Source organism: Emydura macquarii, unplaced genomic scaffold (assembly GCF_026122565.2).
Source record: "Emydura macquarii macquarii isolate MOO-44397 ecotype Brisbane River unplaced genomic scaffold, CSIRO-AGI_Emac_v2 contig_554, whole genome shotgun sequence".
NCBI lineage: Eukaryota > Metazoa > Chordata > Testudines > Chelidae > Emydura > Emydura macquarii.
In genome coordinates, this window is record NW_027130691.1 from 1,833,771 (window position 1) to 1,959,831 (window position 126,061).

At 53.0% G+C, this 126,061-nt stretch overlaps 7 protein-coding genes across 17 annotated transcripts; 4 read left to right on the forward strand and 3 right to left on the reverse strand.

Annotated features, from left to right (window-relative positions):
• Positions 1–837: 837 nt before the first annotated feature.
• On the reverse strand, positions 838–3,987 carry CRYBA4 (crystallin beta A4). Its single transcript, XM_067539354.1, has 5 exons — positions 3,949–3,987; positions 2,807–2,925; positions 2,125–2,266; positions 1,414–1,556; positions 838–1,090 (listed from the first exon to the last, which is right to left on the reverse strand). Exons 1-5 carry the CDS (start codon positions 3,985–3,987, stop codon positions 943–945), a joined length of 591 nt encoding a protein of 196 aa, XP_067395455.1. The 3' UTR covers positions 838–942.
• An 8,182-nt stretch (positions 3,988–12,169) lies between these two features.
• CRYBB1 (crystallin beta B1) lies at positions 12,170–21,014 on the forward strand. The gene is made up of 5 exons (XM_067539931.1): positions 12,170–12,310; positions 13,855–14,078; positions 18,860–18,992; positions 19,721–19,863; positions 20,686–21,014. The coding sequence occupies exons 1-5, from the start codon at positions 12,170–12,172 to the stop codon at positions 20,864–20,866; spliced, it is 822 nt and encodes a 273-aa protein (XP_067396032.1). The 3' UTR covers positions 20,867–21,014.
• A 5,337-nt stretch (positions 21,015–26,351) lies between these two features.
• Positions 26,352–62,391, forward strand: TPST2 (tyrosylprotein sulfotransferase 2). The gene is made up of 7 exons (XM_067539417.1): positions 26,352–26,588; positions 51,871–51,938; positions 55,310–56,241; positions 58,921–59,119; positions 60,401–60,451; positions 61,069–61,115; positions 61,918–62,391. The coding sequence occupies exons 3-6, from the start codon at positions 55,394–55,396 to the stop codon at positions 61,096–61,098; spliced, it is 1,128 nt and encodes a 375-aa protein (XP_067395518.1). The 5' UTR covers positions 26,352–26,588; positions 51,871–51,938; positions 55,310–55,393; the 3' UTR covers positions 61,099–61,115; positions 61,918–62,391.
• Positions 62,392–62,766: 375 nt separating this feature from the next.
• TFIP11 (tuftelin interacting protein 11) lies at positions 62,767–72,702 on the forward strand. Of its 2 annotated transcripts, XM_067539404.1 has the most exons (14): positions 62,767–62,988; positions 63,417–63,619; positions 64,397–64,550; positions 65,202–65,358; positions 65,987–66,114; positions 66,779–66,931; positions 67,676–68,185; positions 68,910–69,016; positions 69,276–69,444; positions 69,666–69,909; positions 70,282–70,424; positions 70,779–70,944; positions 71,664–72,052; positions 72,568–72,702. In XM_067539404.1, the coding sequence occupies exons 2-13, from the start codon at positions 63,423–63,425 to the stop codon at positions 72,017–72,019; spliced, it is 2,484 nt and encodes an 827-aa protein (XP_067395505.1). In that variant the 5' UTR covers positions 62,767–62,988; positions 63,417–63,422; the 3' UTR covers positions 72,020–72,052; positions 72,568–72,702. The 2 variants fall into 2 exon arrangements, with proteins under 2 accessions (XP_067395505.1, XP_067395504.1); XM_067539403.1 differs by lacking the exon at positions 72,568–72,702 and having other exon boundaries at positions 71,664–72,128.
• Positions 72,350–76,197, reverse strand: SRRD (SRR1 domain containing). Its single transcript, XM_067539419.1, has 7 exons — positions 75,936–76,197; positions 75,716–75,756; positions 74,705–74,967; positions 74,530–74,628; positions 73,974–74,125; positions 73,158–73,203; positions 72,350–72,729 (listed from the first exon to the last, which is right to left on the reverse strand). The coding sequence occupies exons 1-7, from the start codon at positions 76,061–76,063 to the stop codon at positions 72,547–72,549; spliced, it is 912 nt and encodes a 303-aa protein (XP_067395520.1). The 5' UTR covers positions 76,064–76,197; the 3' UTR covers positions 72,350–72,546.
• Positions 75,154–98,272, forward strand: HPS4 (HPS4 biogenesis of lysosomal organelles complex 3 subunit 2). Of its 7 annotated transcripts, none has more exons than XM_067539407.1 (14): positions 75,154–75,393; positions 77,629–78,367; positions 79,631–79,721; positions 80,570–80,713; positions 81,546–81,653; positions 82,756–82,872; positions 82,989–83,083; positions 86,010–86,082; positions 87,134–87,170; positions 87,865–87,961; positions 88,566–89,571; positions 92,884–93,016; positions 94,269–94,377; positions 96,878–98,272. In XM_067539407.1, the coding sequence occupies exons 2-14, from the start codon at positions 78,327–78,329 to the stop codon at positions 97,047–97,049; spliced, it is 2,223 nt and encodes a 740-aa protein (XP_067395508.1). In that variant the 5' UTR covers positions 75,154–75,393; positions 77,629–78,326; the 3' UTR covers positions 97,050–98,272. The 7 variants fall into 7 exon arrangements, with proteins under 7 accessions (XP_067395508.1, XP_067395507.1, XP_067395513.1 ...); XM_067539406.1 differs by lacking the exon at positions 75,154–75,393 and adding an exon at positions 76,101–76,241; XM_067539412.1 differs by lacking the exon at positions 75,154–75,393 and adding an exon at positions 76,466–76,492.
• Positions 98,273–101,613: 3,341 nt separating this feature from the next.
• Positions 101,614–115,194, reverse strand: ASPHD2 (aspartate beta-hydroxylase domain containing 2). 4 transcript variants are annotated; one of them, XM_067539415.1, is made up of 6 exons: positions 115,088–115,194; positions 113,709–113,781; positions 111,928–111,989; positions 108,963–110,081; positions 104,609–104,722; positions 101,614–102,409 (listed from the first exon to the last, which is right to left on the reverse strand). In XM_067539415.1, exons 4-6 carry the CDS (start codon positions 109,846–109,848, stop codon positions 102,300–102,302), a joined length of 1,110 nt encoding a protein of 369 aa, XP_067395516.1. In that variant the 5' UTR covers positions 109,849–110,081; positions 111,928–111,989; positions 113,709–113,781; positions 115,088–115,194; the 3' UTR covers positions 101,614–102,299. The 4 variants fall into 4 exon arrangements, with proteins under 4 accessions (XP_067395516.1, XP_067395517.1, XP_067395514.1 ...); XM_067539416.1 differs by lacking the exons at positions 101,614–102,409; positions 104,609–104,722 and adding an exon at positions 105,400–106,255; XM_067539413.1 differs by lacking the exons at positions 101,614–102,409; positions 104,609–104,722 and adding an exon at positions 107,023–107,290.
• Positions 115,195–126,061: the final 10,867 nt, after the last annotated feature.

A 126,061-nucleotide genomic window follows, 5' to 3' on the forward strand; every position in this document is an offset into this window, starting at 1 on the left:
TGCACAACCCCACCCATTGCAAAGTCGTCTCTGTTTCCGCTGCACCATCTTCCCCTGTCCCAGGGAGCCTCTCTCCTGGAAACTGGCTCTGTCCCAGAGCCCGGACTAGCAACGGGAACTCATCTCCACTCGTGCGGTTTCAATTAACGGCCTGGCTGGCTTCTCGTGAGCAGGATCTGACCCCCTTTCTCTCGGTGCAGCACCCCCAGACGCTGCCTTTGCATGGTCTGTTGTACACGTTAGGGACAAGAGACGCCTTGGTGGGTTCTCATAGGGCCTGGATGCTGCCTACGACCCACGTCTCTGTCGTGGGAGACTTGCTTAGGGACCCAGGCGTGCAGGGGGCAGGCTCCCGTTGGCTCTCCGTGTGGGGCTGAATCTCCGTTTGCTGAATTTCTGGATTCCCCGTTCATCTGATCCCCACCCCAGGGCAGAGAGGAGCAGGCTGCCCTTCAGTGCCCTGGCGAGAAGCTGGCAGTGCTGCTGGGCTGCCTACGACTGGGAGGGTCCAGCTCCCATCACAGAGGTAGGCCTGCCCCGGCTCTCAGGGGGATAGCGCTCTGGCTTGGGGAGCCCTGGGCCAGGGCAATAGGCTGTGGGGGGTCTGCCAGTGACTTCGGCTAGGAGTACCAGCTGGCCGGCTCTGCGTCCGTGCCCACCGGCTGCCAGGCTGCCTGTCTTAACGAGTCCCCTGACCTGCCAGGTAGCTGGAGCAAGGGACAAGGAGCCAGTCCGGCCTGACGCCCCATGCTCACGCCCGGGCTGCTGTCAGCTGCAATAAGCTGGACTTACTGGCCCCGGCTGGGTTAGACAAATGCACATTTATTGAGCCTTGATTTGAGTGAGCAAAGAGGGCGCCTGAGCCGGGCGGGGGCCAGACGAACGCGGGGAAGCCGCTGAGGGGCAGGAAGGGGCGGGGGGCGGCCGTGCGGTTTGCGGCGCTTATTGCTGGATCCTCCGGATGGACTGAACCTGAGACGTCTGTGCGTGAGAGCCCCACTCCTGGAAGCGCTTGTACTCGCCCGCGTGACGGTCGCACTCCACAATGTACTGGAAACCCCGGTACCCAGGGAACTGGGAGCAGACCCAGCTGCGGAAGAAGCACAGGGGAAGCCATCGCCTTGGAGCCAGAACCCACCCCAGAGGAGCAGGGAGGGTGGCAAGCGGGGGCCGCAAGACTGGGCCCCACACGCTACAGCATGTGGGGGGGGGGTCTGAACCGCCGGGGCCCTCGGCCCTCAGGGTCCTACCAGTTCTCCCCAGCCACAGCTTCCCACTCTGGGACCCGGCTGGGGCCCTGAGTCCTGGCCTGGGGGCCTGGCCGCTCCATGGCAGGGGGGTGCTGCTGCAGTGCGGTGCCGGGTCAGCGTGTGGGGCTCAGCGAGCTCTCCCGCCCCCTCGGGAGGTACTCACGCGCCAGAGTGAGCGCGGAAGGAGCCCACCGCGCTGCTATCCCAGCCCATGGCCGGCAGGGAAGGGTAGTCGTCGTTTAGCTCCGCTTTCCGCCCCAGGAAGTTCTCCCACTCGAAGATCGTCATCTTGCTGTCCCGGTGACTCTGCAGCGAGGGGACAGGGAGATCTCACGTGGGCTGGGCCTGCCTGCTCCACAGGGCCGCCCTGCCCCAGCTGGGAGCCGGGGCTCAGAGCAATTCCCAGGGCACCTGCAACGCACCCCTGTTCACCTCCTGGCAGCCGGAGGCCTGGGCGAGCTCGGAGGTGGGCTGAAGCGTCAGGAATGCCAAGCCGCTCTCCGTGGCCCCGCTGCAGAGGTCTCGGTGCCTGAGCCCAGCCTTGGCATGCCTTGCCGGGCGAGCCTGGGGGCGCCGGGCCAGTGCCGTGCAGCGCCCCTCACAGACAGGGGAGCAGGAGCCAGCCCCCTCAGCGCCAACGCCCGCGTCTGGGTGGCCCGTGCCCGGGGCTGGGGCCGCACCAGCCTCTCCCCCATGGGCCGGGCACAGCGGGAATGTGGGACGCGGCCTGAGAGACCGGGAAACTGGCAAGGACCCTGGCTGCCCAGGCCATCATAGCGCTGAGTGGCGGCCCCAGGGAGAGCAGGGCTGGAGGGGTCACGGCTCTGGGGGTGGGGGAGCCGGGCCCAGGGGGCAGTCGGCCAGCCCTACTCACGGCACAGGCGATGGGGCGGAAGGAGCTCATCCTCCCCACACGGTAGGCGTTGCTGCCGCTCCAGGCCTCCCAGCCTGGGTACTCGCCTCGCTCCAGAACGAACTGCTGCCCCTGGAAGCCCGCGTGCTCGAAGCCTGCCCACCTGCGGGAAGCCAGAGAGTGGGTGGGCTTGGGAGATCGGGGCCAGCCCCCCTCTTCTCACCCGGGAGGGCCCAGGCGACCGCGGCAGCCTGGGGCCGGGGCAACGGGCTGTGGCGTATCCGCCAGGCACCTGAGCTGGGATGGCCGGCCGGCCAGCTCTGCACCTTTGCCCACTCCCTGACTCCGCTCGGGGTCCCAGGACCCTGCTGGCCACTCCCTGCCAGCCTGTGGAGAGATGGGGTCAGCAGGGGCAGCCTGGCACGCGGCTGAGCAAGGGGTGGATGGATGTGCCCTGGGCAAGCTACGCGGGGCTGGGCCGCTGCTCTCCATGGCTGGGGCTAGCAGCCCCTCGGGACAGGTTTGCCCCACGCCGGGAAGCAGGACCATTTCCCAGGGAAAAACGCCAAGTCTCTGGGGTGACAAAAGATCACTGAAATTCCCTGCGGCCGCCATCGCCCCCCGGGACGCAGCATCCTGCAGGGGTGGCGGATTGGGAACGGGGGTGCGACGGGGAGCAGGGCAGGGACGTCCCGGGACTCACGCGCCACTCTCAACCTTGACGGAGCGGATGGTGGGGAGGCCGCAGGCCGTGACGTCATAGCACTCGGCGGCGAACTCCTGTCTCCGGCCCTGGAAGAGCTCCTCATCCCACACCACGATCTGGGGGAGGACAGCCGGGATTAGGGGCCTCCAGCATCACAGAGCGGCGCTCCTGGAGTGGCCAGCGCCTCCCACCACCCTGGGGGCAGCTCCCACGCTGCAGCACCTGGGTGCCAACCCCTTAGACACCACTGCTGCAGATCAGCACCTGCCCCGTGAGCCTGCCAGGCCCGGTAAATTGCAGCGGGGCGAGCTGTGCTACAGGGGGGCCTGGCAGACAGGGGCTGCAGCCCCAGGGAATCTGACTTGAGCCCTTGGCCCTGGCATCAGCGGGATGGGCACTGCACTCGGCTCGCCACCATCCCGTGGCACTGCTGAGCCTGGCTCGCTGGCCCTGCCCCAGCCGTCGGGCTGGCAGAGACTCTGCGGAGCTGGGAATTATCCCCACTTTGCACTCAGCCAGGGAGGAGCAAAGTAGCTGGGCCCGATGCACCGAGACGGAGCCCAAACCTGCTGCGTCCAGTGCTCGGCTGCAGCGAGCAGGGGGTGCAAAACACCCTCAAACTAAACCCCACCACCCCTCCCTCCTGAGCCTGCTGGAGGAGACCGGGCAGCGCGGAGCTGGTGCCCTCCGGCCTGTGCCCCGCAGCCCCCACTGGCCGTTATCGGAGCTGGGACAGGCCTGAGACAGCAGCCACCAGAGAAAAGAGGGTGAGCCTGGCTAGTGCCGATTTCTGTCCATGGGTGTTCACCAGGCTGGGGCCGAGGGAGTCGTCCCCTCGCCCCCTTCCGGGCCGATCGGCAGCGGGGGGGACGAAGGGGGTGTCAGACTAAACTCTCACCCTTTCCCGGCCAGCTACCGCAGCCTGCCCCCTCTTCCCCGCCTTGCCGTGTCTGAGCCGCGCCGTGGGCGCAGGCTCCGTGGGACCGGCCCGGGTGCATTTCCGCTTCACCATGCAAACATCCCAAGTGCTGGTGAAAAGACAGCGAGCGGGTCCTGTTGCCCAGGCAGCAGCACGGGCTCTGGTGCTGAACCAGCAGTGGGCGATTCTCCTGCCGAGACCCCGCCTGGCCTGGCCGTACCTTCCAGAGGCCAGAGAACTTAGTGCACTGGTGGCTCATTATGGCTCTGTCCTGGGGGGAAATGAGAAAACCAGAGGCTTAAAATCTGCTCCACGCAAGTTTGTGTTGTTGGCAACTAGCTGCAGGCTGCCGGGGCTGGAGGGGCGAGGTCGCCCCACAGAGCAGCTGCCTCCCCTGGCCATTGCTAAGCCCACGAGCCCTATAGTCTGGGGTCGCTCCGGGAGCCCACTGTCTGAGGGCTGCCATACAGACCAGGCCCAAGGCCTGCGCTTACCCTCCTGCGGGCAGGCAGAGCAAACCAAAGCTTCACGGAGCCACTGGTGTTCAGAGGGCATCCTAAATCCCACCCCAACCGTGGCCCGGGACGACCGGCGGCACCACCTGGGCATGGGGCATGGCCCTGAGCTGCTGTCAGCGGGCGGGGCTGAGTCCTGCTGTTGGCGCCAAGGCGAGGAGAGCCAGGGTGGATGGCTGAGGTCTGTGGGTGTAACCCGGCGCTGCACGGACCTCGAGAGCGCCATGGCGCCCACTGAGACCCCAGACACTTTCCCGCACCTGCCAGGCCTGCAGCTCCCACGGGAACCACCGTTCTGCGGGGAGTCGGGCTCCTTCCTGCCCAGGCCAGGCCCAAGGAGAGCCCTTCACGGGGGCTGGCGCCTCGGGCTGCGGGCAGGGCCAGGCAGGGCCACGGAACCGAGAAATGAGAGTGTGTCCCGGCCTGGGCGGCTCTGCTGGGCTCTGCCTGGTGCCAGGCCCAGGCTTTGGCCAGTCTGAGCTCAGTCAGGGCCATTCCCTGCCCCTGCGCCTGCTTGCTCTCCCACTCAGTTGTCATTGTAAAAACCTCCCGCTGGGGCTGCCACTGCAGGAAGCATCCTAGGCAAGGTCCCGCAGAGAGGGGCTCAGTCCCAGTTTGACGGTGGGTGGGGGAGGGTTTGCAAAGGGCCAGCAGCCCCCCCGGCGCTTACGGTCCCAGCCGCTCGCCTGATCAGGAGGCAGCCGACAGACACAATTATTTTGTAGGCAGCAGCAAAAACTAACTAGTGTCGTCAGCTATAACAAGAGGCTCTGGGGCCAGGCGCTGCCAGGAGAGAGCAAAGCAAAGCTGAGTTCAGCCCCTGGGGGCTGGGCTGCAGCTGAGATGCAGTCACCAGGAGGGGGCCATGAGATTGGGCTTCGTGTCTGGGTCCCAGCTCCCCCCACACCCGTGTGCCTTCCGCGTGAGCCCCTCCCTCGCCTACGAAAGCGCCCAGGTCTGCAGACAACAGCAGTGACGAGGCATCCGAGGCTGCCCGGCTGCAAGGGCACCGTGCTGTAGGCGGGGGGGCCCCTGCTGCTCCCCACGTCCCCACGGGATCCAGGGCACAGGCTGGCCGGGGGGCTGGGGCGCTGTCTCACCCCCACATGGTGGGGGCAGCAGGAGGGCAGGCCCCTCTCACCACGGTACCCAGGGTATTTTGTCTTGCCTGGGCGCTGACAGACCTGCACGTTGGAGACTGGAGGCCGGGCTGGCTGAGCGTGGGGCCGTAAGGAGAACAGGAGAGCCAAGGGACGTCAGCGAACGATGGCCCCCCACCCCCCGTAGGACCGTGTGGCTCTGGGTGTTGTGTCCTCGCTGCAGGGGAGGGGAGCCTGGACTGGTTGGAAGCCCCTTGGCTTTGTGGTGCTGTCGGACACGGGGTCAGAGACCTAGGGCAGAAACGCACGCCTGGGGCGCCCTGGGGCCCATGGAGCCAGCCACGCTGCGGAGTTGCTGTCTGTGCATGTCCCCGGGCGCTCTGAGCTCAGACAGGGGCAAGCCGCAGGGCTCTGAACTGCTGCCACGCCCAGCACAGGACACAGCGGAGAGCGCTAACCCCACAAAGCTCTGGCCGGGAACTCTGCGCCCTTCTCTGCCACCTCCTCTGGCACCGCCGGCTCCGCTCTGAGAGGTGCGGGGTGCCGGGGCAGAGCGGTGTTGCCGGCAGCGGGCACGGCGTGCTCCCGAAGGGCAGGCTTTCCTCCATCAGCATGGCTAGGTGCTGCCCTGTGTCCGATGGCAGGGCCAGCGGGCTCCTAGGGCCGGACGCCCTGCTCCAGGACAGAGTTCTTGGACCCCCGCCAGCAAACGGCTGCTCCTGCTCAGTCTGACCCTCCCGCTCCTCCTCCCGGGAGAATCCCCGGCCCCTCGGGTGCCCAAGCAAGCCGCCCCTCCAGCTCCAAGTCAAAGAGCCTCCGGAGGCGAGCGTGCTCCGAGGGCAGCTGCTCCCTGCACTTACCTGCTGAGGAGCGGCTGGACTGTCCGGGGAGACACCTGGCCAACATCCCTCCGGTTGGGTTTTTATAGCCTCCGCATGGACACAGAGACAGGCAGGGCATTGCAGAAACCCCTGGCTCAGCACATGGGGAGGGAGGGACCTCGGGCTGTTCTGTAGAGGAGCGAACGCACGGCAGGGGCCGGCGGGGCCAGGCTCCCTGCTCAGCACAGAGCCTTCTCCCTGCCCTTGGCTCGTTCCCGAGGACGGCAGACAGCTGCGCCTTGAGATGCCTCCCTAGAGAGCCGGGGCCTCTGACCTCGCTCACCCGACAGCGCCAGCTTCGCTGCCCCATCCAGCGCAGGAGAGTGTCAGGGGCTTTCACGCAGACACAGCCCGCTCCCAGCCAGCGCCAGCCGCACCCCCCGGCTGAGTCGGTGGGTGAGCGACTGGGGGCGGGAAGCAGCGAGCGAGAACCTGAGGATCTCTCTCTAGCCCCCTGCCCAGCACTCTCTGGGCCTGGGCTCTCGTCTGCTTCTCCGCACGGGCCACGTGTGAATGAGACGCTCCTAGACGGGAAGAACCAAGAGCTCTGGTCTCGCGGGAAGGGCCAAAGCCACCGTCCAGCAGCTCTGCCAATACCGCTCAGTCCCAGCACGTGGTCCTTTGCCTCTCCCGTCCAGGCAGCTGAACAGGCTGGGTGGTTTGTTACCTGCAGGTCCGGGACGTAGGAGAACCCTTCCAAACTCACTCCTGCAGCTGCTTCCCTGCCACTCACTGCTGAGACCCCCGCCTCCATCACAGCCAGCCTCTGTATGAGGGCGGGACTCGGCCTCCTTGCTGGAGCACAGCTGGATGGGACGAAGCGGGCATTTTTTGTCATATTGGTATGCAGCCTCTGTGTGCCTCAGTTTCCCCCGTGTGCTGCCGCGTCACCTAGGGGGCAGAAAGGGTTCCTTGCTCTCTGCAGAGGCTCACAGCCAGAGGTGTGAATGGCTCGTAGCTGTCTGTGAAGCCATGACTCTGGGCTCCCTCCTGGGCGTGTGAGTCTATGCACAGGCTTTGCACGGCACAGTAGGAAGTGGGGAAGGGACCGTAACTCCTGAGTCGGGCAGGGGGATCTGACTCCTCCCTATAACAGAACCACCACACAGTGTGCAGCCAGGGCCGTAGCAGAGGATAGGAAGGGAAAGCCTCGGGGTGGTAGCCTCACCCTGGCCTGCGAAACCTCGCTGGTGCTCGACCCCTTTTTGCCTGGAGCCCTAGACTGCGTTAATGCCCTGCCCGAGGGCCTGGGCTCCTGGACTCCTGGAGGGACTGCCTGGCTACAGACCAGCCCCCTAACAGTTGGCTGTCCTGCCCTGCCAGAAGGGCCAGGCACCTAGGTGGACGTGAGCCCCGCACGTTTCTCTCTGGGGACTCTCTTTACTATGGATTGTGAAGAGAAGAGGCGTTGCCTGCCCTGATCTGTTACCCTGGGTTTTGTGGCACACTGGTCCACCCTCTATGGGGAGAGGGGGCTGTGCAGTCCGGATGACCTCCCCCTCCGGGATGGGCTGGCGAGAGTAGTCAGGAGGGCGTTAAACTAGTAGCAAAAGGGGAGGGTACAGAGAGGGAAGAGATGAGCAGAATTGGCACAGATTGGCACAGAATGGAGATGGTGAGACCAGAATTACTCAAGGAAGCAGAGGACACGAAGAGAAGAAATTCCCTACGTCCCCCATGCTAGGAGCCTGGGTCACAAACAAGAGGAACTGCAGTTGCTCATTTCTGAGCATCAAGTCGAGCTAGTTGGTGTTACTGAAAGCTGGGGGGATAATGTCAAAACCGATGGTCAGAACCGATTTCGGAAGGAGAGCGTGCACAAAAGGGGAGGGGGGAAATGCCACTCTGTCAAAAATGGCATTCGCTCTTTTCGAGTCACTGATACACCAGGAGGAAATGATCTGAGATCTTTATGGCTCAACGTCCTGATAGATAAAGCACAAGATGGGGTATTAATTGATGTCTGCTACAGACCACCACATCACACTAGGGACAGGATGACAGCCTCCTGACACACCTATCTATGATGTGTAGGAATAAAAACAACGGGGGACTTCAATGTGAGTGACACTTGCGGGGGGTCGCATGGTGCCAGCACTAAAACATCCTTGGAATTTCTAAACCTTACAGAAGACAATTTCCTAACTCGAAATGTGCTCCATCCAACACCAAGGAATGCTGTATTAGACCATGTCTTGACAGATAAAGAGGAACTGGTCATAGAACTCAAAGATAGTGGTTGCTTAAGTGCAGATAATCATGACTTGATTACATTTGTGATGTACAAACAGAATAAAGTCCAAACCAGTAATGTGTACACTTGCTGCTTTAAATGAGCCATTTTCACAAAGCTGAATAAGTTATTCTGGGTCAGATCAGTTGGGAGAGAGAATTTAAACAGAAAAATGTGACTGATACTTAGGAACTGTTTAAGAACATTTTCTAGATGCCCCAAAAGCCACAATCCCACAGCTGAGAAAGAAGGCCACACTGATTAAAAAAGCAGCCTGCATTAGAGAGGAAGTGAAAACAGCTGTAGAAAATGTAAAAACAAGATATAACAAATGGAAAACGGGAAGTTGATAGCAAGGAATATAAACTAGGAGCTAGAAATTGTAGAAAATCTTTAAGGGAACCTACAGGACACACAGGAAGATCTATGGGCAGCAGAATTAAGGACAATAAGAAGATGGTTTTAAGTATATTAGGAACAAAAAGAATCCTAACAATGGTATTTGTCCATTACTAGTTGGAAAGGGTAGCATTGTCAATAATACTGCAGAGAAGTTCAATGCCTATTTCTGTTCTGTGTTTGGGAAAAAGCCAGCTGAGGTAGTCATATCATATGCTAATTAAATACTTACTGTTGGAATGGAAAGTAAGAAGGATGTTAAGCAGAAGCTACTAAAGTCAGACATTTTAAAATGAGCAAGTCCAGATAACTTGCATCCAAGAGTTTTAAAAGAGCTGGCCGAGGAGTTCTCTGAACCATTAATGTTGATTTTTTTTTCCATAAATCTTGGAGCACTGGGGAAGTTCCAGAAGAACGCTAATGTTGTGACAATATTTAAAAAGGGTAAATGCAATGACCCAGATAGTCATAAGCTGTCAGTCTGACCTAGATCCTGGGAAAAACAATGGAACATCTGATAAAGGAGTTGTTCTTTAATAAAGAAGTAAAGGAGAGTAGTCTAATTAATACCAGATGTGGAGAATGTGGGAGATTTCTGCATTATTTTAATGAAATATTGTGTGTGACCCTGTATACCTGTTTTAATCTTGTGCTGCTTGTTACCTGACCTCAAGGAGTTAACTTCTTTCCAAAGTCCTTCACTGGGAGTGAGGAATGGGTGGTCAGTGGGCTAACAGGTGCCAGGTAGCCATGTCCGGGCTGGGCGAGTGGACTATCAAAACCCAGAGCCATCAGAATAGCTCTAACTGAGCGGTGCAGTGGATGTGCTAGAGAAGGTGACCAAACCAAATGAGCCAGTAACCAGATACCAGGTCACTGGGTGTGGGCTTGGCTCACCTGACCAGGCTGATTGGGGTTGCAGCTGACAAAGGGCTCTGAGCCGGGGCCTTACAGAGGGAAGAGCTATTTGAGAGAACAGAAGAAGGACCCTGACTGCAGGCAGGGGTCAGAGCGAGAGATTCCAAGCTTGAGAGAAGCCATCAGCTGTGAGGGGGACCCTGGCCTCACTAGATGACTCTGGCCGTATCTCCGAAAACTCTCAGGAATGGGGAGAGCAGGAAGGGCATGGAGGTGTGTCATTGTTTTGGCTGGGTCTGTATGTCCCAATGCAGTGGGTGGGTTGCCTAGTAAGACGCTTGGGAACTACTGATCTAGCCAATCAAGGTCTAGCGTGAGTCAATGTGGGAAGCAGAAGCTAGAAATGGGGTGCCAATTTTGAACCGTGAGGCTAAATAACCCTTGAGCAGCTCCCCAAAGGGTTCTCCATCTCTGGCGATTTTTAAATCAAGGGATCAGATGGTTTTCTGATAGATCTGCTCTAATTCAACCACAGCTAGGGGACGTGAAGCAGGAATTATTTCAGGCAAGTTCTATGGCCTGTGTTATACAGGAGGCCAAACCAAATGATTACGCTGCTCCCTTCTGGACTTAAAAATCGACGGCTCTGTGAGACGGTCTTTAAAGTGCACGGCCAGAGCACGGGTCTGACCGGGAATCAGCTGGAGACAGGAAGCTCCCAGCGTGCCAAAGGGAGGCGGCGATGGACAGGCCCGTCTCACTGACACCCGGGTATGGGCCGCTGCGGTGGAACAGGGCCCCAGCAGACACTGCCAGGGCTGCACGGATCATGTCATCTGGTTATGAGGGAGGAAGGACAGCTTAGTGCAGTGGTTCCCGGTCCGGGGGCCCACGGGGGCCAAAACTGACCCGCGGGGGCTTTCAGAGTGACCCACAGCTCCCCTCCCGCTGGCTGCAGAAGGGAGTCGCCGCCTGAGGACCCCGGTGGAGTGCATTGCCGTAGGTAGGGCTACAGGACCCCTACATTCGATTCCTGCCCCAGCGAGAGGCTTCCTGTGTGACCCTGGACAGGCCGCGTCTCTCCGGGCGTCCGATCCCCGGGGTACCCTGCGAATAACAGCTCTGCCCTAGAGCACGGGGCGTGGGGAGGGCGATGCTGCGAGGGGCTGGAAAGTGGCCCTGTCAGGCCTTTCCGTTGTGCGAGGGCTCACAATGGAAATGCTGGGCTCAGCAGCGGTGCCTGGGGCCCGAGGGAGGTTTCCGGCTCACCAGGCACTCTGCAGTGGGTGCTGACTGCGAGCCTCAGGGCAGAGACTGATGAGCCGGCACTTCCATTGTGTGCCGGCCGGGGCTCTGCCCTCGCCAGCCTATAAAGTGGGGGCGGCACCGGACCCCGACGCACAAGTCTGCTCATCCTGCCAGGAAGCAGCAGCTGTCCAGGTAAGAAGATGACGAAGCGCCTTGGCAAGCGGCTGGCAGGGCAGAGGGCCTGGCCCAGGGAGCAGGGACAGACCCTGGGCAAGCGGCTGGTGGGGCCAGCGACTCTCTGAGACCGAGGGGGATTGGGATGGGCCGCACAGAGGCTCAAGCTCACAGCCTCATGGCCGCAGACTCCAGGACACGGCGGTGCAGCGCCCGTGCTCTCTGAACGAGGTGTGGAGACTGGCCAAGCGGGGCGAAGGGGCGGCACAGCTGTCTGACGAGCAGGGTGGGACCAGAGGTGGGCACAGGTGTCTCCAGCTCCTGGACACATCTGGGCTGATGTGCGCTTTGCCAGGCGGAGGTGCCCCCTCCCCTTGCTACAGCAGGGACTGTGGTGCCCCGGGCCAGGGTCCTGGCTTGCCCCGTTGGCGAGGTGCCAGGCGCTGCGCCCCATTCTCCCCACACATCCCTGATACGCCAGGATGGGCCGCGCCAGCTGTGCGATGGGCTCCCCGAGTCACACGGCACCTGTCAGCTCTTGGCCGGGCTGCCCCTGACGATGAGGTTCAGGTTCCTGAGGGCCTGCTTGTCTGTGTGCGGAGCAGTTCCCCTGCCCCAGCACGCCCGTCCCCACAAGCGCTAGCCCCTGGCAGCGGGCCATGTGCAGAGTGACCCCATGGCATGGGCAGGGCCCGGGAATTCTCCCAGCTCCAGCTGTGACTTGCCAGTCAATTGCAAAAGAAGCCAACAGCTAAAGGGGTGCAAAGAGGCAGCGTGAGCCTGGGGCCCCCCAGCCCCGCACGTGAGGGACACAGCCCATCTGTGGCCGGGGAATCGCAGCGCTCCTTGGGGGGCGAAGGCCGGTTGCTGGCTCCCCGGGCCAGCGGTGAACTGCTGGGTGATGGGTGGAGCAGGCCGAGGGGCGAGAGGACGCCGGCCCCCGCTGGCTGCTCATTGTGTTCCTGCGACACACGCGCTAACCTGCAAACCATGTCTCCCTTCTGTGCCCGTCTGACCTGAGCCGCACCCAGCCATGTCAGACGCCAGGAAACCCGCCGTCCCCAGCCACGCAGCTGACGACAAGCAGAAGGGAGGCCTGGGCCCAGCTCCAGCTCCGGACCGCGTTCCCATGTCCAACAGCAAGGCTCAGAGGCCTTCCACGGCAGCTTTCAGGGTAAGCCCCTGGGCGTGAGCAGCCCCTGCCTGGGGCGCTGGGGCGGGTAGCAGGGAGCCTCGGTCCCGGGCAGTGGGGGAGCATCTTGGCAGCCAGGTGCGGTGGCTGGCTGGGGAGTGTCAGGCTAACGAAAGAGCATGTTCTTAGCTCAGGAGCATCATTCCTGGGCCCCGGCTGCCCAGATCCTGCCCCCCCACTAGGGCAGGGCTTCTCCCCACAGGGGCCAGCGCCGTTACCCTGAGCCGGCCGTGGCAGGCCTGCTCCCTGCTCTGGGCTTTGCCTCGCACAGAGGCAGCCACTTGCTGCGCCTGCAGACGCCTCCTCTGAGCAGCCCCGAAATGACGAGGCGGATTCCTGCCGCACCAAGCGCCAGCCCGCGGGATTCTAGGAGTGCCTGCAGTGGAGTGGCTGGCTGGGACTCGCAGAAGGTAGAGAAGGAGACAGGCCCTCAGTTCCCTCCTCCTCTGTCCCAGGGGCAGAGGCAGAGTCAGCCCAGCCAACATGTTTCCTAGGGCTTTAGCCATCTCTGCCTAGAGGCTGAAGACAGGCTGGTGGTAGGGACTGGTTCCAGATGCTCTGTCTGCCCCATGTCGTGGATTTGGGGTCTGAGGCTTCCAGCCATTCCCTCCTTCTCCTGCTGCTAGACAAATACAAGACACCGGGTCTAGGAGCAGGGCAGAAGCTCTCAAGCTGGTGCTGCGGCTGTGAGCTGCAGCTGCTCTTCCCCAGCTCCAGGAGCAGTGCACCGATGGGTAAACCAGATGGCTCTGTGGCGCTAGGATGCGGCCCTGGAATGGCTGGTGGCAGCGGTGTGCTCTGAAAAAGCCTGTGCCGTGGGAGCGGTGAGGAATGGGGAGGAAAGCCGTCCTTCCAGGTACACTCAGGCCACCTCCAGACAGCAAAGGCCACGGCTTTCAACGCAGCTTCTGATTTGGCAACCCTGTGAAAGTGACAGACGCTGCCGGGCGGCCCGTTTCCTGGAGAGGGTGTGTCATTCCCGAGCTCAGCCCCGGCACCCACTCTGGCTGCGCCAGGCATGCCACTTTGGGAGCATTCACACAGGCACGCCCGGGTTTTCGGGTGCAAAACGAGAGTCTGCTTTGAGGCCATTTGCAAATCAGCCCGGGACAAAAAGCAGGAAGGGGACAGCTGTAACTGGAGCCTGGGCCTCCCTAGAGGGGCCTATTCGAGTCAGCACTGTGCTAGAACTACTGGAGACTGGTCCTGGGGCATCGGCTCAGACTGAGCAGGGGTGGGATGGAAGTCCCACCGCATCTCTCCAGGTCCCTGAAATATCCAAGCATGAATCTGAATGGTTGTACGCGGTCAGGGAAGAAACCAGATACCATAGCCCACCCTGTGGCAAGAGAGAGCGATTCAAAACAGGACCGACACGGTAGAACGCCCTTACATTCTCCCACAGCTGCTGCACTTCTCAGGGCCAGCCTGGTGGAGCGTCAGGATGTGGCGGCAGAACCCACCTGCTGCAGGCGCTCGGTGCACAAGCGCGGGCCTGGTGTGTCCTAGCATTTAACTGACTCCAGGGGACGCTGGCACTGATGGCAGCGCAGCAGCTGTGGGAGAAGATCCCCCAGAGGATGGGTTCAAGCCACAACCCCCCTGAGCTCTTTTCCTTTGGCTCCCTACAGATCACCATCTTTGACCAGGAGAATTTCCAAGGCAAGCAGATGGAGCTCACAAACGAGTGCCAGAACCTGGGCGAGCGCGGGTTCGAGCGGGTGCGCAGCGTTATTGTCGGCACTGGACCGTAAGTGACCAGCTGGGGCAGGAGACACACGAGAGGCTTGCGCGTGTTCAGAGAGGTCTCGCAGGCAGAGTGAATGGCAGGGTTCAAAAGACAGCCACTGTGCTAGGGGGCACAACTAAGTGTGCAAAGCCCTACTGCTGACTTCCAGAGCTTATACGATGTTTTCCTCGATGGCTGGGAACCGAGCCCCTTGTGGTCTTTGGAGTCGGCCTGTATCCAGCGCATCAGGCTACATTGAACCATCGCCACAGTCTGCTGTGATAATTAACCTTTTAAATGCGACGCCATGCAATTCCCGGAGCCAGATCATTTAGCATAGGCCCAGGCACTGCAGCGCAGGACGTGTAGGCCCAGACAGTCAGAAGTGGCGGGTGATTTAGGATGCCCAGCTGAGACACCCTTGCTGGGTCTGATGTTGAGAGGCTGGGGACTCAGTGCTTCCTGAAATCAGCCCCTGGGAAGGTGCCACCCAAAATGAAGGCTGTTCAGCTCTCTGGGAAGTCAGATTTGCCCGAATGTGTAGCAGAGGAACTAGAGAGTGTGCATATGTGTGCGTTTGCTGCTGTATTTTGCAGCTGTGTGTCCTGGCCGTTTGCTCTGTGCTTTCATATAGTGAAAACAGGTGCTTCCCCAGGGAATCTTTCCTTCAAATTACATTTGAATCAGGAAATAAAGTAGGAGACGTATCCTGGACTTGGAGGCTTTTAGACACCAGTATAAAAATGTTAAGAGGGGCCCACGCACTGTGATTTGCCCCAGGCCTGCACCCCCCTAGGGATGGCCACGGGGAGCGCTGTTTTCCACTCTGGTGGGCCGCCAGTGCCTGCTCGTACCTCACAAGTTCCCGCCTGTGTGAGGAGAACAGCACTTGACCCGCCGTCAGGCCATAGTGATTGGCTGGCGTTGGCCTTTGCTCCTATACGGAGGAAGAGAAGGAGGAAGGAGGGGAGAAACAGCAGGGGGTTTTGTGATCTGCCACAGCCACACAGCACTGCAGAACTCAGAACTCTCCTGCTGTACGAGAAATACAGTCGTCCAGCGGTAAAGGGGGAAAAGATTGTATTTCTCAGAGTGGAACATTGAGTGCTGGGTCCTTATTACAATGTTCAGAAGTTAGGGGCACTTGCTACTGGAAAGGTTGAGAAACACTGGACTAGATACCTCCTGAGGTCCCTTCCAACTCTAATCTTCTCTGATCATCACTGGGGAATGGAGTTCCTGAGAGGGCCTTGGAGTTGACTAGGGTGAGTGTCTATCAGAAAAGGACACAAAACGCATCCTGCAGAAGAGGGAAGTGAATGATCCCTTCTCCACAGAGAACCGTGCAACGCACCAGAGGTGGAAAGAAGCTATTCTGGAGAAAGGCGCAGGGATGCCGTGCAGACTCCATGGCTTTATTACCATCAATTGCATTGAAGAGGGACAGCCGCATCCCTCGGGCAAAGGTTAACCAAAGCTGCAGACTGCCTCCACCCAGTGGCAGTGGGTGGTGCTTCAGTGGGGGGTTCAGGCATTCAGCACCGCACAGCCTCCTGACAGCGGTTTTGCAGCGCCGGTTGTCACCTGAAATGTGAGGTGTTAGGATGGGGTATCACGATGTCGTTGTGGTTCTTGTTAATACTCCATTACCCTTTAGTAGCCCTGCGAACTCCAAGAGTATTATGAAGCTGGGTAAAGACAAAGGGAGTGGTTTGGAGTGATTCCTGAACGTGACCTGGACAGGAAGGTTTAGTTCCCTGGAGGTGAGTCTAACTCACAGAGATCCAGGGCCTGGCTCTCCACTGCCTTCCACCATTTTCATTTGGTAGCCAGTTGCAAGGCATGTGCTGGCCCTCTTATCCTCTCCCCCAACAGGGAACTGGCTCCCTGGCCATGGGGGCCAGATCTCCCTGCCGGCTCAGAGGGTGCCAGCCACGTGGGATAACATTTCCGGGCAAGAAGCACTGAGCCAGGGGAGAGTGGCGGCTCCCGGCTGTGCAGAGATGGAGAATTTAGCTGACACGTTAAAGCTGGCCAGAGCGCATATGTCTTAAGGAGAGATTTGAATGTGGCGTGGCCTTTGTCTATGATTCCTAGTGGCTGAGAAAAGGGAGTCCAACTGGATGTCTGAAAAGCTATTAGGTTCCATTTGTAAAACAAAGAGCGCGAGCAACAAAAAGGAAGCCAGGGGAACATTGCCATCAGGCACTGGCACCGTGGGAAGATTGGCCATAAAAAGAGAGAATGCTCTGAATGCAGGGCAAGCCAAGGCAAAGCCACCCAAGTACTTGGAATAACCACCCACACAGCCTGGGAAACAGGCTGATACCACGCAAGGTGGGGTATGGGAGGGGACAGCCTCAGGACAGCTCCCCGGGTTGTGTGTGAAGCAGCAATGCAGGAAATATAAATATGTGAGGATCAGAGGGATTGCAGGCACTGGCAGTAACATAGGGGTGAATGCCAGAGTCACTGATACCCGTGCAGAGGGGTGATCTTGCTATTAAAAGAGAATCACAGCCTGGTCAACCCCCTCTCTGCCACGGGAAGGGTGTTTCGGTCGCCGTGAGGCAGTCTGGATGTTGTGCAGGAGACCAGGAGACCGCTGCTGGCATTAGGAGTCGAGTCGTGACTGACGCTGGCGGGAGCTTTGCGTCACGTACTTTGAATGACAGATGTAACTTGCATGGCGAGTTTACCCCTGCTTTGTAGATGTACAGTGCGATGTCAGTGCTCAGTGTCGCTGTTGTTGTACAGGACACACAGGGGAAGAAGGAGCAAGATTAAGCTGTAACCCGGAAACCCTGGACGTTTTGGAGGTTACAAACATCGAAAGGGAAGGAGGAGTATGACTAGGCAGGATGCAGACCAGAGGTGGGAAAGCGGGTGCGGGGTACGTGATGCTTGTTTTGTAAAGCCAGGAGAACCCCTGAACGCCAGTATTTCATGGGAGTAGCAAAGGAATGCATCGCTGCCGATGTGCATGGCTATTTGCTTCAAACCTGGGGTTAAAAACGACAGCCCTGACCTACAGAGACTAGAGCCTGCAGCCAGATAGCGCAGTGCAAAGCAGAGGAAGCGCACCAGCGAGGCTGGCCCAGTAACTGTTTGGTTGTCACAAATGACTTGAGAATCAGCCCGTGTAAAATCAAGGGTCTGTAATGGTGCCTGACGCTGGATTAAACCAGCTCTGTACCAGCTCCTTGGTGAGATCCGGGGCTCAGTGAGTGAGCCTCTGAGAGCCCCAAAACTCACACTGCCCTAGCACAGCCACAACCCAATGATTTCACCAGACCTCAGGACCTGCCTACACCAGCGCTCACGTCATTGCTGCTGCTGGTGCTAGTGCTGCTGGGGGAAATCTGCTGGAAAATGCTGGGCGGACATTGCCATGGGATGCAGAAGGCTACATCATCCTATGGCCAGCATCTCCCATGTCTTTGGATGCTGTTCTGGGGAGCAGTTACTGAGTGGACCGAAGCATTGCAGCAGCTGTTATGTCTGGGCAGGAGCTCAGCAGATCTTCTGTAGAGTGCTTGGGGGCAGCGGGAGGGCGGGGGCTATGTGCTATGCTAAGGAAACTGCAGAAGAGAGTTCATGACCCACACGTCCTATGGGAAAACTCAGTAAAGAGGGGAACTGGTCTGAGCAGAGCCCTTGGCTGGAAAACGCACGGCCAGGCCCTGGGTGTCACTGACCCATAGAGCCAAGGTGGCTGGTAGAATCCAGGATCAGCTGAGGAGGTACCAAGAGCACTGGCAATTGCAACTTGCTGCCCTTGGAACGTGAGAGCCCAATGGTGAAAGCCGAGCGGCAGGCCTGGCCGTGCCCCGTCCATCATGGGGATGGAGCTGTCCGAGGGTGTGGGCCTTGGAAGGCAGACTGCGCAGTAAACCCTGACAGCAAACGGTCCTTCCCAGCCCGGGAGCAGGGAATCCGCCAGGTAGAGCTGGATGAGAATAAAGCAGAGCTGGGGAGGGTGAGACCGGGGAGTGCTGGGAGCTGTACGGAAGGTGTAAAGAGAACCACTACGGAGGAAATGTTCATGCCTCGCTGTTCGGATTCAGCACCCAAATCCACAGATAGGTGCCCGCAGACGAGCTCCATGGAGCCCTGAGATCATGCAATGCAGATGGCCAGTGGCAGCATCCCAGCACGTGCCTGATCTGAGGGGCACTGGTGCAGTAGCTCAGGCAGGGCAGCCAAGGTGACACAGCCCATAGAAACTTGGCCTCCCGGCGGGGCAGCATGGACAGCAGGGTGGGCAGAGGCGCTTGGGTAATTTAGCCGAGGGCAATATGCTAATCATTCCTGCCGACTGACAGGGGCTGAGTTCCACACCCCCCCCCCCCCACCCCGGGCCAGCAGAAGCAAGGAGCGGCTGAGAGCAGCGCAGGGAGGCGGTGAGGGCTGTGTCTGTAACAGAGACTCTAGAGAAGTGCAATGGAGCAGTGAGCACAGTGATACGAGGGGCAACGCCCTGGCAGCCGGCCCTGGGCACGCTGCACCGCTGTGGGGCCCTGGACGTCCCCCTGGGTGCCCGGCTCGATCCAGGCGATTCTGACACCGGCACACAGGGCGACAGACGAGGTGGAGGCCGGGAGGTGGTGGTCGATCCCGCCGTGATTAGCAATTCCCAGGCTAGCTCAGCACCTGGCTGTCGAATGAACCTGATCCCAGCCCCCACTGCAGGAGACACGACGGCGCTGCCGTTATTTTTGACCCGTCTCTTGTCTCGTGCCTGTGGCTCTGCGGCCTGCCGGCTGCTGCCTTCCTCACGGTCTGTCCCCCCCTCTCCTCAGCTGGGTGGCCTTTGAGCAGTCCAACCTGCGCGGGGAGATGTTCATCTTGGAGAAGGGGGAGTATCCGCGCTGGGACACCTGGTCCAACAGCTACAGGAGCGACTACTTCCGGTCCCTGCGTCCCATCAAGATGGTGAGAGAGACTCTGGGACTGGAGTGAGACTGGGCTGCTTCTAGGAGTGAAAAGTGAGAGCCGGAGAAGAGCAGAAAACGAGGCTCCGGAGGGGTCAGGCTGCGCGGGGGTGGCTGGATGGAACAGGGCCCCCCATCAGAGCTGAGCCCCACGGCTCTTGGGAGGAAAGCCGAGCCAGTGCCGCCCACCTCCTGGTGCACAGCCTGGTCCAGGGAGCAATGCTGCGGGAGGGAGGGCGCCTCCCGGGCCCCGCGCGTGATCAGCCGGCACCTGCAGCAGCACGGGCTTCTGGCGTTCTCGGATGCCGTGTGGTTTGAGGCGGTCACGAAGCTGCTCCCTTCATCAGCCGTTCAGTGCAGGCAGGGGTTAAGGCGAGGGAGGGTGGGGAGCAGGGTCCCTCTTCTCTGCTCCAAGTGAAGGGAGAGCCCCTCTCCCCCCAGCTTGGGTCGCAGCGCCCCCGCCCCCTTCCCCTCCCCCAGCAGCCCACCCATCCCCCTGCTCCTCGTCTGGAGCAAGGAGCTCCCCTTCCTGGGACTCACCCCAGCGTGCTGGGCTCTGGACCACGTGAGTCGCTTCTGTTGCTGCCGCCTGGCTGCCAGTCCAGCTGCCCCATGCTGGGCTCTGCGCCCTCGTGGGCACCGCATCGGAAGGGCAGGAGGCCACTGGTGCTCTGCCAAGCGAGGGCGGCTCAGCCTTGGTGAGCTGGTTCTACCTGCTGTCTTCCCCAGGAGGCGGATGGCCATAAAATCTCCCTCTTTGAATCTGCTGACTTCAAAGGCAACAAGATGGAAATCCAGGAAGATGACGTGCCCAGCCTCTGGGCTCACGGCTTCCGGGACCGGGTGGGAAGCGTGAAAGTGTCCAATGGAACGTAAGCAGACAGCCTCTCCGCACTCGCTCCCTCTGCCCCACGCCCTGTCGCTGCCCGCAGGCCTCGGGAGCGTGGCATGGGGAGTCCACGCCCAGTCCCCCAGCCTCTGTTTGCTCGTCGCACCTTAGAACCAACAGAAAAATCCTTTGACGGGCCTCCCCGCTGCCCACTGGGTCCCTGGCAGGCTGGCCTCTCCTCTTCACTCTGGGGAAATACCTGTACAGTCTGGAAAGGGATCTGGTGCCTGGGGCAGGTCTATACCCTCCCACATCCATGGGGCAGGCCAGGGGGTGACGGGCTCCAGAGTCAATTCACATTCCTGCACAGTACACCTGGGCGGGGGGCTGGTAATCCTCCAGGCCGGGCCAGGCTGAATGCAGGAGTTTCTGACAGCCTCGCCCTGTCCGGTCACAGCCGATCCAGGAGAGCCGAGGAGCCGACTCAGGGCAGGCAGCACCAGGCATGACGGCCGGGGCTCCCCTGCCTGGCAGCAGGAGCGAGGGGAGCCTGCAGCAGAGGACAGAGCTCTACCATGCCAGCGCCGGGCGCTAGGCTGGCACACGAGAGTGAGCAAAGCCCCCAGGCGGGTGAAAGTCCATGTGATCGATTGTTTCACGTGCACCATCCACCACATGCAGCCTTTGCTCACACTGGCCCCACAGCCTGGCGCTCTGGGCTGCCCACTGCGCCAGGGGTTTACGGCCCTAGTGTTTTGTGGCAATAGACATACAACTGGTGACTCTGATCCCGCTGAGGCCCGGCACCTGTGTGGCCTGTAATATCCTACACCTCTGAGATGCTTTCTTTTGGCTTTCCCTAAAGCTGGGTTGGATATCAGTACCCTGGCTACCGAGGCTACCAGTATCTCTTTGAGAGAGGGGACTTCAGGCACTGGAACGAGTGGTCTGCCTTCCAGCCCCAGATCCAGTCCATCCGTCGCATCAGGGACATGCAGTGGGATCAGAAAGGCTGCTTCACCTCTTCTGAAGCTCCTTCCAACTGAGCACGCGTCCTGCTGGCAAGCAACCGTGGGCCGTGGAGCATCTCGACACCCCGGCTACCTTTTGTGAACAGCCCCCATCTCTCCCCTTGCTCGCGCTCCCCTTCTCAGCACTTTCCTTGTATATTGCACATGTATTGGATTTCTTTACAGTGGGAGGCTAAATCAATAAAACATCAGAAGAGTACAGCAGCCTGGGCGTCTGTTCTGCACTGGACCATCCTCGGGGCATTTCCCATCCCCTCTACCTTCCTTATCCTGTTTAAATAGATCGATGCTCTGAGCTTCAGTGGTGGCCGATGGGGGGCGAAGGGGAACGGTTCTGCAGATGGTTGGGGTTTGAGGGCGGCGTTTGCTCCATGCCGTGGGGAAGCCCAGGGTTTCTAAGAATGGCTCAAAGCTTAGAACAGGACCAACTATTTGACTTTATGGGTCATATTCATCTCTGGTGTAACGGGCCCCCGTTTATCTCCATGCAGAGAACACCCACCCATTGGAGGCCCTGCCCTGTAAGCATATCTACACATGCAGACAGACTCTTCCAGCCTCACGCCTCAGCCCAGCCATTTCACCAGAGCTAGAAAACAAGAGGCATTCCTAAAGTGCCTCAGCTCATACAGCAAGGTTCCCCTTGTGTCACAAGTACAGAGCCCTGGCGATGCAGGAGTCCTGACCTGGAAGGGGTTACAGGGATGACGTGGCATGTACTGGCTGGCACCTCCCTGAATGTACTGGGAATGGCATTCAATGGGATATCAGGTCAGTGGAATCCGTGCAAAACTGATCATTTAGATGCAGATCAATATCCTATGGCTGGGTGATGAAACCTCACCGCATGCTGGCACCAGGTCTGCTGTGGTGGGGACGCGTAAGCTCCCCTTTAAAAACATATCGGTCCCCATCCTTCAGTTCTTTTGAAGACTGCAGGCCTCTGCTCTGAGTGGCTCAGGAGTGACCACAGCCCAATCCATGGTATTAACCCAGTGTGAAACTGGGGTAAGCAAAAAGACAGCCAGGCTGTGGCGCCTGCGCACTGTCAGATGGCAAAGACAGAGTTCTTACTCGCTCGTTCAGTGATTATTAATGAAAGTATTACAAATAAAACGATAATAATCCATTAAAAGGTTTGTTTCTTGATCCAACGTCATGACCATTTCGTAGGGTGCTCCGCATGCAGCTCCCGACATCTGGAAATGCTGGCACTGCAGAGCACCACTTTCAGAAAGCTGCCCCAAAGACCAGCCAGCTTTTCTGGAGCAAAGCGCTGACGGCTTAGGGCTGCAAACACTTGTACTGTCTGGCCTGGCTTTTGCAAATGTCCAGCTCTGCTGGTAAATGAGCAAAATCCCCCACGGACTCTGAGCATTGTCCATGTTACCGTAAGTGCTAACGACCAGGCTGCCGGGGCTTTAGCAACTGTTGTTTTTAACGGCCACAGGATTTCCTGTGCTTATTAAAATAAACATGAGCGAGCGATTGGTCCGAACCAATCCTCTCAGAATGGCAAGCGCTAGAGAGAGCTGCCTGGTGACATGCGGCCTCTGGCCACGCTCACCAGGCCAAGTCACACTCACGGGACCCGATGCTGTGCTTAGCTGCCGATGGCCACGAGCTCTCTGGCTCTGCAGCTCTCTGGACCTGCTCAAATGCTGCATGGAATGTGAAACTGGATGAACTTTTTGGGGTACCCCAACCTGATGCATTAGTGAGCGGCTCCCTCTGTGCCTCACCCATCGCTGTGCCCTTCTGCTGGAGCAGCAAAGACACAACTGATGTCCATAGCTATGCCTCAGCGGGAGTAAATCAGCAAAGCTGTATTGGCCCCTGTGGAGCCAGGCCACGTGAGGCTGACCTGGACTGAAAACGATCAATACTGAACTCTGATTCTCGTTAGCAGGGTTAATCAGAAAGAATTGTGGAGTTTTCTTCCTCAGCACTTTTCATTTCTTTTCCAAAAGTTTCCCTCCTGCCTTCTGGGGCCTCGTTTCCCCTTTTCTAGGGAAGAGCAGCCAGTTCCGGTTCCTCTTTTCTGATGTTTATTCTCTTCTCGTTTACACGTTTAGCTGGGCCCCCTTCACCTCCCCGTTCCCCCTCCTGTGCCTTTGTCTCTTCCTCCTGCTTCTTTTACTAAGCCAGGCCATTATTTCGTTGATTCTCTCCCCTGCACTGCCCCCTTGCATTTCTTTGGCTTTTCTGCCACTTCTCCTCCTTTGTGTTTCAGCTGCTAATTTCTGCGCTAGCCTCCCCCAGTGGGAGCTGTGCAGCCTGCCACTCAGAGCAGGACTTAGCCCTTCATCTCCCTCGCTTTTCAGCACCATGGGTTTGTCACGGCAGAGTCTGCTTTGCCAGCATCGACTCCGTTCCCCCTTTGATGTGCTTTGCCTAGTGCCATTTTCCTCTTCTCTCCAGAGAGCTTTTTAATCACTGTTTATAGCACTTCAGAGCACTGTACACACATTAACAGCTGAATCCTCACCGTGCGTTAGCTAATTACTCCCAGAGGAGGCAGGTGAGCAGTATGAGCCCCAAGTCATAGAGGAGAACGGAGGTGCCGGTTGTGACTGGCCCATCACTACATGGTGAGTCAGTGGCAAAGCTGGGATTGTCGCCATTTTAGCTCTTTTCCAGTTCTTCGGGACTATGATCTCAGCTGAGCCATAAAGCATTTCCCCTCCTGTGCCCAGCATGCTGCATGCCAGCAGCACGTTTACTGTTCTGCAAGGCAATTGCTGTCACCCCTATTGCCAGCAGCGCACTTAGAAGTCAGACTCTTGGCAGCAGTTGGCAAAGATTGAATTTGTCACCGTGACACAAAGGGGACAGGCTTGCAGGTGGGGAAAGGAAACCTTTTTAAATGGCCGCACTTACAGGGGTATGACATCCGCCGGAGCGAGACCCTGCGCAGGACAGTAGCGGCGGTGCAGTAAGCTCTGTGCCTTTGGCAACCATCGCTTGGGAGAGGAGATTTAGTGATCAGGTGTCATTCCTCTTCCCTTTTTATTGTGTGTTCTAACGACTAGGTTTAAATAGTTGCTGTCCCGCTGGTTTCATGCCAACAGAAGGCAATCGCCGAGGTAGTTTTTATGTCGGCAAATGTCACCCAGCACAGAATGAGAACAAGAGCCGGGATGCAGATAAACCAAAGAAAAGAAAATGTTTCCAGGAGAGTAGAAATGTGGAATCATATTGGATAGGGACATAGAAACCTCCTCGGGCCACTCCCCCCAGAACTTGGGAACCAAAGTGTTGGAATGATGAGCAGATCTCAGTCCAGTTCCTAGCTATTTAAGGTACATCTGTGGCCTCCTTTACCATCGTGTCTGAGCCCCTTGTAATCTTTTAATGCATTTATCCTCACACCACCCCAGTGAAAGCAGGGCAGTGTTGCTATCCCCACTGTACAGATGGGGGACTGAAGCGCAGAGCGACTAAGTGACTTGCCCAAGGTCACACATTAAGTCTGTGGCAGAGCAGAAAATTGACTCTGGGTCTCCCAAGTCCAGGGCTAGCATCCTCACCATTGAACCCTCCTTCCATGCTCAGAGCATTGATCTATTTGAACGGGATAAGGAAAGGGAGCGGTGTCTGCAGCACAAAATCCAACATCACAAGCCTCAGTCAGAGGTGGTGGCTAGGGCGGTGGAAGAATTCTTCCATTGAGCTAGCACTGTCTACATGGGCACTTCGATGGGCTTTGCGCTGCCTGAGCTGTATGGTTTGTTCCTGGGATGCTCCACAATGCAGCGTCATGGAAGCAGAGCTCGGGTTGGCTGTGGAATAATCACACGTTGAGCAGCTCGAGGAGACGTGCCTGCACTAGGGGACAGCTGGCCTGCTGAAGAGAGTGAGTGTAGCTGCCAGGCAGCGGGCAGTGAGAGAGGCTAGCTGCCCTGAGTGCAATCCTGTCCCAGATGCTAGGGCCAGGCAGACACTGGGGTAGCTTCCCCCCTCTCTTCCCTCGCTGCTCACACCACCGCAGCGGCACCGTGAGCGTCCTGGGGGGTTGTGTGTTCTGGAGCAGGAATTCACACCTCCAGCTCCAAGTATAGACACACCCATTGTTACGGGCCTGCTCCGTGACTGGCCAGAGATCACGATTAGTTCATGGATAAAGTGCCAGTGCATGGTTCTCAAGACTCATAGACTCACAGCACTGGAGGGGATCTCGAGAGGTCTTCTAGTCCCCTGCACTCATGGCAGGACTAAGAAATATCTAGACCTTCCCTGACAGGCGTCTGTCTAACCTGCTCTTAACATCTCCAGGGACGGAGATTCCACGACCTCCCTCGGCAGTTTGTTCCGCTGCTGAACTACCCTGACAGTCAGGGAGTTTTTCCTAACGTGCAACCTCACCCGCCCTTGCTTGCAATTTAAGGCCAGGGCTTCTTGGCCTATTCTCACAGGCTAAAGAGAACAATTATTTCCCTCAACCTTGTAACAACCTTTATGTACTTGAGCTCTGTTATCCTGTCCCCCCTCAAGTCTCCTCTTCTCCAGACTAAACAAACCCAGTTTTGTCAATTTTCCCTCATAGGTCGTGTTTTCTAGACATGGACAGAACCGGACCCAGAACTGAACCTTGCGCGACCCCATTCAATATGCCCTTCCAGCCTGACTGCGAACCACTGATCACGACTCTCTGGGAACGGTTTTCCAACCAGTTACGCACCCACCTTAGAGTAGCTTCACGTAGGTTGTATTTCCCCAGTTAATAACTAATAGGAGCGTGGGTCCTGGCTTTTGTGAAATCGGTAGCACTTGTGCCTAGTAAACGGCTTCTTCAGTCATTTACACAGCACTTAGCAGCCAGCCCCAGAGCGGGGGTCAGGGCAGTGCTTCTCACTCTGCTTTGGACAGAAAGTGAAGACATCCCTATGGCCATTGCCATCCTGATGTGGTTCCTGGTGCTGAAAGTCACACTTGGGGCCTCTGCAGTTGAGTTTGTGGAGCCCAGGGGAGGCAGCCTGGCCTGCCCTCGGGAAGAGGAGGCCAGTGCAAGCACAGAATGGCCCCTGGGACAATGCCACCCCCTGGCAGGACCGGGAAGGCAGTGCCAGCCAACAGCAGAAGGGGGAGGAAAGGCCAGGACGTTTGAAGACAGTAAGAGTCGGATCCTGCTGCAGTGCGTGAGCTGATTGTGGCAGATCAGCAGAGCTGTCCAGGTAGTTGCAGGGCGCTCACCGCAGGTGCTTCCCCATGGCCTAAGGCAGCAGGGGAGGGAGAACAACACTGACCTGCACGTGCCTACACACTTACTGAGAGCTGTGTGCATGAGCGTGCATACACACCTCACACGCAGGCACGCGCACATACACGCACCGCACGTGCAAACACAGCTACACCTGCACACATGCACCGTGTGTACACAGACACACAGCCCTATAGGTGCATGCACCGCACGTTTGCACACCCGCACACTCCGCACGTTTGCACACACATACACGCACCACGCGTGCGCGCGCGCCCCCCAGACCCTGGTGGTGGGGAGCGCAGCGCACGTGCACGCCCCGCTCGCTCCCCCAGCAACGCGCGCGCGCGCAGCCCGCACCCCGCGCGCAGCCCCAGGCCGGGCGGAGGCGGCTGTCCCGGGGAATCCCGGCCCCTCGTGCGTGTGACGTCGCCGCGTCTCGCGCGCTGCTGCTGCTGCTGCTGCTGCTCCCAGACGGTCCGGGGCCGGCGGCGGCTGCAGGGTCCGGGGCTGCGGGCGGCGAGAGCAGCCGGGCTGGTGAGTGAGGGGCACCCCTCCCCCCGCGCAGCCCTGCGCGCAGCCCCCTCCCCCCGCGCAGCCCTGCGCTGCGCCCTCCGGCCCCTCTCAGCCCCGCCCCGGGCCCCTCTAGCCCTGCCCGGCCCCTCCCGGCCGCGGGCTGCGCTGCCCCCGGCTGGCGCTCGGCGGGGCGATGCCCAGCGCAGGGTGCGCGGCGCTGCGCTGCGCGGGCGGGGCGGGCCCGGCCGGTGGGGGGCGCTGCCGGGCTCGGGGCGGCTCCGGGAGTGCGGGGACAGCCAGAGAGCGAGCCCCGGGCTGGCGCTGGTGCAAGGGAAGCGGGCGGCGCTGGCCCGGTCCGGTCCGGCCGAGGAGCGAGTCCAGCGCAGCGCAGCGCAGGGCGGGGGGCGAAGGGGCCCGGCGGGGCTGTGACTTCCCCGGGGCTCCGTTGGGCTGAAATCAGGGTGGGGAGGTGGGTGTTTTGTCGAACTAAAGCCGCTGCTGCGCTGCGCTGCGCGCCCCCTGCGCTGCGCTGCAGCCGCTGCCCGAAGCGCGCAGGGGAAGGCGCAGCAAAGCGCGCAGTGGAAGGCACAGCTCAGGCGGTGACAGTCCAGCTGAGCCATCGCCCGGCGTTTCTCTGCCTGTTGCTGGAGCTGGCCGGGCCCGGGGCAGCAAACCTGGCCCCAGCCATGGCTCAGAGCCGGGGGCAGCCACCCTGGGTGCTGCAGGAGAGCCCAGCACTTGCCTTTTGTCCCCGGTCTGACCCCACCTTATGTAAGACTCTCTGCAGTTGCATTAAAATAAAAGCCGCGGGCCTACGTGCGTCTCTGGGAAGCCCCAGCAGCGCTCCAGGACAGAATGCTGATTTGCATCCCAGGCAGGGGTCCCTCCGTCTGTTGGTGTCAATGTAAAAGCGCCAGGTGGGGATGTGGTCGCTTCTGTCTCAGATTGAGGTTGCAGCCCCAGCTGCGTGCATTCGCTGTGGGGCAGGCTGGTGAGGAATGCATGTGCAAATGAGCAGAAAATAGGGTGATCAGATGTCCCGATTCTTATAGGGACAGTCCCGCTATTTGGTGCTTTTTCTTATATTACCCCGTCTTGATTTTTCACACCTGCTATCTGGTCACCCTAGCAGAAAATGACTTATTTTTTTTAAAACAAGGTGGTCTGGATTGATTCACCAGGTCTCTGACCAGAAACCAGCAGTCTGCCATTCTCTCTGCACCCTCTGGTTTCTCAAGAGAGACTGAGATCCCTTACTGACTTTAGCTAACTTGAGATAAACCAAGTTGAAATCACTTGAAGTGTGTTCACACAAGCGCCTGCACTGGTTTAATTAAAATGGTTTTTTTTAATTGCGTTAGTTAAACTGGTGTAACTTGTAATATAGAGCCAGGCCCATACTCCTCAGTCCTGCAAACTTGCCTAACTTTACTCATCTCAGTCATCCTGATGAGACTGTCCATAGTGCAGTGAGAGCTCTGCCTCGCTTCCCCAAACACAGGAAACTTCCACGCTTCTTGGGATGTGCTTCTAATACGGCAGGAATTGAAAACCGGGAAGGACCTGTGCCAAAAAAATCGCAACTTTCCCTTTCCATGGTTAGTCTGTGTCTGGTTTGGTTCCTTTCATTGTCCCCTCTGTACTGAAGCTTCCTGTTCTAAAGGGCAGCAGGGGCCTAGAACTGGGTCAGGATTTGTCTGAAACTGAACAGCATCTCGGGAGACGGTCGGTCGAGTCAGCCAGCGTGACGCTTGGGCTCCCATTTAAATCTCAGTTTTACACCACGTGTCTTTGGCTTCCCTAATGGCCTTGGCTGGGATATTGACAGAGACCCCCTCATGAGTCTTTGAACCAGATTGCCAGGGCCTGGCTGGAAATCCAACGACAGCTGATATTTCTAGAACATTTGACAATTTGTGATCTAAGGGTGGGGCCTGTTAGAATCTCTGTGGAGAGAGTGGAAATTCTGATATTGTGACTCCAGCGCCCAGATGCTGGTAGAGCAAGAGAGCTGAAAACACAAGGCGTTGCCCTCCGAATCACTCTCTCCTGGGAGCAGGGCCCTTTTCCACTTGGAGCTGAGGAATATCTATTTGTTCTTGTGTTAGAATCGTGTAAAGCATAAACTGCCTTGAGGTTTGCTTCTCCCCCGCCCACCCCCTCCACCCTCTCACGTGTGTCTGCGCCCGCTGGCTCTGCCACCTCAGAGAGGGAGCGCTTGTGTACCAGCGGGCACGTGAATAGCTGCAGCCTGGCGAACAGGAGTCTGAAGGGCCCCATGGCCAATAATTCAGTCTCTGGTGCCCTTTGTTATATAGTTCAGCTAATTAACAAGCCTAGCCAGCTAATGAACATAGCCGAGCACTGCTGCAAATGGCGGGGTGACTGGCTGGCTGTAGCAGATGATACATCCAGGTCTTGTACTCTCTGGGACGTGGCCGTGAACACACGTACCTGCAGTGTGGTAAGAGGGTTCCCAGAATATGTGCGCTGTGATAGCCCAACCAAACCTGCCTTGAATCGCTTTAGAAAGATGCTTATTTTTGCAATGAATGGCCTGCAGGTAACGCTCAAACTTCTGTGCAGTGACTGTAGGATGCTGGTTTCTGACTCCCCAAAAGGTGAAGGAGTAATTCCCTTTCCTTTGCTGGAGGCAGGTTATGTCACGTGCTGCTCTTTCAGAGTGGCAGGGCCACTTCAGACAGCGACTCTTCTAGCTCCCTGCTCAAGGGCGACACGGAGGTGAAGTTTGACGACAGAAATTTGACCTTGGCAGAAGTGCCTGGCCCATCCTTTTCCTCCTAAATCTGCAGGAACAGACCATATAGCCACACCTGGAAAACGGTTCTCCACAAACCGAGCAGAGCAAGCCAGATACAGCCAGGGTTTAAAAGACTAGACCTTGCGGATCTGTGTGACGTCACCTAACTCTTTCTCTCCTCGTGTGAGTTCAAGGAGCTCGATGCTGCGCACCTTTCTCTAGGCTTGGGCTGTACTCAGTGCTATGGACCATGCTGACTCTTGCTTCTGTGGAACAACTCTTCTCAGATATTTAGGCTTTATTTTGCCTCCTGCAGTGGAAGAATGCTCTGTAGTCTCTGGCTTCCTCCTCCTCTTGCACACGAACTGTTGACACAGGGCGGCTTGTAGCATGACTCAACAGTGAACATCTGAGGGGTTTCGAACACTGAGCATGCTGCTTCCCCATCTATTTGGAGCTCTTTCACCACCCCCGGCCACTTCCTCCTCAATCTCACACTACACTGTGTTTGCATCTGGGGCTGGCTTTCTGTTTGGGCGGCATCTTGCAATGCAGGGTAGCAAGGATGTGAGATACAAACTAAAGACATTTCCCCTGCAACGTCAAGTTCCTGGTGTGTATGGCTGGAATGACAGCCTGTCTCTGCCTCCCGTGGCACAGACCTCGGTGTTGTCTCTGCTGACTGCCTGTTGGTCACTGACAGTCGAACTCTGCCACCACCTTCCTGGATGACCGGACTGGTACAGTTCACTGGGGATATTCAGACAGTTAGGCCTGCAGTTCTGTCCCAGCCTTCCCAGTTGCTGTGTTTATTTTCCTGTCTATTCTCTCCCCTGAAAGCTACCTCACGTTCCTCTTCGAGTGCTTGCTCGCGTCCATTCCATGCGGGCGTGTGAGCACCGGCTGCACGGTTCGCCAGAAAGCTTTCCCTCAGAAGTTCCTGTAGGGTCGGCTCTAGTGCCTCGGATTGAACTGTCAGTAACCGCCACCCATGCTCTTCGGCTCCTGGTGACTTTAGCACAGGTGACATGGTCCTGCGGACCAGCACTGCAGGGAGTGATCTGGGGGAGTTAGAAACGGGTTGCAGCTTTCATCATGTTGTCGGCAAAGCTTTTTTTTTTTTTTTTTTAAAGGCTGTTCCAGGTCCGAGCGCGGAGAGCAAGGAGCCCTCGTGCTTGGTTGTTAGCAGTGTTCGAATTATTTCTTCCACACTGACGGTGAAGGGTGGGAAGGGCTATTATCCATTCCTGGGCTGACAGCTTCCTCCATAATTTCTTCTGCTGCAGTGGCAAAAGCCCAAATAGCCTCGGCAGTGTGGGTGATGTGGCAGTCAGGGGAAACTTACTTCCTGCTGGTTGGCCCGTTCATGCGTCTCTGCAGCCTTGCTCACTTTACTTCTACCGGGCTCAAGTGCTGTTCCTGCCTCATCCATCCCTTACGAGGTCATGGCCCGACGTCAGGCCCTGCCTGGCTGGGCTAGCAGTCTGCGGGCAAGCCTTAGTTGCTGAAGATGAGCTTGTGCTGTTGGGACAGGGTTTTACCGCCTTTAATACAGAGCTGGGCACATGCTCTTCACTCAATGAACCGCTTCCTTTCCGGACGTTCCAGGGGTAACTCCCAAGCTTGTGACAGCTCCTCTGTTCCCTTCCGTGACTACGTCTGCACTTGCTGCCAAATTCGGCGACAGGAGATGCACACTCTACTCTACATAGCTTGCGTATCTCCCGTCGACTTCCTAACCTCTCCTTACCGCGCTGTCTTCAGTTCGCTGCGCCGACGGGAAATGCACTCCTGTCGACGCAGCGTCACTCCACCTAGCGGAGGTGGATTAGTGGTGTTGGTTTCCGGGTCGATTGAGCGGGGCTCCACTTCCGGATAAATGGATCTGACGCCGTCAGTGTAGACAGAGCCGGTGTTGCATTTTCCCCAGGTAAGTGGAGTTGGGGAGGAGCCTGGGTTTTGCAAGAGGCAGCTGAGTTCTGCTTCTCTCCTGTTCGGATTCTTCAAGGACCCAGCTTACTTGGGGTCCATCCCCTAAGATCCACGTTCTGAGCTAGTGGATTCTCTTTCAGAGCCCGCGCATCGGCCTGGTTTGAAGGCACTGTAGCTGTCTGATTCTGCAGCTGTCACTGCGTTCACAGAGCTTTATTGGCACCATGCTCACCAAGACTCAGACTGCGGGGCTTTCTGTATCCAGAAACGCTTGGTTGCTTTTTAGTTCTTAAAAATCCCATTGGCAGAAGCCGTGCCCAGGTCAGAGACTAAAATTCAGCAGGGTCCGTGTGAGAAGTTGTGAAAGGGCAAAAATAGAGCAAATGCCCTTGTTTTATAGATCCGGGGTAGGGCCAGTTTTTACTCAGCACTTCTAACCTGGAGTTTGAACCTCTGTGTTAGGATGCCTGAGCTCCTCTTTGCTCGAGGTCGTGCCTCCTTTTAGACTTTGCCTGTATTTGTTTTGTGTCTCAGCTTCAGTATATTTTTTGCCTTTTCCTCCCTCCCTGGAAAATGGGATTGTAACATGCTGAAGAACGCATAGGTAGCTGTTCTGTTTAAAAAAAAAAAAAAAAACCCAAAAAACCCCTCCAACAAACCCAAAAGAGTGTGTTGAGACTGTTTGAACACACGGCTTCAGTGACAATAATTGTAATGACGGGGGTGGGGGGGAAGGGGTGGGTTGAGGGACAGGATGTGGAGCATCACCCCCTCCAGGTTCATCAAAAGACACTGATTACTATCTGACAGGGACTGCATCTTCCTGTGTGTTCCTGCCGCACGGTTTCCTTTCAGGTCCCCGATATCTCTTGCTTGCATCTCAGTCTCTTCCTCTGCCATTATTATTTTATGCCATAAACCATTTGCAGAGTGACATTCATATGAGACTGCACACACAGCGGCCGCATGATCGAGTGGGCAGGGGTTGGCGGCATGCCTTCCCCATCGCCACCCTTGCTGGCAGTTTCAAGGGAGATGCCCAGACTGAACGGAGAGGAGGAGTGAACTCCTGGCAATGGTCCGGCAGCTCGGGGCTGAGATGCTTGGTGAGAAAGGTATTGTGCAGCTTCCATTGCTCCTGCCCATGCTGCACCTGCCTGTAGGTTTAAAGCATTGAACTGGGTGCTTTGTTTTAAGGAACAGATGGGTCCAGAATAACTTCTTGTTACAGACATGCTGAGGCTGTAGGAGGTGGGTGCAGGATTACGTGGAACATTAGAAAAATCCAATGACTATCAGGAATTTTTTTTTAGAGAGAGAAAATAAGCCCTCAGCAGGCAGTTTTATTTGACCTTGCACAGATGAATCTTCAGCTGGGCCCGTTATTTCTTTAAGAAGCTTATTGTCAGCATTCAGGGCTGAACAGAATGTCTGTTTGTGCATGGTCCTCATTTCTTTGTTTTACTTTAGGTTTTATAGTCCTTGAAATGTAGGTAATTACCTGCAATGCAGGACTCTAAAGGCAGCCTGCTAGTCAGTGCACGGCATGCTTTGGTGCCACGAAACCTTGCAGACTTGTACTCCATGCACCTCTCTTAAACACCTGCCTTAGTTAATTGTCTAGCCATCTGGAGACTCCCCTGCTAGGAAGCCAAAAGAAGTGTAGTTCATTGCCAGTTCTAGCAGATCTTAACATGTGCTTCCGTAATGGTCATTGGTTTATAGAAACCAGAGATTTGTTGTACAATAAAGTGGGGTAATTGCTCAGAGGTGAGCTACATAATCCAAGGTAATGGAGATGTAGCAAGTGCAGTATGTGGTGTGGAATGTGAGTAAGAATCCCATCTGTCTGAGTATCTCTTTATTCCCCTCCCCAGGCTCTTACAACGGGAATGACTGATAACAAAAGATTCTTCAGCATTATGCATTTGTACCTAGCCCTGGGGTGCAAAGAACAAGCAGCTGGTTTCCAGGTTGTGCTCATGGCCAAGTGAGTTCAAAGCAAAACCTGAGACCCCACAAGTTATTGTAGCACTGAGGCGTTTCTCAGTAGGGAGATAATTGCCAGCAGTTTGGTTCAGATTTGGGTCAGTTACAGGCCAATAACCACACGCTGTAGTCACAGAGACAGAAGGAACTGGGATTTAGACTCCTAGACTCTAAGGCCAGAAGGAACCAATATGATCATCTAGTCTGACCTGCACAACGCAGGCCACAGAACCTCACCCACCCGCTCCTGTAATGAACCTCTAACCTATGACTGAGTTATTAAAGTCCTCAAATCATGGTTGAAAGACTTTAAGGTACAGAGAATCCACCAGCAAGTGACCCATGCCCCATGCTACAGAGGAAGGTGAAAAACCCCAGAGCCTTTGCCAATCTGCCCTGGGGGGAAATTCCTTCCTAGCCCCAAATACGGCGATCAGCTAAACCCTGAGCGTGTGGGCAAGACTCACCAGCCAGACACCCAGAAAGAATTCTCTGTAGTAACTCAGAACCCACCTCATCTAACATCCCTTCACAGGCCATTGGGCATATTTACCGCTAGTAATCTAAGATCAGTCAATTGCCAGGCTAGGCTGTCCCATCAGACCATCCCCTCCAGACATTTATCAAGCTCAGTTTTGAAGCCAGCTCGGTTTCTTGCCCCCACTCCTCCCCTTGGAAGGCTATTCCAGAACTTCACTCCTCTGATGGTTAGAAACCTGCGTCTAATTTCAAGTCCAAACTTCCTGATGGCCAGTTTATGTCCATTAGTTCTTGTGTCCACACTGGTGCCGAACTTAAATAACTCCTCTCCTTCCCTGGTGTTTATCCCTCTGAAGTAGTTATGGAGAGCAATCCTATCTCCCCTCAGCCTTCTTTTGGTCAGGCTAAACAAGCCAAGCGCTTTGAGTCTCCTCTCATAAGGCAGGTTTTCCATTCTGCAGATCATCCTAGTAGCCCTTCTCTGCACCTGCTCCAGTTTGAATTCATCTTCCTTAAACATGGGAGACCAGAACTGCACACGGTATTCCAGATGAGGTCTGACCAACACCTTGTATAACGGTACTAACACCTCCCTATCGCTACTGGAAATACCTCGTCTGATGCATCCTAGGACCACATTAGCTTTTTTCACAGCCACGTCACATTGCCGGCTCATAGTCATCCTGTGATCAACCAATACGCCCAGGTCCTTCTCCTCCTCCTCCTGTCACTTCCAACTGATGCGTCCCCAGCTTATGGCAAAAGTTCTTGTTATTAGTCCCTAAATGCATGACCTTGCACTTTTCACTATTAAATTTCATCCTATTTCTATTACTTCAGTTTACAAGGTCATCCAGATCTTCCTGTATGATATCCCGATCCTTCTCTGTATTGGCAATACCTCCCAACTTTGTGTCATCCGCAAACTTTATTAGCACACTCCCACTTTTTATGCCAAGGTCAGTAATAAAAAGGTTAAATAAGATTGGTCCCAAGACCGATCCCTGAGGAACTCCACTAGTAACCTCCCTCCATCCTGACAGTTCACCATTGTCTAAGGCTCCTCGTTCCGTCTTGTCAACAGAGAATAATCATGCTGGCGAGAATGGCACTTTTCAGGCATAGCTGTGCCAGGAGCATGGGATGAAAGGATTCAGCTGGATTAGAATGTGTTATTCCTTACTGGTTTTTCTGGGAAATTCTTTTTGACTCGGCAGTGGTAGGTTTATAAAGATGGTTCTGTGCCCCTGTGGAATCCACAGCTTAACTCCTTCCCTTCCCTCTGCCTTGGGAGGAAGCCGGGGGGTGGGGGAAGGCTAAAAACTCTACATCATGAAACTCTTGGTGTGAATGGGAGAAGCAGAAATCTGGGTGCTTTATCTCGGCGGAGTTGGTGCTGGAGTGTTTCGAAGTTGAACCCGGCATGGATTATAAGGGGATTTGTAAAAGCGGGGCTGTTGTCTATACACCATGTTGTTGCCCTCAGTTCTGGAATATCGCGTTTTTCTTCCGGACGTTTCAACTGTATCGTGTCTCTTCTTCGGTAAATTTCCTAAATCTGAGCCGGTAGGGCAGGGGGGCCCTGCCATTGTCCATGTTGCTCCATGAGAGGACTTCCTCTTGTGGGTTCCTTTCAGTGAAGTTGAGGCTGTTTTGGTCTGAGATCATTGGAGGCCAAAGCAGAGATCAGGACAGGTAATTAAAATTCAGTATATTTATTTCATCGCCGTTTGAGAAAACCACCATTCTGTGTGTCAAAGCACCATTGTCACTAACAGCTTGTTAACAGCCTCCGGACTTACAACCCTGTTTGTAAAGCCCAGCTCCCTTCAGTGAAGGGACATGGGTGGTACGTTGAATGTCACTCACGCTCTGTAAACCTGAACAGAACCCAGCGATACTGGGCGGCCTGGGAGTAAGTACATCTCTGCTGATCTGACCCATTCACACATCCAAAGGGAGAGCTGCTTGCTGGATCGTATTTTGATAAATTATTAATTGAAAACTGATTGTTCACTGTGCACTTCCACTGTGCTGGGTGCTGCTCAGTACTTAGAGGAGGAGGAGATCCTTTCCACAAGGGCCTTAGCATCTAATTGGACACACAAGGTCTCTGATATCCCACACATCCCTCGAAGCATCCACAGCGCATGCTAGTGAAGCTTCCCTTCAACTGTTCAGCAGCTTTGCCCATCAGGCCCCAGGTGGCGAGATGAAGGTCTGCTGTGTGCGTGGAGTTGTGCCGACAAATGTCTGTGAATGTCTGTTTTTGTTCCATGGCTACCCGATGGACTCCAGTGGCAAATGACACAGCAAAACAGCCAGAGCTGCAGCACGTTCTCGGCAACGTTCACGACATTCCAAAAGTGCTAAGAGGTGACCGCTATTAGCTTTTACTCAGTAACCAAACCTTTCAATAGCACTTACTCTAGTCATCAGTGTCAGCCAACTTCCCACGCTGTCTTGCAGAGGCTGTTTCCCCTGTTGTACACGTCAATGCAGCCGCCTCTGAGAAGATACTGATGAATAGCACACAGCAGCGCTGCAGCAATTTGGAACAGACACTGACGAATCAACGTTTACATACAAAGGATGAGTGGCTCTTAGGGAGGCAGAATGCAGTTACCAAACTGCGGTTTGCCAGGACCGTTTGTTCCTGTCTCCCACTGACTTGCTGTGTGACGTTTCGGTACCCACATTCCCCTCTTTACCATGTGGATAATGATACTTACCTTTGTGAAATGCTCTGAGGTCTATGGATGGTAGGGGCTGGCCCCCCAGTACTTACAAAAAGTGCCGGGATTTTTTTGAATGCTCACAAGCTGTCAGTACCTGACACCCTCGGTTGCACAGCACCCCTGACATTGGAGATGCTGATGGGGTAGGTGCATTAGAAGAACTGCAGTCCCAGGCTGTCCCAGCAGCTGACAGAGGGGTCTTTGAGCAGTTGCAGTTCGCTGCCCTGGGAAATAAAAGATGTTGTTGTTGCTGTTTTATTTAATTGGATTTTCTGTTATAAAAACAGCTCTTCATGTACAACGGCCGGCTCCTGCACATACACGGAAGAAAGTGCCAGTTTTAACACGTGGAATGTGGATTTGAAAATACTTTTTGGCAGAAATAAGTGGTTTTATCTAGCAACCCCTTTGCCATCCACAGGTGCACAAGACAAACATTTACCTTCCATCTGTATGGGGAATGTGTGTAGTGTTTGGGGGGCAAGGTAGGATTTATATATTAAAGAAAAAAGCTAGTAAGTATGAAGACCTTTAATGCTGCATGTGAAGATTACAAAAGGGAAGCTTGTTCCAGCAGCCATAGCTCTGTGATGGGTGGGTCCTGTCATTTGTCATTCTTTTCTAGCGACAGCCACGTTCCTGGCTCAGTCTCGGTCTCAGAAAATGGCTTGAGCCTTTCTCCTATGTTGCATTTGTACCGCAGAGGAGTTTTGTCTTGCAGTGTAATGCACTGCCAGAGAGCATAGCGCACTATGGACTGTGCCGCATACGTGTATATTACTTGGTGTCACTTGAGTCACTGCTCCGTCATTTCCCTCCTCTTGAGTTTTTTAGGGTGGGAAAGAAGAAATGTAGTGGAGGAGATTGGTTTACCCTGCTTTGCTCTTGGAGTAGTTAATATACCTTCACTCTTTTCTCCTCACCCTGTAGTTACTGTGTATACATTATTTTCTATACTTTGGGCTGTGATTAAGTGCTCACTATGGGAACTATTGAGACAGAAGAGTCTGAGACCTTTATTTTGGTCACCATCTGTCTTTATCAGTTGGACAGTTTCCATTCGGAGAGGAAAACTAGTAAAGCTGATGTTTATTTGAGGGGTGTGGGGGAGGAAACTATCAAGTAGGAACCTCTGTTACTCCCTCTACCTGTTTGTCTGTTCCTGAAACAGAGACCCCCAAATCCTGAACCTTAACTGCAGTTCGGCTGTTTTCAAAATGGTCTTACCAAGGCAACTTTACTCTTGATTAATTCCACATTTCTTTGGCACCTCTAGACTCTGCCCCAACTCCATATACCCTGTGTCAGTTTTGGAATGCCCTGCTTTGGTGTGTTCTCATTCTGGAATGTCATTTGAACTGGTCACAGGCTTTCCTGTCAGAGTTACTTGTCCATCTTGGAGATGCTCTTGTTCTGGTCTGTTGGTTCTTATCCCGCCCTCATCCATGTAGTATCTGAGCGCCTTCCAATCGCACATTAAGTGTGGTGAGGAACATCTGTTGCGTGTGGTTTGCTATCTCTCATGGAGGATTGTGTGTGCAGTGGAGTGTTCTGTTTTGGTAGGAGTTGGGGCTCTTTGGTTTTTTTAAAATGCTCACACTGCTGTGTGTGTGTGTGTGTGTGTGTGTGTGTGTGTGTGTGTGTTAGTGAAGGCAGATTGAAGCAACTCACCTTGCACTTGGCGCAGAAGATGGTTAGGTTTGGTATGGTCCTTAGTTTCTGGAGGAGTTCATTCCAGTCTCGGAGCAGCCCCTCAGAAAGCTCTGTCTCCTGCCCAGACAAGCTTTACTTTGGCTGTAGAAAATTCACTGGGCCGGAGGAGCGAGAGTTGTCGACCAGGGCCTTATCCTAGAGCTTCCAGCTTGTTTAGGTATCTTGGGTCCAGACCACTCAGCACCCTGAAGATAAGAACCGAGACCTTGACGTTGACTCTTTATAAGTTGTGATTTTCCAGTGCCACACTCAATATTCTCCTTTGTGATTTGCTGTTTTTAATTATACAGCTGCGAAATCTCCAGCAATTACACATAATTAAAATGGAAATAATTGGGCTCTTCGTGCCTCTCTTAAATGAATCCCGCCTTTGCCTCATTCTCCAGGCAGAAACAGTATGATGCGGGGCGAGCTCTCTAGCTGGGTGTAATGAAGTGATGCTGGTTCTTTTCAACTTTCTCATAAGCTGTTATTCAGCATTTGCTAATCCTAGAAATGTAACCCTTAGAAGTGTTGGTCTGAAGTTTCCATATTGCTTTGCTCATACAGCTGACTGCACTTGCGTGTTGTTTTGGCAGGTTGGGTAAAGTCTCAACATAGTTAAAGGTACAGCAGGACTTAATAGCCGAGAGGTGATTTCCATCCCAGAAATAATTGTTCTTGTGCCACCTCTAATCAGACTGGTTTCCAGCTGCCAGGAAAGAGGATAATGGGTGCAGGCGAAGGGCATGTGTTCGCTACAGCTGCACAGCGGTGGTGTTGCAGCCGTGGGTGGACGCTTCCTGCAGCGATGAAAGGGTTTTTTGTCAGTGCAGTTAATTAACCTCTCCGAGAGGCAGTGGTGACTAGGTCAATAGAAGAATCCTTCTGGTGACATAGCTGTGTCTACATTGGGTGTTAGGTTAACCTAACTACAGTGCTTAGGGTGTGAAATTTTTCACAGCCATGAGCAATGTACCTAGGTCAATCTGATTTTTAAATGTAGACCGGGCTGAAGGGTCTGCAGGAGAACTGGATGAAGTGCAAAATCTGACTTTCTGGGGAGATGAATTGGAGCAGATAGATTAATCCCAGGGGAAGTGAAGGCAGGGAATGGGAAGCAGTGGTATGTGGAAGCAGCTGTTAAACCCAGTGTAGCCTGAAAACTCAGCCTAGAGAGGAGTTTGAGCAGAGCAGAGGCTCCTTAGCACTTCAGACAAGCTGCAGAAGGGGAGGAAGGAAATGGCTCAAATCAAAAGAGAAAAGCAGTTTACCAAACCTTAGGCCTGGTCTTCGATTACAACGAAGATCGATGTAGCTATGGTGCTCACGGGTATGAAAATCCCACACCCCCGATCAAGCGCTGTCACTGTGCCGATCTAAGCACTGGTGCAGACGCCGCAAGGTTGACGGAAGAATGCTTCCATCAACCAGCTGCTGTCACTCCGGGGAATGGAGTTCCTACAGCAAAGCAAACACCCCTTCCATCGCTGCAGTCTGTGCCAGGCTGTCTGGAGTGACTCGTGGCCCTGAGTGCTAACCTCGGACGCCCCGGATTGATGGTGTGCTCTATGGTTAGCTTTCACAAAGCCAATAACTAGTTTGAACTCCTGGATCACTGCAACACTCCTACCATGGAATCACGGCCAGTCCCTTTGGGCGCTCCAGTCCATCCTGCCACCCAAGCAAACTGGGCTTAATGATAAATGGTCATTCACACGGAAAAATCACAATATCTTCAGGTTGCTGAGACGCCAATCCCTTACACAGATCTCACGCCAAAGACAGCACTGGTAGCCAATCCTGTAATAAGTAAAGACGTATTCATTAGGAAAAAGGAACCCGAGAGTTAGTTACAGGTTTAAAGCAGGCAGCATACGTGCACAAGTGAGTTCCAAAAGGCGGCCGAGGTGTAGTAATCTCTCAGCACTGAATGCCTTTGTAGGGCTGGCCCAGGCCAAACAGCACAGGGTCTCCTTGCTTGTGCCTAGGAATCTTCGCCCCTCAGAGTCCAGAGAGCAGGAAAAATTCTGTTTCCCATTGTCAGGGATTTTTATCCCCTCTGCTCCAGAGGCCAGAACTGATGGATTGAGTTCATCTGTAGGTCTCCCCTTCCTGGAGGGAGTTAGGAATGCAGTCAACGGGGCCTCTCTCCTTTAATGCTACACAATACCTTACCTGCTTTCTGTGAGGCCATCTCGAGCCCTTTACCTCAATTAATGCTGCTTTTCCAGTTTGGCGAGTTACACAGTTACCGAGGTTTACAGTGCGAAGAACTGGAGATAGATAGCGTGATACTCAGGGGCAATAGAGATGATAAGTGAGACCAACCCATGCAGTGTCCCGCAAGCGTTGGATAAAATCTAAACCTGTTCCTATCAACGTAACATCTGATCTCAGTTTTGATGACAGTAAGGCAAAGGTGAGCCAGGCTGGTTCCCAGCCAGGCATTTGTCAGCGTTCAGTGAGGCCTGGGGCCTTGGCAGGAGCTGGCAGCTGGTCTGCCAGCATCACAGTCTGCGTCTATGATACAGGGATCCAGCGGCCTGCCTGCAGCTCCTGGCCTGTGCCTCTGTAGCTCCGCCAGTGGAAATAGGCCTTAGTTTTTTCATATGCAGTTGTCACAGCTGTGCGAGTCGAACACGTGCACGCGCACATACAACTCCTGCATTATCCCAGCGTTCCCTGGAGCTCACGTTGCCTGGGCAGATACCATTCAAAACCTGATGGGAAAAATGTGGGTGTGACAGGGCTGAGGACATGGTAGGAATTACCATAGGACAAAGAAAAGGCCACATGGGGTCAGACCAACGGTCCATCCAGCCCAGGGTCCTGTCTTCCCACAGTGGCCGGTGCCAGGTGCTTCAGAGGGAATGCACAGAACTGGGCAATTTATCGAGCGATCCGTCCCGTTGTCTAATCCCAGCACCAGCCCGATCTCGTCCCCGATCTGGTCTCTGACACTGGTCAGCACCACATCCCACGCAGGAAGGTGCAAGGCTCACATGAGGTATGCAGGAAGTGTATGCACAATGTTGTCCTTGGCTGAGCTGCAGAGTGAAGTAAGGGCCATCTGCAACAGACATGTGGCTGTTTGGGTGAGTGGCTGCAGGGGCTGTGACGCGGCAGAGCACCAAGGCAGCGGTGGAGCTGAATACGGGAGTGTGGAGAGAGAACATGGGATTTGGGCGTGTGCCGTGCAGCTGCCGTAGGGTCGAACGGGCATGGGCCCCCTGCCATTCGATAGGTGTATTCTGGAAGGGGTTGGACGTGACATCAGGATCAGGCTCACGTATGAATACTCTATTTTGTAATCATTTTTTTGGAAAAAATCTAAATGGTTTAACATAGAAGAAAAGGGAGCGCTGGTCAGGCCTGGTGTGATCCAGAACTTGGGTTGACTGAAAATCCTAAATTTCTCTCTCAAATCAAGAGTTCCATGTTTTTGCAAATTCTGGTTTTTTGGAGACAGTTCCCGAAACCCACTTGGAGAATCGGACTTTACTAGTAACCAAACTGCGGCAGAGCAGGTAGACCTCAGCTAATAGATTTGCCCCTCAGTGATGTGATGGTGTATGGATGCTGTGCCCGACAGCTGAGTCCTGAGAAGTTAATTTTTCACCTGCACTCTGTGCTGCAGAGTCTCTGTGCTCATCAGATGGGAAAACATCTGAACTATGGCTTCACAAAAATACAGTGAGCTGGAAAAGCTGCACATTCCACAAGGAATTCAGAGCAGCAGCCATTCTCTGAGAAGATTAAATGGTGCAACCTCACATGTAGCTCCTGTAACTCCAGCATTGGTGTTTGTCCGAGGCCCAGTTTCTGACCTGTGATGGTTGTTAGCCAAGGACAGCACTTGGCGGCTGTACTCGAGCTGTTCTGTAATCCACATGCCGCAATGGGACCTTTGACAAAATTGGATATTGTTGCATTTGGCAGGTGAGATTTTATCCTCCGTGTTTTGCTTGGCAGGGTGGTAGTGATAACCGAGCTGGCAGCCTACATCTGGGAGGCAGGATTTCACAAGCACGTCTGGAGAGACGATTGCTTCAGCACGATTCACGCGGTCGTGTGTCCATGGCTGCTGCACACGTCAGTGATTTGTCTTGCAGCTTTTAATTCCTGCTCCAAGAGGTGCATTCCTCTGATCCTGTGCAGAGACCAGCCCTGGGAATCACAGGAGCACCTGAAACATTGTCTAGGGCTTGTCTGCACTTAAAACGTACGTTGTCCTAGCTACGTTGGTCAGGGGGGTGAGGAAAAACACCACTGTGCCTTCAAAAGCCCAGCGTAGGCTCAGCTATGCTGCGAGCGTCCTTCTGTCAGCACAGCTGCCGTCCTTTGGGGATGGTAAACAACTTCTGCTGGAACACACTGCGTCGGCACTAGGGTGCTATGCCGGCATAGGCTCCTTTGTGCAGACCTGGCCTAAGAGTGTGTCTGCACCATGGGGCGTAGCTCTGTCACCGTAGCTGTACCAGCATAACCCTGTGGTGTAGACGGGAGAGGTTTTTCCTTCTGCGTAGGAATACCACTTCCCTGAACAAAGTGAGCCCTATCGACCGCAGAATTCTGTTGACATAGCTGCGTCTGCACTGGGAATCAGGTCAGCATAGCTACATCAATCGGAGGTGGGGTTTTTTCCTCTCACCCCTGACCAGTGTAGCTATGTCAGCCTGACTTTTAGGTGTAGACCAAGCGTGTGTGTGTGGTGTGTGTGTGTGTGTGTGTGTGTGTTGGGATGGAGAAGGCGGTGGGGTGAGTCCAACGCTCTGGATAACTAACCCGCAAAGCCTGTAACTCCAGGGAGGGCAGGGGCTGTTGTTTTGGCTGTTTTCTGACGAGAGTTTTCCGTGCAGGTTCTTCTGATTCTGTCCTGTCAGCTGCTGGTTCTTTTCAGTAGGTTGCTTCTGTAGGGAAGGGTTCCTTTCCTATTTTCTTTCTCTTCTGACTGTGGACTCTTTCTCATAAAGTGCCCGTGCCTCCTGAAACTCTTTCTTTGCATAAGAGACTATATTTCTAGAGTTCTGTGCACAAGACTGTAATCTTTCTCCCCCTCCCCTGACAGCTGTCCATTTCTCAGTATGGTTGCTAAAGCTTTCTAGGAACTCACTGGATGGGTAAGTGAATTTGCATTCAAAGGAAATAAGCCTAAGCGTGAGTTTGGCATGTTGAAATCTTACTCGGCGCTGCACGCTGGTATACCGGGGATGGGGAATGTCTCCCAAAATCAACCCCGATTGCTGCTGCCTCACTCGCTCTGAGTCCAGGACCCTGGATATGGGAGCAGGGAGGGCTCAGGATGGGGAGGTGAGAGGTTTCCCTTTATCTTGGGCACACGATTTCTGTAACTGTAATGGGAGATCACTCGCGTTTGCACGTGTCAAGCCTTGACTGTCTCCCTGAATTTCCTCTCCAAGAGGCTTGTTCCTTGGATTCTGTTCATAGACTAAATATTGGGATCCCAGAAGCAGTTGGACTGAAGACGTTAGGAGTTCACGTGTGCTTCGCATCCACCAGAAGCTGGGAATGGAAATGTTTGAGGGCCTGACACACCTTTGGCTTAGTGGGGAAGGCAGCGATCTTTTCTAAGGCAGGGTGTATTTATAACCATTTCTGTAGCATGCCCCCCCAGTATTGGAGGGTAGATGGCATTAGCAGCAGGGGTGTGAACAGGCGTGAGCCACATGTCTCCTCTGGTGAATCCCAGGATCCTGGCGGACATGGGGATGCTTCAGAGGCACCATGGTGACTGCTCAGTGCTGCTATCTGCTGAGTGTCCTGCTTTATTGCATATCTAGCTCCCAAATGTACTGGCTGATGTTTGCGCCTACTTGGACTGTCCTGAGATGTACACAGAAAGCTTAAAATTAAAAAAAACCCCAAACCCTTGGCTGTATTTCTTGCTTCGCACCATGTGGAAGGCATCCAGGGCCCAGTGTGAGGCAGCGCTGGCTGTTCTGGGAGCATTGAAAGAGGCAAGAGACCACAGTGGCTGTAACCAGTGTTTATGCAAGAAACCAGTTAAATCAAGCTGATGGTTAGGTGCCATCTCTGGCAGGGCCAGTGCTGCTTTTCAGGTGGTGAGCCAGAGAGCTGCAGGCCGAAGTGATATCTGCAAGCTGTGCCGCACTTAAAAGAAGAAAAGGGTGGGGGAGAGTTAAAGGGCTTCTTACGCAAATGCAGTGTTTGGTTTTATTTCAACGGAGCAGGACATGGCAGCTTATTGCAGCTGTGTGGGTCTGCTGCTTCAACAGCTAGCCTTCCATGGCGTGCTTGAACTGTAGGTACTTCAAACGTAATAGCCTGGTTTGAAAGAAGAGCATGCTTACAGTCCTCACTGTGGAGGGCAAGTGGAAATAAACGAGCCGGAGTCGTACTCTGAACACACTTAATCTATGATAAAGCAGTGTTGCTGTCTTCATTTGGAACAGGAGAAAATAGAATGGAAGATGCTGCAAATTAGTTGGGTTTTTATTATTTCAAAACCATTTTAGCATTGAGCAGGTTCATAAAATGTTTTTCTAATCACAGCAGGCCCGAGGCAATAAACAAACAGTACATTTGTGCTGTAAAATGTCTGTCAAATCTTTGCTGATTTGATTTAAAGCCTGCTACGGTAGCCTGGTTTTGTTCATGCATCCCTGACCTGGCTCTCTTGGGAGCTTGGATAATGTTTGAAGAGTACTCATCTGTGAACCTTCATCTTGGCTCTGGGCTTTACCTTTGGATATTTCTTAGCAACAAACTCAAGTATTTGAAGCCTGGGCGTGCTGTTCTGTAATATGTAGCTCAAAGCCGTCAAATCTGTGCTTGCACGGTATTTAAAAATGGAAATAAGGTCCTCTGTACGTCCCCATGTCAGAGGTTATGCTTGAGGCGTAGGATCAGAGTTCCACAGAGAAACAACCCTAAAATCTCTGCAGTTAGGAACCAATGCCCTCCAAGTGCAGCAAGATGCGAGATTGTTCCAGTTGTAAAGTTGAAAATATGACAAAAGGAAAACACACTGAGGTTATTGCATTCTCTAGATCCTTGTGTCCTGAAGCATGCCAGAGCGCTTTGCAGATTGTGGACCCAGTCCTGCAACTGGCAAAAGGCAGGGAGCCACCTGCCTTTGTTCAGAACTGTTTGAAGGATAGGAATGTGTGACTCCAACCATCCCTGAAATGCAGCCACCTCTGGGGTGTCTTGGTTTGATGGGTGTATAGTGTTGCTGTTCAGTTTAGGAGAAGAATTGAAGGGGAATACCACATTTAATGGAAGGGGAATACCTCATGTATTTGACGTTGAAGGAGGAATTTTAGGTAGCTGGAATATAATTGCTTGAATAAAAATGTGGCTAGGACATCTTTGTGCGATGCTTTAAAGGAAAAATAGGCAGAAGAAACAGGAGGTTTAAATGGATACTGTCAGCTGAAATCTGGTGAATTTTAAAATTAGGTTGTTTCAGAGGCTAAACATGCCCCTTAGTCCTCTGACAATTTTTACGGCTTTACAATCCTATTTTTCTCTGCGGTTTGATGTGTGAAAGGTGTACGCAGAGGGCAGCTGTCCATGCACAAACCAGTGAGGCTGACGATACACAAAACACTGTCAGAGATGCAAAGAAAATAGGAAATGGGAAAATAGTAATGCTTTGTCATTTTAAGTGAGGGCTTGCGAAGGAGAATAACAGAGAGAGGTGCCCAGACCCCACTGAAATGCTGTCACGTGGAGGTATCTAACTCTGGGAGGCCCCTTTGAAAATTCCAGATGCAATTGTTGCACCTAATACTATAGTAAATACAAAGTAATCAGCTGGCTGTGAGTTTTTTGTTCCAGGTGATGGCCCGAAAGGAATTTTCTTTCTTGAATGTTTGAACTTTGTGGTTTTCTCCTCTCTGTAGCTTGATTCTGTGTCTGAAAGTAGCCTCGTGTTAGTGACTGGCATTCTTATAGTCTCTGGGCTGAGTGAAATCAGGACAAAATCTTTGTACGTTGCTCTGGAAGTTTGTAAGAAAGCGAAAACTGAGCTAGCTGCAGTATTTGTGGGTGTGGGCGGCAAACTTGTCAGTCACCAGCAGCAGTTGGGCAGTGGAGAATTCAGAGCTAACCTCCCTCCATGGGCATGGAGAGGGGATTATCCAGTCTCAAAACGAAGGTCCCAGTCCAGCCATTGACCGGACAGGGACGTGCTGGTGCATGCGGTGTCACTGAAGTCACTGGGGATGTCTGCCCACAGTCCGGTGCAGAAAATAGGCCTGTATCTGCTGTGACAGGGTCAGACCGGATGGCTACCGAGTGCTAGAAGGCCGATATATCAGCCCCGGGCTCAGCAAGTCCCTTTTCCCTGGTAGCTGAGCAGGTTTTACGCCAGGTTAATTCACACACCTGGAGCCAGTCAAGGCCCCACCCAGGACTTGTTAAAAGCCTCCCCTCCAGAGAAAGGTGCGGCTGGAGCTGTGGGAGCGCGGAGAGCTACCAGCCTGTGTGAGCAGACAAGAGGCTGTAGGAAACCCGGAGGATACGGAGAAGGAGCAGGACGCTGGCAGGAGAGAGCCCTGCAGGTACAAAGCCTGGGGGAGGGAAAAACCCTGCCCGACGAGGGCAAAGGACCTTTCCCAGGCCTGGAGGCCTGAGGGAAGAGACCCTGCCAGAAGGGGAAGGTTGAACTGGACATTTGGTTCGTTGCCAGTGGGGCTGTCAGGGGTCAAGACCAGCTTCTCTTGGTGAGAGAGAAAAGCTTTGGAGTTTACAATGTTTCTCAGACCTGAAGAAAAGCTCAAATGCTTGTCTCTCTCACCAACAGAAGTTGGTCCAATAAAAGATATCACCTCATTCACCTTGTCTCTAATAACTTATCTAGTGCATGCACCGGGTTTAATACAAACAAGGGGAAGTAATTTTTCAGCCACCCCACAATTAACCTGTGGAACTCATTGCCATGGGATGTTGTAATGGTCTAAGTCTAATTGGGTTCAGAAAGAACTAGATAAGTTCATGGAGGATAGGTCCATCCGCGGCTGTTAGCCAAGATGGTCAGGGACGCACCCACGAGGTTGGTGTGACCCTAAACCTCTGACTGCCGGAAGCTGGGAAGGGAAGCCAGGGGATCATTCCAACTGCCCTGTTCGGTGCGTTGCGCCTGGAGTTTTGGTATGGACCACTGTCGAAGGTAGTATGCTGGGCTAGTTGGACATTGATCTGACCCAGGATGGTCGTTCTTATAGGCAGTGCGAGTAGCAACGCTTCTAGTTAAGGTTATCTGATGTCACTTTACATTTTAAGAGCCTGTTTCCAGTTGCTTGTAACTTTGCCAAACTGTAACCATTGAGGCTGAAATTTTCCACGCTGCCTGTCTTCTCAGTCTGAATTATTTTGGATGTTTCATTTAAACGGTTCAGCGACTCCAGAGAGACTAGGTTCGAGAAAAAATACATTGTCTTGTCCATATTAAAAATAACTGAGCGGCTGTAAGATTTGTTTTGTTTTGAGAAGATCTAGCACCTCCAAGCCATAGAGGCGAGGGAGTCACCCTTCTGTCAGGGATGTGCCTTTTGCCATCCCTTGGCCAAGTTCTGAGCCTCTGAGTAACCCAGTTTGCCCATGCTTGGTAGAGATTTGTTTGACAGCTGCATTCCCTGGAGATACGCACCTTACAGTGAGTGACCTTGAGAACTGTAATACTCACACAACTCTGCCGAAGCGTCGCAGCCTGGTCCTGGAGCCCCTGCTGCTGTTCCAGTGCTGGGCTTCCTCGGTGGAGCTGGGCCCATGCCCCTTGTGACCTCAGCCACTGGAGTCTGAATGCTGACCCGTGTCAGGTGACGGGGGCCTGAGTCCTTGGTGAGCCAGAACCGTGTCTGGAAATGCCGATCATTCTCTCCACATGCCGGGCATGCCACATCTCAGCCCTGCTTGGCAGCCAGAATGCTCCCCGCGTTCAAGCAACTTTAACGAGAGCAGGTCCTAGGTCTGTTCATGAAAACCCAGATGTCGGCCCCTTAGGTCCTATTTCGGTAGCTAGAATATCCTCTCTGGGGGGTTTTCCTCTTCACTTGCACAGAATGCATAATGAGGTTTCCAAGAACAGGAGGTGCGTGAGCAGCAGTGTCTATGTACCCCCGGGGCTGCAGTCCTGGAGGCTTGTCTACTGCACAAACTATTAGTTCATGGCAAGCTGGGGTGTGAATCTGCCCCGCACTAGCCTGCTGTGCTCTGTCTGTGGGCCCTGCTGACGCACACTAACAGTGTGTTAATGCGCTTTGATCTAGTCTTTGAAACGAGATCAGGTCAAAGTGCATGAATGAACTGCTAATGCCTGGCAGCAGAGTCCATGTGGATCTCTGGTCTGTGGCAGGCTTCTGTGGGGTAGGTTCATGCCCCAGCTTGCCAGGAGCTAATTGTGTAGACAAGCCCCTGGTGTGTACCTCGGTGCTGTATTGCTAATTCCATTTGTTTTGTGTAACACAGCGCCTTGCTGGTGGGGTGCTGACGTGCTTCGTGCCCTGTGTCCTGTCTGTCACTTCTGAGCTATTGGTGGGGTGCTGACGTGCTTCGTGCCCTGTGTCCTGTCTGTCACTTCTGAGCTATTGTCTGCATTTATTCGCAGACCACTCAGATTTCACCAAACTAATTAGTTCTCTGTAATATTAATAATGCACTCCAAAGCCTCTGCAGTTGGTAAGTAACCATGGCAACCAGTTTCCCCCAGACCTCGGAAGCTGGCTGGCCTGTGCTGTGCAGGGGGTCGGCCTGCGAGGATCACAATGGTCCCGTCTGGCCTTGGAACCTAGCGATGGGACACAACACACAGAATGTGGAATCAGAGCGCTGGGTGGCTAGGATAACCGCGTTCTGTGCCTGCTCTGAGATTAGGAACGGGGGTACCTGACGTTAATCCAGCTGCCAGCACTTAGCACTTCCAAACCCGGGTAGCCAGAGGAATAACACTCTCCTCCGGAGCATCAATGATCTAAAACTACAGCTGATCACGTTGGTGTGAATACAAAAGTGTAATCTTTACTAGCCAGGGCTAGCCACGTTTCGTGTCCTGGCAAGCTGGGTCTTAGTAGAGAGGAGGCACAACTCAGCTTGCTCCTCTGCGGATCAGGACGCCATTTTATCACCTCTGGAGGCCTGGTTAAAAAGCCGATGGTCATATGTGGGTAGCACCTCCACTGTTGGTGGCTCTCTGTCCACCTCACACGTTGTCCTGGCAAACCGATCAGGCTCTTGCAGAGCGAGGCCCTCCGATAAGTCACTGCATGTCTGCAGAGTCCCTGGGTATGTGTGCAAAGGGTCCTTAGCTATCGGCAGAGCTACTCCCGGGTGGTGGTTTGCGTGAGCAGTGTCACAAGGAGCACTATCAGGAAGGAAGTGAGTACGTGTGCCTGTGCTAATTTCCCACGGGCAGAGCGTGGATGGGGAGCTGTGAACTGCTGCTATTTGCTTCAGAAACCTCGGCTGGCATGTGGTTCCTGCCCCAGGGAGTCTGCACTCCAGTTCAGACTTGAAATCCCCTGTTTGATGGAGCGGGCTCGATGCAGGGCAGAAGTGGTAGTGTGAGAAAGAATGTGTTCATCAGCCCTGCCCCTCTGAAACTTGCTGTGGGTGGAGTTTCCCCCGCCAGGCTCCTAATTAGCTCAGAGCGGAGGAGGCCGGCATGAACTGGCAGAGCTGACTGCTTCGTTCCCCTCGTACATCTGTGATAATAATTAGCTGGTCTCTGGGGCTTCTGTGCTGTCCCAATGCTACAGACACCGTCAGTCAGTCCTTTAAAGCAGATGACGTAATCCCTGGTGGACAGGGGAAACTGAGGCAAACAAGGGCCCGACTTCCAGTGGTGCTGAGTGCCCAGAACGCCTGTTGACATTAATGGAGCCAGGGGTGCTCAGCACTGCGACAATCAAGCCCCAGCGCTGGAGGAAATCTGGGTCAAAGCTCAGATTGTGGCGGCGAGACGCCGGGCTCAGACCAGAAAGACCTGCTGAGCGCTGAGTGTGTGGGCGGGGCGGGCGGGTGGGTAGCGTTACCAAGTGCGCTCCCTAGTCTCTCTATGAGTGCATCAGTGCCGCGGGCTGCAGAGACGAGGCCTGGTGCGTATGTAGAAGAGGTCTCCTGCTTTGCTGCTTAGATGGGCAGCAGTGGGAGCCCTAGAAATACTGTGGAGAGAATCCTGTGGCCTGGAATGCTGGAGCTAGGTGGAAGCAGGGATGGTCGTTGTCTGTCGCCCAGTTTTGTGCCTTTTTGCCCCCTCTTCTCCTTTCTGTCTCTGCCCCTTCTCCTCAAACCCTCCATGCCCTTCACCCGAAGGCAACTGGAGCCTGGCTTTGCTGCTGCGTCTCTGCAGCTAACTTCTCGCAGCAGTGAAACTGGTAATGTTTTTATCCCTGGGTCACAAACGTCTCATGGAAACAGCAGGAACAGGATTCTGGTGCTCTCCGAGGGTAGCGCCGTCTCCTAGGTTGTTGGCTGTTTAGTGCTGACCGTCTGCTCATCAGCATACGGCTCGTGCAGAGAGAGAGCTTACATCCTAGATGCAGCGGATAGGGCTCCTGGGACATGCAGACTGGGATGACTGTCTTAGCGGGAGGTGTGTGGGCGCTGGTTTTGTTTGCAGGTTAAGATCACTTCTTGATGGTCTGGCATGGTGCAGACCACTGGGCCCCAGTGAGTTCCATTTGCTAAAATCAGTTTCACGCACAGGTGAAGGAATCAACCCTGAGCAAAATGTGGAAGAGTTTGTCCTTCACCGTGTGTACTGAAGCCAGGGGAACCTTGCAGCTTGCTTCACAGGGGCTCATGCTGACATTTTCTTTTGCTCTGGGGTTCACATCCCCTTGACTTTGCTTTGGATGTTATGCTTAAATGAGCCTAATTTTCAAAGCAAAGCTTGCTCCGAACTGCAGAAAACTTCAGTGCAAAGCCAAACTCTGGGCTCAGGTTTGCCTGAAAGGTTTATGAACCTTTGCAGCACTTTTACTCTTGCCTGCTGTCAGCGTTTGTAATGAAACTGGGAAGCAGGTGCCATGCCTTGTCCTCTGGAAGAGGCTGCATTGCTCTGTTTACCTGTGTGAAATATAAAAGCCCAGGTGGGACTTGGTAATATATTCAGTCTGTCATCCTCTCTGGCCTGAAACATCCTGCCTGGGTCTGCTGTGCTCCTGCTCTCTCTGTCTCAGGTCTTCGGGAAGCCAGGCTCCTATCTCATTTGAGAGATGTTTTCAGTTGCTTTTTGCTTCTCTCTTTGCCTAAGCCTCAAAGACGCTCCCTGTGGCTTGTTGTAATTCACCTGATGGATTTTGCAAGGTTTCCTTTCCCTGGGAGGAGAGGAATATGGTGCCAATGTTGCTTCGTGGGCTTAGGGTTGTGATACCAGGGGTATAGTATTGTTTTTAATGCCTTGTCTGTGGCTGAGAGAGCCAAGTGACACTGCCAGCGTGTTAAGATATTCAGGTTGATTTCTGCCAGCCAGTTGCTAGGTTTGCTGAAGACAATGTATCATGCATGATGAACATAACAGTCCTATCACACCGCTGCATTTCTCTTGGCTTTCAGGTAGATATTAAAAGATTAATGATCTGTGTGTAGATAGGGCGTATCAAAACTGCGATATGGAAAATTGAATACTGAGAATGAGCATTTTATTTCCAGCCATTCCAGTGAATATCAGTTATCTCTAAACAAATCAACGTTTTGTGTTTGGGTTTTTTTCCCCCATTAGGTATTCCTCGGCTGTCTGTGTTTCTGAGCAAAGATCGACCAACAGCAAAATGAATTTACCAGGGAAAGGTACGTGTATCAAAAATGGATCTGTCAGAACAGCACAGGGACCCTGTATGAGCTGTTGGGAGTGAGTTAATGAATATTTCATGTTTGTGTCTGCACAGCCATGGCTGTTTTATTAATATTTTACCACTCAAAAGCTACCAGAAACAATTACAAATCTTGTTGATATTAATATCTAATCAGAATGTAAAATAGGGAAGATTTTTAACTGCAGGGATTTTTTGTGAATTTGAGTTTGTATTGGTCCTTAATTACCACGTCCTCCACAGCTTAGCTCTCACTCTGCATGCGGCACTTTGCTTTCTTTAAAACCATTACTAAATTCCCAGGCTGGTTGAAGATGGAGTTTCTGACTCTGTGGATCGCACTCCATCTTTGTCAGTGTGTCCCTGGGGTCAGAGCACCAGCGTTAAGTGTGCTGCGGTTTTATTGTGCCACTGAGCTGCGTTTGTTCTGTTGAAGCCTTTTATGCTCTTTGATTTCTGTTGATGAACTTCTGTCCTGAAGGTTACAATGATTTTAAGTCCCTGGATCCTGTGTAAGAGGGAAGAAGCTGAGGAGAAGACAGCAACAGAGGACTTTTTCATAGATTCATGGATCTTTGGGCGACAGGGACTGTGTTATAAGCATGTGGTGTGACCAGCTGCATAACACCGGCTATTGAGTTTCATCCAGCAATATCTGCAGTGGAAGTGATGGAAGTGAGCACCAAGCCCTCTAACCCGCGGGTGAATTCTGCAGCTGAAGACTGCAGCAAGCAGCTTAAAGCAACTTGAGCGTAGCTGTGCCTTTGACCTCGCTTTACTGAGCAAGCTCACTTGTGCTTGGTCAGTAGGTCTTGAGGGGACGTCAGGCCTGGGGAAAAGGGAGGTTGTAGCGACCCCATCTAATAACAGGTAGCACTTCGGGTAGCACTAGGGGCCCTCTAGCTACTCCACAACAGGGACTCACCTTCTGACAGCTGGGGGAGCGCCCGGAGAGGAGAGACGGGACACGTTCCAGTCACAGATGAGTCGCTATGAGATCAGGGCTCAGAACTGACGGGTTCTTGTCCCCTAGCCATGTGCCCAGACAAAAGGCTGTCTGTCTGTCTGTCTGTCTGTCACTCTGCAGCAGATAGACCCAGTATTTTAAGAGCATTTTTTTTTTAATGTCTAGCAGGCAGAATTAGAGACCAAACAGTCTCTGCAAATGCTGCATATTTGCCTTCTGCCTTGGCAGTAGTTGAACAAGCACATGGGTGGGCGGGCGGGCGCAGAGCTGAATATCCCTGAGCTCACGGTCCCTTACAGTGACTTCGTCTTGCATCGCAGCCTGGCTCGCCATACTGCATGGACAGGGGAGAGCCCAGCCGCGCAGCAGGCTTCTGTTCTGTCCCGTCTGCTCAGCTCTCGCGGAATCACACCTTTGTGTTACCAGGTTCTCCGCACTCGGCCCACTTCAGATGCCAAAAGGAGCCGTGTCCCTCTGCCCTGTCCTCACCTCTGAGTTACCGGAACAAGCGAGTGGGGGCTGCAGGGGAATCCCAGTAGGAAATGTTAACCATAAACCATATACTCCTGCCCTGTACAATACAAACCTTTACACTACAGGCCGGTCAGTCTGCATTTCTGTCCATTCCAGCTATAAATGCTGTTGAGACCAGGCCAGCGGCCATTTTAAATTGCTTTTGGAGATGAAATATACTAAAAAGTCAAATGACCAATTCATCACTGCAGCTCCGTGTAACTAGACTGTGAACTCCTTGGGCCCGGCACTGCCTCTCTGTGTAGCTTGTACAGAGCCAAGCACAGTTAGTGCTGAGCAAATGACGAGTGATTTAAAAAAAGCAGAACGGCCAACTCCACTCCATTGACACGCCCATTGCCTGGCGGGGTGAGCCTGGAAACAGAGCGGGGCTGCAGCTGATGCTGACTGCTCTGCATGGTTACATGGGCCACTGCTAAATGCTTGCTTTCAGTGAGAAATATTTGAGGAGAAAATATTTGTCTTGGGCAGTGTTTTGGATTGCCTGTGAGATAAAATGCACAGCTGTCCCCTTCGCCCTCTCACCTGCGACTCCTGCCCAAACCCATATCACCACAAAGAGGGACCCTCACATTCCCCTGGGACCCAGGGGTGGGATTGCCAAACCCGCACTAATGGGAAGGAAGGAAGGTTTGCCAGTTTTAATAGGAGCTTTGTGGAACCAGCAGAGCAAGAGACACTTGCAGGAGCAACAATCCTCCTGCTGGAATCTCCGACAGAGAAGTAGCATGTTCACTGCAGAACCAAATGAAGGCTTCAGGATTTCTAGGGGAAATCCTTCATTTACAGTCTGTGTCTGGCAGGGGAGAATTCATGTTGGTCATGCTCGTTGCTAGTATTTACACTGAACCTTCACATAAGTCGCTTGTTTAATGAATTAACCCAATGTGATGCTCATTGGTCCTGGCTTCTGCTGAAGCAAACCCACCAGCCTCTTGGAAATCCAGTGGGAAGAGTTTTCTCCTGTAGTAGCTAATCTCTAATCAAAGTAACTAAATGCATAGAGGAAAGGTCTTGTTTATCAAACTGGTGCAAGGGTTGTGTTGAGTAGTTCAGTGAATACTTGCAACACAACAAAGGAAACCTACAAGAAAGGGTGGGGACGCATCTGGGATGGAGGGCAGTAAACCTTGGAGGCTAACGCTTTCTTGGCCTTCCATGAGGAGGGAAAAACTCCACAGCCTGCCTAAGCCAAAATGCCCCCAGCCATAAATACAGAAGTTCTGCCACTGAGCTTTAAAGAAAGGCTGCTGCCTTTGCTGCACTCCTGCTCTCTTGGGATTGCTGGCAAGGAATACCCAGGCTTGAAGGATTCTGTTCCGGTTTTACTTCCGGTCTTCTCTCTTTTGATGGAAGTACTTGCTCCAAAGCAACACATGTGTAAGCGAAGGAAGGAAGGGGATGAAGATGAGCCGAGGAAAATTTGGTCTGGATGTTTGGGAAATATTTCCCGGATAAGATGTTCTTCATTTCTTCTCCTAAACCGCTGTGCAGCATTGCTGGTAAACAGGTAGCTTCATCCGCAGCAGCAAGAGAACACAATCTGAAAATCACTCACGTGCATGTAAGACGGTGATAAAGCATAAGGTTGATTAGACCCTGGAATGGCCTCCCAGGAGCCGTGGTGAAAACTGGAGATAGTTGCAGGCAGACAAGACAAATGGCTTGGAGTGCTCTGTCCAGAACAGTAGCGGCACGGCAGGGCCAGTTGAGGTGATCAGTGGGTCTCTTTCTGATAGATTGGAGGAGGAGGAGGCTCTCCTGGAGTCAGGTAGCTCAGTAGGAGACGGGCTGGGTCACAGTCGTATACCCCTGACTTCTTTGAACATGTGCTGTTTTCTTTGCAGAGGCGCTCCAGATTGGCCGCTGGCTAGCTGAAAGCTGAAGGCAGAGGACCCGTTGGCCTCCCAGCTGATGTGCAGAGGGACAGAATGCGGGTCACCATGAGGCGGGTCTTGCTGGGGCTCGGCTTGGCTGTTGCCCTGATGGTGACGGTGCACCTTGGCGAGCAGATGCTGGCGTGCCAACAGCTTCTGGGCAAGGGCTATGGCAAGCGGACGCATGGGATGATGAGGCCAGAGAACGAAGAACTGGTTATGGTGGACTCCAGTCGTGTCGAGTATCGGTACAGCAAGGAGATGCCTCTGATATTCATTGGTGGGGTCCCGCGGAGCGGCACGACGCTGATGAGAGCCATGCTGGACGCGCATCCAGAGATCCGCTGTGGGGAAGAGACTCGCATTATCCCCCGGGTGCTGGCAATGCGCCAGGCCTGGTCCAAGTCAGGGCGCGAAAAGATGCGCTTGGACGAAGCGGGAGTGACGGACCAAGTCCTGGACGCTGCCATGCAGGCCTTTATCCTGGAAGTCATTGCCAAGCATGGCGAGCCAGCCAGATACCTGTGTAACAAGGACCCCTTCACGTTAAAATCCTCTATCTACCTTTCCAGACTCTTTCCCAATTCCAAATTTCTGCTGATGGTTCGAGATGGCCGGGCCTCTGTCCATTCCATGATCACCAGGAAGGTAACGATTGCAGGCTTTGACCTGAACAGCTACCGAGACTGCCTTACCAAGTGGAACAAAGCGATCGAGGTGATGTATTCCCAGTGCGTAGAGATTGGGGAGTCCAGGTGCCTGCCAGTATATTATGAGCAGTTAGTGCTGCACCCAGAGCAGTCCATGCATGCCATCATGAAGTTCCTGGACATTTCCTGGAGCGACGCAGTGCTGCATCACGAAGAGTTAATAGGGAAACCTGGCGGCGTCTCTCTTTCCAAGTGAGTGTCTGTGCAGCTGCCTCTGCTTTCCAAAGAGACTCCTGACTAGACGGAGCGGGTTCTTGCCAAACCTTCTTAGGGCATGGCCCTGCTGCGTATCTGCTGCTGCAGGGTGTTGAGTGTGGCTAAGTAAAGAACTGCTGGACGTTCTGGGTGGTGATATCTTAATCAGCCGACTTGTAAATAAGGGTATGATTTCAGGCTCGATGTTGGCAGAGCCCCAGTAAGAGGCGCCAGTTTCAGAGTGATCTGTGTCCCCTTTCTCTTTTCCTACCCATTCCCAAACATTTCTTTGCACGTTGGATTGAGTTTCAGCGAGTACCGCATTACTTTATGTCACGTATGCAGCTGAGGTTCCCTGAGCTCCCCCTGCTCTTGCTACACTTGATTCCATGAGCACGTCCGGACCAAGCCGTGTGCGCGCACAGTGTGCGGGTTTCAGAGCTGGTTTATATGTTGAGGTTCTTGCTGCGCTCATTTTTAGTGATGGTTTTGGCTGCTTGGTAACTTTAACCTCACGCCACCACGAGCTATAAACCCGTATATACGGGAACTAGCCAGATGCATCTTTCTTCTAACACAGCCTGTGTCTGCGAGTTCTTTGCATCCAGAACATGGGGGGGAGAGAGCCACTCTTCTCTGAGGAAGGGAAGGGGCGTACGTTGTCAGGCCATTCTTTCATCCACACTGCAGTTAGACAGCTGGGGCTGGCCAGTGCCAACAGGCTTGGACTAAAGAGTTTCAGCTAAGGGGCTGGTTGATTGCCATACAGATGTTCAGGCTGGGGCTGCAGCCTGAGCTCTGGGGCCCTCCTGCCTCGCAGGGTCCTAGAGTCTACACTGTGATGAATCAGCCCCGCAGTCTAAGCCCCGCCAGCCCGAGTCGGCTGGCAGCTAGCTGCAATGTTGACGCACCCTAAAAAGGTCTTCCCAAAGGGAGAGGAACAGTGAAAACTGCCTATGCCTGGCCTGTGATTCAGCACCCTTATAAAATGCAATCCCACGCTAGTCAGCGGTTGACTGGGTGCGGCTCTCGGTGAGTCTCATTGAAATGATGCCCCAGGGTGTCACCCTGTATAGCTGAGGCTGCAGCCACTTGGTGGAGGGATGGGGGGGGGGAGGAAGCCTGATTAAAGTCCCGTATTATTTAGGATTCCAGAGGGGCATTAGGCCTCACTGCGCTAGGTGCTGTACAAACAGAAGTGCACTTTATTTTCCACAATTAGGGTTCCTAGCCCTGGTGATCTGTCCAGATTCCAAGACAAATCACTACGTTGCTGATGCTAGTGCATGAGCATTGTTTGCCCAGTGGCTGTTGTGAATCTGTAAAGCCTCTTGGGGTTTGGTCCTTTGTGACGTGTAAGACACGCACTAGCCAGGGGTCCATGTTGCAGACACGTGCAGGAACTGGGCACAGCTGAGCAGAGGGAATTCAGGGGATGGGGAGCAAGCCGTTCAATCACGACCGGGCTAGAGCTCGTCTCCTTTATGGGATTGTCTTTTTTGAGGTATAAACCCTTCCTGCCCAAGGAGATCGTGGGCTAGAGCAGCGAGGGAAGGGGAGAGCAGCTACCTTAGTAACTGCAGGCATGTTTCTTTGGCAAACTGCTGGCCTCTGTTGGGTTTTGTATCTGTAATAATCGAGTGAGAGTGACTAACCCATTCACTTACTAATGCTGCACAGCCCCTGAGTGCTCCTCTCCCATGAGCTCCCTGGGCAGGTGTCTACAAATTCCTTCTCTTTTTCTCCTGTAGTAACGGGTGAGAGGTTTGGGCCCTAGCACTGCACGTCCCCTGCAGTGCAGGTAGGAAGCAGTGACTGATCTCCCAGGTCAGTGACTGGGAGGCTTTATCTTTACAGCCCTAGGACCCTTCATGGGCTGCCAGCGCCTGGCTGCAGGCTCTTCTCCTCGTGCATGTCCCAGAGATTTACGTGTCCTGGACAAACAGAACGGGCTCCGGAGAGGGCTCTAATTTTCATGCAAATTATATAAATCTGCCTCATTACAGGAATTTGACGTTGCTGTCTCAAAATGTGAAGGGACAGTTTGTGCAGTCAGACAGCTGCGCTGCCTCTGTTGCAGAGCGGACTGTCGCTGTAGAGGGCATAGCTCAGACAGGCTGCCGGCACCCGAGGTCCCTGTGGGTTGGACCACAGCATGGCGCACACTTTACCTCGCCAGTGAAAACCGAAGCTGCCAATGATCTAACACAGAAGGCTCAGCAAGATGGGCGGGCAGGACGGACGGGAGAGTGCCCGGGACTCCTTAGGCCGCCTCAGCAGACAGGGCAGTGCACCATTTCCCCTGGACCTACTGTGGCAACCGGTGGGAGTTTGTGAGGGTTGCGGACAGGTGGCATCTCAGTGAGTCCAGTTTCCACGCCGCTTCACAGTTCAGGCATTGAAGCACATGGAGCCGACCCCTTAGGTGTGTTAGTTTTGGGTCTTAGGCCCTGCAGCTCCCCACCACCCTAACAGTGACCCGGGGGCTTTACCAATAGATAACTTTAAAGCCTGTGTTTTATGGGCTTTGCACCCTGAAGACTCTGGAAAATATCTGAGCTACGTGCGACTCTCAGAATTGAGAATGAGAATTGAAATGGCAATAGCCTGTCCGCAGGCTCCTATGTGTGAACGCAGCATACGTGCAAAATGCAAGTGACTAATTTCTCTTTCCAGGATAGAAAGATCAACAGACCAGGTTATTAAGCCTGTCAACATGGAAGCTTTGTCCAAATGGATTGGGCACATTCCAGGGGACGTGTTGCAAGACATGGCCCAGATAGCACCGATGCTCGCTAGGCTTGGCTATGACCCATATGCAAATCCACCCAACTATGGCAACCCAGACCCCTTAGTGATCAACAACACCCACAGGGTGAGTATTGCTACTGTCTGCTTCGAATGCGTAGTGTCACTGTCGGGTGATGGGGTTACGCATGTAACAAGTAGGAATAGTGGGTTTACTGCATGTAATACTGACATACCTGTCCATGGTTGGAGAGGTCACTACATCCTACCAAAAGAGAACCCTTTAAAACCCACTGCCCCTGTTTAAAAGATGATTAAACGACAGACAGGGACATGCAGGAATGTTTTCCTTATTTTCAAAACGGCTCATGTGAAAGACTCAGTGACGTAGGAGAGATGAAATTCCTTTTGATTTGCTCTTGTGTATCCTCTGGGCGGATATTGCATGACCACACCTTAGCCAGCCTAGTTTGGGAAGCCCAGAGTAGGAGTATATTGGGTTTTTTATCAAGTCCGTGTTAAAAGTATGTTCACTGTTAGCACTCGAAAACTCCAGTCTCTCCTCCAGTGGAAGGCGCAGAAGCTAATGCTTCTGCCTTAGCCCACCCACACTCACTCAAGGCCAGAGGAGGCTGGGTGCAGGAAGAATGCAAGCTCATGTCCTGGGCAGATGCTCCTGCTCCAGCTGTGCTAAGGCCAAAGAGACATTCTGCAGAACATTTGCGTGTGCGTCACTGGAAATTACAGTGCCAGAAAGGGGAAGCTGCAGAGTCACAATGAGCCAGTTACTAAAGGGCGTGAATCTTCCCACTCCCTTGTTTCTGTTTTGGCACGGGTCAAACTCTCCCCCCTCAAACTGAGGACTCCAGGCACATAAGGCAACTCCGCTACTAGGAGAACTAGCCCAGGCAGCTGCTCTGGGGCAGTGCTGGTGGTTGCAGTGACGGCCAGAGGCCACAGGCCTGGTTGGGGCCCTGCTATGCCATATGCGACCCACGGGTGGGCACAGGCTTCTAGGAGCTTTGGTGCCATCACTATGCTTGGGGCACTGAAGTACCAGCCCCTCCCCGGGAGCTGGCTTGACTGGATGCTCTGATTGGATGCAGGCCAGAGAGACAGCCTTCAGCAGAACTCAGGAGGACAGCGCTGCAGCCAGTCTGATGCCAGCTGCCATCTCTGCACTGAAATAGTGACAGGAGGAAACCTCGTCCCACAGTGCTAGAGCTCCGAGCCCAGCAGGGCAGAACGAAACACACAGTGCATGGGCCAGGCTCTTCCTCAGGTCTTTGAGGCTTGCTTTGCTTCAGACCTGCTGTGACAGGCCAGGCAGCTAGTGAGGCAGAAGGGCTACTTGAGCATCAGCTAGTCTGCACAAAGTGGAGTCACTCTGGTTTCATTCCTTCCATAGATCATGAAGGGAGATTTTAAAACACCAGCCAATCTGAAAGGGCGTCTGCAGGTGAGAGAGCCCCGTGACTCCTCTGGGTAATACCTTCCTTTTGGAGGGGTCCTTCGCATGTCTGGTCCCCCACAAGAGTGTACACAGGATTGGGCAGCAGCTCTGACCTTGGGTTTCCTGACTCTCTTGCACCTCCTGCTTCAGTCCGTCCAAATCTCTACTGCACAGTTGTTCCTCTCCCGTCATGCTGATTGTGTCACCCTAACCCTGAATCCCTTCACTGGCTTCCTGTCTGGTTGCATGAAATTCTAGCTACTGGTCCTCACTGCCCAAGCCCTGCAAACACTCATGGCCGCCCCACCTTCCTGCTCACTTTGTTTTCTCTCACTCTTGACTTGCTTGCATTGGCGTGTCTCTGCATTCATCCAACAAACACACTCCTGCCGCCTCTCATCCCGCCCTCACACCACCTCCTCCAAGAGCCCTTCCCATCTGCTTCTCCTCCCTGGGGCCCCGACTCCTGAGTTGCTGCTCTGGATCTTCCTACTCCACGTTACAGCATTGCCTCTGTCTCTCTGGACCGAGCTGGAATCAACTCACTGTTGTAAGTGCAGTGAGGGAGTTTGGGTTTTGTATGTGACTTAATACTAATCACTGCTTTTCTGGGGTTATTTTAGGTGACTCAGAATACCTCTGCTTCTCACTGAAAGTTAATGATTTCCAGGTAGGCATGCTTTATTGGGAAATCCTGCAAATCTGTTTGCATTGCTCTGGGCGTGGGGTTTTGCCTGTATACATTTCTAGTGCCTGTTGCTTCGAGCTGCTTGGCTCTAGGTGTGCTCCTGAGGCCTATCAACTCCATGTTCAATTAGTTGGTCCAAGCTGACAGAATAATGCAGTTATCCTGCAGATGGGTTCCAAAATGTGATTTCTTGCATCTCCTTTGAAAACAGGTTTACTTGCGCAAAATGTAAATGAGCCACTTGGTAATGTCACTAGCCTGTATCATTGCTGAGAACATGGAAATGTCTAGATGAACTGAGCAGTAGTTCTGTGTTGCAGGAGAAGCTCTGATAACCCTCTGATGTGCCATTGACATCCATGGAATAATTAGAAAAAAGGCAGCCATACTATTTTTTTAAATTAAAAAGCAAAACAAATGAAACACCCACCCTGTAGTTCTTGCTTTCCCCTCCTCCTCTGAAACAAAGCGTGTGGTCTGTGTTTTTACACAAGTAACCTTTACACTGTATTGTAAACACAATTGAGGGCTTCTATCAACACAGTTAACCTTGTTTGAGGTGTTCTGTGCTGGTGGAACTCATCCTTCTGTCGGCATATGCTGTATCTTCACTGAGGAGATAGCTGTGTAGTGTAGACGTAGCCCCCGTCTTGTTTCCTGGCTGGGAGTTTGTATGGCTCTCACGACCTCATTTGTAATAGCCCTGGTATAAATGAGTAGTCATAGATTTGCTGTATTAAGTATATAGCTCATTTCTCTGACTAAAATATTTTCTCCCCCCCAGGAAGTTGCAAGTGGCTTTTCATTGCCCAGCAGAAAAGGAAGTTTGCCATTGCGAAAGTGGAAATCTGTTATCCAAGCATATTGCTTGCTAATAATATTGCCAAAACGTGACTGCTGTGCATGGAATGTGTTTGCATTTATTTGCAAAGGTCAGACACTTCACACGACACGGACCAGCAGTCCACCTGTTCTGGACGCTTCGTGGTACAGAGAAAAATCTGTGACAATGAGTTTTCGGACTGAATCGTCGGAGTGCTTCGGAAAGAGACTTTCTGTTCCATTACTTGAGAACTTTCTGAAGTGGTATTAAAGGTGTCATGTTCTCTCGCTCACTGGAACTCAGAACGCGGTGCAGTACCGGTGTCGAGCCCGCGGTGCACCAGTCACAGGGGAGCCCCGCCCGCCCGCCGCCTGCCGTTCCTTCCCGCCGTACAGAATCTATGGAAGAGTTAATATATGAGGCCGTTCGGTTCCACGCTTGGCTCCGCCTGGTTTATTTCCGGGGGCGGCGTGCGGGGTGCGCCAGGGACCAGGACGGGGCCCAGGCGGGCTGGGTCCGGCCCACGCCCTGCCCCTCGCCCCCGGGGCGCTCACCAGGGAGTGGGGGGAGCCTCCTGCCCGGCCCCAGGCCTCAGCACCCGCGTGGGCAGCGGTGGGGACCCCTGCACGCGGGGCCCAAGGGCCTCAGGCCTGGGGACTCGGGGGGCCAAGTGGGGGAGCCCTGCTTCTGCTGGCTGGTGGGGGAGGACCGATGAGCGCCCAGCCCGGCAGGGGGCGCTGTGCTCGGCCGGGGCCGGCCTCGCTTCCCTCCGTCAACACTATGGAGGCGTGGCCAGGACGGGCAGCTGGGCGGGCCGCTCTGCCTCGGTGTCTCTATGGTCAAGGGCGTGGTTTGGGCCGGCGCATTCGCTGCGTGACCCGGAAGTAAAAAGGCCGCCGCTTCCTGTTTCCGGCTCAGCGGCGGCGCAGCGCAGGTTCGGCGGGTCCCGTCTTCGAGCGGTAGGGCCGCGTCCGGAACCGGCGGAGCCTCCGGGGCCTTGTGACCGCGGGCGGGGCCGGCCCTCCCCGCGCGGTGAGTGCTGGAGACCGGACAGACGCGGCCCGCCCCCCTCCCCCCCCGCCCGACCGGGTCCGGTCTCGCGCCATTGCTGGGAACCGGCGGTGTCATTAGCGTCCTGACCCCTCCGTCACCGTCCGGCGCTGGTTGCTGGGAACCGGCGTGTCACCGTCCGGCGCTGGCCCTGCCCTGCTCCCCCCCCCCCCCCCCGTGTCACCGTCCGGCGCTCCGTGCCCCCCCCCCCCCCACCGTCACCGTCCGGCGCTGGCCCTGCCCTGCCCCCCCGTGTCACCGTCCGGCGCTGGCCCTGGCCCTGCCCTGCCCCCCCCCCCGTGTCAGTTTCATGCTTACCCGCCCCCCCCCCCCCCCCATCACTGTCTGCATTAGGCGCGCCCACCCTGACTCTCGGGTCGTTGCTCTCTCTCTCTCTCTCTCTCTCCCAGGCCATCATGTCCATGTCCCATCTCTACGGCAAAGATGACGACGGCGACGTGGAGATGGAGAACTTTGAAATCACGGACTGGGACCTCCAGAACGAGTTCAACCCCAACCGCCAGCGCCACTGGCAGACCAAGGAGGAGGCCACCTATGGCGTGTGGGCCGAGCACGACTCTGACGATGAGAGGCCCAGCTTCGGAGGCAAACGGTATGAGCAGTTACCAGTGCCCGGCAAACTCTGTTAACGCTGTGAACAGACGGGCTCTTCTCTCGATGATTAGTGTCGCGCATACGCTAAAATAAGAGTCCAAATGAGATGCCGATTCCTTTGTGCAGCACCAATAGATTCCTCACTTTTCATGCAGTTCTTTTCTCTCTGTCGGGAAAGCACTATTGGAGGGATTCCTTTATAAGTTCCAGAGGCTATTTGATTTTGTAATTTTTTCCATGGATGTAACTCAGTCACTGGCAGCTTGATATATAGAGCCTGATTCAGAAGGCTAAGCTCTCTAGGAAACACTTTGTGCTACTGTGGCCAGTTTGAGATTGTAATGGCCTTGGAGGGTATCTGTGTGGGAGAGGGGAGGGGTTAGTATTTAGTTCAGTGTGTTATCAAATCTGTTTTGAAAGACAGATTGAATTCTTTACATATAGTTTGGTTCCAGGATTAGTTTCCTTGTTGCCCAGTTAGTAAAGGGTTTGTGAGAGAGATCACCAGTGTGCTAGGTTACAACTCAGAGAGAACCTCATGCATGCACACTCAAAACCAACATTTTCCATAGCTGAAATATCAGAAATTTTGAATTTAACAGCTTTTAACTCTATTTCTTAACACTGAGTTTATTTTGGGATCACGAAAACCTGCATCAAGGTGTTTCTGTAAGTGTGTGCATTTCAAGTTCTGATTCAATGGAACACTGTTGTGAAGCATGACTGTGAATCTCTTTTTTTTTTTTTTTTTTTTTTTTTTTTTTTTTGTGTGCAGTTCTCGCGACTACGCAGCCCCCGTTAATTTCATCAGTGCGGGGCTAAGGAAAGCTGCAGCTGAGGAAGTGATAGAAGAAGATTCAGATGAGGATGAGAAGCCCATAAAGCAGGAAGAATTCCCTAAAGAGTTTGTACCAAAGAAGTTAAAAACAGTGAGTTATTCATAAAAGTACAAAACCTATTTAAGTTATTTGTGGAGCGCCAGCCATGGTACAGTCTAGGGACTGGCTCAGTAATATAGCAGCTGAGGAGGCAGAAGAACAGTGGCTAAGTAAAATCACAGGGACAGTGGAGGGAGGAGTTTCCCTAGGCTTTTCTTCGTGTGTGTTGAGGGATTGCAGTATGTTCTTGGGAGCTGCATTCCCAGGCTTCAAGTCTCTTCCCTTCATTGATACTCATTTTGAGTCAAATGAGGTTGAAGTAAATGAATGTCCAGGTTTTGCTTCCACCCACCAGTGATAAATATTTCTGCCATTAATTTCTTTTCACAGTACTGCATGTGACTAGCATGAGCAAGTTACCAATTAAATGGATTAAAAATCAAAACCCATTTTTCAACTGCTCAGATGCAAAGTATCTGAAATCAATTGCTTTCAGCCCATGATAGTCTTGTAGATCAGCCCATAATGGAAACATGGCTACAAACCTTCAACTCTACCAGTGGGTCTAGAGGGCTCTCCGACAGATAGTGAGAAGAACAGTACGGTGCGCAGGTTGGTGAGGCGGCTCCTCTAGAGACAGGTGGCCAGGAGTTTGGTGATATATCACCTATCTGGTTTTTTTTGTTTTATTTTTTTAAACAGGGTGGCAATTTCAAACCCAGCCAGAAAGGATTTGTAGGAGGGATCAAATCTTTCATGGACTTCGGCAGCTGGGAGAGACACACCAAGGGAATAGGGCAGAAGCTTCTTCAGAAAATGGGTTATGTCCCTGGTAGAGGGCTTGGAAAGAATGCTCAAGGTACTGTGTGTTTTCCCCAAGAGTATGGGCCTGGGATGGGACTCTTTAAGGAACTGCAGCCTGGAGACCATGAATAACTTGGTTCTTGTTTGTCCACCTCTCCTGCAGACAAGTGGGATCTTCAAGATCAAATCCAGTTGTATTAATTTTAAATAATCATAACAATTTGATGAAATTGACATAGGGTAGGAGACTGCACAGTCTCTGATTATTTAGCATGAAAAGGAGAGCATAGGAGGGAGCTGAAATTAGAAGGCAGTCAACTTGGAACCAATCAAAGGAAATGCTATTTTATGCAGTGTATAGCTGAGCTGTAGAATTTGTTAGCGTCAGAGGAATATGCTACAGCAGGGTTTTTAAAAGTGCCTGAAAATTTTAAGGCCACCAATAAGAATATGTAACTGCTAAATACTGGCACCGCTAAAGACAGAATGCCAGGCTGGAAGATAATACCTAGTCCTGCCATGAGTGCAGGGGACTAGACTAGATGAGCTCTCGAGGTCTCTTCCAGTCCTGCGATTCTATGATCTGTGCCAGTTTGATAACTCTTTTTTCTATGATAACCTATTTACGGCTTTTCCTGTTCAAGTGGTTAGTCTCCCCTTCACAGCTGACATTCATTCCCCAGGTATCATCAATCCGATTGAGGCCAAGCAGAGGAAAGGCAAAGGGGCCTTAGGGGCATATGGCTCTGAACGAACCAGTCAGTCATTGCAGGATTTCCCTGTTGTTGACTCAGAGGAAGAAGCTGAAGAGGTATGACTCTTGCTGTATCTGTTTCACATGGGTAGGGCTCACTCGGTGTTGAAGGTGCCCATCACTGTTGTGTGAAATTGGGCTGTAGTACTAAGGCGCTCTCCCGTGTCAGGGGAAGCTGTTCAGCTCAGCGGCATGCAGGAGGCTGACGTCATAGAAAGTGGATTCTGTTCCTCTTGGCTTTTGAGAGGAACCCCAAACTGCTGCAGCCCCATCTTAAGCCTTCCCACTCAAATAACTTGATTATGTTAATAATGGTTTTTTTTTTCTCTCTAGCCCTTGAAAATCTTTTACTGATCCCAGAGAGACTTATGATGATAGGTTTGCCCTTGCTGCTGGAATGTCACTTGCTAGTGCTCCAGGACTGTAAAACCTCTTTGTTTGGCTGGGATAATGGGAACCTTTGAAGGTGTCTTTTTTTTTCCCCTCTCTCCTGGAAAAAGATCCAAAAACGTACTGGTCAGCACCATCTATAAGATGTTTGACTCCACCACAGAGTTTCAGCTGGTCACCTGCCATTGAGCTTTAATCTTTGCCCCATTGTTGTTCTATACTGCCTTTAAGGGACCTGAGCTGAAATATTCTTGTGTAAAGAATCCTATGATAGACTTGCATGGCTGACCAGCAACCTGCATCTCTGGTCTCACTCTGGGTTTTTATTTAGGAATTTCAGAAAGAGCTCAGCCAGTGGAGGAAGGATCCCAGTGGAGGCAAGAAAAAACCCAAATATGCCTACAAGACAGTAGAAGAATTGAAGGCCAAGGGCAGGATTGGCAAGCAGCTCGCAGCGCCTCAAAAGGAGCTGTCCCAAGTGAAGGTAAGGCCAGTATCCAAAGTCACGGTTATGTAAGTCTCTGGGAGATTAGCCTCTGCCTAAATTGTATCATCCTCTGTAGTTATTTCTAAACAAGACAGAACAAAGACACTTAGCAGAAAATCTGCAGAACATGTGGTAGGGTCTTGTTGCCTCTCGGCACAAGTGATGGTACTGCAAGTACTTGAGAATCATTGGCAAACATAACAAACGTCAGTCATAAGCTTTGGTTATTGACAGGCTAATGCAAACAAAATTCTCAACCCCCGAGGGAAGTGACTGGACTTGTCCTTGGTGCAGCCAGTGAACGCCTGCTTGTCTGAAGTCACATTTCTTTAAACAGAATTGCTTAAGGCTTTCCTGCAGAAGCAGTATGCAGTTCGTTATGTTGTAAGACAACTTGTTTTTACAGCCTCATAATGTGAAATGGTAAATGGGGAAAACATGGTCCTTTCTCTCCAGATACAGGAAAACAGAAAAGACCTTTTCTCTGCTCTTATTTCCACCTGTGACTCCAAACCCTAAGCTATGCTATAACTGCATGGTGTGCAGTTGCTTTTGAGAGGGATCCCAAACTGCTGCAGCCCCAGCTTAAGTCTTCCCACTCAAATAACTTGGTCATGTTACTAATGGGGAGTAGCTGAATTACCAGGGTAGCTTCCATTCTCAATCCTGGGTAATGGGTTTCCTTCTAATATTAATATGAACTATGGCTGTTTAGACACATTTGTTTCTGTTTGTTGGAAGGTTATAGACATGACTGGCCGGGAACAAAGGGTTTATTACAGTTACAGTCAAATCAGCCATAAGCATAATATCCCAGATGACAATCCTCAGCAGCCACTGGGCAAAGACTCCAAGCCCCAAGCATTTGCCTTGCCAGAACTGGAGCACAACTTGCAACTTCTCATCGACATCACAGAGCAGGAGATCATCCAGAATGACCGACAGCTGCAGTACGAGAGAGACATGGTTGTCAACCTGACCCATGAGATACAGAAGATGTCTGAAGTCCTCTCGCATGAGGAGACAGCCATTAGCAACCTCAGCAAGGTCCTGGAAATGGTGGAGGAATGCGAGAGGCGAATGCAACCCAACTGTGATGATCCACTTAGCTTGGAGGAATGTGCAAAGATTTTTGAAACCCTCCAAGATAAATATTATGAGGAATACAGGATGTCCGATAGAGTGGACCTGGCAGTAGCTATCGTCTTTCCTCTCATGAAAGATTATTTCAAGAGCTGGGATCCCCTCCAGGTGAGTGCTGGGCTTGGTTTCAGTGCATTATCAGTTAGAACTGAAAAGATTTTTGCAGTTCGCTTTGATTGAAAAGTTGACTAAATGGCAGGGCATTAGTTTTGCTCCCTAAGAAACCTCTCAGTATATTCATGGTATACTGAGAGAAATGTATGCCTGTAAAATGTGGGAGCACCCTGACCAGCTAATCAAAGGAAGGCTGCTGACACTGCTTGCTAAAGCTGAAGGCCAAGATTTTCTATAGTGACTGGAGATTCTGGGAGTCTCGATGTTTGGGTGCCCAGTGCCTGGGGTCCCCTTATCAAGGTGCCAGACTTTCAGAGGGCTGGTACTCGGAAGAAACAATAAATGGCAAGGCAAGCTCTTTTCTTTTCACTACATGGGATGTCTACCTAACTTGGCAGTTAAAGGATGTGCTGTCTAGCAAGTCATGCTGTTTAGCATGTGGTAGATAAAACATTTAGGATCGTAGCTGTAGTGTGCAGCTTACTGTTAAAAATCTGATTTCTCTTTGCCCTGGTGTCTGCTATGTTAAATCCACTCCACTGTTTTACCCTGCTGGGATACTAATGTCTGCCACATCCTGTCAGCTTGCTGTTTGTCTGGCGGAGGGGTGGCAAGGAAAAGGTCTTTCTCCCTCAGCCCATTACCTCACTGCTTTACACACACATTGGTAACCATGAGAGAAGTAAACGCTGCCCCAGCTCATTTTTTTTCTTTTCAGGACTGTACGTATGGCACGGAAATTATAGCCAAGTGGAAAAGGCTTTTAGAAAATGATCAGTTGTTATCGCACAGTGGGCAGGACCTGGCAACGGATGCTTTTCACAGGTGACCAATAAATGAATGGTACTTGTATGCAACGCCCTCAAATGATGCTCCCGGGGGATGGAGAAGAGTGGGTGGAAATGCACTGTCCAGATGATGCCCTTTAATGAGCTGAAGTGTCTTGTTAAAATCCAGCTGTCCAATGTAAATAGAGTAGCTTTTTTAATTCCTTGAAGTCCTCTATAAAAGACAAACCAAATGTTTAATATTCATTTATATCAGCCCTAGGCTATAGCCTTAGTCTTGACTTTGATTTTTCTAGGCTGATGTGGGAAATGTGGATGCCGTACGTAAGAAATATCATAACACAGTGGCAGCCGAGAAACTGTGGCCCAATGGTAGATTTCTTGGACAGCTGGGTGCATATTATTCCTGTTTGGATATTGGATAATATTCTGGATCAGCTTATCTTCCCCAAACTACAGAAGGAGGTAAGATGAGAAGTCAGTTTACACTGAAGCCACGCTCTGAACCAGTGTTCAAACCACAGTGAGCTGTATATGTCTGATCACCTTATTGTTTTGGAGCCTCTGGGCAATTATATTACCAGTCAGACGCCTTCACTAGAATTCTCTGTGCATTTGGCAGCAAAAGGATTGAGGAGTCCTGGATAGATTTATTTCTGTTGTGGTAACTTTTTGTTTGTTTCAAGGTTGAAAACTGGAACCCTCTGACAGATACAGTCCCCATCCACTCTTGGATTCATCCCTGGCTTCCACTGATGCAGTCTCGATTAGAGCCTTTATATTCTCCAATCCGAAACAAGCTGGCAAATGCTCTGCAGAAATGGCACCCCAGTGACTCCTCAGCCAAACTGATCCTTCAGCCCTGGAAAGAAGTGTTTACACCAGGATCTTGGGAGGCTTTCATGGTCAAAAACATTGTGCCTAAACTAGGTGAGGCAAGCCAAAAAACCGAGGTTCTCCTGAGTTACACAGAACCCCATAACCAATTCCGATGCCTTCCAAACTGGTTTAATGTCTCTCTAGCCTAAAGTAAAACTCAGTGTAGTGGTTTAAGATGCATGGTCTAGCAGAGAGTAGCACGCAGTAGAGATTTAGCATACTTGCCTTTTTGGAGCCAAGATGGCTTCTGTAGCTATTCAGATTATCTAAACAGTTTAAATAATTTGAACCCTATTGGGCAGCGTCTCTGATTTAAGTGCTCTTAAACCGCTGGCTGAATAAGTTAAAGTACTTCTTGCAGTTTAAAGAAGCCAATCTAACAGCAGAGCAGTTCCTATTCTGACTTCTCTCTTCTCTCCCCAGGGATGTGTCTCAATGAGCTTGTCATTAACCCTCACCAGCAGCACATGGATGCATTTTACTGGGTGATCGACTGGGAAGGGATGGTCTCTGTGTCCAGTCTTGTTGGACTTCTGGAGAAACACTTCTTCCCCAAATGGCTGCAGGTGTGTAGTTAAACTAAGCAGTGAACCGTCTGCTTTAAATAAGCCAGTGATAAGATGGTGGTGAATGGCTATTGCCCAGTAAAATATTTTGTTAGGGCAGGAGTTGGAATTCTGACTTTATGTACACTGCATGGCAGAAATGGCTTGAATGTTAAATGCAGACATGTCTTAGTGATGGCTCCATGTACATCGAATGTAGACTGTGCTTCCTTATGAGACTGTAACAGCCTGAGCTGTCACTGAATTAGTCCCTTCTGTTAGTATAAGCTAATTTAGAACCAAAGTACTTGATTCTGAGGAGGCTTTTACCCATGTTTGTGGCGATCCCGTTGATGTTTTTCTATTTCTTTGCAGGTGCTGTGTTCCTGGCTAAGTAATAGCCCCAATTATGAAGAAATCACCAAGTGGTACCTTGGTTGGAAGTCTATGTTCTCAGACCAGGTGTTAGCACATCCATCGATCAAGGACAAATTTAATGAAGCGCTTGATATCATGAACCGGGCTGTGTCTTCCAGTGTCGGTAAGTAACTTATTGCGAAGACCTTACCTTTCCTACCCTACCTAGTGCTTCCTAGTCCAGCAGTGCTTTATGCTTGTGTGTGAGTTTCTATTCAGCCATAAGCCCTGCTAACCAGAATTTCCATAGCTCCTGCCAGAAGCATGAATACAAAAATGCTTTTGGCCGCTTTCAGAAATGCGTGGCACTAGACTGCTGTTCTGATAGCTGCAGTTGACTGAAATATGCATGGCTTTTTGGACAGTTGCTGTTTCCATATTTAAAGGGCCAGGGGTATTAAGCTGTTTAGTCTCTTGTAACTGTGTGTTTGCATGTCAGTGACTGAGGGGCTGTTCAGATACTTGGTTTCTAAAGCTCGTCTGTGATCACTGCTTTGTGGTTAAAGTTGGTACTGCTTCTCAGCACTATAGAAATGTCCTAGAGAAATCACTGTTGGGAATTAGTACAGCTTGTTAGCAGGATAATCAGGTGAAACATTCTCTCAAAGTTTATTTCCCTCTGTTTTGCCACCTTTTGCATGTTTAATTCTCTTCCTACAACCTTGTCAAATGCCATCTCTTTAGCACCCAATACTGTAACACATGCACAACAGGATTCAAGACTGCCCCTCTGAACCTGTCCCACTGAACTAGGTGTTTGCTCTACCTTTGACACTCAGCATTTAGATTCATCATTGCATCACGTTCAAAAACGGTTCACCTATTTCACTCTTTCCCAAACAGGTGGCTACATGCAACCGGGTGCTCGGGAAAACATTGCCTATCTCACTCACACAGAGCGGAGGAAAGACTTCCAGTATGAAGCTATGCAGGAGCGGCGAGAGGCTGAGAACATGGCCCAGCGGGGCATAGGCATGGCTGCTAGCTCTGTGCCAATGAATTTTAAGGACCTCATTCAAACAAAGGCAGAGGAACACAATATTGTCTTCATGCCTGTGATTGGGAAGCGACATGAAGGGAAACAATTGTATACATTTGGACGAATTGTGATTTACATTGACAGGGGTGTTGTGTTTGTGCAAGGAGAAAAGACTTGGGTGCCAACCTCTCTTCAGAGTCTTATTGATATGGCCAAATAAGGATTGTGCTCTGTGCCAGGAGCATTGTGCATAGTAAGTATCGTCAAGGTTCCCTCTGCTAACAGAGGGTGGGTGTGGATGTCTTACAATAAAGAGGTGAATTTGTAGATCTGATGGATTTTTTTTAACAGTGCTGTTCAGACACAGCATGTGTTGGTAAAGTTAGTGTTTAAAAGGTGGTGTTGAGGGAGAAATTCAAGCAGTTATCACCCTTTAAACTATATTTATTAGCAATCATATCAGCTATGCAAAAACCATACAAGAGTTTCTCACTTAACTTAATTTCCACCTAGGCAAGAGCTGTATTCCTCCCCTCCCAGGGCGAAGCCATACTGAGACTTCTAACCCTAGTGAGTGGGGTCCATCAGCTGCCCTAAGGTCTTGCCCCTGTCAGCTGTGTCAATTCTGGTAAGTGAGTTTAACATCCACTTACTATAAGTGAATGTGGCCCTCTAAGAACAGGCACAAACTGGAAAGAGCAATTAAGGTTCTGGTCTTAGCATGCAGTAGGATAAACTCTATTTGTCCTATTTCCTGATTATCTCTAGGTCATCACATTCCTGGTACATTGGCTCTTCCTGAAACAGCCAGGCTTCGGTTGGGAGCTCCTTGAGTTTTTGTAAAGGAAACCAGTGGATGGAGGTGTCATTAAATATATCCATATACTGTGGATGAATTGGAAATGCAGCTTCCTCTGTCCCTTTTAAAACCTAGAAGGGGTTGAACAGCATGATTATGCAAGACACAAGGGAACATGATTTCCATAACCAAAATCAATCATGGTAAAATATGTGGAAACTAGAACACATGTGAGACTGCTTGAAGCCAAGCTAAGCATCATCCAGCACTTAATGTAAACAGCTGAGGTAGGCTCCTGCCACACCTCTATCTCTAGCAGAGTGGTTTTCAACCTTTTTTCAGTTGCAGACCTTTAAGAAATTTTAAATGGCGGTGCAGACCCCTTTGGAAATCTTAGTCTGCAGTCACCAGGTTGAAAACCAGTGTTCTAGCATGTGCAAACCAACAACAGGGACTCTTACCAGAATACCATGTTCTTGTTGATTTACCATCAATAGCTAGTGACTGAGATGATTATCTAATACAATATAGTCATGTTTGCTATTTTAAGAAACTGTACCTTTGCTATGTACAAATAATCTCGCTCTAATATTCGTGCCAACAACCTAGAAACAAAGACAAATTTTAGTCCTGGGCCCACTTGACTTTACTGTTGATTTAATACAACATGCTTCCAAAACAAAAGACAAAATGAAGTTAGTTAACACACAAAGCTGAAGTTAGTTGCACAGAACGTATAAAATGTCTATTCCAAGGAAAGCACAAATAAAGCTCTTAGCATCAGGCTTAGATTTAGATAAGGGGTGAGGTAGATTTCACCTATTTCTGTGCACATGAAAACTAGAAAAAGCAACTGGACTGGTGTAAGGGGCAAGTTCGAAGACATTTAAATATTGGTTCATAATGAACTCAAGCTATTCTGAGGTCTGCTCAGAGTCAGCAAAGGGTGTTTAGAAACTGACAAGTCCCAGGTTGATAAGAGCATAGTCTTGCTCTCCAACTGGTGATCTTAGCCCATAACCTTTCCAAAGAGGGGTAGTAAAGGAGAAATCTAGACATCTAGCAACTCCAGTTGTGGAAAGTGGAGGTAACATAATAGGAAGGATAAACAATTACTTTACCAGCCCTTGAGATGCAGCTTAAGTTTAATTGACTGACTAGCTCTCAGTTGAAAGGCCACAGACTGGACAGCAAGTCAAAGCTTTGCTGATAGATTGAAATTTAATTAAAGTGCAGAAGACATTTCATTGAGCTGATGATTTTAAGTTCTGTATGAAAAGGCAGCAGCTAACCATAAGGGATGACTGCTGTAGTGAGAGTCAGTGAGTGGACTTCTGCCCTAGATGTGAGAACATTAATCTTTTCTGGTACCTACCTTTCTTCAATCCCTTTAAAACTGTTCCCAATAATGATCATTTTGGACAGCGCATCCATAGACCAGTTACTCCAGAGCAGATTGTTATACAGAGCTTTTCCACAGTGGATCATATAAAAGATGGTGACTTCATGAACATGGTGTTTTCCCTCCTGCAGATAAACAGCATTGCTTAAAATTACAAGCAGCTTCCCCGGTTCTGTAAGCACAAGGGTCACTCAGTGGCACTCAAAGGCCATTTAAAAGTGCCCAACATTGTTTAAGCTCAGCAGGTTTCTTGGCTGGCTGAACGTACCAACAAAGCAAGGGAAAAGCTGGTGTCTTGTATGGTAGCAGAACTACAGCTGACGGCTGCCTAAGAAAAGTGACACCTAGCCTCTATGGGAACTATAACAGAGCTACAGGAGAAACTTTGCATTGACCAGACTAGAATTAAGTGAAAGGCAAAACCCCTGCAAATATGTCCACATCAGAGGCACATGGTGGAAGGATTGTTTTGATTTCTCTGGAGTGTTTTTTCCCCCATTCAATAAACATGTCACAGTTTAGAGTTTACCTCATTCTCCAGGACAATTGTTACACCTAGGTCATTCAGAACACCAATTTCCAACTCAGAAAACAAAGGATCAAAAATGTAGCACTGACTTTTGGGAATCTACGAGAGAGAAAAAATGTGTTAGAAGTTACAGAGCCAAGTATCCACCTGTTCCAACATATGGTGGTGTTCTTACCTGTAACTTCTCCAGTAACAGAAGCAAGAATGCTAGTTGGAATCGAGAAATGACACAAGAGGAAAAGTTTCCAATGCCATAACATACACAGCGCAAGGGACTGCTTTTGCAAGCTGGCTCTTCCGAATGCGAACTGGGTTTCATAACTGGCTGCTGGGATGGTTCAAGTTGCAGGTTTTCAAATGAACAAAGAACTTCTGACATAGACCCTGGTGTTTTTCCTCCTTGCTCTGAGCATTTGCTGAGAGAGTCTTGAATGGCTTCTGCAGAAAATGAATGTCAGGCAGGCATCAGAAATGCAGAAGTATGAGATGTGCTTAGATAGTTTTCCTGTTCTGCTGCAGATATTTAAATCTCGTGTGCTCAGCACACACTGTCCCAGGAGAAAGGAAGCAAGCCCCATTCACTGCACTCCTGGGACCAGCCCAGTTCTCCCTGCTAAAGGAAGCGGTGCACAAAACAGATGGCTGGACGGCAGGTGGGGAAACCCGCTATGATTTCCCAGCCCAGAGCAGTAGGACTGAGTGGGGAAGTGAGCACAGCTCCGCACATCCCCCTAGCAGCAGCTGCAGGAGGGAGCCAGCTGCACTGACTGCAGCACAGAAGACCTGGCAAGCGGTGAGCAGGGGAGCATTTCCCGTGCTTCTATCCCCCGTACTCATCGCCGCCTCTTCGACATCCTGCCTAAGGTGGGCATCCCAGCCGGGACAGGGAACGGCTTCGCCGGAGCCTGCTGGTGTGGTTACCGTGGGCGGCCACAGGCGGGGCGGGTGCGGCCCGGACTCAAGGCCAGTGAGGGAAGCTGGGGGCTGAGTCCAGCCGGGACTGGGCCGGGACAGGCCCAGCAGGGCCCCGGCTGCGACAGGCCGGCCGCGCGCCTCCGTCTCCCGCCCACGTCCCCCCCACCCGCCCGCCACACCCCAGCCCCCCTCCTCCTCGGCTCCCCCCGCCTCACTTCTTCCCAGCAAGGCCGCCCCTCCCCCATCCCCCGCGGCCCCGGGCCCCACTCACCGTGGCTGCGCGCCCAGAAGGCGGAGCTCAGCAGCTCCTCCCTGGGGGGCGAAGGGAGCGGGGCAGCCGTCAGCGGGCGGGCGGGCGGGGGCCGGGCCGGGCCGGGCCGGGGGTGAGGGGTGGGGGAGGTGCTCCGCGGCCCGGGGCCGCCCGCGGGTGACCCGGCGCCGGGGAGGGGGGGGGAAGGGAAGGCGGGGCGGGGCGGGGCGCTGGCACTCACCGGGCCTCCCGCAGCCGCCCCTGCACCGCCTCGCCGCGCCCGGCCTCGCCCCCCGCCTGCTGCCCGCGGTCTCGGTGTCGGCCTCGCCTCAGGCGGCCCGCGCGGTGCCAGGGCCCGGCCGGCTCCATCCCGGCCCGCGGGGGGGGAAGGGGAGGGACGTTGCCGCGATCTGAGCGGGGCGCGTGCGGCGCTGTCCCTGCCCGGCTCCCGTAGAGGCAGGGGAAGGGGGCGGGGCAGTCACGTGCCGCTAGGTATCATGTGCTCGCCAGCCCCCCCCCCGGAAGTGGCTCCGCTCGGCTCCGCCAGGTAGGGACAGGCCGGGCCGGGCGCCGTGGGGCGGGTTCGGGAGCGCGAGGAATGGAGCTCGGTGGGGTGGAGCCGAGCCCAGCCCAGCCCAGCTGTTGCCCGCGCGGGGCGGGGCCCGGCTCTGAGGCACGGCGCGTGCCCTTGCGGGGCAGATCCCCCCCCCCCCACACACACACACCCCCCCCCACACACATACACACACGTGCCCGGTAGCGGGGGGGGGACACGCCTAGGGAAGCTCGGGGCCGGCTGTGAACGTGGCTTGGTTCGGTTCTGGGCGGGGGCGGGGCGCCCAGCGGCGCGGATGAACTACGGAACCCCCCGCTGCACCGTCGCCGCCGGGCGGGGCACGGGGGGGCAGAGCCCAGGCCCCGGGGACCCAGCCCTTCCCCCGGGCGCGGGGCGGGTTTCTTCGGCAGCGCGCGCAGCGCCGGGTCTGGCAGTTCGCAGGTCGGGGCCGGGGCCGGGGCCGGCTGGGGCGGGCGGGCTCTCTCGGGGGAGTGCTTCCGAGTCGGGTTAGCGCGGCTCTTCCCGGGGGCGGTTCCGAACCGGTGCCGGGTAGGAGGTGCTGCGGGGGTCCCTGGGACAGATGCCAACTCAGCTGCGTGGGGACAGCCGAGGCAGTGAGCAGCGGTCGGGGGATCGGCCTCTTCTCCGCACTGCATCCCCCTTGGGTGCACGCCTTTCTGTTCCGCCGCCGCGGGTCCCGCGGGCCGGGTTACTGCGCGTTCCCTGCCCAGCCGGTGACACGATTTATCAGGGCCCTTGCTGACTTTCAGAGGCGGAGGGGGCGGGTTGGGTGTACAGCAACTCTCTGCCTTGCCTCGCTCACCTCGTTAATGTTGACAGAGCCCTTTGAGGCCCTGGATGAGAGGCAGTAATGAAGGACAGCCGCTAACTAATGGGAGTTAGGAAGAAACTTCTCCTGTGACCAGGCTTTTCTATTACCGTGGGTTTGTGCCTGTTCTGGAGCATCTGATGCTGGCAACTGTTGTAAACAGGGCAGCAAACTAGATGAGTCATTGATCTGCTGTGGCAGTCCCTATGTTCCTGTTAATAAGATGGAAAATCAAATTTGGTTCAATTAAGTGACTAGTGCAGCCCTTAGATTAGTTGATCCACAGTTCCTTCATTTTGCATTCCTGTTAGGAGCTTTTCTATCTGATTGTCAGCTTCCTGCATGATTAAGCCCTGATGTAACCAGGTGATATTCCAGGCATATTAAATGTAACTGTGCTGGTTAAATGGAAGGCTTATTTCTGTCCCATGTCTCACTCATGCACAAGTTAGTTCCCTTGTTGAAAATGCTTGTCAGCTGCTCTCTGTTGGATCACATGTCAGTTGAGCAAAGGCATCCAAGTATTAATCTATTCATTCTTTACTCTAGCATTAGAAAAGCAACGTCAACACTGGAGACCACAGGAAATCGTTCAGCTTTTGTGTCACACAAGCAAGAACTTATTCAAGGAACTGAACCTTCAATGGATGGTCCCTGAACGGGAGTTCCTCTGAGAGTGAACAATCTCTGTGTTGTGGTGACTTTGCAAAGATATCCACTTAAAATATTAAATAATAAACTTGAATAACTTGAAAGAACCAGTGTAGTGTCTTGAGATCTACCTCTTGTAGCTCTTTGTTTCCGATGACCAAATTCATGCTTTCTGTAGCTTTCTGATTCATTACAGGCACTTAAAATGGTTTTCCTCCTGTTTGGAACACTTTCATAAAGTAGCTTTGTTGGTTCAGTCTCAGAATTGGTGAACACAAGTTTTGAAGAGACTTTAATGCTGCCTAGACTCCGCAGAGTTGTGGGATAAACCTTCAAAATTAAGGCACTTTGGTACATTTACTCTTCATGTAAATAAGGCGGAAGGAGCACTGCTGACATCAGTATTTTAACAAAGAAGGCACATCAAATCTCCAACATATTCATCACCGAAAGCCAAACCCCACTGAAGTCTACCGAGTCTGCATTGGTGGAACAATACATTTACTGCTGAAAATAATGAGTTGTTTGCATCACTTGCTTTGGAGGAGAAAGTGCTCCTCAGGGTGATGAGACATGATTAAAATAATCTGATGTAAATGGCCAGCTCCATTCTATCAGAATCTAACTCAGCTTCTTGGTGAGTAGCACTCGTTGTACAGGCTGTAGAGTTGCAAGGGAATGTTGCATGACTGACATGGAGGCCAGAATTGGCCTGTTTGCAGTAGTCCAACAGATGGGCGTGCACGTCGTCTTAGCATGTTTGAGTCATGTATAGTGCCACCATACCATCTGACCTGTGTCAGAACTAGAGAGACGCTCCCTGAGGTGTTGGTACAAAAGTCCCCAGGCTCTGGCTAGTTGGTGCTGGGACACAAGCTGTGAATTGTGGGCTCTGTTCCCTTTTTGTTTTTAGCTGTGCACATTTGTTTCTAGGCAAATGTATTTCTCAGGTGCTCGTCACAGTAATATGTGACTGCCACATACAAATTAATAAATTTTATCCTCACGGGAATATTATTGTCCCCATTATACAGGTGGGAAACTGAGACAGGGAGAAATTAAATGACTCGTCTAAGGTGTCACAGGGAGTCTGACAGAGCTATGGATAGAATTGAGATCTGATTCCGAAAGCAATGCCTTACCAACCTTCCCGTCTCAGTGATGGGGCATTCCAGGCTTACAGCCCAAGTTTAGTCTCTGCTTTTTGATGGAGAGTAACTTGTGTTCTTTAGCTTCACTTTTTGAATTGCACAGTCCTCTTACTTCAGACTTCCTGTGGTTTAGTTAGCACTCTTCCCTGGAGACCGTTGTGCACAAAGTTTATGATTGGCACATGCAGCCTACAAAGAAAACAGTAGCTAAAAGACTTATAGTTAATCAGTAAGGACGCAAAGCTGTGAGTCTAAGACCATCACTGGTCAAAAGGAAGCTCCCATTTTATGTACTTTCTTGCATATGTTGGAGTCAGTTCAACATGAAGCAAGAGCCAATGAAACTATTGGGAACCAATCCATGCTGCTTGTAGTTGAGAATTTTTCCTAAATACTTAGTGATAAATGCTCTGTGCTATCAGACTTGGAAAATGGATCACGAATCCATGCCTTTCTCCTCTAGACTTAGGCACAGGTTTACTGGCACCTATTTTAAACCCAGAAAGTTGGGAGAGTTTAATAGCCCAGATCCTTGGAGTCTCCTTTCTCCACCCTGATTCCACCTCCAAAATCCATGGGTGAGGCTGCATGAAGGAATGATGCACATCTGCCATTCCTGTTTTTCAAACATTTGTGCATCACACCATAAAAAGCAGAGTTCTGCTAGAGAATTGGGAGGTGGAAAGAAATATCAGCAGAAATCAAAGACATGGGAACAGCAAACATCTGTCAATATGTTGGTTTTGCAGGTGGAACTACTTTTTCCTTTATGATGGTTCAAAGGTAAAGGAAGAAGGGGATCCCACAAGAGCTGGCATTTGCTACTTCTATCCCTCTCAGGTAATTGTCTGTCTGTGTGGAGCTGCATACAGTTTTTATATATAAAGTACGTCCAAAGCCAGCCTTCTATTCTTGGAATGGTGGCGCTTGCAAATGTCTCGGGTTTGGGTTAGATCTGTAACTTCGGTGTTTATGAAAGTTTATTTTTATTTTTATTGTATTTGTATTTTTTTAAGGCACCTAATTAGAGCAGCTGTGCCAATATAGCTCCGTCCTGATCGGCAGCACGCCTTGTTTTCCAGCTGGAGGCCTCAAGGATACACCTTCACTGCAATAAAAGACCATGGCAGGGCCCCAGCTAGCTTGGCTCAGCTGAGCTGGGCTCCCAGGGCTCAGGCTGCGGGGGTTAAAATAGCAGTGTAGAGGTTGGGCTCAGGCTGGAGCCTGGGCTCTGAAACCTGGCGAGCCGGGAGGGTCTCGGAGGTCTCCTCTCCCACAGCAGGGCTTGGGCTCTCATCCCCCGTTAGCCCCATTTTGTCATGGTTCTTTTTAGTAAAAGTCAGGGACAGGTCATGAGCTCTGTGAATTTTTGTTTACAGCCCATGACCTGTCCCTGACTTGCACTAAAAATAACTAACAAAATCTTCACCATACGGATGAGACTTACTAATTCTTCTTGTTTTTCTTGGTCATGTTACTTGTGCTTAAATAAGACCTCAGTCTCTGTGACGGGATGAAAAGTCAGTGCATTCACTGTGCATGGTATTACCAAACCTTTGTTCATATCCTAAAATAAAAGACCGTGTTTCCTATATCACCCCAGTTCCATCGTGCTGCTGTGTAAATGTGATGACTTCCCAGCTCTCCGAGAATGCTGACAAATTCACTCTCCCCTCCTCCTCTCACAGACTCCCCTTGACCAGCAGGAGTTGCTGTGTGGACAGATTGCAGGAGTGGTACGCTGCATAACTGAGATCTCCAGTGCTCCCCCTCGTCTCATCCGGCTGAGAAAGCTCAAGTTTGCGACACGGGTGGATGGAGAGTATCTCTGGGTGAGTGAAAATGAGGATCTTGGATAGTCAGAGAAAGTATCTACTGTTGTATCAAACTAGCTGCTTGTTATAAGGGTTGTTCTCTTAGATGGCCTGACAGCATTCAGCAGAGCCCTGCAGCTGTAGGATTCAACAGCTAGAGAGGGTCTGTGGGCCAGTGGAAAAGGTATGAAGTAGCTGAACACAGAGCTCCATGTAATGTCACTTATAACAAAGCGCTGGGATGCTCGTTCCCTGCTGCAAAGTTCTTTGGCAGCGATAGCAGACTTTTCATTTTAGGGGCATATCTGGTTTATCTGATGTGATGTGGTCACATGCTCTGAGAGCTGGACAGGGACACCCCCAGCTTGTTCGGTGGGCAGTCCCCCTCCGGCGGGGTAAAGCCACACTGCAGCAAGCTCTCCCAGACTGGCAGCACTCTGACAGTCTAGTTACTTTCTTGGCTTCTCAGACGTTAAGTTCACTGTCTGTTCCCTGTTGGAGGAAGTGGAAACCCTCTTCTCTTGCCCTTTAGCTAGTGAATTCAGCCTCTAAGAATTCAGTTAGGGGAAGATATTCTTGACCATTTAAACATTCAGCTAGAGTTCCAGGCACCTGAGATTGTGAGGGAATGGATCGTATGTACCTAAAGCTCTGGCTTTCCAGCACTAATTACTTCTGCCTCTGCAGCCAGGGATCCCTTGGCACCCGTGCATCGAGCTGTGCTTTTCCCCATATGTGTAGCTACTCATGGAGCTTCCCAAGCTGAGTTTTGGGGAGTGCAGCAGCCGTTCGCTTCTCCTGTCCCCTCGCAGCTTCAGGAACGTTTCTTCTGTCCCCTTGTGTGTTGAAGGTGCTGGGCTGTGCCGTCGATCTCCCTGATGTCAGCTGTAAACAGTTTCTGGATCTATTGATTGGACTCTTCAGATTTTACAATGGATCTGTGTGTCGTGCCTACACGGTAATTGCTGCTGAACAGGGTTGGGTGTTTCTCCCTGATCAGGACGAGGGCATGGGCCTGTCCAGGAATGGCTGAAGCCTGCCCAGTTCTGTGGAGGCTGGCATGTCTCTGGCCCTCCTGCCACCAGTGCAGCACTGCGATCACAGGAACACCAGCTGGGAAGTCCTTAGGTCCCATCCCCACCAGGCAAGGTCGTTGCCTAGAGTCTTTTCTATGTTGTTGTCGTCGTCAGGATCCCAAGTGATGAGGCACCCGCTGCTTCCCTTGGGAGACGACCCCACTTATGATTTCATGGGAAGATTTCCTCATGTTCAGCCTGAAGTTTCCTTCTTTTGTTCCCCCATCATGTTCCCTTTCTGCCCCCCACCCCAGTGTACATCATTCCCCTGGCTCCTTAGAGTTTAGACCTCTCAAATACATGTAGGTGGTTTTCATTCCCCTTAGCCTAGCTACGCAGATCTAACTCCTCCTTTCTCTAGCCTCGCTTCACTTTTGTGTAGCTTTCTGTCTCTTTGCTGCCTTCAGATTCGGGAATGGTGTTCCTAGACCTGAATGCAGGATTCCAGAGGCATGTAGAGAGTCTGGCAACTTCCTGCCCCATGACAAACTGCTGCCGCATGCCAAGGTGCAACCAAAGGTCACCTTCGCTCATCTTGCTGCCGTACTTGTTGCACACCAGGGTCTTATGGGCTGTCCCCTTGTCATTGGACTGCGAGGATGTTTGAGTACTCTCTTCCCATGAGGCACTCAGCATCCCATCCCAGGTTGGAGGGGTCCTTCCCCACCTGGTCTCTCTTTTCAGTAATGCAAAGCGCACTGCAGACAACTGTGAGATTGAGGGCTGAGCTGTGGGGTTGCTACGCTATCTGGCCTGTGCTGTCTGCCCTCTCTCGTCCGGCAGCAGGAAATCCTCCATAGGCTGGGCTTTCGCTGATAGGCAAGAGCAGCTGTTGTCAGACAGGATCCCCGTTCCGGATTTTAGTGTTTTTGTTGAGGTTTCATTCAAGAGTTGCTGTTTAGAGACACGCTTCCCCAAACAGTCACAGCCTCGGGCACTCTGGATCCATGTAGACTGCAGCCATGGGGATTCCTTCTTCTGCAGGTGTTTTCTCGAGAGGAGCTGGGCACGCGGTGGGACAGGTACATCGAGCATATTCAGAGAAACACCAGTGACCTGCACAAGATCTTCAATTCCCTTTGGAACTTGGACAAAACCAAGGTAACTCTCCTGGGCGTTAGAGTAGCGTGTTACATTGAGATGTGCCCGGTGTATTTCTGTTCGCTACTTGGATTATTCCCTGCGGTTTGATGGTTTGTCTTCCTCTCCCTGCACAGGTGGACCCCCTGCTGTTACTGAAAGCAGCTCTCATCTTGCAGACCTGCCAGCGTTCACCTCAAGTGTTGGCAGGCTGCATTCTCTACAAAGGCCGGTGAGTAGCCAAGGATGCCCAAGGAGTCGCTGTTGTTGTTCGTTCTCAAACCTAGTTGACGGCAGGCAATCCCCTCCGAAGGCTGTGCAGTGCAGTGCTGCTTTCCCAAGCTACTTCGGGGAGGGGAAGCAGAGGAAGGGCAGCGGCTGTACCTGCAGATCTGCCCTTTGGTTTCTAACAGGGACATTAATACTTACTATATAGCACTCTCCATCTGCAGGTATTTTTCTAACTGGGTAGATTGTTATCCCCAAATGTACTTGAGGAAGCGGGGGCCCAGAGGGGTTAAGGCTGGTGTTTCAATAGGCACCTGGCTCCCAGCGAATTTCAGTGAGAAAGATTTGCATGCCCAATGACCGTAGGCTCCTTTGGACAGATGACTTAGGGTGAGATTTAATGTTTCACAGCAAGTGAGCTCTTTCAGGCAGGGCCTGTCCCTTCCTATATGTCTGGACAGCACCTTGCACAATAAGGTCCTGACCTGGGTAGCCTTCAGGAGTTGCCATACTATACATTTTAAATAGTAAGCCATCGGTGGCATAACTGGGAAAAGAACCCAGGAGTCCTGGCTCCCTATTGTGCTCTGTTCACTTGATCTAGATGCCTGTCCTATTACAAACATTGCGTGACACAAACACCTGTGCAGGGTGGCTGGGAGACAGGCCTCTGCACTATAAAATGGAAACTAAAAGCCTTTGGTGTTAACTGCTGCTGCTCTTAGTATGTCTGCTGCTTCCCTTCTCAGTGGGTGAAGTGTGCCTGAGATGCAATGCTTTCCAAAGGCTACAGTCTGCAAATGTTCATTGAAAAGCCTCTGACATCAGCGTTATCCTTTCCCATTTCTTAGCCTGCTCTTCCCCTGCCTTGCCAATAATGATTTTGCTTTTTAAAATGCCTGGCTTGTTGGCCAGGTAACAGCTAGCCACACTGACTGGAATGGATGCAGGAAAAGGTAGCCTGCACCTGCCATGAGAAATGCTGACTTTATTCAGCCAAAGATTATCTGTGGACATTGAAGACTCTACAGGTGTGGCATCGTGCCAGAGTGTATCCTATCCTACAGAGCCAGTGGATTAGGGTGTCTCCTTGTGACAGAAGCCAGTAAGCTTTTCTACCAGCACCCAAAAGAAGGACTATGTGAAGTGTGTGACAGATCTGACACGAAGTGGAGACTTGGTTTACGGTGTGTGCATCTGACCAAGTCTAAGGGATTGCTCTCTGAGCTGGGTCATCCTTTTTATGGGAGTGGCTTCATGCACACAGTGAGTTACGCTTGAGATGGTTTGCCTGTAGTTCTTAGCATCCTTTATCCAGGCAACCTGGTGCAAGTGCAAAACCTTTGAGACAGTGCAGGTCTGGCTTGAACACTGGGCCTTAGCTCATGTGCTGTGTACCACAGGCATGTGTGAGTTACACATTGGCTTCCTAAAAGCTCACAGAGCCCCCTTGAACTCCCCATGGTGGTCCCATCCCTGACACGTGGCTCCATCTTCTCCAGCATATCTACTTCCTCGTGGGCAGAAATGTTTTTGTTGTGCAGAACTCCTCTAACCAGCGAGACTCTGGGCTACTTGGCCACCAGGTTCCTCCCCCTATCTTCTAGGGATCCCCACGCAGACCCCTGGGAACCACCAAGCTTCACCCCAGTGCTGCAGAAAGAGCCTCGTGCGTGAGTTAAACTGTCCCCTCTCCAGCCTCTCTTGCAGAACCTGCATCTCTGCAGATCTCTGCTGGGGATAAGTGAAGAGCCCAGACAGCCCCTTTCTCTGGATTTGCTCATGTCCCTGTGGGGGAGGCCAGTGTTACAACAGAATTAGTGCTGGTTCTTCTGATCTTTTCCATTACAAAATGCAGTGGGGGTGGGGAGAGCTGTTGCCTGCCCAGGATTTATTTGCCTTGGATCATTGTTACTCTTGACTCAGCAAAACCAGACTCCTCAGATGAGTGGTAAATACCCAGCAGGCAATTTTGCTTTTGCTGATCCAGAGTGGAACTGACCCAGCAATCAAGAACAACAAAATTATCCTTAAAGGGCTGCCCTGCCCGTCTGTCTACAGCATTTTACATCAAATACTCCATCCTCTCACCTGCCCACCAAACAAAATGTTCTCCAAGAGCAGGCGGCCTATTGTCTTGTCTGGTTTTGTCCTGGAATCTCTTTGCCACAGCCTGTAAATCCACAGGGAGCTGTCTGGGACATCTGCGTGTCATGTGATGTGAGGAGGCTCCCGCTACAGGGGACAAAAAGACCTGGGTTTGAAGCACAAGGGGTGCAGGGTAGGACTGTGTGTGTTATTACCTAGAGCGCTCTGTCAGCTCACAGGCACACCCTAGCAGCACTGGGATTGGGGCCTGCACGCAGACTGCAAGGTACAGGTGTTTGTGGGCACGCAGTGAGCTCCTGTGTGCTTTGCCAGTGGAGTGTGGCTTCCCCTTACTCATCTCCAGGAGGTGCCCTGGGGCTGGCACCAGTTTCTCATGAGCTCGCAGATACATGCGTTAGTGCTGCAGGGAGGTGCTAGTTCGACTTCAGAACATACTTGTCAGCGTGTGACTCAACTCCCCATTTTCAGTTCCATGAAACCCCAGGGTGTCCGTGTGAAGGTGGAATGGGGGTCAGAACCTGCTGTCCGGGTGGGGCAAGAGTAGAGCACAGCTCCCCCGGTGAGTGTACCGGGCCTGTGAGAGCTATAACCACAACCCTCGAGAGATGATACAGTGGAGGCTTTGGATCCTACTGGGACTGCATAGGCAGGAAACACATCTGAGCAGCACCTGAAACCCTGCTCTGAACATCGGTGGCTGCCCAGTTTGAGTGATACCCTGCTTCTGCCTGCCCCATTAAACTAATAGCAGGGGGGACTAGGGTCTGAGCATCAGAAAGTGACTCTGCTCATGGCTGGTTATTTGTGTTCTACCCTGTTAGGATCGTGAGCACGCAGCTTCCACCTCCTCTGACTGCCAAGGTTCTCCTTCAGGGAACAGAAGCTGCAGAAAAGGTATGTTGTTAAACCAGAACTCAGCAGCATAAATACCAGTCTGTGTGTTACTCACACCATGATCCAGCCAAGACTTGTGAAGCTGCTTGATGCTGATGTTAAATGGTTCTTCTGTCGACGCTCAGGAGTCAAGTCAGTGCTGCTGCACTTAGGAGCTTTTTTCCTGTCGTATTTTGGCTACTGAATTCTCTTCAAAATGCCAAAAATGATCCATCACCTTTGGATTAATCTTTTGGCCAAGGATTGCTGCTTAGCAGCATACAGAATGGAGGAGTGTAGAGATCACCTTTCACCACCACTTACATTTGTTGAAAAATTAAATGCTTGTTGTGTGATTTCAACTCTTCTTCCCAAGAAATCGGGGAAAATGCTCATAGCTAGTTGAATAGCTAGTGTTGGGAGTGTGGAAAACTTCCCTTGCTAAATTCTAAACACAATTTGATCTGTAAGAATACATTAAACCAATAGACTTGTTCTGTGTAGTCACTTCTTAGGTGAGTTATCCCAGCCCTTGCATCAAAATAACACACAGGGTAAGTAGTATGAGTTATTGATATGTTGCACTGACAGTTTAGTTGTCGTTGGCTAGTCATGTATCTCCCATTGTTTTACTTGTTCTGTTTATTACTAAATTAATACAGTTTTCAAGAGGCGTTATGCTTGCAGATCTGTGTGCAACTGCTTCACACCATCGAATTGGGAAAGCATCTGTTGCATCTGCTTTGACGTTGGTTCAGAGAATGAACAAAGCCTGTGCCAGGCCATATTTATGCAGAGACAGTCAGGGCTAGGTTGTGATACTCTTCCTCATCTTGAGTTGTACTTGGCTTCCTGCGTAACTCCACTGATCTCAATATGGCTCCTCGAGGAGTAAGTCACTGAGGAACATGAGTAGCCTTATCACAGTATTGCCCTCGGGGCTGATCCAGAATCCATTGCAATCAGTGGAAAGATCTCTGGAGACTTTCGAGTGGGCCCTGTGTGAGCACCTGATGGTGAATGTTGAACATGTCTTACTGTAGCCAGCGCTAACTCTGTGCTTTACTTTCAGAGTGTACCTGGAGGTGGGGAGGTGCTGCAGGAACATGGTAAGCCGCCCTAGTCACAGTGTAAATGGAGAGATGCATCACAGGAGCATACAGGCTGCCCTCTCTGGGCCTGGTTTCCCTCCGAGAGCCGGATTTTACCCTCTTGTGCAATGAAAACATCACAGGGCAGATCTTCCTGCTGCTTCCACTGCAGCCCCAGCTGAAGTTCCAGGTGCACCCACTTGGGTAGGACGGTTCCCACCTGGAGTGTGAGAAGAGGGTATTGTGAGGTGGATCTAGCAGCAGGGATTTGCTCATGTAGGTCCTCCCACAAATGCTGCAGTGGATGTGTGTAACTTCAGTCCCCCATGGTGGTGTGTGTCGACTGGGTCCGTGACAAAACCGTGACTGCAGAAGGTGTGTAAAGGTGTGGGCACAAGGCAGGAGTTTGAGTTCTGAACAGCGACTCATAATGAGTCCCTTGGTGAGTTAGACCCGAGGCTCAGCTCATGTCAGGCAGCTCTTCCTCTGCCCTCTGCTCGCAGCACCTGCTGTGTCTCTGGGACCGTCCGAGAAGTAACAGAGCATTTGACTGTGCCTGGCATTGAGTTTGCAAAGGTGATGAGGAAAAGGTTGCCAGGTTAGTCCTGTGCCACGGGAAGTCTTTGCACCGATGGAGTCTGACGTCTGTGCTTCCTGTGGCGAACACTTTAATTTCTTCCCTCTGCGTTTGTGTCCTGTTTTGCTCTTGCAGATTCCCCATTGCCTCGGGACGTCTGCATTGTCCCAGTTTTCCTAACAGAAGGTGAAGCCACATCGCTCCGGGACTTCCCAGTAGAGTGGATGACGAGGTAGGAAGTGAATTTCTGATGCAGCAACTGAACACATCCCACCGCAGAGCCAGGGCTCGCCAGCCTCTGCCTCCTCTTCCCTAAGAATGACATGAGCCCCAGATAAGGGGTACTGTTGAGTTGTTCAAACCACCATTGGCTGATGCTTGTCAGATAGCTCGAACTGTACAGATTGCACCCTCTGAGGAGGGGCCTTGAGCTGATCTCTGCTGCTGTGCTTTGTGTAAAGCAAAACCTCCTCCCCGCCTCCGACTGACTGATGTGCTGTCATCTGGCTCGCCATGCTCTGTGTAAAGCTTCCGTGCTTTGGGCTTGAGTGTAAGGGTGCAGCATTCCCAGGGCAGGTGATGGGACTGTGCTGCTCTGGGAGTACCTCCGTCTCCACCTAACCTTACAGTTAGGATGGTAGAGGTTAGAGCTGGGCACAGCCTAGGAGATCAGCCAGCCCATCCGTTGCTGGGGCAGGATTTGTTCCCTGAGGAGGGGCAGGTGAGGTTTTGAACAGGAGATGGTTGTGTTTACTCTTCTGCTCGTTACTGGCCCCTGATTCCCCAAGTGTCGTCTACTCACTGGTTAACCGAATGCTACTCTTGTCTCCTGTTAGGTTGCCGACGTCTCCAGCAAACCCTCACGGATCTAAGAACACCCTCCGCTCACGGGCGTTCTCGGATTCAGCACGGGTTCATGCAGTCCAAGGCCAGCGTGCCGTCTTAGTGAAAGAGCCCCCCATGCAGGCCTCGAGCGCTGCCAAAGCAGAAGATGCTCTGAACTCAGTCACCTTTGCAAAGTTAGCTTCTCCCAGTGGCTTCTCCGAAAAACAGGCCGGCGTACAGAATCCCCCATCTGTGACACTGAGCAACGCAGGCAGCAAAAGCCCGGTGTTGAGTGCTACCCCTCTGAAACCATCCCCTCCATGGCAGGGAGAGCTGGGCACACTTCCCAGCAATTCCAAATGGCCTCTTGCAGAGTGCACTCGAGACACAGGCATGACCCCGGGGTACTCTGACTTTCCAACCCCTTGTGCCCTGGGGCAGGAGGGTCAAAGCACTACGCAACCTGTAAACAGCTCTAACGCTAGTGAGTGGATGAAGTCTGAAAGCCGCAGCCTCCCGAGGCGTCACACAGCCAGTGGCAGCCGGCCCACATGCTGTCCTTCCAAAGAGTTAAGGAGAAGCAGCTCAAGCGAATGTGACAATCTGTCAAGTGTAGATAGTCAAGACACCCGCTGTCAAAATGGAATCTTCAAAAGAGGAGATGGGGCAGCCAGGGATGACGCTTCTGAGTGGGAGTCCCTGCCCAGTGCTGTACTCTCGGGGCGGAAGTTGCCTACTGAAGATTGTGGTGGGGACCAGTTTCCTGTTGCTGACGTCCAGGAGAGACGAGACAGCGACACTGCAGAACGCCCAGGTTCTCCCAAGAGCAGAGAGAACCGTTCGCCTACAGAAGTAACTACCAGGACAGACTGCCCAGCCGCAGTAGATTGCACAGTGTCAGGCGAGCAGGCCAGGCTGGTTAAGATGATCTTGTATGTTCACAGCATTCAAGGGTTAGTGCTCTTGCTGCTGGCGGAAGAGCCATTTAAGGATGACCAGGGGTCCATTGAAGATGTGGTAAGTAAGAAAAAGGCTGCCTTTTTCAATTCGAAAATGGCTTGTGGCAGTGTGGTAGAATGGCCAGAGCTGGGGAATGGGAGTTGGGCTCCTGAATCTTGTTCCCAGCTCTCCCACTGGTTACTCTGTGACCTTGGAGACAAGTTCCTTTACCTCCAGGTGCTTCAGCTTCCTCCAGCCTACTTCACAGGGGTCCAGACCTGTATTAATTAGTGTTCACGGACAAGCAAAGCATTAACGTTGCTGTGACTGAGTCGTTTTTGTAACCTCTGACTAAATATACAGCCCTGCCCCAGCGTTCCCAAGCAGAGATCATGTGACGGCTCATGCAGAATGCCTGATCTCTGGTCCACTGGGATGGTTTGCTGTTAAACCCCGTGCACTGCAGAGTGCTAATCATGTGCCTCGTGTTAAAAAGCAGAGCTCGCTCTCTGCTGCTCCTTTACCTGCGTGAAGTTTAATTCCCACCTTGCGCGTTGCAGCTTGTGACTAGGAATCCCAGTGAGCTGCGTGTCTGGTGGTGAGTCCATCTAAAAAGAAACCGTGTGTTTAAATGCCTGGCTGTCTACAGCCCCAGGCCCGCAGGCTGGTGCCATTCTACAGGGGAGCCATGGCACCATGAGGGCAGCAAGTGGTGTACCAGGACCCCACACCAGAGCCACATGCCTCCATTGCTCCCTCGGCTGGCTAGGCACCTACTCATGCCATTCCCCTCTGAGGCTTCCGAGTCGGCAGCGCTGACACCCAGTCTGTGCCGCTCCCTGCCACAGAGAGCTGAATTGCGCTTCAGAGACCGGTGGCCATTAGTAACAGCCTCGTTTCTTCAGCTGTCAGACTCACACCCAGATTGGTAAGCCAGCCCCAAGTGTTAGGGGAGCCCTGGGGTTGCTGTTTTCCTTCTGAACTGGGTAGGACGCTGAGTAAGATGCAGGACCTGTGACCTCCTGGCTGTCCCTGTGTAAGCAGGGACGCCACCTCAGCGCAGTAAGTGACTGGCCAAGGAAGGGACCTGCTGTCAAACCAGCCACGGGTTGGCAAGTGCAGTCAGGGCTAGCTTTCTGTGTCACTCCCAGGCCTGCTCCGCTTCGCCCAGGGCATCTGGGCACTGCTCCTGACTCCCGTTGGCTGGCAGTGCTGTGGCTCTGTACGCCGGTACTGCAGCTCTGCGGATGGTTTTGAGGGAGTGTGTTCACCAGCTCCTCAGCTCTGCACTGCCTGAGATATCTCCTGCTTGGCCACAACCCGCATGGCTGGAGACCTTGGGCTGCTCCACCCTCCCTCCTGCTCTGTTTGTCTCACTCTTCAGTGAGAGAGAGAACAGCTGAAAGGGAAATCTGGCTCATCTAACCTGGCATTTGTGCCTTTGTTTTTAAATTGCCACTTGCTATTTAAAGAGAAGGACCCGCTTCTTACCCTGGAGTCCATGCAAAAATTTCTATGGCAAAAGAGGGGGCCCCTGTGGGAGTCAAAGTGCTTTACTCACAGCGTTAAAGCCTGAGTGTGGGGCATCAGGTAATCAGTATCCCCAGACACAGTTTAAACTGGGGGGGTTTGCGTTTCAGTTGGGCAATGAATATGGACCAGTCAGTTTCCCTTTCTGGCGCTCCTGTGTTACCATGGTCGCGGATGTTTGAGAGCTGTTCACTGAAATTCTTTCAGTTGGAGTTGAATCATTTAAATGTTGGGTTTGATCTTAATGCTTTGAAGTTGCAAAAGCTTGTTCTTACACAGCCTATGTTTTGGGCCAGATCTGACATGATGGGGTTCCTTGGGCTGGACCCTTTCTCTTGGTGCAGCACCCTTGTTGGTCTCCACTGGCAGAAGGGCACTCTCCCATCTGTTGTTTTAGGCTGGAGTTTCGTAACTGGGATGGGCCTTTGGTCTATCGGTTGCAGCAGGGGACTGTGAGACGGGACTCATGGGTCCTAGTGTTGGCTCCATCATGCTCTCTGACTTATGGCAAGCCACTCAGCTTCTCTGTACTGTTTATCCATCTGTAAAATAGAGTAGCCTTCAGCTCCCTAGGGCATGGAGCCTGAACGAATTAATGTGCGTAGTTCGGTGAGGCCTTTGGATACCAGAGAAGGCCAGAGCATGCGTATCACGTCGCTTGCTAAGCACACAAGTGCGGACCATTCCATTTCACATGGGAGGGTGTTTCTGTGATTCTGACGCAGACCCTCATGGCAGAGCAGAAATTGTCCTGCAAGGCCTGTCTCTGTGCAAACAATTGGAAGCATCTTTGGGTTTATCCCTTCATCCTATTGCACAGAACAGAAAACCTGTCCAGAGACCAGCAGGGTCAGGGGTAGGTAGGGTTGGTATCCCAGCATGTTGAATGGATGCTTAATCTTCCCTGCGGCTGAGAAAAGAGCAGGGACAGCCATGGGGATTAGAAAACTAATCTTCCTAGCACTTGATGGGAAGCAGGCTGCAGACTGCACAGATCTCGTCCGCCCTGCCACATCCAGGCAGCTCAGCTCTGTCTGTGCACCCCACTTTAGTAAGAGAAGAGGTGTCCTCCTGTGCCTTGTTGGACAGCAGTTCCATTGGCCAACGTCCAGTCGGAGGGAATGTGTTCTTGGGATCTGTGCTAGCTGAGGCCCAAAGCAGAGAGAACCCCTGAGTTATTTGTAGAGTATCTTAGTCTGGGGTGCTGTGGTTTGCATGGGGTTGGGGGCAGAAGGGCCGTTTCCAAAAACGCATCCACCTCAGTGGGGGAAGAGTTAAAACCCCCTTTGGTTCTCTTGAAGCTGTGAAAAGCTCCATTGTCTGGAGGGAGAGTGGGACACCCAGGTGCAGGGTGCATCTACCACCTGGCTTCTGCAATTAAACACAGTTTAAATGTATTACACTGTAACCCACCTAATGCTTGTTTTCAGTTATAGTAGCAAGCGGTTACTGCTACAAAAAAATAGCAGGCAGTTTCTCGTGGAAGTGGGAGCTCCATAGAGAAGCAGCTGAAGATAGTAAAGTCAGAGTCTTACATCCTACCATGGGTGAATTGCAGTGGGTGCTTTAAAGGCCCTTTGTCCACTGTAGTGTCCTTTGCCAAACCCCTTGCATTACTGACTTGTGGGCCAATGAATGGACTGAGATCCACCAGTTAATATCACACAGGCCACCAAACAGCCTCAAGGTGGTAAAGCTTCCCAGTGTTGGCAACCTGGGCTGGATCAGAACCAAAAATTTCAGTCGTCGTGGTCCCAGGGGTCGTTTGCATGTCGTCAGCGTTTGTTGTCCCGGTGGGTTACAGCCCTTGTTAAACGAGGGGAGCTGCTCTGATGCACGTCTGTGTTGCACTGTTTGCAGTATTACAGCAGTCTGGCTTCTCTCAATGGACTGGAGGTTCACCTGAAGGAGACTTTGCCCAAAGACTATCCCTCTACAGCCAAGGCCACCTACAGCTTTACTCACTACGACTGCATTCAGAACGTACTCACAGGTGAGGCTTGTCTTCGTGGCTCTGGGGCGTGCCGGTCTGCAGTACACCCAGAAGAGGAGTTAGATGTGAGCGTGGGCTTTGCTGTAACGCTCATGCGTTAACACCTCATGCTGCAGACACTTGTCTGAAACACAGTCTGCAGTTAGCACGGCTCTGGCCCTTCCTTCCTCCAGAACGGGTCTGGGTTCCTGCTCGGTGAAAGACAATGCGGGCCAAGAGCTCGGCCTGCTTGTGTGGGGCGTGTTCGTCCCATGCCTCGTGAAGTGTGATCACGGTCAGAGCACTGGAAGTTCTGATCGTCTGTGCTCAGCCTGTGTCAGGTTCCAGCCAAATTCTGCTGGGAGAGTGGGCTGGCGTCTGCTTTCGGGCAGCGCCTTTCCAGGGCAGTAATGCTCCTGCCTGGCAATTTTACTGCTACGTCTTAAAGGCACACCCCTCCCCCTCTGGTGTAACACCCCTCCCCTCCCCGAGTATTGCAGCACAGGGCGCTCCTCAGCACGTCTCTGACCGTGTAAAGAGGGGACACTGAGTGTGTCCGTGCAGGAAGCAGGCGAGGGAACAGCGATACGGGCCTGACCTCTTAGGGTACCTCTACACAGTGAGCAGCAGCCCCTGGCAGCAAGGCTCAGAGCCGGGTTGCCAGACTCTGGCTCAGGAGCCTTGGGCTCAGGCACTGTAACAGCTGTGTAGATGTTGCAGCTGGGGCTGGAGTTCGGGCTCTAAAGGCTGCCCCCCTCCCTAGGCTTCCCAGCACCAGCTCCACTGTCTACGCAGCTACTTTTAGCAGGGTAGCCTGAGCCCCACGAGCTGAGACTCTGTCAAGCCAGGCTCAGAGACTGAGTGATGGGCTGTGTAGACGTCCCCTTAGGCCTCTCCTCATTCCAGTCCATCCTAATGTCTCCCTTCTCCTGCCAGCCCCACGTCCTCGCCAGCCCAGAAGAGAGGGACGAGGGAAAGAGAGGGAGACCCACATGATTCTAGGCAATCCCTGCCTCAGGATTTCCTGGTCACCCCTGCTCTGTCCATGCCTCTTTGGGGAAGTACTCTGGCTTTATATCGTGCAGTGCTTGAGCCCGTAGCATAACCCTCAGCACCATCATGCCGGCGTTGAGTCCCACAGGGTGTCCCTTGGGCTGTTCTCTGCCTGCCCCAGGCCGGGTGCAGAAATCCAGCATCCTCTCCTGCTGACCCAACTGGGTCGAACCACCTGGCACAGGCAGCTTCCTAACCTGCCCCTTCTCCTGTTCTGCAGCAAACCTGCCCCAGGTATTGGGTGCTCAGGATCAGCAGTTCCTGAGAGCTGCTAGTCTGATCCACTCTGACTTCAACCAGCTTCTGACTGCTTCTGAAATTACCATCAGGTAAGGGCTGCCTGGCACCCCCTCCTCTCTTCAGCCATGGGTGATAGGCTCCCCGCTCTCCTCCTCGCCCTGGCAGAACAGGCTTACGTTTGTAGATGAGGGGCTTGAAGCTACTTGTCTGCAAGAGATACAGAAGTCCCGGGAACCCATGAGCTCTGTCTCGGGCCCAGGAGAGTCAGGCGGGGGGACTTTACAAACTCCATGTTAAGGCCGTTGTGTTCTCCACACTCCATAATCCTGGAGCTGGCTGTCAGCAAGGGCCAGTCAGCTCACCTCAGCTCCTGATGTTCAATAATTAAACACAGGCCACTTGATTTCTGCCCACGAGTTGGGCCGGGTGCTGTGTATCTAGGCCTGATGGTCCCAGCAGAGTGGGCTGAAGGCATGGATGAGTAGTGCCAAAGATTTGGATGAAGACATAGTGTGAGAATGTTGCCAGCTGCTGACACCATAAGGTTCTAAGCCACAGCTTTAAATAGAGCTGTTCCTAGCAAGCTTGTGTCTCGGCTCGGAGCCAAAGGTGCCTGAAATTGGCAGTCTAGACTTGTTTTCTTGCACGGCTTGTTAGGTTGGAAACAAGCTGTAATGCGTGCGGCAAACTAAATTCTGATGCTCCAAGCAAGATGGTCTTATCACAGTCAGAGCCTTTCACAGTGTCACTGGTACCAGGGGAGGACCCACACTGCCTCCACCCTGTTCCTTTCACTGATCGCAAGGAACTGGTTCCATTTGTGTCCACACAGCAGCTGCTTGGCCTCACAGCCATGGCTGCCCTGCTGCCTCATCGTGAGAGTGTTAAGCCGAGCAGGTCTCCCTTCTTGTCTGTGGCCAGAGGGGGTGCACACAGTGACGACAGCAGCACACTGTGGGGAGGAGGGATCTAGACAATCTGTTTACAGAGCTGTGGGTGAGGAGTCCTGTCCGCACTGCAACAAACCAACCTCCATGTATTAGATGGTTTCAGGTAGCAAACAGTCAGCCAACCTAGGCCTGGCTGCTTGTCAAGTTGATAACTTTGGAGGGGGCTCGGAGAAGAGCCATGAGAATGACTGAAGTATTAGAAAACCTGCCTTCTAGTGGCAGACTCCAGGAGCTCCGTCTGTTAGCGTAACACAGAGACGGCTGAGGGGTGACTTGATCGCAGTCTGTGAGGACCTATGGGGGGAACAATATGGAATAAGGCTCTTCAGTCTAGCAGGGAAAGGATAACATAATCCAATGGCTGGAAGTTGAAACTAGATGAAATCAGACTGGAAATAGGGCATAAATGTTTAACAGTGAGAGTAATTAAGCACTGGAACAATTTACCAAGTGAGGGCGGCGTCTCCATCGCCGACCATGTTTAAATCAAGATTGGGTGTGTTTCTAAAAGCTCTGCTCTAGAGTTCTCTGGCCGGTGCAATACAGGAGGTAAGAGATGATCCCCTGGTCCCTTCTGGCCTTGCAATCCAGGAGTCTGTGTGCTATGAGGAGAGCATGCTCAGGGAGCCCACGTCATTAACTGGCTACAGGCCCAGGGACAGGGTGCGGCGGAGCTGGGGAGAGGGGCTGTGCTTTGTCGAGCAGCCTGTGCGGGCTGCCACACCTAGAACTGCTGGAGTGTGACACGCAGGTGCGAGTCAGGCCAGTCTTGAAGCGCAGCATCCCCCTGGGACAACCAGTCGACAACTTCATGCTGGCACCTCCCTGCTCCAGGGGTACTGTGTAGGGAGCCGCTCAAAGCCAGCGATAGGGACTCTGCCTCCGCCAGAATAGGAGGCTGATACATGTGGGCAGTGTTTATCCATCAGCCCTTGGTGTGCTGAGTTTGCCTGCCAGCCAGCCAAACAAATGCTGAGGAGGGGAATATATGGTGTAGCTGTGGCATTTGGAAGTGTTAATCCCAGCTGACTGGGTGGGGAGATGGGTCTCAAGACCTGTTCTTTCTTGGGTGTCTGGCTGGTGAGTCTTGCCCACGTGCTCAGGGTTTAGCTGATTGCCATATTTTCCCCCAGAGCAGGAAGGAATTTTCCCCCAGGGCAGATTGGCAAAGGCTTTGGGGGTTTTTCGCCTTCCTCTATAGCCTGGGGCACAGCTCACTTGCTGCTGGATTCTCTGTACTTTAAAGTCTTTAAACCATGATTCGAGGGCTTTACTAACCCAGTCATAGATCAGGGTCTATTACAGGAGTGGGTGGGTGAGGGTCTGTGACCTGCGTTGTGCAGGAGGTCAGACTAGATGATCATATTGGTCCCTTCTGACCTTGGAGTCTATGTTCTGATGGTGGCGCATCCTATCAGCCTCCTATTTTCCCAGGGTTTAGTGCATCACAGATTTCTTGTTGCACACCCTGCTCTTATGCAGTGGTTGAGCAGTCAGGGCTGCCCATGCCTCTGAGAGCACCCTGTATACTAGTCCTTGGAGCTGGCTGTTTACAACACAGGGGACTTGCAAAGGACACCAGGGTGCATACTTCTGTCTCCCAGAACCTTGACATTTGCTTTCCTTCCTGCCCCGTTAGGAACGCCTCCACTGCTGTGTATGCCTGCCAGAACCCGGTCCAGGAAACGTACTTCCAGCAGGTGGCCGCTCCACTCCGCAACTCGGGTATTCCCAACCCTCATGATAGCGCATTCAGCTTACCGGGCAAGGCCAAACAAAAGCTGTTGAAGCACGGGGTGAATCTACTCTGAGCTGGATTTGACCTCCTGGAATGGCCTGCCCAAATCCAAGCAAGAAGAATCTCTGTCTCTAGTAAGCTAAAACGCCAGGACCTTTATTTCATGCAATCAGCTCTTTAAAGAACCTGGTGGCACAAAGCTTTATTTGCGTGTCGTATCCTTCATCAGTTAAACCCTGAGTAACCAGGAGCCGCAGAGTGCCTGGCCCTGGGATGGTGTCCCGTACTGCCACGGAAATCCAGCATGCCCTGCACTTGCGAAGGGGGCTCTTTGCGTTGTTGAGGTATGCTGGGAAATGTTGACTGTTTCCGAAGAGTTAAGGAGACAGATTGCAGAGCTGCTGGTGGTGTGATGCACCTGGAGTGCCTTGAGGGAAAGTGATCCGTTTGCTTGCTCTCCGCTGCACGTGGTGATGGGTTGCTGTGCAACACCTGCTTTGTGAGATGTCTGTCAGGGACTGAGTCTCGCCATGGAATTCCTGTGCCCACACTCCTAGTCAGTCAGACTTGGTGTTATTTATACCTCTTACGCTACAGAAATGATCCTGTCCCCAGGTAGTGCCTCACCTTGAATTAATAGTGTCCTGCATGTTGTCAGACTAACAGGAATAGAAGGCGAACTAACAACTCTCCTGCAATAACATGAAGCACTTAAGTTTTTATAACAGCAATGTCTAGGAGGTCTCATAGTCCCTCCATCTGTCTCCAGCATTCCTTCCTTTGGTGAGCTGCTTAACGCTGGCCTTCCAAACTGCCTACCAAGAGCAGAAAACCACTGGAGCTGGCTGTTTTCCTGCAGCATCCCTGCGCTCTCACGAGCGCCTTTATGATATCAGTTTACAGGCCTGGACACACTGCGCTGTGCCTGCACCTATCTATCTGCCACTCCTATGGAGATGCTTTTACTGTCAAATCTGACCTTGCCTCCTTGCCTTTTTGCTACCTCCCTCAGTTCAGGTGTAGCGTGTAGCAGCAATGGCAGGAGAGAGCCCCTTAGCTCATCACACCAGGAAGCTGTACAGCGCCTCTGCAGCTGCCATCGTTGCTGAACAAAACGGAGCTCCGGTTTTGGATTGCGTCAGATTAGCAATTAAGGCAGCGTAGACCTGAGCGATGTGATTGACAGCTGTCATCTCTGAGACGGGTTTGTGTCTGTCAGAGTGCTGCTGTGTGCATGCACTTCTGTAAAGTAAAGTAAAATAAAGGGGAGTCCGCAAGACTCATCCATTCACTGCTTGTCGGAAGTGGTAGTCTTATTTGTTGCACGATCCTCTCGCCTGTGACTTCAGATATTGGGGGCTGGCCGCCCAAAGGGCTCCCGCAGCACAGTGTGTATCCAGCGCTTGGTTCACATTCTGTGCAAGTGAATTGGGGGCAGTTCAGTGGGGTGTCTCTTGCTTCGACGCCACCCCAAATCACGCTTGGTGGCCTTTCCTCTCAAAGGCGTGGCAGAGTTGTGCGGGGAGCACAGGACTGGAAGTCGAGGGGTAAGGACAGAGATGTTACGGGCCTGCTGATGTGGGCCTGCCGGTCATGACGGAGTTGCAGGAGTAGAGCTCTGCACGGCACCTTACTCTGGCCAATGCGGTTTGCTGTCTTCCTTCCCCTCCGGAGCGAGAAGAGAAAATGTTGTCCTAGTGACTCTCATCCCAGCCTCAGGTTCTGCTAGAACAAAGCATGGTTTCCATTGGGCCCCCCCACCCTATTTTCACTGTTGTCTTCACAGGGGCCATCTCTGTGCAGTTTTAGCTGGGTGGGAAGATTCAGCTTCTGGCTTTCTGGGTGTGGTGGAATCTGACTCCCAGCTTTGTCAGCAGACATGAGGGCAGCCAGCGAACCATGGCCAGGCTTCTCTGCTGCCAACACCGCCATGCTCCCCACTAATGCTGCCGCCGTGGCTGAGAGGGGAGGATTGGAACTGCCATGTAGTCTGCTGTGCTTCCTAGGCAGGGCTGAGCCCACAGTGAAGAGCCTAATGCAGGATGGATCTTCTCGGTGCGGTGATGACTGATGTGAAAGGCCAGCACAGTGCCGAGACTGCACCCAACTAGCTAGCACGTCGTTGGTGTCCTGGAGCCAGAAAGGCTGCAGGGTCCATTTACTGGCCACGCTGCTGGTGAGCAAAGAATCCTGTCTCTGCATCTCAGCCCTAGCATAATGGGCAGCATTTCTCGGACGTTCTGGGCCAAGAGGCTGCTGCCTGTACTCAGCCAGAGGGTCTCCTGACACCTAGCAGCCGTGGGTCGCTTTGTGTCTTTCCCCAGCCTTGCTGCTACCCAGAAAATGAGCGGGATTCTGAGGCCTGAGAGGCAGGGAAGGCTGAGTCTGGCAGACGCAGCAGTGTGACAGCAAGCTGAGCTATGAGATGCTGCCAGAATATTCCCTCGTGCCCCCGACATGTTACAGGGAGATTATGCAGCCTCCCACCTTGGGAGATTTGGTAAGCTGGTGACTGAGACCCATGAAGCGCCAGGGAACAAAGCCCTGGTGAGGGGTTGTGTAAAAGGCCTGACTAGGGCCAGGCAGGTGCTCTTGCACAGAAATGAAGTAGAAATACACAATTTCACTTGCTGTCTTCAGAAATCTACTGCTACAAGCTGCTGTGCCACCTATCGGCAACCCCACAGCTACGCCGCCCTTACTTTCCTTTGCTCCTCGGCTTACATCTGCGCAGAGGCCCATCTCAGGCACGTGATTATGGAGAGGAAATGTGTTCCGGGAGCAGCACAACATGGGCTCTTGGTTTTGGGTTTCTGTGCGGCGAGAAAATGAAACAATAGTGGTGTTAAAAGCAAGAATACTAAAACGCGGCCACTCCAGTGGCAGCGTATGGTCCGACTGTGCTTCCTGGTCTGGGATAGCATTGCTAACGAAGACACATGCCTCGGGGCTGAGTGATACGTGGGACACTTTGCCTAATGGCCCATGTGCTTTTGAGAATTTACTGTTCAATAGCGAACGTTGCTTCACCAGCAGTGCAGTGTGCTGCTTCCTAAGGCTTCCCCTACTCCAGTTAGCGGATGTACTTTAAACAATGGAGCAGGGGCCTGGATGTTTTGGGAAACCCTTCCCTGCCAGCTGGTGGCTCTTCCTCGGAGCATGAAAAACGCATCCCATCAGTGCAGCTGGCAAGTTCACCCTGGTCCTGCATCTGCATGCTGAGTGGCGTCTGCTCTTACAAGACACCTCCAGTGGAGCTGTAGCAGTGGTGCTAGCGTACGCTTAACAGCCCCTGCTCCTCTTAGCAGCGTTTGGTATTGGGATAAACCGCTCTGGTTCTTGTTCTGTCCTCTGTGCCTGACAACTGCTTGCTGTCCCCTTTACAGCATCTCTACATAGTTACCTCCTAGCCCTGCATGGTGGCCTTTTCTCTCTCCGAGCCCTGCCTGCTTCCCTGTAATCTTTCCCCCTAGAGCTTCTGTTCCAAATCTGGTTTTGCTGCTCTACTTGCTCCTGAGTGCAATACCTCCAATTTGCCAGCACTGCATGCAATGGGCGTCTCAGCAGGCCCAAGCCAGCAACATAGCAAGGATCCAAATTCCCAGTTTTTCACTGCAAACAAGCCATCTGAGTACACACAGCCCATTCCATTTTTCAGCACAATTGTTTATTGATAGTCTTCCTTATGTACTGGTGTGAATGTCACCAACCTGTAACACAATGACCGAGTCAGCCTGCTTCCTTTGTAATTCTATCACAAAGTATTCAACGTGTGTAGAAATCATGCACTTCAGGTATTCTTTTAAGATCGTTATGTGTAAAAATACGTTAGATGTATTTGAAACTTCTGCCTTCTCTTGCGCCCTAATCACTGAAAAATCTGTGTAGAAAACTCCCGTGAGCTCAGATGTATGCTGTCCCTGGTACATCATGCAGGAGTGAGTTAAAGGGAGCATTGCTGATTCATTTTCCTCCTGCAGCAGTTACCCATGTTATCACATCTGCTTTCCAGTCAGAGTGAGTACATGTGGCTGTATACACGACATGCTGTTACATATTACACACCTGACATCAGCTCTGTATGGAGAGACACAGACAATTGACTAATCTCCAAGAAAAACATACGGGGTAGCTGGTAGACTGGACTCTTACAGGTAGGACTATGATACGTTATTAAATACCTCTGTGGATGGTCTCACACTTCCTTCCAAGGTCCCTTTGACGCTCTGCTACATCGTGCACTGGGAAAGAAGACTGAGAAGTGGAGACACACCACCCTCCTCGGCTGCTTGGGCAACTCATGCAGTTACACTGTACTTTCATACACCTCCTGCCTTGGCCCTGCTACTGAGGCCCTAATGGTTGCTGTGTACAGCCCAGCCTGGGGCTTTGAAAGTGTAAGGGAACAGCTAAATGAGGGGTTTAGGGAAATTAATAAAAACCTTTGTTCAAACGAAAGGTTCAGGTTTCCTGTGTAACTCTGCCTGGGGGGGGGTGAAGTTACTCAGCTCCCTGGCAATGTGGGTTTGTGTTTTCCACGCCAGTCTGACCAAGTGAGGTCTTGTGGCAGCAGGCTGAGCGCCAGCCACCTTCTGCTCAAAGTGATACTCCTTCCTGCCAGCCCTGAGCCAGCCACCAGCAGTACTATTCACACACTGGAGGAAAATGTTTTTAAAAGCCTCTGGCCCCAAGGCCGTGTGCTAGCACAGAGCTTGTGTTTCTAAAGCACCATCACCCTCTTCAGCTCTGGTTTTGCAACTGGTCTGAACACCCTCCGCCCCAGAGAAGTTATTCTGCACAGAGGAGGCAGGAGAGCACTGTGCTCCTCAGGCATGTCCGTCTGGCTGGCCGGGTTGTCCACAAGGTGGCTGTAAACAGTGACCAGGACAGGCTGAGCACAGCACTGAGCTGATTTTTTGTGTTTTTCTGATGTCCACAAGAAGTTTTACATTATTACATTCAAACAAACACCCTTGATTTTGTTAGTCTAATTCTGAACACTGCAAATCACAGTAGCAACAGAACACATACTAGAGCGGTACTGCATCTAAATTACAGAGTGAAAACAACGCACTCTGAGAGTGGAGAGAATTCCCTGAAGCAATGATGGAAAGAAAGAGACTGTGAGTTAATACAAGTTGGAAGCTTCCATTGATGACAACCCCAGCGAGGGGAAAACCGGACACTGTATGTGCTATGAGAAAGTTTTCCAGTGAGGCAGGCTTCCAAGTGCAGAGGTGGAACAGCAGCGCAGGGCTGCCCGAGGCAAGGCCCCGGCAGGCCACCCACATGCCCTCGAACCCACTGTGGCAAGGAAGCACCATCATCGTCCTGGAGCAAAGATAAAATCAAGGGCTTGGCGCTCGGCAGCTGCAACATTCGGGTGCCACAAATCCACCATAAAGATCACACGAGGGCCCTCGTCAGGGGGACCTACACAAAACACAAGAGCCAGCTGTGAAGTACAAGCAGTCCTTGGAGCCCAGGCCACAGTGCTGCACCGTGCTGGCTTCAGGCGCCCGCACGCACACTTCTCCCTTCGTCTCAGGTGCTCAGAACAGCAATCCATAGCGAGCTAATGCTGGCAGGGAGACAGCGGGGCTCTGCTCTGCTGACTGGGGTCAGCCCACTGCCCTCCTGCCCTGTTACAGAAACTAACACGGAGCCCACCTAGGAAGCAGTACAATTGCACTCCCCAGAGCAACTCATGGGGCTGTGCCCCTTCCGCACACGACAATCTCTGTACCACAGAGAGCCCTCGGCCTGTCCTCCCCACCAGACCGTGGAGGGGATTTCAGCGCGAGGAAGCCCAAGAGCTTGAGACTGATGAGTAGCTGTAACTAGGCTGGTACACAGCAGGGGTGGGTACGCTCAGCCACCTGTACAATGCCCAGCCGTGCCACAGAATCATTTGAAACAGGAAGTGGAACTGTGTGTCCATGAAACTGGATAAGGCATTTTAATGAGGCAGAATGGAATCGCCCCTCTAGATTATGGCCAGAACACTAGGGGGCCTGTTCCCCTGAGATTCTTAACCCTGGGTCCCACTGGGGTATCTGTCCAACCCACTCTTAGTCAAAAGGAAACCGCACGCTTCCAGATGCACGGTGCCCCCGCCCCAGGTTGTGGCACTGGTTCAGCTCCGACGGGCTGGGAGAGGTGCCCCTGCTGAGTCACTTGCACCACAGCAACTGACCGTGGAGGTTTCCCAGCCAGACACTGAGCACACCTGCTGCTGCTCAGCCTGCAAAGTCCAAGACTTGCTTTTGTCTCAAGTCCATTCCCATAAACTGAGCACCTGTGTGCTAATCTGCCTTTTGCAATCCCCCAGGTCTCTGGGAACGGGCTGTTTTCCCAGTGCCGTCGCACAGTTTATGTGGGGAGCAGCAGTTCTTGCTCACCCACTCTCTCCAAAGTACTCCCCTATGTCAAGCAGCATGGCAGCTGCTCCTATGCCTGCCCCAACTCTTAGATGGGAATTCAGCAGAGCTCCCCTCAGTGAAACAGTCATGACAAGACGCTCCACCCAAGTGAAGGGAAAGAGCCATAAAGCAGGTACAGAACTCCCGTCTCTTCTCCTGGGGCTGTGAGCAGCATTGGGAAACTAAAACCAGGCCAGAACTAGGGAAAGATCGCTGCTGCAGGAAACCCAGCTGCACCAGCCCAAAGTCAGAGCAGACCTGACCCAGGGAGGAGAAGCGCCGCTGCCTGGAGCAGGAGTCACACCACCTCCTCGAGGAGACTGCACTTCCTGCTAGCCAATCGTGAGTACTTGGGAAATGGCAGATCTGGGTACCTGGGGGGGAATAGCATTCACTGAGGTCGGGTGGGAGGTAGTGGGTAGAGTCTGAGCTGCCCTCCCTGTATCGAGGCAAAGGGGCTACCTGGCAAAGGACACGTCATGCTTTTCTCCAAATGCTTCACAGCATTTGCCCCTGCCTGACTCATCAATGATGCCGTTTGTTACTGTTAGTGGCCATGAAAGTGGCCCATGTGGCGCCGGGTGGTTCCCAGGTAAGGAGCGTTGCTGTGGGTAAGTGGGGAATCAGAACACAGCTGCTCCTTGCATTTCTATTATAGCAGCTTTGCAAAACTGCCCAGCAACACGCTGGTTTTCATGCTCCCCGTCATCATGGAAAAGGCAGACAAAGGCCTCACGTCTGGGCTGGTAAATGTTTGTGACAATTTTGTTTGTGAAATAAAGCCACAAACGCCACAAAACAGAAGCAAAGCACAAGTCAAGCCAAGCGGCTGACTCTGAGAAAGTGGACTGGGCACAGCTCTGGGGGTTAGTGATGTTTAAGCCACAAAAGGCTGAGGTTGGATAAGTACCTAACACCTCCTTGGCAGAGACTCTGGAAGGCAGAGGCCTCACTGAGATTCCTAGCCTGCTCCGGTTATTGGCTGGGACAGTTACTGGTCCTAGGGAGTGAGGGATGCAGGGAAACAAAGGAAAAACCAAATCAGTGACCCAAACCTTTACACGCCTTGGAGGACGTGGAGCTGGGATGAGGTTCTGCTGTACCTGCCCCAGCTTATCCATCCCTTACTGGGCTGGAGGAGCCTGGCTGGAGACATGCTTTGAAAGGCTATTGGTATCTGAGCGAGGTGAGGTGTGCATGCTCTACTTGCCTTCGTGAAACGCAGTGTGCAGAAAGGAATCGTCAAACAGGAGGCATCGGCCTTCGGCCCAGCACTGGGGCTCGCCGCCTACCACCAGCTCGCAGTTGCTGGGAGTCTTCAGACCTTCAGGTGCAAAATACAGGAAAGAAAACGGGGTGGGTCATGGGAGCTGGGTCTAGGTGGCTAAACTGTCCCTTTTCTTCAGGGAGCAGGTGAGCCCTTTCTCTGAGCTGTGGGCTGGAGATGGCAATATGTGGCTAAGCTTTTGGAGAACAGCCCCTCATAACCCTGCTACCAGGCTGCTGGGTTTTGAGTCTCCAGCCCCCCATTGGCATCACTCTCCCATCATTCTGAACTTCACCAGCCTGAAGCCTAGGTCCCCTCTTACTCAGCAGAGCCCTAAGTCCAGGCCAGCCTGCCCCTGGCATTTAATGGCCATGTTTCAGGAGAACTTGTGATGTATTTAATGAGGGAACTGTCTGACTCTGTCCCGGGCATGAAATCCAAGCGGTAAGCTGCATGTGGGTGGTGGATGGTGGTGGGGCTTGTATTGCAGTGAGGGCTGGAGAGTAAGGAGCCATGTCCTTCTCTGTCCCTAACGGGCCAGCGCTGAGCCAGCATTTTGCTTTTAGAACGTTTCGCATTGACAGAAGAGCTACACTCAATCTGCAGGGCTTGGAACTGGGCTCAGAGCACGTGTAGGCTTCCACGTCAGATTCCAGTCCTGGCGTCCCACCCAGCTCAGCCAGGACACCCCTCTTCCCTGCTCTGCTTCCCTTCAATCCAGTGCCTGACAGCCATACAACCCTGCGTGGCAACTGAAGGCTGGTTGTAGTTCAGTGCCCGCAAAGAACTAGCTGGATACCACAGACTTTTTGTGCCCAAAGCACAAAGGCACAGAATGAAGCAAGAATCCGGACACGTTTCTCTGGCTTCGGACTTGATGTCTGAGGGAAGCAGAGATGTTCTGCACTGGTCTGATGGCTAGGGCACTGGACCGGGACTCTCGAGAGACCTGGGTTCAATTCCTGGCTCAACCACAGCCTGTGTGAGAGAGACCTTGGCCAAGTCAGTCGGCCTGGTGGCTGCGATCCCTCTCTCTAATATGTGGATAGCAGTGCTCTACTTCCTCACAGGTAGCGAGGTGCTCAGATGTTATAGTGATAGAGACCCTACAGTTACCACAGATAAACGGGACATCACAGACTGACCAAGACCCCTGAGAAAACTGGACTTCACTTGAGACGTTAACACACCCAGCAAGCAGCAGCTTCCTGGAATTATACCTTTCTGTCTGAAAGTAACATCCCTCATTACAGACTAGGATCAAGCAGCTGCAGTGGGGCCAATAGACTGTCGAGCTGCAGGGAGACAAAGGGTTTAGGGCACCCAGGAGTCTCCCATGGTCACAGCTGGCATGTGTTTGGCTGCTGCTCTGAGGTGAGACATTCAGAACAGCCACAGCAGCGGACTGACTTTGGTGCTAAAGCACTTGGGCACAGCAAGGACTCCCCAGCCGCCCGGGGGAGTGGGGGTTGTTTATGTTTCTTTGATGTACGTTGCAGAGACTGAACAACAAAACCTGGTTCCCTCCACACACAGTGTCCTGAGCTGCAGAAGCTCCATCCAAATCCTCTCTGCAGCAGAAGTTATGTCCTATAAGAAATGAGTTGATCATTGTGTGGGCACTTAGTTAGCAACATCTAGCTGACGCCCTCTGGACTGGAGGACTCCCCAACGAGGGACAGACTGAAGCAGTGCCTGAAGCCTCGAGAAAGCACTGCTCATGGCATTGGACAGCCGGGGACGGGAGCCGGGGACCCTGCACCGAGAGCTGGTGGCAATACGGCAGTTCAGCAACGTGCTCACGTCGAAATATACCGGAGGCCTGGCTACTCCAATGGCAGGCTCCTGGAAGCAGGGGACTGGGGGCGCTGCTGCAAGCTGAACAATTAACAAGAGCAAGGTATGGTCTCACTGCACAGGGGTTTTTAAACACACACTGGGGGAGCTGGGGCTTTAGCACTAAAGCAAGACAAGAGTTAAATGTATGGGGTGCCCTGGCCCAGGCACAGTGGCCTGCCAGCATTGTCACCAGGCCTCAGAGCACATGGCCTGGGAGTCTGGGAAATGCCCCAGGGAAGGGGTAGAACGGCCCAGCCCTACGGGCACAATCTTCCCCACGGTTCGACTCCCCCTGAAGGGGAGGCACTAGTGAGCCCACGACCCCGGCTGTGCTGCTCCTGTCACGCCTACTCTGCTTCTTGTTCCTCCATGTCAGAGCTAACCTGTTCCGTTAGGTTTTAACCGGACCATCCGGTTCTTGGCGTCTGTGTCCGGGTGCCATAACTGCTGTGCTACTGCCCTTCCCGGCGTGGCTCTGGGCAGCCCAGCTTACATTGCAAATGGCCCTGGGTTTGCGCACAAGTCAGCTGAGCTGAAGTTCAGCAGCCAGGAGACCAGTCCGAGGCGGTGCTGGGCATGCGGCTCCTGCCTGGCCACACACTGAGGCATGGATTCCAGGGGAGCTTCTGCATTGCCAAGAGCCGGGCACCTCGCTGTGACTCCACCTAGGAGGCTGCTCCCCTGACTTTAGGGGAGGGGATACACAGGCAGCAAGACGTGGCAGGTCAAGGTGTTTCATAGCTGCATTGCTCCTTCTGTCCCACTCCTCGACGCCTCTGCCAGCCCCTTCCAAAGGAGAGGAGACGGGGAAGTTGCCTGAGTGCTCTACCTGTTCCTCCGTCCCAGCCCCATGTGACACAGCTCCACAGCTAGCCGCAAGGGAAGGGGGGAAGTGAGGGGCTGGCTCTAGCTACCCCAGTGAAGCTGTGGGGCTAGAAAGCTTGCATCTAATGTAAAAATAACAAGCAAGCGACAGCTTGTGTGTTTACCAGTGGAGGTGGCTGGCCAGATGTGTGGGGTGTGCCAGCAGGGCCACGAGCACATTCTTCCCCCACCACGTTCCAAATCCTGGCTGTGAGCAGCAGACACACGTTCCCAGCCAGGGCTCTCCCGAGGGTCGGGGTGAGAGGGCTCCCAAGAACTGACAACAATCCAGGCTTCCTGCTCTCTGAGCTGCAGGGGCTGGGCTCTGCTTTGAGACAATTCTGCAGAGGCCAGATGCTGTCTGGGCCTCTCCTCCCTTTACTTTTCCAAGGGATGGCTGATGGGCACAAAAACAGACTCTTGCAGCTTCAGAGTTAGAGCTGCTGCTGCTTCTGCTTGGAGTCAGGCCCTGCTGTGTGACAGGTCCTCTTCACAGCAGCGAAACATGAGTCACTAGTAGAGCAGCCCCATCCCAGATGATGGAGCTGCAGGAAGGGCATAGACTGAAGCAACGAAGATCCTGTTCTCATGCACATAACCCAGGAGGGATGGAATCTACAGTGATGATTCACTGGAGTTTCCATGCCAGTTCAGAGTCTCCTAGTGGTACAGGTGGAAGCAGCTGGAGTATCTGGGGCAGCCCAGAAAGACCCCATTACTTCAGAGCCTCCCAGGCAGTGAGCATGTCTCCCCCACAGCTTGCCGTCAAGCTAAACTCTGTCAACCCCTGCAATTTTAAAAGGTCTTTTTTTGGTGGGGGAGAGGAAGAGAAATTCCTCTGGCTACTGAGCTGGAGAATGCCAGGCGGAGTGGGGCAGCTGGACCTAAAGGAGGGTGCTGTACCCAGTGTGAGCTCTGGCCTATGTAACGTTCTTATTGTGCTTAAAAAAAAAAAAACTAGCAAAACACCATGATCAGCTCCTGGAGAAACAAATACCATTGTTTGACTCCTTGGTGGCTCTGGGCATCATGTGCAATGTGAGAGCAGACTCAGAGCTAGAAGGGACAGAAACGACCAGCTGGGTCATCCCATCTGACTCTCAGCCTCATGCAGGACCCTTCCATCCACTCTAACAGCTACTCTTGCTGGTTCTGGAGTGTCCACAGTGAGGCTCCCGCACCGAGGAGTCACTTCTTTATTGTGTGGTTACTCTGACTCAATAGCTGTTTCCTAACCTTACATGTTTCCTTCCTTAGCTCCAGGTCACTGTGCCCTGAGCTGCATCTTCTGAGACTGTGAATTATTCTCTCCTTTCACTTTAGACCACAATCATAATCCCTCTGGGACTATATTAGCCTAGCTCCCTAAATCTAATCCTTGTATAATTTTTATTACCCTTCATAGGATGGCGGCTAAATCCTCCTTAACGTTGATGAGAACAGACTAAACCCGCTCAGATTTGAACTCAATACCTTTAAAATACTGCAGACTCTTCACTAAATTCCACAGCCTTGGAAGAACTAACGTCAGTTTTGGCAACGAAGAAGGAAGAAAAATACCTGTAGCTCCTCTCTGCTTCTGCTGGATACATACCTAAATGGCATCGTATGCGGATGTTGGTTGGTCCATAGTGCTCCCCGATGACTGTGCCAGGGGTCAGCACAGAGATACACGCGTTCCCAAAGACATTGTTGCCAATGCAGGTGCGAAGACTCCCAAGTAAGCGATACGTCCGTGGGCATTTCCTGCAGTTCCTGGGAACGCATGTGCCCTGGTTCACCAGGTAAAAGGTGAACCACTCCCCACTGGGTGTGCTGTTCATTTTCCATCCTTGTGGGAGGCTGCAGTTTGAGAAGGCCTTATAGAGAGTCTCGAATTCGCACAGGATGGTCCGGAAGTTGCGTTCCAGTAACTCCACATCATGCTTTTGAGCATCCCGTGAGAAATAGGGCATTGTTGGTAAGTCGGGTAAGAAGAAGACTTCTGGCTTCTGGATGGATGGTCGGCTGTTCAGGTAGCGCCCTTGCTCTCGGATGCCCTTGTGGATCCTGCCCATGCCGGACCAGGAGTAGCGCTTGGCGTATTCCTGCAGATTGTGATAGAGTTTCTGGTTAAGCCCGTCGTTACGTGTGCAGCGCACGCACTCAGGGGAGTGGCAGTAAACGTACCCATTCTGCAAGCCGTTGGCATCGGAGCTCTGCATGAGGGAATTCACAGTGACGTACGTGCGGGGCTGCTCCCTGCCAACGTGGTAACAGTACCAAACAAAGAGGACCAAGAGGCAGGCGACAGCACTGAGTGCAGAGGTGTCACAGTCCCGGAAGGACTGGATCCCTGTAGCGATAAAGTCCCGGAGTCCATCCAGTGACCAGCTCCAGTCCATCAGCCACTCCAAAGACATTTTTGACAAGCTGTTCTTAGATGTGTATAAAAGGGCCAGGTGATCGGTCCTCGTGGTTCTCAAAGGCACCCACACCATGCAGGTTAGTAGGGGCACGGAGGGAAGGGCTTGCCAGGGGGAAGCATAGTTGCATTTGTTCCCTGGAGACTTGTGAGCAGTGCGTTAGCGAGTGGCAGGTTGTTAGTGTTCACATCTACATGTTGGACAAGCCCCGTGCCCCAGGAAGCCCTACTGTGCTGCTATCATTAGTGATATGCATCAGCTGTGTTCTGAGGTTATTCATTCTCAAACGCAGTGCAGACAGGCAGGGTCTGGAAAAACAAGAACCCAGATGGGCATTAAGCCTTTTTCAGTCTGGCATTACTCACTGTGTGTCAGATTCAGCACCTGCTTGCTGTTCAGAAGAGATCTGCATCCCATTCTGCACGCTGTAGGAACTCAGCAAAGGGGGACCATTTAAGAGAAAGTATTTGGCCAATGAAGATGGAACAAGAAATGAGGCCCTACCCCAATCCTGCCAAATACCTTGACTTGAAGGTGGGCATAGTCTTGTGCTGTGCTTCCTTCCCTCCCCCTTTTTATGAACATCAAACAGGATGCGAACCAGGCTGGGGGGGCATCAAGTGATTATCTACCCAAGCCTCTGTCCCTTCTTCCCTGGCTCCTGGCGCCCATTCTTCCATTCTCTCTGAGAGCTCTGTGCAGTAGCTAGTGCTGCTCCCCCAGAGCTTTTCCTCCTGCCTGCTACACCAGCACTGCTAAAAGCTGGCTGATGCATAGCCAGGAGAGAAGCTGGGAACGTTCTTTTCACAGATGTATGTCGTAGCACATCACAGATTATACTTTGACCTAAGTGCTCTGAAATGACTCTCCTTTCAGGGAATAGAGCACATTCCACTGAGAACAGATGATACCTCTCAGAGGGTTACTAAAACCAGAATCCACGTTGGTGGAATGCCAGCTTTTCTCGCTTTAGAGTCAGACACACCCGGTGGAAAGGACAGAGTCTCCTGTGGGGCAGCAGGGAGAGGAGTGCTCTAGAGCACACCGTGTTCCTTGGCCAGGCATAGTAAAGCAGCAGTTGAGGTTACTGGACAGGTGAGCTGCTCAGGGATGAGAGGCTCTGTTCAGATAAGGCCCCTGAAGTCCATGCTTTCAGAAAGTATCCAAAGCTGTAATCTTTGGGATGAAAAAGTGATGAGGCTCCTTCACAGGATCCGAATACTGCCTGCTTTGGACATGCCCAGAAATACCCTGGGAACAGCCCCCTGTGACACAGCTGAGCACTGCTGTGACCAGAAAGGGCAGAAGCATAACTTGGTGAGTGTGTGCGTGGGGGGTGAGGAGTGGAGGTTGCTTTTTTTGTTTTCCCCCCAATTAACCAAACTAGTCTAACACCCAGCAAGGCCTGGGTTTCACTTTGCACTCTGGGCAAGGGTTCATACCAGCTCTTATTCTGTCAGAACAGGGTCACCTGAATCTAGTTCCCACCTGCTTGGTTATCAGACTTGAGATCTATTTTATTTGTATCTTTTCCTTTTAAAAGAGTTTTAATTTAATTTCTCTGCAGCCAGCCTGCTGTGTGTGCCCATAGCAGGTCTGTGAAGCCATCTATTCCTTATCCCCATTCTTCTTCCTCCATTTTCTCTTACTCACTTGTTGCATTGTCTTTAATTAGATTGCAGGCTCTTTGTGGCAGAGCCATCTTATTATACACAGTACTGTATATAGTGCCCCACACTGTGATGTGGTGACCTTCACCGGGGCCCGTAGGAGTTGCCACATGGTAAATAATGCTGGACTAGGGTCTCTGCACTTCTGGGTTAAGGCAAATCTAGCTGTAGTGCCAGACTGCCCCCAAAGTACAACCATTCCGCCAAGCAGCCGGTGCTATTCCATTCTGGGACTCTCTCCACCACGACACACAGTTACTGGCTCAGGCAGGCATGTCACCTAGAATGGAAACCACAGTTCCCTGCCTTTCAACACCGTGTAGGGCTGCAGCCAATGGTCAGTGAATGGCAGCTGGAAAGGTACCCAAGTGCACATCTGGAAGGCGATAGCCCTTCATACTATCACAGGTCAGGGAAGAGGGGCAGTTGAGATTTATTTTGGCAAACCAACAAAGAACCAAAGTTTTCAAAGGTCAATACCTACAAAGTTCCAGTCCAGATGGCTGCTCTGTTTCTTCACTCTTGTCAAGGATCCTTTGAAAGCACCTGACAAAAGAAGGGAATGGAAAATTTACAAAGTGGATTCGAGAGTAGGAATTCCCTTTACAATGTGGAATGGAGAATTTACCAAGTGGATTCCCTTTAATAGGAGACAGCTTCTCTGACTTTCTTTCTCTGGCCATGGCATTGGTTTGCTCTGAATTCTCTCCCTGAGACATCTTGGAGCAGGAGCGGGGGGTGAATGCAAAAGCACAATTGGATTTTTCAAATACATGGACATTTTCAAAAATGTAACTCCTATTAATGTGAAAGGAACTGCACTAGCCATCTGTTCCTTATCCCCATTGCATATCCATTGCAATTAGCCATTTAGATGCCATAAAGTAGATGGAGGATAAAGTTGCTGATAACTTTGCTCAAGTATACATAGATGATTTATCCTGTATAGTATTTTCCGTTTAACCTATATCCCCCCAAAAAAACCAGCTACCAGCAGAAGTACATAATGAAAAAGGAGAGAGGTGGACTGTCTCTGGGGAGAAGGTTCTTGCACCAGCAATGGTGAGATAGTGTAGAGGGCCAGGTGCTTGTGCTGTTACATTCCAGAGCAAGTTATATGTAAGGCACAAACTGCTTATTCCTTGGTGAAATGCTCTAGAAGGCAAAGTGCTCGGTCTGCAAGGTGATGCTGTTGCTGCAGTCCTGGCAGGCTGGGGCATGAGGCTGAGACAGTTGTATACCAAACTAGAAAAGGGCACCTGTAGAACAAGTATATTTGCAAAACTAACTTCCTCCCGTTCTGTTTCCCAGTTTCCACATCTGCTGTATGTGCCTAGGGGGCTTTAATGGGAATTCCTCAAAGTGCACATGGCACGCAGGGTGTCTGCAAAGGGACAGTGCATTGTGATGGGCTGGAGCAGGCATGGAGAGTTTGGGTAACTTTTCTCACTTCATGGAAACTGGTATCCCTTTGAAATACTGCCTCCTTGAACACAGGCCTTGGCTTTCCAGTTCCCCTTTAAATCAGTAATTGTGTTCAGGGGCTGCCTGGGGCTGTGGTAAGCAGGAGCACTTGGCAGAGGAGTGATTTGTATCGACAGTGGTTTTGTTTATGTTCCAAGGCAACATCTGAGGAAGTTGCTGGTTAAAGGTGACAGCAAAGCTGTCCTTTAACCAGTGGGTTGATGAAGTTAATATCCCCCAGGAAGCAAAGGGAACAGCTATCCCACTGACTGCTGCAGGGCGCTCACTTCACTGCCCACACTTAAGCCAATCGCCCACTGGCAGCATATCCCCACCCACCGTCGCAGTCTGATCAAATGGGGAATGGCAACAGAGTTAAAAACTCAACACTCCACAGCCTGCACAAGAAGTGCCTGCTCCAGCCATCACAATGCAGACCCCACACAAATGGGAACCCAAGAGGCTGCAGCCATTGGCATCAGTCTCCTTCCCCCAGAAAAGTCACCGGTAGCCGCACCCCTCAAGGATAACTCTTCAGCCACACCCCCAAGAGCTTCCAGCTCAGCAGCTCCTTTCTGTGGTAGCAAAATCCCTCTGAATGTAAATGCCTTCAGAACCATTTCCCACAAGCATGTGTGTCACTGGCAGGCCAGGAAAAAATCCCTTTTCCACTTCAGGACAGGATTTGGGAACCACTGAAGCAGAGTGACCACCCAGGAACCACTGCCCAAGGAGCAGGTCTCTTTGGAAGGATTTAGTCAACGTGGCTGGATGCATTCAATGAAATTGCAAGTTCTTTACCTTAATACTGCGTCTGTGTATTCATTTAAGGTGCCTGGTGGCCTGGGATCTAGCAGCATCAGTTAATAATAAACTGCAAAGTCAGTTCAAAAGAGAGACCATCGGTTTAAAATTACATGGAAGTTGCATGTGGTATAAAATGTAGGTGTGCTGTCATACACAGCAAAGACGTTACGTAACGACTCAAGGCCGGATTAGAGGCTGCAGAAAGTTAAACGAAAGGATTCTTACTGGAGCCATAGGTGCTTTTCAAACAACAGACTGGTCTTTGCGCCATGCAGGGTCTCAGCCTTGTGTTCTGGATCTGAGTGAGTGCCAGGGAGCAAAGAGCTGTCCCAGGCCATGCTTTGAGGAATCGCCTGCTCTCACTGCAAGGAGGGAACCTCCTCACCATAAACAAGTGTTGGGGTGAGGCAGCAAAGGCTGCCTGTCACCACAGTGCTGGAAACACAAGGGTTGTTTTCCAAAACCTCTCGATTGTGCTGGTGTCATCAAGTGCCCAGTCTAGCGCGTCTGATCATGGGGACATAGGCTGAGGACAGAGACAGTCACAACTCCCCAGCTGCAAGAACAGCAGCTCCCAGGAACTCTCCTCTGATTTACACCTGCTGGGCCTGTATGACGCCCTGTAACATCCTGCCTCCACTGCAGAAAAGCTGATTGACACCTGCCTTGCCAGCTGCCAGTCCCCGGCTCGCACAGTGCTGAGGGCAGCCCGGATGACACAGACTCACCAGCCCCGGCACAAAGCTGCTCCCAGGCAGGTGACAGCAGCTGGCTGCTGGCCCGGGGCGGGTACTGACCCTGCCTGGTGCCCACGCGAGGGGACAGGGCCGTGTCCATGCACCGCACGGGCCCGAGCTGGGCAGCAGAAACCAGCCCGGGCGTGGGGCTCGACCTGCTGCTCTGCGCCTGGGGGGCTGGTGGCCCCCTCCCCCGACTGCCCCAACTGGCCCCCCCCCCACCCGCCTCCCCACCTGGCCCCCCACCGACTGCCCCACCTGCCCCCCCCGCCCCACCTGGCCCCCCACCGACTGCCCCACCGGCCGCTCTCGCTCGAGGGGAAGGAGGCCAAGCAGGCGGGCAGCCCCCGGGGCAGCTGCAGTCCCAGCGCCCCGCTTCTCCCCCGGCCTCGGCCAGGCCCCGGGCCCCACCTTGGCACGGCCAGGCAGCCCTGACCCCTTGCCCCAGAGCCGCCCCCCGGCCTGGGCTCCCTGCCCTGGGCACCAGGCTGGGTGCCCCCCCGACACCTTCCTCCACCGCTCGGCTCGGCTCGGCTCGGCGGGGTTTGCTCCGCAGGGGGGCCGGGCTCGGCTCTCCCCCGCCCCGGGCTCGGCTTCCCCCCCGCCACCGCCGCCCGCCCCGGGGCTGCCACCAACCTGCCGCCTGCGGCCGCTCCCGCGCGGGGCTGCGGCTCGGCTCGGCTCGCTCCGACCCCGGCTCCCTCCCGCTCCGCCCCGCCGGCAGCGCGGACCACAACTCCCAGCAGCCCTGGCCGGGCCCAGCCGAGCCGAGCCGAGCCGAGCCGAGCGGGCGGGGCCCGCCGCGCCAGGCCGCCGCCCCGCGCCTCAGGCAGCCGAGCCCGCCCCGGTCCCTCCCTCAGCCCGGCCGGGCCGGGCCCCTCCGCGCTCCCTCGGCCCGCCCCGGGGCAGCGCCCTGCGCCGCAGCGAACCCGCCCCCCGGGCGATGCTCGGTCCCCCCAACCCCCTGGGGGCGGATCCCGGTCCCCCCATTGTCCCCGGGCACTTTGCGGCCCCCCCTTTGCTCCCCCCGTGGGGCAGAGCGCAGCCCCCCATTCCCGGCCTGGGGGCAGAGTTCACGCCGCAGCCCCCCCGTTCACTGTCAGGGCAGAGACCAGCCCCATTTCCCGCTTCTCCTGCCCTTCCCTGGGGCAGCCCCCGCCCTCCGGCGGGGCAGAGCAGGCCAAGCTCTGGGGCTCCCCGTGGGACGCGCCTCGCCCAGGACAGTGAACCCCCCATGGGGGTCAGGAGCCCGTCCCGTGTAGCGGGGGCTCCCCTCAATGGCTTTTCCCTCAAGGATGAAACTCCAGCGTCCTGGCTCCCACCACATCCCCGGGCTGCAGGGAGCCATGGCAGGGGACATGGCAGCATCCTTGGAGGGGTTCCCGGGGGAATCCCCACCACCCTGCTGCCGGTGTGAGGATCCCGGAGGGCCTGGGCTTGTGGCTTGGCAGGTCTGCCTGCACCGCGGCCATGGCCCATGTCAACCACGGCCTGAGCCCAGGGCGTAAATGGACAGGAACAGGTCCCCACGGCTGCTTGTCAGAATGAATTCTTGCGCAGCCGGCCGCACGAGGGGAGCTGAGCAATGGGCACTTGGGGCCAGAGGACCAGAGTGTTTACTGGGCCCCTCGGTCTCACCACAGCACAGGCAGCATTTGATGTTACTGGGCGTCTGAGCGGCCCAGCCTAGAGCTCCACGTGTCCCGCACGTGTAACGCACGGGAGAGGTCTTTCTAGCGCCTGCCCACACAAAGGATAAGAGCTGGCAGGGGATGTTCAACGGAACTAAAAGGTGGCAAATTCAAAACTGCGGAAAGGAAATATTCTTTCAGTCAGTCCCAGTGTGTGCTTACACTGTGGAATTCACTGCCACCGGACATTGCTGAGGTCAAGAACTAGACTCAGGTCCATCCTGCCCATGGGTATGTTCCTGCTATTACAGCTAGCTAGTGTGCTACCCCCTGGATCTCAGGTGACAGAGGTCTGTGCTGAAGGGCCTGCGTTCAAACCCCATGGATGATGCATGGTGGGGGATGTTCCGCAGTCACTGACATTCTCAAAATACTCATAACTTCTGAGTCCTTCACTTGTAGGAAATTCCTGCCCCCTAATATACCCCAGAGAGTATGATTCCAATCCCAAGTACCTAGCAGAACCTGCTGCCTCAGCATGGGACCAGCCATGCCAGTACATACATGAGCAGTCATTACAGCTGGACGGCCCGGACAATCGGGTAATATGGGCTTGGAAAAAGGGGAAAGACGAGGTGTTGCCTGGAGCATGAATGGATAGTCCTGTCACTTTTCTAGCTGAGCTTTTCCCAGACATGCCAATCCTCTTCTTGTCCTGTCTGTCCTGGTTACAGGGCTAGCTGCAGCTCTGGTCTCTGAGTGCACCCCTTCAGGTGTCAGGCCTGGGGCCTTCACCTCTCCTGGGCTGGAATGCTGGAGTTCTCCCACTCACGGACCCTGTGTCTCTGCCACGCTTACCCAGCCCTCCCAGAACGGAGTTCTGGCACCTGCGGTTCTCAGGTGGCCTTGACCAGTGCTGTTTATAGTCACTAGCTGTCTTACCCCACCGCGCTGTATATTTAGCAGTAGGAACAAAGCTCTTAGAGAAAAAAGGATTTTAAAACCGCAAGCAGCCTACACGCAGGTCTGTCATATGTAACAGCTTACCTTCCCCCAACATAGCCTGGCTTCTTCAGACATGCCAGCAGGTGCCTGTGTCTTACTCTGGTTCTCCCAAACAACTCCCCTTCATAGATCACAGAAGATCAGGGTTGGAAGGGGCGTCAGGAGATCATCTAGTCCAACCCCCTGTACAGCTGTCCTCTCGCTCTCACGTTCCTTCTTAACCTGCCATTGTCCTTTCGATCTTGAGTGTTCCCAGGCTTTGTCCCTTCTGGCACAATTAGTTTTGCAGGTTGGCTGGGGGAGGAGGTAAAGTCTTCACAGCTAAGAGTCTGGGCATTGTTGTTTTTACCCTCAAGAGTTTGTTTTTCCTTACAGTCCCCTGTTAAACTACACCACTTTACTCATACAGTAAACACCCGGCTAGGCAGCGCCATGCAGTATTCATAAATTACAGAGCAGCTCGAATTCTGTGGCCCCCTCTCTCAGCTCAGCTGAGTCACTCGGATGAAAGTTACCTAGCACCCTGAAGAACGCTTGTGACGTTTCCACTAGCAATGCAATCTACAGCCTTGATCCGTGGCAGAATGACTCACGCCTGCTGTGCCAGACAGAGCTCTCATTTCATCTTGCAGTGTGCAATGTGCTGGCTGGGAGGCTGGGTGATCGTGCCCTCTAGTGGACCAGCCAGAGACGATGAGGCACTTTCTCCTGGCAGCTGGAAAAGCAGCTCACTGTGGCTGGCAGGGTAGCAGCCTGTGGATTTTGGAGCAGAAGGACTAGGTTCTCATCCCAGCGCTGTGGGTGTGATTCATTAGTGATTTGGAGATGGTTGTTTGCCGTTTATGGACTTGTAACAGCACACTCCTCTTTTCTTCAAAGGGGTTTACCATGACATAGCCAGCCCCATCTCTTTTTCAGTCACCGCCCTCATGCATCCCACCCCCACCTGCCTGTTTTAGTCCCAGTTTGCTGGCGCTGTTCGTCATTAAGCTGCCTGTGAAGTATGGGGGAAACAAGTACTCCCTATGAAGCACAAATGCAGCCACTGTCTGAAAAGCAGCCATGGGGTTTGGGGCCTCTGTTTTGGGGAGCCCAACTTGAGACCCCTGGGACCTGCTCTTCAGAGGTGCTGAGCACCCATAACTCCTGCTAAAGTCAATCAGAGCGGCAGGCGCTCACTGCAGCATGGCTGGAAAACAGGCCTCACACCAGGATGAATCATGGCCTCCCTTAGTGGCTAGGAGCAGTACTGGCCTGGCCTGCTGAAAGTGGCTGCAGCTGAGCTCCGTTAGTAACTCATGACTCAGGTGTGCTTCACAGGTGCCACTTGCTGGGAAAGCAAACCCAGTTCTTGCAGTGCAGAAGGTAGCTGTGAGAGGGTGGTTGGGCTACCTGAGACTTCCTTCTTCTAGCTAGAAATGGAGTTAGCCCTGCCCACTGAGTACCACCTGTGCAATGTTTGCTGCAGAATGAGCTGGGAGGGCCAGGAGCCCAGTCAGAGGGGCTGTCAGCCACAGGGTTGTAGCCTCTCCTCTGTGCCTGGAGTGTGGGGATTACTTTGGGTCTAAGTGTTTGTACTTTTATGTGTATTTGGGGGTGATGGGCAGAGGGGAAAAGACTGAAATGCTCAGATGTCACCCCCTGAGCTGAAGTGAAGCAGTGCATTCAGTTCTGGGCACCAAGGTGCTGACAAAGGAGGGGGCGCTTGGAGAAGAGTGACAGAAAAGCTCCGGGGGCTGTGTGATGAGGGACTGACTGGAAAAGCTAATTACATACCACTTGGCCGAATGCTGCCGAGGGGAAGCATATGACAGGCCACATCACACCACTGGCAGGGTAGTGGGATTGCTGAATATGGCAGAACAGTGGGGGAGAGTAAGCGGATGAATTTAAGAAAGTGGGGTGGACAGGACGTTGAGGCTGACTATCAGGAAAAGCTGTATGAGCCTGGGACAGAGTGAGTGGAAGATTATTCCAGTGACTGATCTCCCGGCAGGGTGTGGGGGGAACCCCGATGCTTGACCCATTACAACAAGCTGGGTTTTCAAAGTACATCTGCTCAAGACTGCTATAGCCAATGCTCGGCTGCAGAGAGCTGCCCCAGCCCTAGGCAGTCCGGCTGGGATGTCAGGTTCCTACAGGGCAGGATCTGGTTTTCAGCCAGGAGGCAAATGTCTGCCAAAGATTAATAAGGGGAAAAACCACAAGGGTCAGACACGCAGGAGACAATGAACCGGCCCTGGCTAAGGGAAAGCTTGGTAAAGCAAAGGAATTGTACAAGGGCAATGTCTGCTGAATGCCTCTCCAAGGTCAACAGAGAGGGTGTCATAAGCCATGGCCTTTGCTGACATGGCTGACAAAAACAGCCACCTGCCCGTTGGGCCTCTGGCCATTGTCTCCCCCTCAGCTCCCCACAAAGGGTTCCCACTGTGGCTCTCGGGGAGGGTGTATCTGCAGGTTGGCATGGCTGTTTCCATGCCAGGCTCCTCTCTCTCTGCAGAGACCCGAGGCAAGGAGAAGGGCCACCACTTCTTCTAGGCAGATTGGCCGAGTCCATCCTGGTGCAGCTGAATTCCAGGGGTGATAAGCAGTTAGTTATCAATTGCCATATGTGTGCAGGGCACAAATAGCTTACCACGACCTCTGTACCAATGCAACACAACACTTTTGGGGGACACAAGGTCCAAGGAGACTTCCCATCACCACCAGGCCCTGCCTGGGGACTCACTGCTCCTGCACCCGGCACAGAGCCCCATCCTCAGCTACAAGACTGCTGGCAGATAAATGCTCTGAGATTCTTCGCTGCAGGTGAAGTGTGATAGAGAAGGAGAATCCAGGGGCCAGTCACAATTTTGCTGGTGTCAGAACAAAGGCTAAGCCATGGCACAAAGCCGGAGGCAAGAGACCAGCTCCTGTTTCGGGTCACCAAAGAGAAGTGGGAACATCGATATTTTTTCCTTATTCGTCTCCACCCCAACCTTTGTGTAAAAATAACCCTAATTTACCTCCCCAGGGAGCGTTCTGTGTTTGAGCATCAGTTTCATTTCCCACCAGTACAATAGCCTCATTTAACAGCTGTCAGACGATCATCTTATTTCACGTTGCAGCCTACTTGAAATGCACATCTCCAGCGTGCAGGATGATTTTATGAGACGTGTGTGGGAGGCACACGGGGATGCAGGCGTCCTCGGTCTCGCTTGGCAGGGTAGTTAGCGAGTATCACTGCCACTGTTTTGTGCCCCTCGGGTGCTGGTCCTGTTCTTCCCTGTGCAGCGGTGGGCAGGAAAAGACTGGGAGAAGGACCCGCAGATGGGGGGACACTGCGCAGGCCTTGGGCGTTCTGTGGTGGCCCCTCCCTGGGCAGTGCGAGGTCAGTATCTTAGTCCCGTCTCTTCTGTGGCAGTGAAAGAGGCCGGCCCGGGCCAGCTCCCCCAGGAGCTCACTCCTGCCCCCGCCAGCGTGTTGGGAAATCAGATCCCAAAGCTTTCCCTCAGAAAGAGGCTTATCTTGTCACCATGGACACCAGCAAAGCCGTGACAAGCTGCCTGCGGCAGCACACCCACCCCATTCCTGCGCCAGGCGCTGTGAGCTGGCTCACGGCTGGCTCAGCCTGGCCTCTGTGGAGTGACACACACGGGGAGGTCCCAGAGCCATGCATTTCCCTCGCCTTATTGCCCACGGGAGGGGAAGTGGGGGTCTAGTGGCTAGAGCACCGGCCTACGCTCCAGGACGCCTGGGTTCTCTTCGCTGACTCACTGCCTCCTCGGAGAGGTGGCCTAACCTCTTTCAGCCGTGGATTGCTGGGTTACATGCTGGGGACGCTAGAGATGTCCTGGCTCTCCCAGCCTGAATGAGTGGTTAGCGAGTGCACTGAAATCCTCAGGGCAGCCCGCCAGCACTGGGGGGCGAAGGGTCTCCCTAGGTACTGCAAGGGAGGCATTTATTACGTCCTAGGGCTTTCTGCTTGGGACGTCCCAGCCTTTGCCTGGGCTTGGGGACCCTCCTGGGCTTGGCCCAGAGTGACTGTGGATTGTGCTGCGCTCCTGGTTCTGTGCCGCGCTTCCTCAGGGTGTGCAGGTGAAGTGACACTGCCTCCTCCTGTCGCATTAGCAGCTCCAGTGCCCGCCTGGGGCGCGCCTGGATCTACCAAACAAGCCCACTTTGCGCTCAGACTTTTCTGACATCCACACAACGCCTTTCCTCTGTCAGTAGCAATAGCCTCGTGCCCTTTGCCCTCCCAGCACGTGCGTGACAGGTGCCATCCCAGGGAGCATCTGCAAGGCCCCACGCTGCTCGCAGGGCTCTGGAGCAGGGGCTGCTGGTGGCTCTGCAGCTCTGATGCGCCATCGAGGTTGCTAACCCCTGAAGGTGTGTGGCTCCTTGCCCCAGCCACAGCGGGTGGTTTTCAGTTTACAAGTCACCAGCTCCTGAATTTTCTAGGACACATTATCAGGGCCCAGCCATTCCCTGAGCACCAGTGGCATTTCTGAGCTAATGATGGCAAACAAAGAGATTAACCACTCTCAGAGCTTCTGAACTGCATGCAGACTCTTCCAGCCCCGTTTGGCGTTTTGCCCACCCCTCTCCCATTCCGAGGTCTCCTTGTACAGTCTAGTCTGGGCCTGGTGGGACACAGAATTGTAGAGGTCATTGTCCAGTCTGCTAGTCAGACCTAGATCCTCTCATTATTTGTAGCATTCATGGGGCTCCAACCTGGATCAGGTCCCCGCTGGGAACTGTACAGCTACATGGGAAGATACTGGCCAAGACCTTACGAGCGCCTTTAAGCCAAGACACAACAAGTAGTCTTAAAAACCAGAAGGGGATGAAGGGCTGGGGAGCAGTGATAAGGCCACATGGGGACAGAGGCAAACAGTGGACGCGACCTGATGAGTCTGAGCCAATTTATGCCGCCTTGTAGCTCCAGCGTATCAATAATGCATCTCGTCAAAGCCCCACGCAGCATCACCTTCCAAAGCGGCCTCCAAGCCTCATGGGCACGTCCTGGATGGTCTCACACTCATAGACTTGGGGTGGATCCACCCCAGGTGTCCATAGGCCTGGGGGACCCAGCTATGGACATTGGCCGTGCTGCATGCAGACAAGCAAAGGACAGGTTGCAGCCCATCATCCGAGCAGGGAGCTCCCCTAGACTGCTGTGATGTTGTACATTCTAGATACCACGTGCAGGTTGTGTTATCTGCACATATCTGTTCACAGCTGTGCTGGGTAGAGAGAGTAACGCAGGCGATTGCTGGAGGTCAGGGTTGAGGGGCAGCAGCAGAGTCGGGTGCAGGTGAGCCACGACTGGCATGGCAGGGGGCTGTGGGTTGGGACAGAGGTGCATTGGTGGAAGGATGTGGGGGAGCCCAGGGCTGGAATAGGGGGAGAGGGATGGGGGAGCCAGCTGGGAGTGGGATGAATCAGCAGAGCTCTGTGTGGGAGGCTCATGACTGGAATAGTGGAGGCTGCGTCTCACGCCGGAGATGCAGCAGCAGGGCTGTGGGGGTGGGGGTAGCCCCAGGACTGGAATAGCAGGGAGGGAGCGGCGTCAGCAGAGCTGTGGGGGAGCCTGTCCGTGGATTGGCAGTGGGGGCGGCCGGGCAGGACTGAGATGTGCTGACATGGATGGGCTCCTGCAGCTGGCTGGTCAGCACATTAGCACTGGCTGGGGGAGAGCAGAGAAGTGTGCCTCTACCTGCCTGGCTAGTCACAGAGCAATAGGCTGCCTGGCCCTTTGCAGATTAGCACTGAATACCCGCAATGAGCAGCTGCAAAAGGATTATGAGTCACGATAAATGGGCTCGTTTGGCCAGGACGGCTTTGATGCTGTATGTAAATCCAAAGAACTAAAGCTCTTGCCATGCAGCTCTGACTGGGTGTCAGCCCCTCTCCCTGGCTGGGAAGAAAGGCACAGACAAGGCTGTGATTTGTCAGGTCCTACTGATGTAAGAGTCCCAGCTCGCAGCACCGCTCACTGCTGGGCCCTGCACACAGCTCCCCCTCCCCCCGTCCTTCCAGCACTGCAGCACACACAATGCAAGGAGCTGGCTGACCACAGCCACACCCAGGTGCTGCGGGAATGTCAAGTCACTTCATATGCCCAGGGCCCAGGTTGCCAGCCAGCATGCAGAGGAGCCAGAACGCAGTCAGCGAGAAGGTCTGGGCAGGAATGTGGGCAGCAGACACCTGCCTGCCATCCCCGGCAAGCTGCTGCACTGCCTAGCTGGCACCACCGAGGCCCAGGGACAAAAATGAGCCAGAGATGCTTTGGAGTCCCTTAGAGAAAAGGGGGCGCACCCGCCAGGTGGCTGAGGATGAATGGGGGTGAGGGAGAGCTCCCGGTTGCATGGGGCACACTGGGGGGGCATAGTGCTCCCGGGTTAGATCAGGCTCTGAGTTTGTGGGGCCCCCGTGCAGCAGATGGGAGCTACCAGGGACAATTTAATAGCCATGGCTCATCAGGCAGGAGCAGCGTGTGGCCCGGGATGAGTGGAACACGTGCCTTCTCCGTCCTGCCGACTCCCCCAAGGGCCGTGCAGAGGGGGCTGCGGGAGCTGGTGTATCGGCTCCCTCCTTACGGCTACACATCCTCTGCCTGGCTGGGCTCATTTGTACCCGTGATAAGGTCAATAGATTTTCATCTGAGTCACAGCCACTCACAGCACAAAGTGGCTCCACAGGCTCTCATGTGGCAATTCAAGCCGGCAGGCGACGTGAGCTGCCTGACAATCTGAACTCATGGCCGGGGAGCCCTGGCTGTGCCTGCTCTGCACTGCAGCAGTGGCAGGCGGCGCTCCAGCCGGGAAGCGGGGCAGCCACGCCTCGCAGGATCCAGGCACGCTGCTGCCCTCCGTACCCTCCCCGGCCAGGGGCAGCAGGACGGTCGATCTTCAGCGCCTGCTCAACCTGCACCCCAGTTTGCTGCAGGAACAGCTGCCCTTCCTGCGCACACCTGGTCCATGCAGTCATGGGGCAGATGGGGGCAGCTCTGCGGGCTGCAAACCAGTGATGCTGCTCTGGGCTGAAGCTACACCTCGCACATGAAGAACTCCCCGGTGTGCCGAGCCTCAGGGCTCTGCAGAGACACAGCCAGGCGGGTGGCCAGCCGGCACCTACGCTGCGCTAGGAACTGCCTGTGGCCTGCGTTTTTGTGACCGTGGTTCTCTCTCTCTCTCTCTCTCTCTCTCCCTACCTTTGATATCTTGGGGCACTTCGTGCAGAGGGAGGCATAACAGCAACCGCTTCCCTTCCCACCCCCTGCACTGCCCTACGGAGGGCACTGGAGCAGCGGGAGATCTGCCTGCGTGGCGGCATGGGGTCGGGGTGGGCATCGCAGGCAGTGACATTACCAGGAGGAGTTTTAGTGCCACTCAGAAACCGGGGGAAGCCCCAGGTAACGCGCCAGCGTTTCTGCAGCAGGCGGGTGAGCGACGCCGTGGGCGGCACACGCCTGCTGAGCTGGGCATCAGAGAGCAGCGGCTGCTCAGCCACGCCCTTGTCTCACCATCAGCACCTCCGGACGTTGCCCTCAAGCGCCAGGTCTGGGCGTCAGGGGGATACCGGCTGGAATTCAGCCGTGTGCAGCTGTTGTTCGGGCGGAAGCTCCCAGCTAAAATCTGCTGAGGCGCTGTAGGGCTGGGCTGGGCTCCAGCATGAAGAGACGGCGCTGTAGGATGACGGAGAGCTCACTGCCAGGATTCTGGCTGCCTCGAGCCAGGCTGCTGTACTGGCGGGGAAGGGGGAAGAGGAAAAGCCCCTGCAGTGGAGACACCCAAACCCCTTCTCCAGCTATGATGGAGTTTCCCTTCCCCTCCAAGGAGCTCCTCTGATTGACCCGGCCTTGCCCCTGGTTCCATGTCCATGTTCGGTAGCGCCTTACCCCCTGGGCTGAAACAGTCACTGCGGCGGCTCGCAGCCAGGTACCCACTCAGCCTGGGGAAGCGTGGCAGGATCCAGCCGGCAGTGACTCGCAGAAATTGGGGCCCTGGAATTGCACTCGCGCAGGCGGAAGGGGCCAGGGCTCAGGGCCTCGTAGGCGGAGCTGCTGAGGACATCTGGTGGCGGCAAGGACAGCGCTTGCCAGGTTCCCTCATCCCTCCTGTGGGTTCTGTGTGCTTAAATATTATGGCAAGAGCCCCCCCTACACATACACATCTCCTAGTTGTCAGAGCCGTAGCAGCCCCAGGCTCAGCTCTGCTGGCTGGCCCACTGCTGGGGGAGCGACGTGTGTGTCTGGCTAGATCTTGGGACCCAAACGCTGCTGCCCCATTGATTACCCCTTGATGGTGTCACTGAGCCAGGGACACAGCTGCTCCCTGCCAGCTCTAAGCTGAAGTGGGCATTGAGATCCACCTGCTGGCGTGATCCTTTGGACCAGCGTAGCTGACTGGCATTCTGCACTGGGGATGAAGACTGCCCTCCTCCAGCAGGAACCTCCCTTCGGCCTTACAGAAGTCTATTACATCAACACTATCAGCCAAACTTTGTAATCTCATTAAACAAGATATCAAATTAGATTGACGAGCACTCTTAGCCACAAACCCATGTTGCTTGGCATTAACTATATTACCCGCCTTTAATTCTTTATTACTCAAGGCCTGTATCAGCCGTGCCACTATTTTGCCTGCCAAGTTGTCTTGTTTTCGTCTTGGTCCGCCTCCCACAAGGCTCATTATTTTTCAGTGTGTAGGGCTGATTAGTTTTACCAAACCTGGAAACCAGAAGACAATAAAGAAGGCATAGAACACCAGCTTACAAAAGCAGTGACAACATGCCTAGCCTCCACACTTATTAGAAGCTATAGGATGGATTCCAGTGTCTACTTATCAGAGCCTGGAACCAGGAGACAGGTCACCTAAGTCTGTTCCCAGCTGAGTGATCTGGAGTAACATGCATTAACAGCTCCTTAGTTTCCCTATTTGTAAAGCAAAGGCTACTAACGTATCTACTTCTCAGGGGTTGTAAGTCTCAA

Bases quoted from the DNA above. Each gene is read 5' to 3' on its own strand.
- CRYBA4 (XM_067539354.1), bottom strand. From the start codon at position 3,987: ATGAGCCACCAGTGCACTAAGTTCTCTGGCCTCTGGAAG. The intron at 2,926-3,948 runs GTACGGCCAGGC...GTCCTCCCCCAG, and splicing joins AGTTCTCTGGCCTCTGGAAG to ATCGTGGTGTGGGATGAGGA. The intron at 1,557-2,124 runs GTGAGTAGGGCT...CCCTCGCTGCAG, and splicing joins TCCGCCCCATCGCCTGTGCC to AGTCACCGGGACAGCAAGAT.
- CRYBB1 (XM_067539931.1), top strand. From the start codon at position 12,170: ATGTCAGACGCCAGGAAACCCGCCGTCCCCAGCCACGCAGCTGACGAC. The intron at 14,079-18,859 runs GTAAGTGACCAG...CCCTCTCCTCAG, and splicing joins GTTATTGTCGGCACTGGACC to CTGGGTGGCCTTTGAGCAGT. The intron at 19,864-20,685 runs GTAAGCAGACAG...CTTTCCCTAAAG, and splicing joins GTGAAAGTGTCCAATGGAAC to CTGGGTTGGATATCAGTACC.
- TPST2 (XM_067539417.1), top strand. From the start codon at position 55,394: ATGCGGGTCACCATGAGGCGGGTCTTGCTGGGGCTCGGCTTGGCTGTT. The intron at 59,120-60,400 runs GTGAGTATTGCT...TTCCTTCCATAG, and splicing joins TGATCAACAACACCCACAGG to ATCATGAAGGGAGATTTTAA. The intron at 60,452-61,068 runs GTGAGAGAGCCC...GGGTTATTTTAG, and splicing joins ATCTGAAAGGGCGTCTGCAG to GTGACTCAGAATACCTCTGC.
- TFIP11 (XM_067539404.1), top strand. From the start codon at position 63,423: ATGTCCATGTCCCATCTCTACGGCAAAGATGACGACGGCGACGTGGAG. The intron at 68,186-68,909 runs GTGAGTGCTGGG...TTTTCTTTTCAG, and splicing joins AGAGCTGGGATCCCCTCCAG to GACTGTACGTATGGCACGGA. The intron at 70,945-71,663 runs GTAAGTAACTTA...TTTCCCAAACAG, and splicing joins GGCTGTGTCTTCCAGTGTCG to GTGGCTACATGCAACCGGGT.
- SRRD (XM_067539419.1), bottom strand. From the start codon at position 76,063: ATGGAGCCGGCCGGGCCCTGGCACCGCGCGGGCCGCCTGAGGCGAGGC. The intron at 75,757-75,935 runs GTGAGTGCCAGC...TTCGCCCCCCAG, and splicing joins GGGCGGCTGCGGGAGGCCCG to GGAGGAGCTGCTGAGCTCCG. The intron at 73,204-73,973 runs GTAGGTACCAGA...CTTTGTTTCTAG, and splicing joins TTTAAAGGGATTGAAGAAAG to GTTGTTGGCACGAATATTAG.
- HPS4 (XM_067539407.1), top strand. From the start codon at position 78,327: ATGGCCAGCTCCATTCTATCAGAATCTAACTCAGCTTCTTG. The intron at 78,368-79,630 runs GTGAGTAGCACT...TTGGTTTTGCAG, and splicing joins GAATCTAACTCAGCTTCTTG to GTGGAACTACTTTTTCCTTT. The intron at 93,017-94,268 runs GTGAGGCTTGTC...CCTGTTCTGCAG, and splicing joins CATTCAGAACGTACTCACAG to CAAACCTGCCCCAGGTATTG.
- ASPHD2 (XM_067539413.1), bottom strand. From the start codon at position 109,848: ATGGTGTGGGTGCCTTTGAGAACCACGAGGACCGATCACCTGGCCCTT. The intron at 107,291-108,962 runs GTATGTATCCAG...CTCCTTTGGAAG, and splicing joins CCGCATACGATGCCATTTAG to GGGCTGGCAGAGGCGTCGAG.